Source organism: Oncorhynchus gorbuscha, linkage group LG06 (assembly GCF_021184085.1).
Source record: "Oncorhynchus gorbuscha isolate QuinsamMale2020 ecotype Even-year linkage group LG06, OgorEven_v1.0, whole genome shotgun sequence".
NCBI classification, from domain to species: Eukaryota; Metazoa; Chordata; class Actinopteri; order Salmoniformes; family Salmonidae; genus Oncorhynchus; species Oncorhynchus gorbuscha.
In genome coordinates, this window is record NC_060178.1 from 68,285,933 (window position 1) to 68,413,922 (window position 127,990).

Here is a 127,990-nt window from a genome sequence, read left to right on the forward strand (position 1 = left end):
TCCCGCTCTCCAAAAATGTTATATTGATTTTTGAGTAAGCTATATACATGTATGCCAGAACATATCTGGTGGGTGTGTGACTGTGTTGCTCCTCCCACTTTTGGACAATACAGTCCCATACAACAGATTGTTGTCTCCTCAACCTCCTCTGACAAGTTTGGAAGTTTTTCCCAGCAAGCTGTGCGAATGTGCATCACATGACATTGAGGAACAGATAGAGTAGGAGATGATAGGCAAAGCATCGGTCACTCATCCTAGTTGAAGCTAGATCAGGATCCTGGCAGAACTGTGGGAGTTTGACCTCAAAAGGTGAGTGGGGCAGCATTTGTTACGTTTTTACAATGGTTGAGACAAGTCAACTGAACAAGAATAGTAGTTTGTAACTGCAAACAGAGCAAGGCAAATGATATTTTATGTAATATCAGTGAATCAGGAAATGTTTTGAAAATAGCTTCTCATTTTAAGCAGTTACTTTGGACTTTATAAGGACTTGCTCAATGTTGTATCAAAATGAAAATCCCTTTCATGGGTGGGTGGAGTGAATCACATGTGAGTCTGTTAAGAAGGAAATGTCTGACTGAGAAGGCTTTCACTTACCAGATGTGTTATCTTATTCTGTATTACTCTATACAGCAATACTGTGTGTATAGTGCTGTGTATGCTATAGTACACTTTCTTAGGATAGTAAATGCTGTTTTTACAATGTTGTCGAGAAATAGCTTTATTGTTTGGCTATAATAGACCAGAACTACATCAGTTCCAGATGCTGAGTTAAGTCACGAACAGCTGCTTTCAATGAATGTCTCTCTCTCTAGAAACATTATACACTGGGTAAGCGTGTGTTTACTTTAGATGTGGAATTGAGGCATACAAGATTTCATAGCTAATTTGGTACTTTAATGTAGGTTTTCAGAAAACCATCAAGTTCACGTGCAGAGGGTGGTGACGCAAACCATCTTAACCATGTAACTGAGCGTTAGCAATTAACGTGTCATGTTTAAGTGATTACTTGGAACTTATTGGATATTTTCTACACAAAACAAGTATATTTTAGCCATGAATTTAACTCAAATAGTTGTCATGTTCTTAAAAGCAAAGTTATTTAGGTATACACGGAGTATACAAAATATTAGGAACACCTTCCTAATATTGCGTTGCACCCCTTTTGCCCTTAGAACAGCCTCAATTTGTTGGGGCATGAACTCTACAAGGTATCCCTGTTCCACAGGGATGCTGGCTCCAATGCGTCCCACCGTTGTGTCAAGTTGGCTGGATGTCCTTTGGGTGGTGGACCATTCTTGATACACATGGGAAACTGTTGAGCGTGGAAAAACCCAGCGGTGTTGCAGTTCTTGGGAAATACCGGTGCGTTTGGCACCTACTACCTTACCTTGTTCAAAGGCACTTTCTTTTGTCTTGACCATTCACCTTCTGAATAGCACACATACACATGCCATGTCTCAATTGTCTCAAGGATTAGAAATCCTTCTTTAGCCTGTCTCCTCCCCTTCATCTACACTAATTGAAGTGGATTTAACAGGGGGATTATAGCTTTCACCTGGATTCACCTGGTCAGTGTAGTTTGTCATGGAAAGAGCAGGTGTTCAGTTTTGCATACTCAGTGTACAGTATATCCTCAGCTTTGTCTTCTCATTGTCTATGTTTATATGATAAACCCACCACGCGTTAAATTTGGCCAGACCCTTACTCCAGCCCCATAGTCAACCGCACCCTAAACCACATCTTAGAGTGGAGGCAATCAAAAGAAAATAGTCTCGGCCAGGTCCTCCATGTACTGTAGATGAACAAAACTTGACCACTCTTGTAATTCTTCTTCATTCAGCTCAGTCCTCTCTCCTAGCCGTTATGTATACTGAACAAAAATATGTAAAGTTTATAGAGCTGGTCCTATTTTTAATGAGCTAAAATAAAGATCCCAGAAATGTTCTATATGCACAAAAAGATTATTTCTCCCATATTTTGTGCACAAATTTGTTTACATCCCTGTTAGTGAGAATTTCTCTTTGTCCATCCACCTGACAGGTGTGGCATATCAAGAAGCTGATTAAACAGCATGATCATTATACAGGTGCACCTTGTGCTGGGGACAATAAAAGGCCACTCTAAAATGTGTTGTTTCGTTCCACAACACAATGCCACAGATGTCTCAAGTTTTGAGGGAGTGTACAATTGCCATGCTGACCGCAGGAATGTCCAACAAAGCAGTTGCCAGATAATTTAATGTTAATTTCTCGACAATAAGCCGACCTCCAACGCTGTTTTAGAGAATTTAGCAGTACATCCAACCGGCCTCACAACAGCATCTGGCTTCCTCCACATCTGGCTTCGTCACCTGCGGGATCGTCTGATGAGAGGGAGGGGGGCTTGCTGAGGAGTATATCTATGTGTAATAAAGCCCTTTTGTGTGGAACAACTCATTGTGCTTGACTGGGCCTGGCTCCCCAGTGGGTGGACCTGGCTCCTAAGTGGGTTTCCTTATGCCCTTGCAGGCCCACCCATGGCTGCATCCCTGCCCAGTCATGTGAAATCCATAGACTAGGGCCTAATTGTTTTATTTGACTGATTTCCTTCTATGAACTATATCTCAGTAAAATATTTGAAATTGTTGCATGTTGCATTTATATTTTTGTTCAGTTTATGTGTTGATTCAACATTAATCTCTGCCAGTTTCAAATTCTATATAAAGTTGTGAAAATACTGTTTTTACTGCAACAATGTAAATTGCTCCAGGTCCCTAGTTTCCTGTACATGAGGTGTTACTTACCACCCACACTGCTAAAGTGAATAGCAGAACCATGTTCATAAGTATTGTGATGGTTTTGAAAAGATAAACATTGCTCCACTGTGGACTTGCCGTCAGAGGGTTTGTGATTTAAAAATGCCTTATGATTATGTTCGTCCATATAGCATGTTCTTCATTGTATACAAAGTTTTGCATAAATGTAACTGTTCGAAACAGTGGTCCTCTTTTTTGCACATTTGACATCAGTACACTTAGAACACTACAAGGGAAAAGAATAGCTCAGACCAAAGGCAGGAGTAGCCTTCAGTTAAGCTATGCAGTATTCAAAATCCTGAAATAGGGCTTCAGAAATAGACGTTTCTCAGGCCTTTAACACTGACTTGGTTATTACATTAGGCTCTCAGGGAAAATGACCTAAATGTCCATGATATGAGAAAGCTGTGTACCGCCCATTTACAGTGAGGTATCAATTTAATCAGGATTACCGAGTATTTCATTACATACAAAAAGCCTTGAAGTGGGTGAAACATTCAGTGGCTAAGACGCTGTATCAAAGCAAATGTTTTTAAAGTTACATTTTTATGCATATCTAGGGAGTTGTGAAGTGATGTGAATTTGTTAAACATTTGTCCATGGCTGTATTCTCTTCAAAGAACTGCTGTTGATGGATGTTTTTTCTCAGTGGAACCGACTTGAAGGCACTGTTGGTGAAATTAGATGAGGTATCCTTTTCCTCAAACTCTGAAACTATGTGGTAGGATATTTTACTGTATCGAATAAACTCATAAACAACACGTTTTTATTCTCACAGGGGGACTGTGGTTCTGTTGGTTCTAAACAGTTGGTATCAATTCGTTGGGGTTAGGGTCAAAAGTAATTTTGTTGATAATAAATTAAGGGGTTCCCCATCACAGAGGCCACAGGAAAATTACCATAAATGTAGGCATGGGATGGGACAGACATGGATGTAAAAGTGTCAGGCAATATTTCATAGACCCCAGAGAGAAAAGTTCCCCTTTCAATCTTTAAATAGTCAACTAGACACGAGAAAATCACCAGATATGATGTGACTGCGATTGGCTGATGAGAGGATATGACCTTTAACATTTTGCTCTGACAGAAGGAATAATCAGTCAAGAAGGCAATATAACCTGTAATTTTGTCTGGGGAGAATAGGATGTGTCCACCTCCTAGACTCCCCCTGAAAAGTGAGGTTTGGGGTAAGATATTGCTGATCTGCATATTATTATTTTTCTCTCACTCTCGCTCTTCTCCCTTTCCCTGAGATGACAAAGATTATTTTTCTGTCTGGAAGCCCGGACTTCACCATTGGACTTCCTGTGAAGAGTTTTTCTCTTTATCCCTTCATTAGAAAGCCACTATTATGCAGAAATTATTTCCTGTGTTTGAGCAACAGACTTAATAATGATACCTGTAAACTCTAAAGGACTCCCTCCAACGAACCAGAAGTCTTGTCAACTGGAAATATTTGGCAGAGTGGAGATTCCATGATTAACTTCAGCGATAACTAATGTTGTGTTACATTTCAGATTGGTACAGAAATTACAATTACTATAGCTTGAGAAATAAAAGTCAAATCCTTTAGAGAACGATGAAAATTAAATTTGAACACTACAATTGAAGAACAAAAAATAATTATGGGTGCTTCTGACAATCGAACAATTACCGACCCCAAAAAGGCATCCCTGTTTGTGTTGCTTTACAGTAGATGGTCTCTGATGGAAAAGCAGCTCAGGAAAATAAAAGGGAAAATTAACACATTGTGACAAAACCAAATGTAGAGAAAGATATGAATTCATGATTTTAGTAATTTCATCATGATAAAGTGTGTACTATGTCTTGCCTACCAGAGCTCTGGTTCAGTAGCTCATTAAAGCTTAAATCTCATTCAATTCCAGCTTAAATTTCTGTTTCACAATGACTTTTTGAGCTGTAAAAATATACTGTCAGGTAGTTATTATGCGCATTATGATAATGAGAAGAGAAAAAGGAAAACGACATATTGTAACTGATCCAAACAACATGCAGCATATTGCATCTTCTGGCGTGGATGTAAATACGTAACCTGAACATGAGTCTCGTCTAGTTGTTATTATTCTTAGAGTGGACATTTTATGAAGGTCATTGGAAGCCTTTGGAAGAGCAGCAGGACTTGTTTCTGTAAACTCATCCTTTTATATAAAGCAGCCTTTTGTATGGTTCCCTCTGTCAAGGAGTGAGGTCAAGTTTATGCCGTTGATGACGTAGGATCCCATGAACACTTTTGCTGTTATCGCTCTAGGTGTTGTCCTAAGATAGTGTGGTATTCTTCATGTCTATTAACTATTAATCAAGTGCTTTTGGAGTGTTGTATTTATGCACTTAGAAATCAATCATAAGAAAGGTGTGCTTGTTTTTCTGATATACTATATAGATACAGTACCAGTCAAAAGTTTGGACACACCTACTCATTCATGGGTTTTCCTTTATTTGTACTATTTTCTAGATTGTAAAATAATAGTGAAGACATCAAAACTATGAAATAACACTTATGGAATCATGTTTTAACCCAAAAAAGTGTTAAACAAATCAAAATATATTTTATTTTTGAGATTCTTCAAAGTAGCCACCCTTTGCCTTGATTACAGCTTTGCACTCTCTTGGCATGCTCTCAACCAGCTTCATGAAGTAGTCACATGCATTTCAATTAACAGGTGTGCCTTGTAAAAAGTTAATTTGTGGAATTTCTTTCCTTCTTAATGCATTTGAGCCAATCAGTTGTGTTGTGAGAAGTAGGGGTGGAATATAGAAGATAGCCCTATTTGGTAAAAGATCAAGTTCATATTATGGCAAGAACAGCTCAAATTAGCAAAGAGAAATGACAGTCCATCTTTACTTTAAGACATGAAGGTCAGTCAATCCAGAAAATGGTTACTACATGATTCCATATGTGTTATTACATAGTTGTGATGTCTTCACTATTATTCTACAGTGTAGAAAATAGAAAAAATAAAGAAAAACCCTTGAATGAGTAGGTGTTCTAAAACTTTGGACTGGTACTGTATGTACTGTATCTTACCGTGCACCTTATAAATGAGGTCTCTAGTAATAACACCAGACATCTGGTCAATGTTACACAAGAAGGACTGCCCTTCCAAAAAAATATCCAAATAGAGTTACAGAGAATGTAGGGGTTCAGTAAGAGTATGTTGAAAGTGTGTGTGTACGTGCACCACATTTTTTTGTGAGTGCATATTTCATTCCCCATAGGGTTGCAGCTGGGTAGCAATGGGGACTTGAAGGGTCATTCAGCTCTTAATTGAGAAAGTTCTGCTTTTCATTACATCAAGCCATATGTCCCGGTATCTGCCTTGCTGTGGACACTCCACTCTGCTTCCTGGAAATGTTATGTCAGTCACTGAACTAATCTCTCTCTCTCTCTCTCTCTCTCCAATTGTGTGTGTGTGTGTGTGTGTGTGTGTGTGTGTGTGTGTGTGTGTGTGTGTGTGTGTGTGTGTGTGTGTGTGTGTGTGTGTGTGTGTGTGTGTGTGTGTGTGTGTGTGTGTGTGTGTGTGTGTGTGTGTGTGTGTGTGTGTGTGTGTGTGTGTGTGTGTGTGTGTGTGTGTGTGTGTGTGTGTGTGTGTGAGACCTTTTGGACCAGTTAGATCAGTTAGAGGTCCTTGGGGCAGCAAGAAATGTTTACATTGGTTCATTGGGAGACCAAATTTTACTGTAAATGTTCTGTGTGTTTGCGAGCAAGTTATTGCATCTGCATTCGTATAGTAAGTTTATGTTATTAACTGCTCTTAAAAGTTGACATGAGTTCATGGCGGGATTTGTTGGAATTCTGTGTCTGTCTTTGTGTTGAATGGATTGATCTCTAGTTTTCTACAATAAAGCCAATTTCATGATTCAAAACAAAAACATTTTGGGAGTGTCACACCCTGATCTGTTTTACCTGTCCTTGTGATTGTCTCCACCCTCCTCCAGGTGTCGCCCATCTTCCCCTGTGTATTTATACCTGTTTTCTCTGTTTATCCGTTGCCAGTTCGTCTTGTTTGTCAAGTCAACCAGCGTTTTTGTTATCAGCGCCTGCTTTTCCCAGTTTCTTTTTCTTGCCCTCCTGGTTTTGACTCTTGCCTGTCCTGACTCTGAGCCCGCCTGCCTGATCACTCTGCCTGCCCCTGACCCTGAGCCTGTCGACCTGTACCTTTGCCCCACCTCTGGATTGTTGACCTCTGCCTACCCTGACCCTGAGCCTGCCTGCCATTCGGTACCATTGCCCCACCTCTGATTTCCTGACCCATGCCTGCCTTGACCTGTCTATTGCCTGCCCCTGTTGGAATAGTAAACCATTGTCTATTCCACGTGTCTGCATCTGGGTCTTACCTTGATTCCTGATAGTGAGTGGTTTGGACACAACCCACAGTGGGATTCCATTAAGAGTTAACAATTCAATATTATTATTTCCTGAATAGACTAGTGAATCACATTCCCAAGTGACCAAAACAGGGGACAGAAATACACATTTAATCACATAACAGTTTTAAAAGGATGCCAGCATTTACTATTACATTTAATTCAAGTAAGGAATACAATTTTGACATGAATCTGAATAAGTAATGAACTGTAATTTGAGGTTTTTTTATTTTCTTTAAAAACATTCTCTGGAACTTTGGTGACTACGAAGTCTTTTTTTTAACCTCCCTCTTTGAGCTGGATGTGTCATTGTGTAGTTCATGAATGCATAATCTGTGAGCAGAATTACTGTCTTACCTCAATTAGCCACGAAATTCCTAGTTTGAAAGCAGCTGTTTTTCTGGAAGCTGTGCAGCGCCATTTTCCATACATTTTTCCCCACATGTGCCAGCCCCCTAGCAATTTGAGTTCTAGCCAATGGGCATGCAGCCCCTCGCCATTTGAGTGACAGCTAGAAACAGATGCCCACACAGCAGAGCAAGTGAGAGAAAGCAATGACATGGTGCACATATTTACACATAGGTGATGTAGTACACAATTTTCAGTGACCACTTTTGGCTCGTGATCTCTATTTTGCTAAAAAAAAGTATACAAAGTACCAGAAAATCTCTTTCAGTAATTCAACCCTTGACTAGAACTAGAATAAATTTGACTGTGTCTGTAGGCTAATCAGCTAAGCAGGAGATGTGCACAATCACACAAGTGCTTTAGGGGCATATCACAATGTTGCTGTTCGAAATGTGATGTACATTGCCTTCAGAAAGTATTCATGGTATTCATAGCCCTTGACTTATTCCACATTTTGTTTTGTTACAGCCTGAATTCAAAATCGATTACATGTATTTATTTTTCTCACCCATCTACACATAATACCCCATAATGACAAATTGAAAACATGTTTTTAGAAAATGTTGCTAATTTATTGAGAATGAAATACAGAAATATCTCATTTACATAAGTATTCATACACCTATATGTTAGAATCACCTTTGAACAGTGATTACAGCTGTGAGTCTTTCTGGGTAAGTCTCGAAGAGCTTTGCACACCTGGATTGTACAATATTTTCCCATTATTCTTCTCAAAATTCTTCAAGCTCTGTCAAATTGATTTTTGATTGTTGCTAGACAACCATTTTCAAGTCTTGCCAGTGAATATCAAGCATATTTAAGTCAAAACTGTTATTTGGCCACTCGGCATCATTCACTGTCTTAGAAAGCAACTCCAGTGTAGCAACTCCTGTGTAGATTTGGCCTTGTGTTTTAGGTTATTGTCATGCTGAAATGTGAATTAATCTCCCAGTGTCTGGTGGAAAGCACACTGAACCAGGTTTTCCTCTAGGATATTACCTGTGCTTAGCCCCATTCCATTTATTTTTTATTCTGAAAAACTCCCCATTCCTTTATGATTATAAGCATACCCATAACATGATGCAGCCACCACTATGCTTGAATATATGGAGAGTGAAACTCAGTAATGTGGTGTATTGGATTTGCCCCAAACATAACACTTTGTATTCAGGACAAAAAGTTTCTTGGCCACATTATTTTCTGTATTACTTTAGTGCCTTGTTGCAAACAGGATGCATGTTTTGGAATATTTGTATTCTGTACAGGCTTCCTTCTTTTCACTCTGTCAATTAGTAGTATTGTGGAGTAACTACAATGTTGTTGATCCATCCTCAGTTGTCTCCTATCACATCCATTAAACTCTGTGACTGTTTTAAAGTCCCTATTGGCCTCATGGTGAAATCCCTGAACCGTTTCCTTCCTCTCCGGCAAGGAAGGACACCTGTATCTTTGTCGTGAGTGGGTGCATTGATACACCATCCAAAGTGTCATTAAGAACTTCACCATACTCAAAGGGATATTCAGTGTAAAAAAAAACTACCAATAGGTTCTCTTCTTCAGCAAAACAAATGGATGGAGTCATGATCTGTTTGACCTTAGCATATATGGATGTATTTGGGGGGGATATGAGAGGTCACATGGTTTCATTTTTTTCCACACAAATACACCCACTCACAACATGCGGACTTGCTTGCATTCAGGGATGTCATCTTCATCAGTCCATACGAGAGCTTCCATTGGACAAATGCAAGTAGGTCTCGCCCCGTTACGTTCTGTTTGTTTCGGTTTAAGAAACGTTTTGCTACATAATCGGCTAAATGAATTCGCCCCTGCAAATTTAGAAACACACACACAGCTGTTTACATGCTTACTGCAACGACATAGGGCGCACATACGGAGTAATATTTTACACGTTTGCAGGATGCACCGAAATCTGGAATACATTTAACACTTTTAGTCTCGATCTTTGAATTCTGTCCAGGACTTGTGGGGGTTTTCTGTCGTTAGATAGGCTACGGAGATACGATCACTGGCAAAAAAAAGGTTTGATGTTTCAAATAGTTACTGTATACAATGTCGCCTATTTCGTGTGGATAGGTTTAGTGCAAAGGGTCTAGGGTTACTTTGTAGCGCAGCGTATTGATAATACTCCTGGAAGTTTAAAGTTACGAGTCGATGGTCAATTCAATGATGGCATATACTGTACATGCTCAACTTTTTTTGTCGTGGTGCTCCTCAATGGAGTATCCTATTTCGTCGGTGAGTTGAGTATCTCCTTTGATTAAAGCGTAAGATGCATCATGCAGCACATTTTTCCTCTTCTTCTGTTGTTCCTTTCATAATATTACGTTGTTGGATCTGATTTTAATGTGTTAACTCTTACGTAATGGTATATTTACGGGACCTGGGTGTCTTTTTTGTGCTTCTTGCCGTTCGTATTAGCGGAACTCGATATATTTGACTCTTTGAACATATGGTTGAATTTTGATTAGATGTCTGTATAGAAAATAAGAAAGTTTACCGATTTTCTGGGCAGAAGTTATTATATTTGTGTAATACAGGAAATGCTCTGCTGCTGTTTTCCGTAATGTGCCTTTTCTGTATATCTTCAAATAACATGTTTAAGTTATCTGTATCTGGCTTTTCACTGCAGAACAGACACATTGAATAGACCACTTTTGACACCTTAAAATGGGTAGAATATCTGTTCTAATTGATTTGTTTAGCCTCCATCACATGCAGACCAATTTGTAGTTGTGTTGATAAGAACTTGGTGAGATATTGAACAGGCATAATAGAGCAAAATAAATCCAGGTCACAGACTGTTTTAACCCTTTACTTATCCCCTGTTGATTCCCCCCCCCCCTTTAAAACTTTAACACAATAGGTGCTAAATGCTCTCCCAAACTAGTTGATTTTATACGAGGCGATAATGCAAAGGCCCCCTGTGATATTCTATTGACATGCTTTCTGGCTGTTTGCATGACAGTAAACATTGGTGATTGATGTTCCCTTCCCCCACCCCACAGATTACAGTAGACACACAGGGGTTTCTCTGTTTCTCTGCAGAGATAGAGGTGGTTATGGTAAACCTTTTTTTAAAATGTATTATTAGGATCCCCATTAGATTTTGCAAAGGCAGCAGAAACTCTTTATGGGGTCCTGTGTGTTTTTCCTTCCCTGTGTGTTTGTTTACAACTTTATGCAAGCCTATTAGTTTACCTCCGCAATAAAATAATTGATTTAGTATGCATCAAGTTTCCTGTGGAATTTTTTATTAATTTTTTATGTCTAACATTGGCATCATCAGCACTGGTGGAAAACTAAAGTGTTTGTCTGTCCCCAACAGATTCCCAGTGCCAGCAGTCCTGGAGTGTGGCAGGTGAGGATCAGAGAGAGTGAGGCTGTTGTGAAGACTTGGACAGTATGAGTTTGGTGGAGATCAGACATACGGTTGGGTCCATGACCCTGTCCTTATCCAGCACAGACTCCAAGGAGAGGTACTTTGACCGGGTGGACGAGAGTGACCCTGAGTACGTCCGCAGCAGGAACATGTCACCTGAAATACAGCAGGACTTCAACATGATGGAGCAAAAGAAGAGAGTCACTCAGATCCTACAGAGTCCAGTATGTCTCTTGTTCTTTATGTGTATGTTTATGTGTGTACACAGTACAGCCATTTTCATTATCTGGCTGCAGACCATCAAATGGCCTGAAAAATGTTTCTCTTTGAGGTCCAGGCCTGTGTCATTGGCTCTAGTAGAGTAGATCATTGATTTCTTCAGTTTTCATTCTGATGGCTACATTTGAACTGATCTGCAAATAAAGAGGCTATTACTTTTACATTTTAGACATTTAGCGGATGCTCTTACCATTGAGGTAGCTAGGTAAGACAAGTCGGGCAACTCAGTCATATTAAGTAGTATGGTGTTTGTACAGTGTAAATCTTTGTTTGCAATGCAGTACAATGTGCTACTGTCAGAGGAAACAGCCAAGCTCCACTGCTGTGGTTTTAAATATGAACCAGTCCGAATAGATTTGAGCCTTATTATACTTTGCCTGCCAAATGTCCTTGTCAAGTTCACTGCTTAGCTCAAACATTTTTGTCAAATTTAATTCTTGACAGACAGAACAATATAGGCATGAACATAATTTTGGGCATCCACTGTATGTACACACATGTATATATGTACATACAGTGGATGCCCAAAATTGTTTGATGAGCTAAGCTGTGAACTTGACAAGTACATTTGGCAGGCAAAGTATAAGATAATATATACAGTGCCTTGCGAAAGTATTCGGCCCCCTTGAACTTTGCGACCTTTTGCCACATTTCAGGCTTCAAACATAAAGATATAAAACTGTATTTTTTTTGTGACGAATCAACAACAAGTGGGACACAATCATGGAGTGGAACGACATTTATTGGATATTTCAAACTTTTTTAACATATCAAAAACTGAAAAATTGGGCGTGCAAAATTATTCAGCCCCCTTAAGTTAATACTTTGTAGCGCCACCTTTTGCTGCGATTACAGCTGTAAGTCGCTTGGGGTATGTCTCTATCAGTTTTGCACATCGAGAGACTGAAATTTTTTCCCATTCCTCCTTGCAAAACAGCTCGAGCTCAGTGAGGTTGGATGCAGAGCACTTGTGAACAGCAGTTTTCAGTTCTTTCCACAGATTCGATTGGATTCAGGTCTGGACTTTGACTTGGCCATTCTAAAACCTGGATATGTTTATTTTTTAACCATTCCATTGTAGATTTTTCTTTATGTTTTGGATCATTGTCTTGTTGGAAGACAAATCTCCGTCCCAGTCTCAGGTCTTTTGCAGATTCCATCAGGTTTTCTTCCAGAAAGGTCCTGTATTTGGCTCCATCCATCTTCCCATCAATTTTAACCATCTTCCCTGTCCCTGCTGAAGAAAAGCAGGCCCAAACCATGATGCTGCCACCACCATGTTTGACAGTGGGGATGGTGTGTTCAGGGTGTTGCTTTTACGCCAAACATAACGTTTGGCATTGTTGCCAAAAGTTCAATTTTGGTTTCATCTGACCAGAGCACCTTCTTCCACATGTTTGGTGTGTCTCCCAGGTGGCTTGTGGCAAACTTTAAACAACAGTTTTATGGATATCTTTAAGAAATGGCTTTCTTCTTGCCACTCTTCCATAAAGGCCAGATTTGTGCAATATCCGACTGATTGTTGTCCTATGGACAGAGTCTCCCACCTCAGCTGTAGATCTCTGCAGTTCATCCAGAGTGATCATGGGCCTCTTGGCTGCATCTCTGATCAGTCTTCTCCTTGTATGAGCTGAAAGTTTAGAAGGACGGCCAGTTCTTGGTAGATTTGCAGTGGTCTGATACTCCTTCCATTTCAATATTATCACTTGCAGAGTGCTCCTTGGGATGTTTAAAGCTTGGGAAATCTTTTTGTATCCAAATCCGGCTTTAAACTTCTTCACAACAGTATCTCGGACCTGCCTGGTGTGTTCCTTGTTCTTCATGATGCTCTCTGCGCTTTTAACGGACCTCTGAGACTATCACAGTGCAGGTGCATTTATACGGAGACTTGATTACACACAGGTGGATTGTATTTATCATCATTAGTGATTTAGGTCAACATTGGATCATTCAGAGATCCTCACTGAACTTCTGGAGAGTTTGCTGCACTGAAAGTAAAGGGGCTGAATAATTTTGCACGCCCAATTTTTCAGTTTTTGATTTGTGAAAAAAGTTTGAAATATCCAATAAATGTCATTCCACTTCATGATTGTGTCCCACTTGTTGTTGATTCTTCACAAAAATATACAGTTTTATATCTTTGTTTGAAGCCTGAAATGTGGCAAAAGGTCGCAAAGTTCAAGGGGGCCGAATACTTTCGCAAGGCTGTGTGTGTGTGTGTGTGTGTGTGTGTGTGTGTGTGTGTGTGTGTGTGTGTGTGTGTGTGTGTGTGTGTGTGTGTGTGTGTGTGTGTGTGTGTGTGTGTGTGTGTGTGTGTGTGTGTGTGTGTGTGTGTGTGTGTGTGTGTGTGTGTGTATGTGTGTATATGTATATGTGTGTGTATATATGTGTATGTGTGTGTATATATGTGTATGTATATATATATATGTATATATATATATATATACTTCTTTTTTTGTAGTATAAGCAGTAAATGTTGCCTATATGCACCCATGATAAATGCATATATGCAATTGTGAATCGGAGGCATAGATAATCGAGCAGTAAAATGTGGTTAGAGATGCTGGTAGGAGGTGCAACAAACACATACCCGTAAAGTGCATGGAAATAAGATGAGCCCACGCATGTCTGTGATTGCATAACAGACCCCAACAAGTGGAACTTAGCTCATCACCATGGGAACCGCACTGAGATGGGGCGGAATGCTGGCGTTCCACCAAAGAGGCTTGCAGGAGAATCGTATATCTTGGGTATCCTTCCCAAAAAGACAACGACACTGTGGGTATAAATTAATAGGCTGGCTTAATGAGAAGGATACTTCCCAGTTACCTCTAGTGACATTGGCACAAAGAGGGTTTTAGAAGAATCTAATGTGATTTAATTCAGGAGGGCTTTTTTAGGGCTGAGAGTACACTGGAAGTACATTGTCCTAATGTGAATGGCTGAATAGACAGGGAGTTGGAACAGGGTCAAGGTGAGAATAATTGCATAACTACACAACAGTAGACCATCCCAGAAGTTGTAAGATTAAGATAACTTTCTTGGTCAATTGTACACAAGACTTCCACTTTGAACCCAACCCTTCTGAAAGACTCACATATACAGGTTTTTGGAGAGGTGCAGGGGCTGCAACACTGAGCACCCAGGAAGCTGTTGTGGGATGTTAAGGGTCCTTCTCAATGGTATCTAGGATTTGAAACCAGCAACCCTCCAGTTTCCAGCCCACTTCCCAGGAGATTTTTCCCAGCAGACCTGGGATTTGACCAAGCAACCATCTGGTTGCTTGTTCACCTTTCTAACCACTAGGCTACCTTCCGCCCTACTTCCTTCCCTCATCTTATTATTTGTGACCAGTGACCACTATCCTGGACTGGTAAAGATTGATAGATGTAAGCCAGTGGGACTGTTTTCACTCAGTCATTTTAATATGTCATTGTTTTGTTTCCAGGTGTTTAAGGATGAGCTGGAAGGACTGGTCCAGGATCAGATGACTAAGGGCAGTAATCCAACAGGGCTGCTGGCTCTTAGGCAAGTAGCTGACCTGATCATGGCCAGTTCTATGGGAGGGACAGGCTCCTTCACATCTCCTCTCAGTAAGTAGCAGTGTGTGTGCACACGTGAGAGAGTACATATGGGTCTGCATAGTCTTTCAGTGATGCATCCTGATTCTCTGCATTGTCAATGTTTTGGAACAAGGTATTCACTAAAACCTGTGACATTGAGAGCCCTTATGCAGCAAAATTCTGGTCAAGTACTTGTTGACAACATTCCACATGCCAAATGTTTCTCATAAGTTGCCCACATGTCCTGGACTTTATAATGAATTGCAGCTGTCTGGATTATCAATTATGTTTCCCTCCATCTTTCAATGGAGATCATCCACATAAAAAAAGTACTACAGTTTACTATAGAATACTACAGTACTTATTTTAGAATTCTGTAGTAAAATGTAGTATACTGTAGAATATTACAAAACGGGTGGGTCTAATAATGGATGTTGATTGGTTAAAACCGCATTCCAGCCGGTATCTATTCCACAATTTACCACCAGTATACTACAATCTGCAAAGACACTTAATTAATTACTGTAGTATATACACTACAGTTTTTTTTACGACAGTAATTACAGTGCATTCGGAAAGTATTTAGACCCCTTCCATTTTTCCAAATTTTGTTACGTTACAGACTTATTCGAAAATGTATTAAATAAACATGTTGCTTGTCAATCTACACACAATACCCCATTATGACAAAGTGAAAACAGGTTTTTAGACATTTTTGCACATGCACTATACATAAAAAAAACTAAAATAGCTTATTTACATACAGTTGAAGTTGGAAGTTTACATACACCTTAGCCAAATACATTCAAACTCAGTTTTTCACAATTCCTGACATTTAATCCTAATAATAATTCCCTGTTTTAGGTCAGTTAGGATCACCACTTTTTTGTAAGAATGTGAAATGTCAGAGTAATAGTTGAGTTATTTATTTCAGCTTTTATTTCTTTCATCACATTCCCAATGGGTAAGAAGTTTACATACACTCAATTAGTATTTGGTAGCATTGCCTTTAAATTGTTTAACTTGGGTCAAACGTTTCAGGTAGCCTTCCACAAGCTTCCCACAATAAGTTTGGTGAATTTTGGCCCATTCCTCCTGACAGAGTTGGTGTAACTGAGTCTGTTTTGTAGGACTCCTTGCTGGCACATGCTTTTTCAGTTCTGCCCACAAATTCTCTATAGGATTGAGGTCAGGGCTTTGTGATGGTGATGCTGCCACCCCCGTGCTTCACGGCTGGGATGGTGTTCTTCGGCTTGCAAGCCTCCCACTTTTTCCCGCAAACATAATGATGTTCATTATGGCCAAATAGTTAAATTTTTGTTTCATCAGACCAGAGGCCTTGAAATTCATCCACATGTACACCTCCAAATGACTCAAATGATGTCAATTAGCTTATCAGAAGCTTCTTAGACCATGGCATCATTTTCTGGAATTTTCTAAGCTGTTTAAAGGCAAAGTCAACTTAGTGTATGTAAACTTCTGACCTACTGGAATTGTGATACAATGAAATAATCTGTCAGTAACCAATTGTTGAGAAAATTACTTTTGTCATGCATAAAGTAGATGTCCTAACCGACTTGCCAAAACTATAGTTTGTTAACAAGAAATTATTGGAGTGGTTGAAAAACTAGTTTTAATGACTCCAACCTAAGTGTATGTAAACCTCCGACTTCAACTGTACGTATTCAGACTAGAGGTCGACCGATTTATGATTTTTCAACACCGATACTGATACCGATTATTGGAGGACCAAAAAAGCCGATACGAATAATCGGTTTATTTATTTGTAATAATGACAATTACAACAATACTGAATGAGCACTTATTTTAACTTAATATAATACATCAATAACATCAATTTAGCCTCAAATAAATAATGAAACATTTTCAATTTGGTTTAAATAATGCAAAAACAAAGTGTTGGAGAAGAAAGTAAAAGTGCAATATGTGCCATGTAAGAAAGCTAACGTTTAAGCTCCTTGCTCAGAACATGAGAACATGTTAAAGGGAACCACCAGCTTTCATATGGGTCCTCAATATTCCCAGGTAAGAAGTTTTAGGTTGTAGTTATTATAGGACTATTTCTCTCTATACCATTTGTATTTCATTAACCTTTGACTATTGGATGTTCTTATAGGCACTTTATTCGGACATGATTTGGAAAGGCACACACCTGTCTATATAAGGTTCCACAGTTGACAGTGCATGTCAGAGCCAAAACCAAGCCATGAGATCGAATGAATTTTCTTTAGAGTGCCGAGACAGGATTGTGTCGAGGCACAGATCTGGTGAAGGGTACCAAAACATTTCTGCAGCATTGAAGGTCCCCAAAGAACACGGTGGCCTCCATTGTTCTTAAATGGAAGAAGTTTGGAACCACCAATACTTTTCCTAGAACTGGCTGCCCAGCCAAACCAGGAATTCGGGGGAGAAGGTAGGTGACCAAGAACCCGATGATCACTCTGAGTGAGCTTCAGAGTTCCTCTGTGGAGATGGTTGTTCTTCTGGAAGACTCTCCCATCTCTGCAGCACCAATCAGGCCTTTATGGTAGAGTGGCCAGATGGAAAGCACTCCTCTAAAAGGCACATGACAGCCCGCTTGGAGTTTGCCAAAAGGACCCTAAAGGACTCTCAGACCATGAGAAACCAGATTCTCTGGTCTGCTGAAAACAAGATTGAACTCTTTGGCTTGAACGACAAGCGTCACGTCTAGAAGAAAACTGGCACCATCCCTACGGTGAAGCATGGTGGTGGCAGCATCATGCTATTGGGATGTTTTTCAGCGGCAGGGAGGCAACCCGAAGTGGTAACCCGAAGTCTAAATATTGCTGTTACATTGCACAACCTTCAATGTTATGTGATAATTATGTAACATTCAGGCAAATTAGTTCGCAAAGAGCCTGCCGGCCCAAACTGTTGCATATACCCTGACTGCTTGCACTGAACATAAGAGAAGTGACACAAATTTCCCTAATTAATATTGCCTGCTAACATGCATTTATTTTAACAAAATATGCAGGTTTAAACATCTATACTTCTGTGTATTAATTTAAGAAAGGCATTGATATTTATGGCTAGGTACATTTGTGCAAAGATTGTGCTTTTTTCAGCAATGCGCTTTTGTTAAATTATCACCCGTTTGGTGAAGATGAAGTAGGCTGTGATTCGATGATAAACTAACAGCCACCGCATTGATTATATGCAATGCAGGACAAGCTAGTTAACTACACATGGTTGACGATATTACTAGGTTAACTCGTGAAGATTGATTGTTTTTTATAAAATAAGTTTAATGCTCGCTAGCAACTTACCTTGGCTCCTTGCTGCACTCGCGTAACAGGTGGTCATCTTGTCGCGAAGTTTCCTCAAGGATTGCAATGTAATCGGCCATAATCGGCATCCAAAAAGGATGCTTACTGATTGTTATGAAAACTTAAAATTGGCCCTAATTTATCGGCCATGCCGATTTAATTGGTCGACCTCTAGTCAGGATCGAGGGAAAGATGAACGTAGCAATGTACAGACAGATCCTTGATGAAAACCTGCTCCAGAGCGCTCAGGACCTCAAACTGGGGAGAAGGTTCACCTTCCAATAGGACAACGACCCTAAGCACACAGTCAAGACAACACTGGAGTGGCTTTGGGACAAGTCTCTGAATGTCCGAGTGGCCCAGCCAGAGCCCGGACTTGAACCCGACCGAACATCTCTGGAGAGACCTGAAAATAGCTGTGCAGCGACGCTCCCCATTCAACCTGACAGAGTTTGAGAGGATCTGCAGAGAAGAATGGGAGAAACTCCCCAAATACAAGTGTGCCAAGATTGTAGTGTCATACCCAAGAAGACTCAAGGCTGTAATCGCTGCCGAAGGTGCTTCAACAAAGTACTGAGTAAAGGTTCTGAATGCTTATGTAAATGTAATATTTCAGTTTTTATTTGATAAATGTACATAAATCAAAAAAACTGTTTTTGCTATGACGTTATGGGGTATTGTGTGTTGATTGAAAAATTGATTAAATACCCAATTTAATCCATTTTAGAACAAGGCTGTAATGTAACAAAATGTGGAAAAAGTCAAGGCGTCTCAATATTTTCATAATATACTGTATACTATTGTTAAAGCTGCAATATGCAACTTTTTGAGCAACTTGACCAAATCCACATAGAAATTTAGTCATAGATCTGTCACTCATTAAAAGCAAGTCTAATAAGTGGTAGATCTGTTCTATGTGCGCTATATTTATGCTTCCTGGTCTTACGTTTCATTTTTGCCTTATTTACTTTCATTTTTTAACACCGGCTTCAAACATGAAAATCCAATCTTTTTGGTTATGGAAAATATATTTCACAGTGGTTTAGGTGGTACAGTCATTCTCTACACTATACCTGCAAGCAGTATACTTGCTTGAAATTAGGCAAACTCTTAGAATTTTAGCAACCAGAGCCATTTCTGCATAGTGCATATTTAACTGTAAATACTACAGTATACTGCAGTAAATACTACAGTATTGCCTGTAGTGGTTTTGCTGACTTTAGTCCGTAAAAACACTACAGTGAATACTATAGTAATTATACCGTAGTATAGTGTTTTAAAAAACACTAGAAATGTTTACTGAAACTGTTAGGAAATGTAAACATAACGGTTGTCTCTTATGGCTTTGAGGTGGAGGCAGCACTGTCTCTTTAGAAACCGTCACTGTTGAAGTGGTAGTAGAAGATTAGGGTTCCGTTTTGTTCAATGCCCTTTAAAGTATAAAGTCAAAAAATATATACTACTGAGAACAGCACTATTATGATCCAAAAGTTAAGCAAGGAATGCTGAGATGTAGTGATTTAATGAGAAAGTCATTTTTATAGCAATCGTTTGAGCTAAATGTTGTTAGAGGAACTTGAAAAGAGAGATGCAGAACATTTTAAGAGCTGTTCGTGTTGAACGAGTAGTCATGGAGAAAGCTAATTCCATTGACCATGTTATAATACAACGTGAACATGAAGAAAGCTCTTGTTTCATGAACATTCATAAATGTTATATCTCTGAAGTATTATGAATGGTTTAGCTTGTTTAGTTTGAACAAAGGTGGCCGTTTAGACATTTGTGGTGCTTGTCACGAAGGCTGTAGGGTGTTAGTGACTGTGCTCTCGGTCACACCAGTTCACCATGAATGCAATGCGTTTTCTCTCCAGGCACAGGGATGGTCGCCCCAGTCAATGACCTCTATGGGGAAGAGTCTCCATCCTTTACCAAAGGGGAGAAACAGTGTCGTTGTAAGCTAGCCAGTGTCTACAGACTGGTGGACCTTTTCAGCTGGGCCCATTTCACCAGCTCATACGTTACTGTGAGTAGGACCCACATAAAAAAAAACGTATTATGGCAACTTAATGTAGCATCAAGGAAAGGGGGATACCTAGTCAGTTGTACAACTGAATGCATTCAACTGAAATGTGTCTTCCGCATTTAACCCAACCCCTCTGAATCAGAGAGGTGCGCAGGGGCTACAGTATACTACAGTGAATACTATAGTATTTATACAGTAGTATAGTGTTTTAAAAACACTAGGAATGTTTACTGAAACTGTTAGGAAATGAAAACATAACGGTTGTCTCCTATGGCTTTGAGGTGGAGGCAGCACCTTCTCTTTATAAACCAACAGTCACTGTTGAAGTGGTTGTAGAAGATTAGGGTTCCGTTTTGTCGAATGCCCTTTAAAGTATAAAGTCTCTGAAACAGAGATGAGCGGGGGGGCTGCCATAATCGGCATCCATGTCTTCGCGCGCCTGGGGAACAGTGGGTTAACTGCCTTGCTCAGGGGCAAAACAACAGATTTTTACCTTTGTCAGCTTGGGGATTCGATCCAGCAACCTCTCAATTACTGGCCCAACGCCCTAACCACTAGACTCATAAGCACAGTATGAATCTTGATTACTGTAGGCACGTCATAATGACACATGGAGTGCTCAGTCACCCAAGACGCATTCTATTTTTGCAATTGGCAAGCATTGTTAAAGTATAAATAGTCATTTTTATCTTGATAATTGTCTATATCCAGTAGCAAATGATATAGCTGGTACAATGTTGCTCTTGGCAATGCATGCCTTTTGACATTTGCTTGTTATATAAGTTTTCCTTTCCCTTGTACAGGTCCGGGTTAGCAAAGAACAAGACCATGTTCTTATCATCCCACAAGGGCTCTCTTTCACCGAAGTGACGGCTGGCAGTCTGGTAGGTATAATGGTCCATGCGCTTTCATATTCCAGATACACATGGCTTAGAACGACCCGAGAAAATAACAGCTTGTGCTTATCTCCAGTGGGTGAACAACACAATCATTAACAATACAAAACAACCCTATTCAGATGTGTGAATTGTGCAGAATATGTGTTCAGACTATTGACAGGGCCTCATAATCAATGGCCAGCCACTCAAACAGACCCTGGCTGTGCTGAGAGACATGCCTCACTACTTCAGCAAGGGGTCAAGGAGAATTGACAATTGTGTTGAATGGATGTTTTCTAGTTTGTTGTCAGCGTGTAGATGCCGTAATACAGTATTGGTGGAAGTCCCAATAGAAGGATAACTAGATTCCTCTTGCAATACAATCATAATAACTGAATAAAGTGAGTAACAGCACAACGAGTTGGAATAATACCCAAAACAGTAGTGTGACTTTGTATCCGACTCAGTATCTTGCTGCCATAGTAGACCTAGAGGTGTTGTGTCCTGGTCTGTTTCCAGGTGAAAGTGAACATGATTGGTGATGTTGTCGACCAGGGATCCACCCACCTGGAGGTGGACCACTCTGGCTTCAGCCCTCACGCTGCTGTCTATTCCATGCGCCCTGACGTCAGGTGTATCATACACATCCACACCTCTGCCACTGCTGCTGTGAGTACACTTTAAACTAAAGCTCAATGAGTGGCCATGTCCCTTCATGACTGAATGAAGAGCAACCTCTGGAAGTGTATTTACCGTCTTTACCATCTCATCTTTGTTTCATTATTGTATATACACTAAGTGCACCTAATGTAATTGTGCTGTTGCCTTCTAAAGTTCATAGTTACTAGTTTATAGTTGTCTGATGTTTTACTAGCCGGAAATAACTTTTGTTAGTTGTTGGTGACACAGCATAGCCACGGTTGCTTTTATCCTGAACTCACAGGTGTCCTCGATGAAATGTGGCATCCTGCCCATTTCCCAAGAGGCTCTGGTTCTGGGCGATGTTGCGTACTTCGGTTACCAAGGCTGTCTGGATGATCAAGAAGAGAAGGTGGAGTTCCAGAAAGCTCTAGGGCCCACTGCCAAGGTAACGCAGAATGATGGGTTTCCTTAACAACAACAGGCTCACTGTCGTGTGTGCCAAACATAGAAACAGAACATTTAATGCGTTTAGTCAAATTGTTCTGTTACTGTAGTAATTACTCTTTCTACACAGGTATAAGAGCATTTAAAATGCATTTTCACATTACAAGAAGTTGTATCCACTTGCTAAACTGCTTTGCCTTTCATGTCTTTGTATTTACTTCTGCATTCATACGGCCTTTTTTGATGTTGTTATCCCACGCTTAATCATTTTGTAGGTGCTTGTTCTGAGGAACCATGGCCTGGTTGCTCTGGGGGAGACGATAGAGGAGGCTTTCCACTACATTTACCACTCACAGCAGGCTTGTGAAATCCAGGTAACACTTGAATTCATCAGCCACACCTTTTCTACCACATTATTGTATAGGTCATGGAATAGTTCACTGCTATTTCATTTTTCTTACCTCGGAAATAGGATGTTGGCGTGCTGCAATCCAAGATATATGCGTGTTTACTTTGCCTCAGTAAACGTGTGTGGTCTAAACCCACCAGCATGTATTACATGTGAATAAAAATGCTCCCAGGTTTTTGGAAACAAATCAAACTTGGTGTTGGTCATTTTTCAATTGAATGGTATTGTGTTACATTCCCTGTGTGAGAGAGAAACAAGTAAGAAGTCAAACATCTGTTAAAACAAAGCCTAATCAAATACTCTATGTGTGATTAAAACCACTGTTCTCAAATGGCACCAGGTGGAGTTTAGTGTTCTAGGACTTGGTTGAGTCCCCATGTAACTCATAGCTCTATGTGGAGCAGACGGATAATGTGTTCTCTTATCATCATATGAGTGGCGCAGCGGTCTATGGCACTGCATCTCAGAGCTAGAGGCGTCGCTACAGACCCTGGTTCGATGCCGGGCTGTATCACAACCGGCCGTGATCGAGAGTCCCATAGGGCGGCACACAATTGGCCCAGCGTCGTCCGAGTTAGGGGAGGACTTGGCCAGGGTAGCCCGCCATTGTACATAAGAATTTGTTCTTAACTGACGTGCCTAGTAAAATAAAAATGTGTCTGGGTTAGTGTTGGTTTATCCATTGAGCAGGTTATTCCATGTGTGGTCAGTCTGGGATTCCTCTGTTTTCTTTACTACACTCTAGTCATGTCTCGTGACACATTTTACCTCATATTGTCACTATAATAGCCAATTTTAGACTTTACTCTTTATTCGGTTAACCTGGTGAATTCAAATGGTCAGGAAAAAATCCTGACCTTGACTATATGTATTTTTGATGTGGTCATTCAGGTCAGTGCTCTGCGGTGCTCTGCAGGAGTAGAGAACCTGGTGCTCCTGGACAGGGAGAGGTTCAAGCCCCTGACCCATGGAGTGGCTGCTGCTGGGGTCACCGTGGACAGCGAAATCAAGTGGAAAGTGGGCGAGGCAGAGTTTGAGTCGCTCATGAGGATGCTGGACAACCTGGTAGGTGACCTGACCATTATACCTGACCTTTCCCACAATGCTTTGGGTTTCCTCTCCCATGCACATCCTGAGGATGTGTGTGAATATATTGACATCATACTCCCAACCGGAAAGTAGTATTTTTAACTCGTGAATCAAACATGGGGGATCATCAAGGCCAGCTGTAGCTCCTTGAACTAATGCACCATTTTGTTTTTGTCCCAGTGTGCCTTATTAAAGACCGTTGTGTGTTTATCAAAGATGAGCATCTAATCTTAGCCTGTAGCTATCACGCTGTTTGTTAGCGATGGGTCTGTGTTTAGCCTCCACTGTAGATAACTGTGTGATGTTCAACGGGCTTCCCCTTTAAACAATACTATCTCAACAACACTGCTAATGACTAGGGCCAGACACATTCTGTGGCCACCGCAGACAATGAGCAAGCCTGATCTCTCTATTGAATCTACTGATGACATGCCACTTGCTGGGGACTGGGGCTGGTGTAGGCTACAGCTGTGTTAGCTTGTACAGCTCTGTGTGATCATAGCCCGCCTCCCCCATCATGGATTCCAGGTGCCAGGCCATGCTGTGTGGAGTTAAGAGCACAGACCACACAATCCTTCAGAGTCAATTGACTGGAAAACTCAACACACTCCCTGGGTTCCGCTCAACATGGTTGGGTTTGGGGTTTGCGATTCCCCCCTTTTCTTTGATGTGTCCCTAACAACAGTTCCCCTGCCAACTGCACTGTGTTACCAGGCGTGATCCATTCCCTATGAAATCAGGCACTTTTGAAAGTGTTGTTTATATGTACTGTACAAAGTGTTCCAACAATGGAGGCTAAACATTGGGTGGTCTAGGATCCCCTTAAACCACAGGCTTTAGTCACTGATATGAAGTGTATGTTCACATTGTTAAGGATGAAAATAATCTTACAAATTTGTGATGGGAAACTGCAGGACCAATGTTTGAAAACGTGTCCTTGGGAGATTGTTTTTATATGCTGTCGAGGGCCATTCACTTAACAGAGAACACCTTGTGTTTGTTTTGAGCATAATTAAGTTGCACAAACCTTTTCCTTGAAAATCTATTAAACATTCTCAACACTAACAGAGACTTTACAGTTGATGGATAACAGGTGTCCGAGTTTTCCCGTGGAATCCATTTTGACAGGTGGACTGAAACATTGTCTCTCTGTGTTGCTAGGGTTACCGTACAGGCTATACGTACCACCACCCAATAGTGAGGGAAAAGATTCGGACCAAAAATGATGTGGAGATTCCTGCCACGGTCTACACTGTCCCCTTGCAGGACAGTGATCTGGGTCAGAGAAACCCCTTTAACTTCCTGGTGCAGAAACAGCAGAGGGAGAGGGCGCGCTGGCTCAACTCTCCCAACAGCTACCTGAAGGTCAAAGTGCCTGAACGCTCACTCAGTGGAGAGTGTAGCCCCAGAACCAAGACCATGGTGAGCTGCTATAAACCAGTCTTCTTCAATCTACCTTGTGTACTAGTAGACTACATTGTGTACATGCAGTATTGCACCTCTATTGCTTCCACCTGACAATATGTCTTGCTATAGCAGAGATGCAATATCACATGTTGTAGGTTAGCCTGCCCTCTTGTGGAATCTTGTATAACTACATGTATGAAACATATTTCCCTACATAACATCTTCTAAAGGTGTCCGCATGCTTCCCACCCGGAACAGTTTGTGCATATATTATGAAGACATTTTGTGACATTTTTGTTCGTTTTGTGATTGGTCAACAATTGGTCAAGCTGCTGCTACTCTTTGTTTATTATCTATGCATGGTCACTTTACCCCTACCGACATGTACATATTATCTCCACTACCCCGACTACCCAGTACCCCTGCACATTGACCCGGTACCCTTTGTATATATACTCTTTATTGTTATTTTTGTGTTAACATTTTTTCCTTTAGGTTATTTAGCAGATTTGTCTTACTTTTTAAAAACTCTGCATTGATGGTTTAAGCGTTTCACGGTAAGGTGTGTGACAAGTTTGATTTGAACAGTATTATTCAATGAAGTGTTTGCTGCCATTCAACAAGAGATTAATCATTTTCATACACATTTGCGACTAAGACCTCTGCAAAAACGTCAAAATTAAGGACATTTCTTGAGTGATCTTGGATCAATTCTGATTATTTTGAGGAAAGTATTCACATCCCTTTTTTTCTCCATTTTGTTGTGTAACAGACTGAATTTAAAATGGATTTAATTAAGATTTTTGGTCACGGGCCTACACACAATACCACAAAAATGTCAAGGTGGAATTATGTTTCGAGAAATGTTTACAAATTCATAAATTAAAAAGCTGAAATGTCTTGAGTCAATAAGTATTGAAATAAGTTCAGGAGTAAAAACAAGTTGAATAATAAGTTGCATGGACTCACTCTGTGTGCAATAATAGTGTTTAACATGATTTTTTAATTACTAACTTGTCTCTGTACCCCACACAATTATATGTAAGGTCCCTCAGTCGAGCAATTAATTTCAAACACAGATTCAACCACAAAGACCAGGGAGGTTTACCACTGCCTAGCAAAAACTGGAACTTATTGGTAGATGGGTAAAAAAAACATACATTGAATATCCATTTGAGCATGAAGTTATTAATTACACTTTGGATGGTGTATCAATACACCCAGTCACTACAAAGATACAGGTGTCGTTCCTAACTCAGTGGCCGGAGAGGAAGGAAATGGCTCAGAGATTTTACCATGAGGCCAATGGTGAAGGTTAAATAATTTAATGGCTGTGATAAGAGAATTTAGGATGAATCAACAAGATTGTAGTTACTCCACAATACTAACCTAATTGACAGAGTGAAAAGAAGACTCATGTACAGAATAAAAACATTCCAAACATGCATTCTGTTTGCAACAAGGCACTAAAGTAATACAGCAAAAAAATGTGGCAAAGGAATTATCTTTTTGTCTTGAATACAAAGTGTTGTTTGGGGCAAATCCAATAGAACACATTACTGAGTACCACTCTCCATATTTTCAAGCATAGTAGTGGCTGCATCATGTTATGGGTATGCTTGTAATTGTTAAGGACTGGAGAGTTTTTCAGGATAAATTATAACCTGAATGGCACTAAGCACAGGCAAAATCCTAGCGGAAAACCTGGTTCAGTCTGCTTTCCACCAGATACTAGGAAATAAATTCACCTTTCAGCAAAAATGATTTAATAAGCTCTAGACTGAAGTATCTTTATTAAACCAGTATCTTTCCTTTCAGTGGATGAAATCTGAAGAGACCAGCAATGGCACTGGCACCTCCATAAAGATCGAGGACCCCAACCAGTTTGTTCCCCTTAATACAAACCCCACTGATGTTCTGGAGAAGAGGAACCGGGTGAGCTAGAATATCATGTTCTCTAATCATGTTCCTTATTGACATGTTCAGACATATTGGGCTGGGATACATTTTGAGTTCAACTGCTTGACCATTTGCTACACACATTGTAAAGGAGGTACTATTGAACTTTCCTCCCAAGCAAATGAGTGGATTGCAGTGACCTATAGGATGAAGCCTGTCTCCCTCTGGCATGACAACTGGGTGGTTCAATCAGTCATGAAGCATTTGTATACATTTTTTATGGATGCTTAACAGAACTTAAAATAATTTGTAATGGAAATCTGTATTTTAGATAAGGCAACAGAACACTGTTGATCACATGACTCCAGGACCGAAGTCCCATCTTCTAGCTGGCATCGTTGTGGACACCATACCAGGACCAGTAAGTACTTGGGTCAGCTTCACACCACACAACACTAACATGATATGGTGGTGAGTTCCATGACAGTCATGATCAGAAGACTGTAATGTGGGTCTTCATTGGTCCATCCTTATATTGTATTCAGTGACATAGTTGGATTGGAGCTCACTGGTATGGACCTTCCCATTGGTTTACGGTTTGACTGGGCATTTGCTCATTAGTCACTAAGCAGTATGTATAGCAGTTAAGTTTTGTATCTCTCTCTCCCCTCAGGCCTTTATCATTGAGGATGAGGAGCAGATGCGCTCTCTTCCTCCCAACCCCTTCAGTGAGCTGACAGAGAAGGTGCTAGAAGAGTACAAGAGCGTTGTGGAGCGAAGGCAGTTTTGCCAGGATGGTACGATTCTCCCCTATCCAATACAAATATCAACACTGTCATCATGATGTAGAACACTCACTTAATCAACATTTCATTTAATTCTCACCTCTGTTATCTACAGTGCTGCTACTGTATTTGTGTTGCTGAATCTGTGATGACTAGGGACCAATGTTTTATCTGGCCAGGTCACATGGTCAGGAAAACTCCAGGCCCTATTGATAACCCTTGAACTTGCAGATGCTGATATCACAGATGCAGATGAGATGACAACATTTGACGATTCCACCATCTCACTGTCCCTGTCTCCACTCATGTCTCCTGCCAAAGGTAGTATTTCATAAGAAAGGAGCAAGACCGGTGTGTCCAATAAAGTTTCCATGAGAAGATGAATTCCTAAATCAGGGCATTCCTTCTCATAAACCTTTTATTCGTTCAAATATTTTGGAGTTATGGAAAGGGTGCACTATAGACAAAATGGTCATCTTCATTCTTCCTGCAGGTATACACTTTTCTACAAGCCCCCATCTTCCCTCACTGACTTTGTTTCTTCCCATTAACAGAGATCATACCCAATGGGAAAGATTATATGGAAGAACTGGAAGAGAAACTAAACATCAAAGTATCCAAGCTCAGTATAAGCACCACAGAAACGGTTGAAATATCCATAACCTCAGAAAAATCAGGGGGAGACGAGACCCCTGACAGCCAAACCAAGTCCCCCAAGAAGAAAAATAAGTTTCGCACTCCCTCCTTCCTTAAAATGAATTGTAAAAAGGAGAAGGCTGAGGCCTAGAGGGAGAGACACTGAAGAATGACACGTCAGCTTATGTGGTATGAGATGAGCTCATGGGATGAGATGTGTTCCTTAGAGGAAATGTATGAGTCACTAAGATCTTAATAGATCTCCAGCTTTTGGGAAGGAGCAACTGTAACAATAAGCCTGTTATTACAATCTCCTTATTACTCAATCACTTCCTCTGAGGGCTCCACATATGAATAGGGCTCCAGGCATGATGGGTTGAACATGTAGTATATCATCTGCATTGTTCTTAGTACTGTAGCCAATTCGCAATTCTGTAATACAAATCAATTATAATATACTGTGCAGATACAGAACCTCATTCTTTAAAAGATAAAACTCTTACTGAAATACCACATTGCCTGCTATGTATTTGTGGTCAGAAACTTTTTCAAATTCAGCTCATCATTGAACAGTAGGCCATAGATGAAGGTGACACATATAAACGTCATCTATGTTGTGCATGACACAAGTCATTTTTCCAACAATTGTTTACAGACAGATTATTTAACTTATAATTCACTGGATCACAATTCCAGTGGGTCAGAAGTTTATATACACTAAGTTGACTGTGCCTTTAAACAGCTGAGAAAATTCCAGAAAATTATGTCATGCCTTTAGAAGCTTCTGATAGGCTAATTTACATAATTTTAGTCAATTGGAGGTGTACCTGTGGATTTATTTCAAGGCCTACCTTCAAACTCAATTCCTCTTTGCTTGACATCATGGGAGAATCAAAAGAAATCAGCCAAGACCTCAGAAAAAAAATTGTAGACCTCCACAAGTCTGGTTCGTTCTTGGGAGCAATTTCCAAACGCCTGAAGGTACCACGTTCATCTGTACAAACAATAGTACGCAAGTAGAAACACCATGGGACCACGCAGCGCAGCTGTCCTACTGCTCAGGAAGGAGACGTGTTCTGTCCCCTAGAGATGAACATACTTTGGTGCGAAAAGTGCAAATCAATCCCAGAACAACAGCAAAGGACCTTGTGAAGATGTTGGAGGAAACGGGTACAAAAGTATCTGTATCCACAGTAAAACAAGTCCTATATCGACATAACCTGAAAGGCCGCTCAGCAAAGAAGAAGCCACTGCTCCAAAACCGCCATAAAAAAACCCAGACTACGGTTTGCAACTGCACATGGCAACAAATATTGTACTTTTTGGAGAAATGTCCTCTGGTCTGATAAACGAAAATAGAACTGTTTGTCCAAAATGACCATCATTATGTTTGGAGGAAAAGGGGGGAGGCTTGCAAGCCAAAAAACACCATTCCAACCATGAAGCATGGGGGTGGCAGCATCATGTTGTGGGGGTGCTTTGCTGCAGGAGGGACTGGTGCACTTCACAAAATAGATGGCATTGTGAGGAAAGAAAATTATGTGGATACATCAAGACATCAGTCAGGAATTTAAAGCTTGGTTGCAAATGGGTCTTCCAAATGGACAATGACTCCAAGCATACTTCCAAAGTTGTGGCAAAATGGCCTAAGGACAACAAAGTCAAGGTATTGGAGTGGCCATCACAAAGCCCTGACCTCAATCCTGTAGAACATTTGTGGGCAGAACTGAAAAAGCGTGTGTGAGCAAGGAGGCCTAAAAACCTGACTCAGTTATACCAGCTCTTTCAGGAGGAATGGGCCAAAATTCACCCAACGTATTGTGGGAAGCTTGTGGAAGGCTACACTAAACGTTTGACCCAAGTTAAACAATTTAAAGGCAATGCTACCAAATACTAATTGAGTGTATGTAAACTTCTGACCCACTGGGAATGTGATGAAAGAAATAAAATATGAAATAAATCACTCTCTCTACTATTATTCTGACATTTCACATTCTTCAAATAAAGTGGTGATCCTAACTGACCTAAGACAGGAATTTTTTCTAGGATTAAATGCCAGGAATTGTGAAAAACTGAGTTTAAATGTATTTAGCTAAAGTGTATGTAAACTTCTGACTTCAACTGTATATGAGGTCAAGCCTTAAGGAGTGTGGTTCGTTTTTATCTGGGCCTATTCATAATAGTGCTGTCTTAGTTTTAGTTGATATAAAGTAGGCTAAAGTATGGGTTGTAGTAGTGTTTATAATTATTCAGTATTTGGTTAACATTTTGATATACACTCCATGTCTTCTTAATAATAATTGTACTATAAAATAATACTTTTAACAATGTAAGACAGAGAAGACGATTTTAGCTGGATATGTTTTTCAGAAATTTTTATTTATGCCAGTGATATTATTTTAGTGGTTGCTACTTCTTCATTATTGTGACAAAATGAACTGAAAGTGTGAAGATTTGAAAAATCTCCAATCTATATGAGCTCAATACTGCTGAATCCTTTTTTTCACCGCATTCACTGATATCTTGGCATGGATATCACTACTGAATGCTAAATTACAAATGTAAAGATATGAAATAGGCCTTTATCAGATTATAAAATGTATTATGAATGTGTTGTGTATGTGAAAGATTTGTTAAGACAGTATTTTGATAGATAATTTGAAAGTTGGCCATACATTTTACATTTTTACATTTAAGTCATTTAGCAGACGCTCTTATCCAGAGCGACTTACAAATTGGTGCATTCACCTTATGACATCCAGTGGAACAGTCACTTTACAATAGTGCATCTAAATCTTAAAGGGGGGGTGAGAGGGAATACTTATCCTATCCTAGGTATTCCTTAAAGAGGTGGGGTTTCAGGTGTCTCCGGAAGGTGGTGATTGACTCCGCTGTCCTGGCGTCGTGAGGGAGTTTGTTCCACCATTGGGGGGCCAGAGCAGCGAACAGTTTTGACTGGGCTGAGCGGGAGCTGTACTTCCTCAGTGGTAGGGAGGCGAGCAGGCCAGAGGTGGAACGCAGTGCCCTTGTTTGGGTGTAGGGCCTGATCAGAGCCTGGAGGTACTGAGGTGCCGTTCCCCTCACAGCTCCGTAGGCAAGCACCATGGTCTTGCCTATACAAAAGTAATAAAATGTTTAATGTTACCATTTCCCCCAAAATTAAGAAAGAAATGCAGGATTATGGCAAAATGGTTATGGTTATGGCTGAACTATGCCTCTTTTTGCCTCCCCAAGAGGCTTAAATGTCTTGATTTTGTCACTAGTTGTTGAACTAAGATTGCTTAATAAGGTTTGCTCACTCTTCTCACTTTTCAAAAACATTCAATTACATTTGTATGGCCTTATGGCAGATTAATAGCAATATGTTATAAAAAGCTGTTCTCTGGACCAGAGTTAAACTGAAGACAAAGTCAAACATCCAGAGACGATATAAATCGGGAATTTATCCCAGTTAGCAATGTGAATGATTTTCTTCGATCCAAAGGGAGAAACTTGGTTTTCCTTTGTAGATACTACGTTTTGTGAAGCAGTTTTAAATGCAATACTGACATTAAGGTTGATTAATTTGCAACGGTTGCTTTAACATTTATGTTGCATGTTTTTATGCTTGTCAGTTTATGCTCTGTTATAGTATTACGAGCATGCCTCCCGAGTGGCGCAGCGGTCTAAGGCACTGCATCGCGGAGCTAGAGGTGTCACTACAGACCCGGGTTTGATCCCAGGCGGTATCACAACCGGCTGTGATCGGTAGTCCCAAAAGGCGGCGCACAATTGGCCCAGCGTCATACATTTTTGGCCGGGCTAGGCCGTCATTGTAAATAAGAATTTGTTCTTAACCGACTTGCCTAGTTAAATAAAGGGAACATTGTTTTTAATGACTTGACCCTCGCCTCCCAAGCCCGTTGGAGTTGCAGCAATGAGACAAGATCGAAATTGAGGAGAAAAGAAGTTGGTAAAATACAATAAATTATCACAAGCTACCTGAATTGAATATACCCAGTATATCATGTTCACAGTCCCAGTTAACTTGTATTACTAATGCTTATTTTGTTTGAATTGCTTTTGTATTGACTGCGCTTCTGTAATGTGTGCTCTGTATAGCAGCTTCATAGCTTTTCATTACATTCCTTATGAGATTACATTTCACCATATGTAATAAAAACCGTGTGTTTACATGATTGTATTATTATACCAAGGTTGATTGAAACATAGTGTTGCTTACAATCTTTTAAATCGTTTTGCATTCCTATGTCATTAAATCATGCAACAAACATTGACATACATGTAACTGCCAAAATAATGGAAACACTTGAGTAAACTAGGGATACAAAGTATATTGAAAGCAGGTGATTCCACACAGGTGTGGTTCCTGAGTTAATTATGCAATTAACATCCATTCACCGCATTGACTCACAACCCGGTCGCATTCACAGGTAGTATCACATTTTCATTTAATTTCATTACAGTACAACGGTTTGATTTGTTTGATCGTAGCTAGCTACATAGCTAGCTACATAGCCATCTTTGTATCAAAGATAATTGTGTAGTCTAGAGCGATTTTTCTAGGTTAGCTAGCCAGCTATTGTCGTTCTTTTAATGCAACGTAACGTAAACAACACTACTAGCTAGCCAGCTAGCCCCCGAATAGCAGCACTGCAGAAACTATTACACTCAACGGAACGACTTGATTAGTGTAGTGTCAACAACGCACCCACTGCCAGCTAGCCTACTTCAGCAGTACTGTATCATTTTAATCATTTTAGTCAATAAGATTCTTGCTACGTTAGCTTAACTTTCGAGACTTGTAGTCCACTTGTCATTCCAATCTCCTTTGCATCTCCTTTGCATTAGCTTAGCCTCTTCTGTAGCCTGTCAACTATGTGTCTGTCTATCCCTGTTCTCTCCTCTCTGCACAGACCATACAAACGCTCCACACCGCGTGGCCGCGGCCACCCTAATCTGGTGGTCCCAGCGCGCACGACCCACGTGGAGTTCCAGGTCTCTGGTAGCCTCTGGAACTGCCGATCTGCGGTCAACAAGGCAGAGTTCATCTCAGCCTATGCCTCCCTCCAGTCCCTCGACTTCTTGGCACTGACGGAAACATGGATCACCACAGACAACACTGCTACTCCTACTGCTCTCTCTTCGTCCGCCCACGTGTTCTCGCACACCCCGAGAGCTTCTGGTCAGCGGGGGGGTGGCACCGGGATCCTCATCTCTCCCAAGTGGTCATTCTCTCTTTCTCCCCTTACCCATCTGTCTATCGCCTCCTTTGAATTCCATGCTGTCACAGTTACCAGCCCTTTCAAGCTTAACATCCTTATCATTTATCGCCCTCCAGGTTCCCTCGGAGAGTTCATCAATGAGCTTGATGCCTTGATAAGCTCCTTTCCTGAGGACGGCTCACCTCTCACAGTTCTGGGCGACTTTAACCTCCCCACATCTACCTTTGACTCATTCCTCTCTGCCTCCTTCTTTCCTCTCCTCTTTTGAACTCACCCTCTCACCTTCCCCCCCTACTCACAAGGCAGGCAATACGCTCGACCTCATCTTTACTAGATGCTGTTCTTCCACTAACCTCATTGCAACTCCCCTCCAAGTCTCCGACCACTACCTTGTATCCTTTTCCCTCTCGCTCTCATCCAACACCTCCCACAATGCCCCTACTCGGATGGTATCGCGCCGTCCCAACCTTCGCTCTCTCTCCCCCGCTACTCTCTCCTCTTCCATCCTATCATCTCTTCCCTCTGCTCAAACCTTCTCCAACCTATCTCCTGATTCTGCCTCCTCAACCCTCCTCTCCTCCCTCTCTGCATCCTTTGACTCTCTATGTCCCCTATCCTCCAGGCCGGCTCGGTCCTCCCCTCCCGCTCCGTGGCTCGATGACTCATTGCGAGCTCACAGAACAGGGCTCGGGCAGCCGAGCGGAAATGGAGGAAAACTCGCCTCCCTGCGGACCTGGCATCCTTTCACTCCCTCCTCTCTACATTTTCAGATGACTTCGTCAACCATTTTGAAAAGAAGGTCGACGACATCCGATCCTCGTTTGCTAAGTCAAACGACACCGCTGGTTCTGCTCACACTGCCCTACCCTGTGCTCTGACCTCTTTCTCCCCTCTCTCTCCAGATGAAATCTCGCGTCTTGTGACGGCCGGCCGCCCAACAACCTGCCCGCTTGACCCTATCCCCTCTTCTCTTCTCCAGACCATTTCCGGAGACCTTCTCCCTTACCTCACCTCGCTCATCAACTCATCCCTGACCGCTGGCTACGTCCCTTCCGTCTTCAAGAGAGCGAGAGTTGCACCCCTTCTGAAAAAACCTACACTCGATCCCTCCGATGTCAACAATTACAGACCAGTATCCCTTCTTTCTTTTCTCTCCAAAACTCTTGAACGTGCCGTCCTTGGCCAGCTCTCCCGCTATCTCTCTCTGAATGACCTTCTTGATCCAAATCAGTCAGGTTTCAAGACTAGTCATTCAACTGAGACTGCTCTCCTCTGTATCACGGAGGCGCTCCGCACTGCTAAAGCTAACTCTCTCTCCTCTGCTCTCATCCTTCTAGATCTATCGGCTGCCTTCGATACTGTGAACCATCAGATCCTACTCTCCACCCTCTCCGAGTTGGGCATCTCCGGCGCGGCCCACGCTTGGATTGCGTCCTACCTGACAGGTTGCTCCTACCAGGTGGCGTGGCGAGAATCTGTCTCCTCACCACGTGCTCTCACCACTGGTGTCCCCCAGGGCTCTGTTCTAGGCACTGTCCTATTCTCACCAAGTCACTTGGCTCTGTCATAACCTCACATGGTCTCTCCTATCATTGCTATGCAGACGACACACAATTAATCGTCTCCTTTCCCCCTTCTGATGACCAGGTGGCGAATCGCATCTCTGCATGTCTGGCAGACATATCAGTGTGGATGACGGATCACCACCTCAAGCTGAACCTCGGCAAGACGGAGCTGCTCTTCCTCCCGGGGAAGGACTGCCCGTTCCATGATCTCGCCATCATGGTTGACAACTCCATTGTGTCCTCCTCCCAGAGCGCTAAGAACCTTGGCGTGATCCTGGACAACACCCTGTCGTTCTCAACCAACATCAAGGCGGTGGCCCGTTCCTGTAGGTTCATGCTCTACAACATCCGCAGAGTACGACCCTGCCTCACACAGGAAGCGGCGCAGGTCCTAATCCAGGCACTTGTCATCTCCCGTCTGGATTACTGCAACTCGCTGTTGGCTGGGCTCCCTGCCTGTGCCATTAAACCCCTTCAACTCATCAAGAACGCCGCAGCCCGTCTGGTGTTCAACCTTCCCAAGTTCTCTCACGTCACCCCGCTCCTCCGTTCTCTCCACTGGCTTCCAGTTGAAGCTCGCATCCGCTACAAGACCATGGTGCTTGCCTACGGAGCTGTGAGGGGAACGGCACCTCAGTACCCCCAGGCTCTGATCAGGCCCTACACCCAAACAAGGGCACTGCGTTCATCCACCTCTGGCCTGCTCGCCTCCCTACCACTGAGGAAGTACAGCTCCCGCTCAGCCCAGTCAAAACTGTTCGCTGCTCTGGCCCCCCCAATGGTGGAACAAACTCCCTCACGACGCCAGGACAGCGGAGTCAATCACCACCTTCCGGAGACACCTGAAACCCCACCTCTTTAAGGAATACCTAGGATAGGATAAGTAATCCCTCTCACCCCCCCCCCTTTAAGATTTAGATGCACTATTGTAAAGTGACTGTTCCACTGGATGTCATAAGGTGAATGCACCAATTTGTAAGTCGCTCTGGATAAGAGCGTCTGCTAAATGACTTAAATGTAAATGTAAATGTATAACGATGCTGGGCAGGCCATTATTTTGGCTACATGGCTATGGCCCCATCCACAGGGCACAAGTTGTCACTGAATGAATGGCTTGATGAGCATGAAACTGATGAAAACCATTTTGCTCTTAAACTCAACTCAGGACCTCAAAGCCAGTTTCACTGCTTTTTTAAATTGTTCTTCTAATCAGGGACTGATTTAGACTTGGGACACCAGGTGTGTGCAATAAATTATCAGGTCGAACAGAGAACCAGCAGGCTCTGAATTTCGTAGAGTAAGCGTTGAATAACCCTGCCATATGCCATGGCTGTCTTAGTAACCAGATCTCAAACCAATTGTACACTTTTGGGAGATTCTGGAGCGGCGCCAGAGTCAACGTTTTCCACCACCATCAACAAAACACAAAATTATGTAATTTCTCATGAAAAAATTGTGTCACATCCCTCCAATAAGAGTTCCAAACAATTGTAGAATCTATGCCATGGTGCATTGAAGCTGTTGTGGCGGCCCAACACCCCATTAAGCAACCGGGTCTCAGATAGGGCTGTTGCGGCAGTCATGACCACAGTACTATTCCACGGTAATCTCCTTTTATGCACTCTGGACATGCTTTGGTAGTACCCAACATGTTAACTTCTAACAGGTCTGCAAATCTAACCGAAAATCACATCAAACATATCAAAACAGTAGGCCTATCGTACTTTTAAAACACCTCACTGTGTGTGATGATCAATTTGAAGAAAGAAGTTCAACAGGTTGAAACTGTAAAACATGGTTGTTGTGGATGTTGTTTCAAAGCCTAACTCAACAAAATGGGCAGTTCTTTCTAAGGTGACGATTAATTCAAAACACCCATACACATATTAGCTTATACATAGGCTTATGAACATATTTCACTTCAATTCCCAAATTAAGCACTGGGTAGCTGCAGGAACAAGGCTGGAGAGCCCATGGCATACATCATCACAATCTCACACTCAATTCGTGCAAATATGTACAACAAGAATTTAATCAGTTTTTGTGTGCCTTAATTTGTGCGAAGACAGACATCTTTGTGCCACTTAATTCGTAGGAAAATGACACATTTTTGTGCGACGTCATTCAACAATGTTGGAGCAATGCATCTTGGGAAATGGTGTTCTACTCTGCCCTTTTTGTGTCCACGTGTATTTATATTAGTAAACAAACTAATTATTGTTAATCAACCAGGTTGTCACTGAAATACTTATATTAAAATAGTAGCCTGATGTTTTTTATATTTTCTATTCATGCCAATGCTGTTTTCTATGCTCGTTTTCGCTTAATACGTTGGGATACTTGTGAGCTTGTAGTCAGAAAGGCCATTTTTTTCGTGTACTCAACAGTAGACCTACATGATTTTCTTCATACCGTATTTCATAATTTATGGAGCCTACATTACACAATTGTATTCAATGCATTTAATACAAGGCAATTTGAATTGTAATGAATAGAGTTGCCTATTCTACTTGGCAGAAAATCATACAGATTCTACATCATACATTAAAAGATTTCCCAAAGATTGGAAAGCAGCTGCGGTCATCCCACTCTTCAAAGGGGGGGACACTCTTGACCCAAACTGCTACAGACCTATATCTATCCTACCATGCCTTTCTAAGGTCTTCGAAAGCCAAGTCAACAAACAGATTACCGACCATTTTGAATCTCACCATACCTTCTCTGCTATGCAATCTGGTTTCAGAGCTGGTCATGGGTGCACCTCAGCCACGCTCAAGGTCCTAAACGATATCTTAACCGCTATCGATAAGAAACATTACTGTGCAGCCGTATTCATTGATCTGGCCAAGGCTTTCGACTCGGTCAATCACCACATCCTCATTGGCAGACTCGACAGCCTTGATTTCTCAAATGATTGCCTCGCCTGGTTCACCAACTACTTCTCTGATAGAGTTCAGTGTGTCAAATCGGAGGGTCTGCTGTCCGGACCTCTGGCAGTCTCTATGGGGGTGCCACAGGGTTCAATTCTTGGACCGACTCTCTTCTCTGTATACATCAATGAGGTTGCTCTTGCTGCTGGTGAGTCTCTGATCCATCTCTACGCAGACGACACCATTCTGTATACTTCAGGCCCTTCTTTGGACACTGTGTTAACAACCCTCCAGGCAAGCTTCAATGCCATACAACTCTCCTTCCGTGGCCTCCAATTGCTCTTAAATACAAGTAAAACTAAATGCATGCTCTTCAACCGATCGCTACCTGCACCTACCCGCCTGTCCAATATCACTACTCTGGACGGCTCTGACTTAGAATACGTGGACAACTACAAATACTTAGGTGTCTGGTTAGACTGTAAACTCTCCTTCCAGACCCATATCAAACATCTCCAATCCAAAGTTAAATCTAGAATTGGCTTCCTATTTCGCAAACAAAGCATTCTTCGCTCATGCTGCCAAACATACCCTTATAAAGCTGACCATCCTACCAATCTTCGACTTCGGCGATGTCATTTACAAAGTGGCCTCCAATACCCTACTCAGCAAATTGGATGCAGTCTATCACAGTGCAATCCGTTTTGTCACCAAAGCCCCATATACTACCCACCATTGCGACCTGTACGCTCTCGTTGGCTGGCCCTCGCTTCATACTCGTCGCCAAACCCACTGGCTCCATGTCATCTACAAGACCCTGCTAGGTAAAGTCCCCCCTTATCTCAGCTCGCTGGTCACCATAGCATCTCCCACCTGTAGCACACGCTCCAGCAGGTAAATCTCTTGTCACCCCCAAAACCAATTCTTTCTTTGGCTGCCTCTCCTTCCAGTTCTCTGCTGCCAATGACTGGAACGAACTACAAAAATCTCTGAAACTGGAAACACTTATCTCCCTCACTAGCTTTAAGCACCAACTGTCAGAGCAGCTCACAGATTACTGCACCTGTACATAGCCCACCTGTAATTTAGCCCAAACAACTACCTCTTTCCCAGCTGTATTTTATTTATTTATTTATTTTGCTCCTTTGCACCCCATTATTTTTATTTCTACTTTGCACATTCTTCCATTGCAAAACTACAATTCCAGTGTTTTACTTGCTATATTTTATTTACTTTGCCACCATGGCCTTTTTTGCCTTTACCTCCCTTCTCACCTCATTGGCTCACATTGTATATAGACTTGTTTATACTTTATTATTGACTATGTTTGTTTTACTCCACGTGTAACTCTGTGTCGTTCTATCTGTCGAACTGCTTTGCTTTATCTTGGCCAGGTCGCAATTGTAAATGAGAACTTGTTCTCAACTTGCCTACCTGGTTAAATAAAGGTAAAATAAAAGTAAATAAATAAACATTAAGAGCTAAACATTCTGTAATGTTGCATCCTCCTATCAACAGGCTCCAGGTAGAATAATCCTGGCAGGCCTTCTCCTTAAAAACACCCACACATACAAAACCCCAGGGAATAAGGCTTTCTTTTAAAACTTGTATTTACACAGTAGTCTACTAGAAAATGGCGGTGTCACCTAGAAACAATGCATCTTCCTGATAGACAATTATCAATCTATGTGAAGCCCCTCTATATGTAAATATAAAATGTAATATTCAGTAGGTCTATTGCCATTGTCTGTGAATAGAGGTTGCTATGGTAATCGAATAAGAGGGGCTGTGGAGACAAAGAGGGGATTTGCCGTCCAACAGGTGTTCCTGTCAGGGATGTGAGACGATCATACCACCAGCCCATCTCATCTCAGGAGGTGACATTAGACGACTGACTATAATTGGGACTGGGCTGAGCCTGTATTAAGCAGTAGCCTACACAATTCATGTTTTATTCTCACTAGAAAAAGTAGGTGACAAACTTCCTAAGTTTTTCTGATCAACAAACCTCGCTGTGTCTGTGGAGTACAAAGCTTAGTGTTCAGCAGCTCTCCCATCTCCTGCCTGTGTTAATGAGTGTTAATGAGAGGAGGAGTCGGTGGGGGCTTGCTTTAAGGAACAGGTGACACACTCTGGTCTGGTGGAGTGACCGCATGATGTGACCTCAGGGTAAAGAAGAACTATTGTGTTCAGACAATAGGCACAACTGCATAATACCTAACTGCAGACAGATATAGATAGCAGATGACCACCATGGTATGTAATAACATAGTCATATAGAGTAGACAATATGTTACAATAAGGTTATATGGGAAATATCTTACACTTCAAAGTAAAATACATTATATTAGAACACTCTTCGGAAATAATATCTTATTTTTTATCACTATCTGATGATAAAATGTCTGGAGACAGAAATCGGACTTGCACGTGCCTATTATGCAGTTTTCATCCTCTTTAATACAAATATTGCTGTTCAGAACATTGCATGCAATACACTCCCTACTGAGGGTAACCATAGGCACTGCTGCCACATGGTTTGACTGGCACACACACACGTGTGACTTTGCCTCTTCTGTGACAGCTGAGCCGACTGGTATAATCCTCAGGCTTTTCAGATTACTCCAGTTGGGGTCACATTCGACACTATCCTACAATGGGTCAGCTTTCTATGCTGTCTGTGTCAAAGCAGAGAGCTGACAGTCTGTCCACGAGCCCAGTATGTAATATGGACAGATACCTAAACCCAGTCCTCATATGCTTTCAACATGAGCATCTGTCTCGCTTTCTTTCTCTAATTGTGTGTGTGTGTGCATCAGTCCTAGCCAAGCAGCTGAAATAGACTCCATGGGAGGGTGTTCTCTCTCCCAGGCGTCCGTTACAGCCATGGCCACATCTGCAGTAAGGCAGCCATCTGCACCCATTGTCTCAGAGGCACAACACAGGCTCATACGCATGACTGCCCCCCTAAAGGCAGCCCCTCTACCCTCTGTCTTCCTCCCTCCTTCTCTGCCAAGGAGAAAATGACTTCTTAATCAATCAAAGGCACCAATGGTAATAGACCGTCCAACTAGAAATTCATTCAATTTCAAGGTAAGCTTTATTGCATAGCTCTGGGGCTTTCACATCAGATGATGAAATATGGTAACTTCATGGTATCCTTTATATCACGTGTCAAACTCATTCCATGGTGGGCCGAGTGTCTGTGGGTTTTCACTCTAACCTTGTAGTTGATTGATGAATTAAGGTCAATAATTAGGATGGAACTCCCTTCACCTGGTTGTCTAGGTCTTAATTGAAAGGAAAAACCTACAGACACTCGGCCCTCCGTGGAATGAGTTTGACACCCTTGCTTTATATGGAGCAATAAATATTATTGTATAGTTCATTTGAAGTGGTCCCACAATGGATTAATTTATTTAGATTTGACCTTTTCAGAAGTCAAGTCTATTGAAGTAGGTTATTGTAAGTCAAACATACAAATACAAAATGTTAACATTGAAAATAATGCTTGTCTCCAGAAAATGGTATGCGTATGTATTCAAAGTAGCAACAGGGGGTGCTAAAGTGACTAAACCTTGTGGAAGGAATGTTGGATATTATATATTATACAACGGGTGGTTGTAATCCTGCATGTTGATTGGTTAAAACCGCATTCTAGCCGGTGACTATTCCACAAGTTACCACCTGCTAAATCTATGACATTAAAATGCCTATTTACTCTGTTCCATCTGACTGCGCAATCCACTGTCTCATTAGCCCAGCCAGGCACTTTATAAACATGATTTCCACTATGTCCACCATTATCACACATTTCCTTAAGACTAACATTTAGTTTTCAACAGCGGAGATTTGTATAAACCTTGCAGTGTCTGTCTCTCCGACATTTGCAACATTTGTTCAATATTCAAATTTCATCTCCAGCTGTCCCATAGTAATGAACATGTAGTGAGTCAGGACGAGGCAGACAGGCAGCGTTTCTCAGCCAGTGGAAATCATGAATCAGCTGGCCTCATTTTTATGGATATATACAAAAGAAATGTCCATTGAAAAAAGGTAAAAACCAAACAAAGTGAAGCTAGTTTGCGGTCTTTCCAGCTTCAGTTTGAAGTGATTGTGTTAGCTGTGTTGTTGGCTAACTTCTCCAAACAACAGTGTCCTGACAAGTGAGCCCATTTTCTATGCCAGGCAAAATCGTGCATCATTAGCTCATTGTTATGGATGTATACAAATAAATGTCACTAGAAAACAGCTTAAACAAATGCAAATGGGGCTACTATGCTGTTATTCTGGCTGCAAGTTAGCCGTATGCGTGAATGTAAGTTAGCCATAGTTGGCTAGCTAGCAAGCAAGGGATAAGCACGTTGCTAGCCAGTATGGCAATGGAACATTTCGAACGAACAACTGGGTCATGTCCATAGATACAGAACAAAAAGACTGAACGACTGTACTTCATCTCGGGCCTAACAACACACCCGTGCCACTATATCCTCCAAACACAGGCTTTTTGGGTATTATCACATAAATACCAAGTTCTTCCACAGTGTATGCTCATAAATGCATTCCATTAAACTTTGTCTATTGGGAAATGATTTAAACTCTAACCCATGACTTTGGAGGTGCATTCCACATCATATCAAGGCCCTGCAGAGCATCCTACTTCAATACATTAAAGCGATTGAGGCCGGATGACAATGCACTTTGTGAGGACTTGATGTGATAGGTAGAGGAAGACATTTTCAATAGGTTAAATTCCTCTGTCATTGTTAAGCAGGTCACACTATGGATTTTCTTTAAACTGATGTGATCACCTGCATGCCGGCCTCATTTGTTTTTACCCCATCACTAGTAAATGCTTTGATGCAGATGCTAGTCATAAAGGGAGTAACAATATACTGTACAAGTAGAGCAATTATTTAGACTAGTCTAAAACAAATTACATTCATGCATTACACATTATGTGAGCCAAACGTTCAGTCCATTTTGGGGAGTTATAATCAGGATTAGCTATATTGTGAATTCTGATGTGGTAATGTGTAAAACTATACATACACATACATGTTGCTTTCCTGCAATATGTTGAAGACGAGGCTTGCATACAGTTGACTATGGTAAATGCAATGTGCATGCTTTGGTGGGAGGGATTAACCGCCAACTAGGGCAAGTGGCTCAAGGACTGCACAATTCCATCTACTCCAGTTCAATGCAGTATCTCCCTCATTCTGCACATTGCACAGTTTGGATAAGGAGACCAAATTTAGACTGCTGCCAGCTCTCATAAAAGAAAATGGTTAAATATATGAGACAGCAGATCGAGTTGAAATCAGACGAGACCCTTTTGGAGTCGGGTGCATCTATGGACCAACAGGATTTTAGCGATATGTCTGGATATTCCGACATTCTATATTCCGAATGTTCCGCAATGGACCAAATCGACACTTTTATGAAAAACGTTCAGGTGTTGCTGGATGCAGCAAATTACATTGAGAACAATGAAAAGAACAACGGAAGTAAGTAATGTAGGCTATTCTGGTTATTTCAGAGGCAGGCTCGCCAAGGCAGACAACAATGGACCGAAATGGTTAGGGCGACAAAAGACGCGTAAACATGAGAGGCAACTGTCTTGACTCCCTTGCTTCCATTTGTCTGATTGTGAATGGGCCTAATATTTCAACCTATTCTGCCAATGCACATTTGTTGAGATAATGCCAGTAAGTTTTTCAAATGAATCACTTGGACTGAACATATTTTGATTGGTTTGTGAATGAGATATAGCCTACAAAAAAAACAATCCATGGTCAAAAGCAAACCCGTGACATAGAATTATGCTCTCACCCGCTATGGCATTTTCTACGAATGGTAGCATAATTTAAATGGCTGTTCAAGTGCGCATTTTCCAATTGGATGAGACTTGACTATGGCCCCATTAATTCATTTTCTTAGAGACATGAATATGCCTAAAGTAAACATATTCTAATGATATCCACGAAGGTTGCCCTGTGTGCGTTGGACTGTCTTCCTTTGAGCTATGTCTTCCTAAATTGTAGGCTACTTATTAAAATATTTAGGCTACATAACAGGCTTGTCGATTTATCAAGCTCCCACTCACCTTATTTTAAAACCTAGCCTAGCCTACTCAACACTGAGCATAGGTTTTCATTACATTTCTGGCAGTGGATGTGGACGCCTGCAGGCCGAAGAAAAGCAAATAATTCGTAGGCCTATGCTTATTTATCTCAGACCAAATCCAACTGTCAAATGAGGCAAATAAACCCTTAAAAATGTGTTGAAAAGTCGGCATGTTGTGCAGAGGCTGAATAGAGAGGCCCTATAATTTCTTTATTTCAATCAATTGCGCTTCCTCGAATCTTCACTGTTGCTCACGTGGTTTCCACATGGAACAAAATTGTCCGTTTTGATTGGACTAAACCCATGTTCCCGTCTCGAGTCCTTGCAGATACCCAATCAAACTCGGGTTAAACTTTGACGTCACATGTATTATGTGGGATTTGTAGGTGTATACACAATTTAGGATTAGATCAAATAAATAAAATATCACATTAAAACAATTCTGTTGTCATCAATCTCATATTGAATATTTTATTAAACCTAGAAATAGGTTAAAAAAATTATAGCCTATTATACATGTTATAGTTTTCTATATGCATTTTATTGTCTAATGTAGCCTAATATAGCCTACTAAGTGAGATTTCAAAATTGGTAATGAATGAGTAGACCTATGTCTTGAAGAAAGTTTGTTAGTATTTTTCAATAAACCAATAAACCATGCTGTTGAGAAAGTAATTGACAGTGTTGGGTGAAGCTATAGGCATTTCCCCAAGTTTTACTAAACTTAAATATACAACTTTTTTCTTTATATATATGTTTAACAATAATCAACAGTATGACTACATTACTGTTTGCCAACATTGTAAGATTATTGTAAGCTGCAGCATATAGACAGGATGGAGGGGTAGGCTATGTGAGATGTTGTTTATTCATTCCCTGTTGTTTTGGGACTAGCTTAATGTCACAAATGTTACAGACCAAAACTAAAAAAGTATTTGTCTGACAGAAATGACAGAATTACAATGAAAGGCCTAATGTGTTAAAAATATACATTTCATCAACAGAATGTGAACATGGATATGCCTCAGCATGCCCTGCAACTCAGAACAAGCATCATCAGAGACAACGGAAATTAAAGAATAAGAAAATTGACAATATTCACAACAGGTAAATTAATCTTGTCACAATTATTTGTAACTGTGATATTACAAATACCCATGTTATTACAGTTGCATACTCACTCGTTGATTATTTGTAGATTTGTATTGTATTGACAGTTACAATACAAGACAGTTTACTGCACCGTTGGAGCTAGTAACATAAGCATTTCACTGCATCTGCTATAACACCTGCAAATATTTGGACATGACCAATACATTTTGATTTGATAACATTTAGTTTTTACCCCTTCTTCATTATTGGACTTGGAAGAAACAAAGTGCACCAAGACAGAAACTGTCAAACTAGTATTTTACAAAGCGTATTGGTAACATATCTTGTCCATGGATTCCTGTCCATAACATAGAAATAGATAAAGACTCTAGTGCCCAAAAGCCAGTTTTAGCATGGGCAGCGCCACTTTCACCATTTTGAAGTAGTAAACTGGGTGGATGTTCTATGGGTTAAGAAAGGATCACATGATTCCATCTGGGTCATCAGGAGGGATCAGCCAATGAATTATACTTGTGAGCAAACATTCCATAACTGCAGCTGGTAGTAAACCACAAACCTTGGCCTTATACCTGTTCAAACAACACACTCTAGGTGGTAGTATGCACCGTTTCAGTTTGTTTGTTAACTCATAGGAGTAGTAGAAGAAAATGGACAACTTCAAAATGGAAATGGCCTCAATGGCACTGCCCATGCTCTCACAGATGCCATAATAAGATAGATACAATGATGAAATGTCTATCTAAGTCTATGGTCTATAACCTGTCCATTTTGTTTTACACCCAGATCAGCACACAATGAGCTGGAAAAAAATAGGTGAGTCAGAAGGGGTTGTGACTGTCATTCTGTGTTAAGAGGCCATTGCGAGTATTTCCATTGACAGTAGTTATTGTTGATCAATTGAAGATCTCTGCAAGTACTGAAAGTGCACTCATCTACCATTTTCTTCTCTACTCTGATTCCCCACCCGACTGTGGTTTGGTCCATAACTGTGTAACATGGGGTAAAACACTTGAGTTACACAATAATTAATTAGTCAAAGAGATATAGGCCTAATAAATCTGATGGTGCATAACCTGTCTTGGTGCATATCAAACATCATATCCACATAATCATTCAACTGTGCAGACTGATACATGGTTTGATAGTGCACAAGTAACACAGGCGCACACACTTAATATGTTGTGAAATCTGTTGTGAATGTATTGTAATGTTAAAAACAAAAAATGTATAACTGCCTAATTTTGCTGGACCCTAGGAAGAGTGCAGCAGCGAATGGGGATCCATAATAAATACATATACAGGGATGTTGTTATGCTACACATTTTGTAACATTTTATGTGGTGTGGCAAATAGTTATATCCGGTGACTTTATCTCCAACTGTCTTTTCAAAATGGAACTTCAAGCTGATAATCCAAAATACTGTGAAGGCTGGATTTATTTAGCATATCCTGATGTTATTCCAAATATATTGACCCAGAATTTGAAAATGTAATACTGGCTAATAAAGCGACAAATTTTACAGCTGGACTTACAGTGGGGCAAAAAATTATTTAGTCAGCCACCAATTGTGCAAGTTCTCCCACTTAAAAAGATGAGAGAGGCTTGTAATCATAGGTACACTTATTTGGTCAATAACAAAAGTATATCTCAATACTTTGTTATATACCCTTTGTTGGCAATGACAGAGGTCAAATGTTTTCTGGAAGTCTTCACAAGGTTTCCACACACTGTTGCTGGTATTTTGGCCCATTCCTCCATGCAGATCTCCTCTAGAGCAGTGATGTTTTGGGGCTGTTGCTGGGCAACACAGACTTTCAACTCCCTCCAAAGATTTTCTATGGAGTTGAGATCTGGAGACTGGCTAGGCCACTCCAGGACCTTGAAATGCTTCTTACAAAGCCACTCCTTCGTTGCCCGGGCGGTGTGTTTGGGATCATTGTCATGCTGAAAGACCCAGCCACGTTTCATCTTCATTGCCCTTGCTGATGGAAGGAGGTTTTCACTCAAAATCTCACGATACATGGCCCCATTTATTCTTTCCTTTACACAGATCAATCGTCCTGGTCCCTTTGCAGGAAAACAGCCCCAAAGCATGATGTTTCCACCCCCATGCTTCACAGTAGGTATGGTGTTCTTCAGATGCAACTCAGCATTCTTTGTCCTCCAAACACGACGAGTTGAGTTTTGACCAAAAAGTTATAATTTGGTTTCACCTGACCATATGACATTCTCCCAATCTTCTTCTGGATCATCCAAATGCTCTCTAGCAAACTTCAGACGGGCCTGGACATGTACTGGCTTAAGCAGGGGGACACGTCTGGCACTGCAGGATTTGAGTCCCTGGTGGCATAGTGTGTTACTGATGGTAGGCTTTGTTACTTTGGTCCCAGCTCTCTGCAGGTCATTCACTAAGGTCCCCCCATGTGGTTCTGGGATTTTTGCTCACCGTTCTTGTGATCATTTTGACCCCACGGGGTGAGATCTTGCGTGAAGCCCCAGACTGAGGGAGATTATCAGTGGTCTTGTATGTCTTCCGTTTCCTAATAATTGCTCCCACAGTTGATTTCTTCAAACCAAGCTGCTTACCTATTGCAGATTCAGTCTTCCCAGCCTGGTGCAGGTCTACAATTTTGTTTCTGGTGTCCTTTGACAGCTCTTTGGTCCATAGTGGAGTTTGGAGTGTGACTGTTTGAGGTTGTGGACAGGTGTCTTTTATACTGATAACAAGTTCAAGAAGAAGTTACAGGTCTGTGAGAGCCAGAAATCTTGCTTGTTTGTAGGTGACCAAATACTTATTTTCCACCATAATTTGCAAATACATTCATTAAAAATCCTACAATGTGATTTTCTGGATTTTCTTCTCATTTTGTCTGTCATAGTTGAAGTGTAACTTATGATGAAAAGTACAGGCCTCTCTCATCTTTTTAAGTGGGAGAACTTGCACAATTGGTGGCTGACTAAATACTTTTTTTGCCCCACTGTATTTTATCAACACCTTCACAATTTCAAGTTTGTTTGTACATTAGCATGCTAGCATCCTGGTGGTAGAACAGAGATGTCTGTTTTGCATGGCAAATCAGGGAGTGCAGTCCAGTACAGGTTGTTCTTGGAAGAAAACCATACAATGTTTTCACAGTTGGAACTGGAACTGCTTGTTTCAGACAGTGTGCTTCACTCCCCGTAAGCTAAGCTTTTCTGTGCAGTGATGAGAGCTAATATGCAGAGAGCTGCCAGTGTGGGAATCATCATTGAACACAGAAGAGGGAAGGCCCAGGCCTCTGGATGATAATACCTCAATCTCAAATTGCACTACACAGGGGGTTTCTAGACACTAGAATGTTCAATTCTTATGGAGCAAAGGCCATGCATGACCTTAAAACAAGATTGTCTGTATGCCTGTCATACAGGCTGACCTCAGCAGCAATGGGCCTGGACTATTAAATCTTTCTATCCAACAAAATGGAAAATAATATAAAGGGTCTGCTTTTGTAGCTCAATCTATTACTATACCGAACAAAAATATAAATGCAACATGTAAAGTGTTGGTACCATGTTTCATAAGCTGAAATAAATTATCCCAGAAATGTTCCATATGCACAAAAAAACCATTTTCTCTCAAATGTTGTTCACAGATTTATTTACATCCCTGTTAGTGAGCATTTTGCCTTTGGCAAGATAATCCATCCACCTGATAGGTGGGGCATATTAAGAAGTTGGGGACAATAAAAGGCCACCCTAAAATGTGCAGTTTTGTCACACAACACAATGCTGCAGACGTTTCAAGTTTTCAGGTAGCGTGCGATTGGCATGCTGACTGCAGGAATGTCTACCAGAGCTGTTGCCAGATAATTTATTGTTCATTTCTCTACCATAAGCCGCCTCTAACGTAATTTTAGAGAATTTGGGATTACGTCCAACTGGCTTCAGAACCATAGACCATGTGTATGGTGTCGTGTGGGCGAGGGTTTTGCTGATGTCAACGTTGTGAACAGAGTGCCCCATGCTGACTGTGGGGTTATGGTATGGGCAAGCATAAACTAGAGACAATAAACACAATTTTACTTTACCAATGGCAATTTGAATGCACAAAAATACCTTGATGAAATCCTGAGGCCCATTGTGAGGCCCATTTTTTTAAAGGTATCTGTGACCAACAGATGCAAACTGTATGTGTTTTCCCAGTCATGCGAAATCCATAGAATAGGGCTTAGTGAATGTATTTAAATTAAATTATATCCTCATATGAACTGTAACTCAGTAAAATCATTAAAATTGTTGCATGTTGTGTTTGTATTTTTGTTCAGTATAATAACCAGATCAATAACTAATTACGTCCAAAGATATTCATCAATCGATGTGGAGGGGGATCATGACATTCAAATCCAGGAATTTCGTCTGGATGTAGATACCATTCCTATCATTGGTTTCACTAAAGAGCAGTCTGTTGCTTCTTCACCCTCTCAGACGAGCACATCTCCGCCTGTGTTTGGAGAGGTTGAAGACACTGATCCCACTGGGACCAGACTGCAGTCGGCACACTACCCTGGGGTTGCTCAACAAGGCCAAGGGGCACATTAAGGTACTGTAGTCAACAATGCCACCATGGTGGTGTCATGGGGACCATGGTGTTATGGGATCTGGTGAATAGTGAATGGTTCAATGGAAGCCCCTTGCCTATGGATAGAGAAGCTGTGTGCTCCCATGACGTGCCACAGCACTGCAGCACACAAACACAATGTGGTCTACTTCCTCATTCTACAAATCACTTGCTATTCCTGGCTGCACACTTGTGGGCCTGGAAACGCAAGCAAATGCAAGAGAAATGGGGATATACCTTTAATGGCTATAACTGATTTATCAAACAGGATTGATTAGAAAACTTGAATTTTCCCATTTTATCGGAACCTATTTGTCACTCCCTTGTGAACTCTGAAAAAGTGTTTCCAATTGATCTGAGAAATGTTTTGCACATTGCTGTGTTTCAGAAAGAAAATAAAAAGTGAAAGAAAGTGTGGCTTGTATGCTTAGCCTGAACCAACCCAGCTGTTGCCCTTGTTTTCCTACAAGCAGCAAATCCAGCTCTACATTTGGCCATTGTACAAAATTGTCAGGAATGACTTTGCCACAACAGCCGTTTGGATCTGTTGGTATTTTTAGCCTGGTCTGATGTGGATAAATTCACATATGATTATTCATGCTCAGAAGAACACACTCAGTTTGTCCCTCAATCTTGAATGGGCAGAATTTGTGTTGTCACAAGAGTAGAATAAAACAAAAACAAAAACATTATTCCATTTTAAATATGTTTGCAAATGGCAGCTGTTGAAGATTCTATCATTTATACAGTAAAACTGAATATCTGTCATACTATGCGCAGATGTCTAACAAAATGTGATAAATAGCTGCTCCTTATCCTACACCATTTATTAATATGCAATTATTATTCATAAAATACCAGTGGTGTAAAGTACTTAAGTAAAAATACTTTGAAGTACTACTTAAGTCATTTAGGGGGTAATTGTACTTTACTATTTATATTTTGACAACTTTTACTTGTACTTCACTACATTCCCCCATAAAATAATGTACTTTTTATTCCATACATTTTCCCTGACACCCAAAACTACGCGTTACATTTTGACAGAAAAATAGTCCAATTCACGCACTTATCAAGAGAAAATCCCTAGTCATCCCTACTGCCTCTGATCTGGTGGACTCACTAAACACAAATCTTAATTTGTAAATTATATCTGAGTGTTCAGTTGTGCCCCTGGCTATCCATAAATAAATAAAAATATATATTGTGCTGTCTGGTTTGCTTAATATAAAGAATTTTTAATTATTTATACTTTTACTTTTAGCAATTCCATTTACTTTTGACATTTAAGTATATTTAAAACCAAATACTTTTAGACTTTTACTCAAGTAGTATTTTACTGGGTTACTTAAACTTTTACTTGAGTAATTTTCTATTAAGGTATCTTTACTTTTACTCAAGCATGACAATTGAATACTTTTCCCACCACCATAAAATACCACAAAATTCTAAGGTTGATTAACTCTCTCTCCTCTGTTTGTGTGTAGAAACTAGAGGAGTTGGACCGGAGGAGTCAGCACCAGCTGGAGAGCCTGGAGCGTGAGCAGAGGCACCTGCAGAGGCAGCTGGCCCACCTGCAGACCCCTGGAGGCGGAGACAGGGACAGAGTCCGTATGGACAGCGTAGGTTCCCCTTTGGCCTTAGAACACTCGGACCGAGGTGAGCCAACCATTGCACAGAGTTTAGTTACTCCCAGCATATTTCGGCTGACAGTGGCAATATTACAGTGCCTTCAGAAAATAATCAGACCCCTTTACTTTTTCCACATTTTGTTGTGTTACAACCTGAATTTAAAATGGATTACATTGAGTTTTATTTGGTCATAGGCCTGCACACAATACCCCATAATGTCAAAGTGGAATTATGTTTTCGAGATTTTTTACAAATTCATAAAAATTCAAACCTGAAATATTATGGCAAGCAATAATATCTTCATTAGTAAAATTGTGCATAACTCACATAATAATGTGCATGGACTCACGCTGTGTGCAATAATAGTGTTTAAAATTATTTTTAATTGACTACCTCATCTCTGGCCCACACATACAATTATCTGTAAGGTCCCTCAGTCAAGCAGTGAATTTCAAAGACATTCAACCACAAAGATCAGGAAGGTTTTCCAATGCCTCACAAAGAAGGGCAACTATTGGTAGATAGGTCAACATAAAAAAACAGTAATTGAATATTAATTTGAGCATGGTGAAGTTATTCATTAACTTTGGATGGTGTGTCAATACACCCAATCACTACAAAGATACAGGTGTCGTTCCTAACTCAGTTACCGGAGAGGAAGGAAACAGCTCAGGCATTTCAACATGAGGTCAACGGTGACTTTAAAACAGTTAGAGTTTAATGGTTGTGATAGGAGAAAACTGATGATGGCTCAACAATATTGTCATTACTCCACAATACTAACCTAACTGACAGAGGGAATAGAAGGAAGTCTGTACACAATACAAATATTCCAAAACATGCATCCTGTTTGCAACGAGGCACTAAAGGAATAATGAAAAAAATGTTGCAAAGCAATTAACTTTTTGTCCTGAATACAAAGTGTTATGTTTGGGGCAAATCCAATACAACCCAATTCTGAGTACCACTCTCCATATTTTCAAGCATAGTGGTGGCTGCATCATATTATGGGTGTCCTTGTAATTGTTAAGGACTAGGGAGTTTCAGGATATTTTTTTTTTTTACAGAATAGAGCTAAGCACAGGCACAATCCTAGAGGAAAACCTGGTTCAGTCTGCTTTCCACCAGCACAGGGAGACAAGTTCACTTTTCAGCAGGACAATTTATTTAATTTACATTTTTTTATTTCACCTTTATTAAACGACGCAAGTCAGTTAATAACAAATTCTTATGTACAATGACGGCCTACCCCGGCCAAACCTGGACGACGCCGGGCCAATTGTGCGCCGCCCTATGAGACTCCCAATCACAACCGGATGTGATACAGCCTGGATTTGAACCAGGGACTGTAGGGACACCCCTTGCACTGAAATGCAGTGCCTTAGACCACAGCGCCACGCACGAGCCCCGAGACAATAACCTAAACACAAGCTTACCAAGAAGACAGTGAATGTTCCTGTGTGTGACCGAGTTACAGTTTTGACTTAAATCTAAATGAAAATATATGGCAAGACCTGAAAATGGTTGTCTAGCAATGATCAACAACCAATTTGACAGAGCTTGAAGAATTTTGAAAAGAATAATGGGCAAATTATGCCCATTCCAGGTGTGGAAAGCTCATAGAGACATACCCAGAAAGTATGCTTCTACAAAGTATTGACTAAGGGGTGTGAATACTAATGGAAATGAGACATTTCTGTATTTCAAAATCAATTGAATCCATTTTGAATCCAGGCTGTATCATGAAAAAAATGTTGGAAAAGTCAAGGGAAGTGCATATTTTTTAAGGCATACTGTTCAAATAAAATACAAGTGTATTTATCACATGCGCCGAATACAACAGGCCTTACTGTGAAAGGCTTACTTACAAGTCATAACCAGTTTTTAAAAAGTGCAATAAGAAAAATTTGCTAAATATATAAAAGGAAAAATAGTAGCACAATAAAAAGAACAATAACAAGGATATATACAAGGGGTGCCGGTACCAACTCAATATGCAGGGGTTCGGGGTAGTCAAGATAATGGAGGTAATATGTACATGTACAGTGCATTCGGAAAGTATTCAGACCCCTTGACTTTTTCCACATTTTGTTAAATTACAGACTTATTCTAAAATGGATTAATTCAATAAAAAATGCTCATCAATCTACACATAATACCCCATAATAACAAAGCAAAACCAGGTGTTAATATTTTTTTTTGCAAATGCATTATAGATAAAAAGCAGAAGTACCTTATTTACATAAGTATTCAGACCCTTTGCTATGATACTCAAAATTGAGCTCAGGTGCATCCTGTTTCCATTGATCATCTTTGAGGTGTTTCTACAACTTGATTGGAGTCCACCTGTGGTAAATTCAATTGATTGGACATGATTTGAAAAGACACACCTGTCTATATAAGGTCGCACAGTTGACAGTGCATGTCAGAGCAAAAACCATTCCATGAGGCCGAAGGAATTGTCTGTAGAGCACCAAGACAGGATTGTGTCGAGGCACAGATCTGGGGGAGGGTACCAAAAAATATCTGCAACATTGAAGGTACCCAAGAACAAAGTGTCCTCCATCATTCTTAAATGGAAGAAGTTTGGAACCACCAAGACTCTTCCTAGAGCTGGTCGCCCAGCCAAACTGAGCAATCCGGGGAGTAGGGCCTTTGTCAGGGAGGTGATCAAGTACCCGATGGTACCTCTGACAGAGCTCCAGAGTTCTTCTGTGGAGATGGGAGAACCTTCCAGAAGAACAAACATCTTTGCAGCAACCCCACCAATCGGGCCTTTATGGTAGAGTGGCGGAAGCCACTCCTCAGTAAAATGCACGACACACTTGGAGTTTGACAAAAAGCACCAAAAGGACTCTCAGACCATGAGAAACAAGATTCTCTGGTCTAATGAAACCAAGATTGAAGTCTTTAGCCTGAACGCCAAGTGTCACGTCTGGAGGAAACCTGGCACCATCCCTACAGTGAAGCATGGTGGTGGCATCATCATGCTGTGGGGATGTTTTTCAGCGGCAGGGACTGGGATACTAGTCAGGATCGAGGGAAAGACAAATGGAGCAAAATACAGAAATCCTTTGGTGAAGACCAAAACTTACAAACATTTCACAATGTCATGATAATATACCCAGAAACTGTTCCCGAACTGTTTCGGGTGGGAAGCATGCGGAGGGAGGCCTTTAGAAGATTTTATGTAGAGAAATATGTTTCATACATGTAGTTATTACATGCATCCACAAGAGGGCAGGCTAACCTACAAAATCAATGTAACCCTTTTTGAATTGTGTCTGTAACACAAAATATGGAATAAGTCAAGGGGTATGAGTAATTTCTGAAGGCACTGTATATTATACTAAGAAACCGTTTGGTTCAGTTCCATTTCAAACCAGTAAATATAATTTACATGTGTTACAGTCTATAATGTAGCATTTGTTGTCATCAAGCAGTAGTTGTCAATCAATACGATTATCTCATTACTAAGTGTGGGATGATCATAATAAAAAAATGTATCTCACCCCAATTTCTGTAGAAGAGATCGAGGTGGACGTGGAAAGCACTGAGTTCTCCCATGGAGAGTTGGACAGTATCAGCACCAGTGGCTGCAGTGACTTGGATGACCACAGCAGTCGGCAGAGCCTGGCCAGTGACGAGGGCTACTCCACCTGCAGTCTTAAACAGACCTTTTCCTCCTAAGAACCAGCCTGAAGCTCCTCATCCACAGCTGCATTCTAAACTGGCCTTCTACTAAGAACCAGCCTAAAACTCCACCTGCAGTCTATAACTGGTACTGTACCAGCCTGAAGTTCAACTCCACTTGAAGTTTAAAACTGGACCACTCTTCCTATGAATCAGCCTAAAAATCAACCACCTGCAGTCTAAACTAGCCTTCTCCTCCCAAGAACCAGTAGTTTAAAGCTAAACCCCACCTGCAGTTAAGTGGACTAATCCTACTACAACAACTGTAAATCTTGCCCGATGTGGGCGACTGCACTTAGAGTCTAATGTTACCTGTATCCTCCTAAAACCAGCACAAAAACCACAAAACCAGCCAGAAGCTCACCAGTGCCACTTTTCCCCCCACTTTGGAAACCTCTAGCAGATGACCCTCTAGTAAAAAAAACTATTCTCATCCATCACCAAGCAGGTCACTCGCGCTTCTATATCTGCACTCCAAACCAGTTCTCTAAGGTACCTACAGGTTGAATAAACAACAATTACACTTGAAATCTTTGACACAAGTCACCAATGTTATTCCTAATTTATTAGAATATAATTGAGAAATGTAGTATTTATTTTTCCAATATTTATTGTGTTGTACTGTATGTCTTGGTCACACTTGAATTATTTAGATGTTTTGACAAATGTAAAGTTAAGTCTGTTGTGGTTTTGAACTGAGCATTGTTTGACAAGTTATCCCAGACAAAAGCTAGTGCAATGGTACAGGACAGGCTAAACGTATCACTCAGTGGCCTCTTTTGTGAGATGATTGACATCGATCCCCCTTGAGATTTCAAAAGTAATATTGTTTGTATACGGTAGGCAGCTATAATAAGCTATCCCGCACTTCCCAAGCACAATTCGGAAGCAATAACACTCATTGACAGTTATGTCAACTCTTAAGTTGGCTGTTAATTTTGTCCGTCCAACACCACTTGCTTGTTTTGTATGCAACTTCAATAGATGTATTAATTACAAATAGTAATCAATAGTAAGATAAAATGGCTGTAAAAGTTGGAACAAAATAGTAAATGGTGCATGTGTATTGAATGTAGCTTTCAATTGTATTGTCATGTGCTTTGGATTGACCAGTTTTGAGAGCTCATGTCTTTGTAGCATGAACAATATAGCACATGGCAGAATGTAATTTGAGTTGTGATTCGCATCCTTATTTAGTAACTTATTTTTTGTATTGTAGTTGAGAAGCATTCCAAAGTTAAAACCACAAAGCTGTATATTTTGAGTATTTGTCTACAAAAATCACACACACACTGCAAGACTATTCCACTAACCAAATTGGACATTTCATCTTATGACCATACCCATATTTTTGTGGTACAACTAAAACGATTAGCACCACCAACTGTGTCTTAAAATGGCTAAATTGAATCTTGCACAGGTTTCTTAGTTCCAGGAATTTATTCAATGTCAGTTTTGGGTCATTTGTATAATGCATTTTGAAAAAGACTTGGACTTAGAAACTGTCTCTGAACACTCTCCTGTGCTAAAGCAGCCATCAAAGGTGACTTTTACAAAGAATATATTGCTGGTCCCCTGCTACTATTTTGTGTGGTTCATGGTAATGGTCCCTTGAAAACTTGATCAATAAACCTCTACCACCATATGTACCTATACAGTGTTCAGTTGTTCTTTGTTATTGTGATGTCCAGAGTTATAAGATACAGAGGGGCAAAAAAGGATTTTCTCTCATCTTTTTAAGTGGGAGAACTTTTTGCCCCACTGTATATACTAGTCATGATTGAAATCATGTATTTTCTATACAATACATTTATATCTGCAGATTGTACACTTATGCACTAGCACCATAGACAAAACCTCACAATAAATCAAACATGAAGGTTTAATAGGAGAATCCACAACTCATCCCTGATTGTATTTTATTTTTTAAAAAGCTTATATCACCAGCAGTGGCATAAGGTCATTGACATACATCACAGAACAAAGATGGTATAAAATACATTACTGCCATCTGGAGGAACTGTGTTAAAACAACATTCAGTACCAATATGAAAAATTCAGGGTTCAGGGAAAAATGAGAGTAACATCTTACCTCTAAACAAAAAACAATTTGTTTCCCTATAAATGTACAAAAGTGAGATGCAAAATTAGCTTTATAGGACTTGCTTTAAAAAGTGTCTTATCACTAAATTGTAAAAGTATATTATAGTCTAGTTCAACCTGAAAAATGTGTAACATTGAAAACATGGGAAAAAAATGTGGCCTTTGTTGCATTCAGAAGGATACAGCAACCCAGACTAATTTCACCACAGCCATTATTTGTGCTGCAACTCCATTACAGTGCTTATTTATTTTATTAAGAATTCTGCTGTTCTATGTGATAATACTGGTAAGGACAATTTCCCAATGAGGCAACCAATGGTGAGCAAGCAATTTGTTTCAAAGCTCCTTTACTGCGGTAACCCAAACCATATAAACACAAAGGTAAGCAATGATCTTGCTACTATACAATAGGATACTTTTACACAAAGATAAAATGATAGGTCACTGTGGCATTAGATGCCTGACGTTATATTTGGATGTGTCGTGATACGTGGTCATAGGTTTGTCTGCTATGCCACATGTTCCTACTCCCACCTTGCCGTTTACACTCTCCGGCGATGCAAATATACTCCTCTTCACCTGCAACAGACAATGGAAATCTCAGTAAGACTATTTGTGATGGTACTTCTGCGAAAAAGCAACAGTTGAAAATGTGCAAATAACATTTGAAAAGTTATTTAGTTTAACACGAAGCGCAGACAGTAATTTTGATTTCATATTAATTTAAAATGGTAATACCTCTGCAATTTTTTAAGTCTTGTCCCCCTCCATCCTTAAAAATACTTATTTAGGAATATTCAGCACAATGACTTTGTTAGAATTTTGATTACAAAGAGATTGTGTTATAAGCAGTCTTAGGAAGACATGTCATTTTCTCCCCTGCCCTTCCTTCACATGAGAGTTCGCTGCCCATCTGATTATAGCCCATCGAAACTACAGCTAAACTCTATCTAAACCAACTTCACACATAGACATTTTAATTTACTTAACTAGGCAAGTCAGTTAAGAACAAATTCTTATTTACAATGACAACCTACACTGGCCAAACCCGGACGACGCTGGGCCATTTGTGTGCTGCCCTATGGGACTCCCAATCATGGCCGGTTGTGATACAGCCTGGATGTAACCTAAACACAACATTAAATTGACAGAAGTCTGATGGGTGACCATATTATCAATTGTCAATGAAGAAACTGATGAACAGCGAGGCATGTGTAATTGACAAAGCGAAGAGCTTACCAAAAGGCTACTTTTCCAAATCATCTTATAGAGAGGTTCATGCAGCTTAGATTATATTACCCATCAGAGAGCATATCTATAGTTTTTTTTAAAACTAACTTTTCACAAAACTCAAATTTGAGTGGATGGGCTGTATTTCTAAAGCTAACTTCTCCCATGAATAACTAAGAATCCATGCTTTCAATCCATGCTTTCAACATGTGAGCACCCCCTGTGATTGGTAACATGACACTTAAAATATGCTATTCTGTTCTTTTAAAATGCATGGTCTTAGGTTCATGTTTCTTAAAGGCCCAGTGCAGTCAAAAGTGCTTTTCCTTTGTTTTATATACATTTCTGAACTATGAGGATGAAATAATACTGTGAAAATTATAATGCCCTTTTAGCGTAAGAGCTGTTTGAAAAGACCACCTGAAACTTCAGACTGTTTTGGTGGGATGGAGTGTTGGCCTGCCTGGTGACATCAACAGGCATTAAATTAGTTAATCAACCAATACGAAAGAGTTCCAAACCTCTCTGCCAATAACAGCTCATTTCTAGTATTCCCCTCCCACTTAGACATACCTAGCAAAATTCTTTCTTGAGAAATTGTTCTTTTTGAAAATTTTAACTGAAATCACAGTAAGATCGTTAATGAATTATTTGACATTGAGGTAAAAATGGCTGCATTGGACCTTTAAGACATGCCAAAAAAAATGATTTCTTTGCGATGGATATAACACTGAATTGTGGCGTTTGTGTTTTAGTTTTTAATGTACAGGAACTCAAGTCTGTTTGTTCACCCGACCTAGAATATCTCAATCAAATGCCGACCGCACTACCTCCTGAGAGAATTCTCTTCGGTCATCGTCACAGCCGTGTATATTGCCCCTCAAGCCGATACCATGACGGCTCTCAAGGAACTCAAACTAGAAACCGCATATCCTGAGACCGCATTTATTGTAGCTGCATTTATAAAGCAAATCTGAGGAAAACACTAGCAAAGTTATATCAACACGTCACCCACTCCAATCGCGCTTCGGCAAATCAGATCACACCTACATCCTGCTCCTCCCTTCCTATAGGCAGAAACTCAAACAGGAAGTACCCGTGGTAAGGTCTGTTCAATGCTGGTCTGACCAATCAGAATCCATGCTTCAAGATTGATTTGATCACATGGACTGGGATATGTTCCAGGTTGCCTCTGATAATAACATTGACGTATACACGGAAACGGTGACTGAGTTCGTCAGGAAGTGTATAGGGGATGTTGTTCCACTGTGACGATTAAAACCGATTCAAACCAAAAACCGTGGTAAGATGGCAAGACACGTTCTTCACCCGCTTCGAGGGAAACAGTGGGTCAACACTGCTCCTGTGGACTGTGAGCTCTCGTTCTCCATGGCCAACGTGAGTAAGACATTTAAGCATGTTAACCCTCGCAAGGCTGCTGGCCCAGACGGCATCCCTTGCCGCGTCCACAGAGCATGCACAAACCAGCTGGCTGGAGTGTTTAAGAACATATTCAACATCTCCCTATCCAAGTCTGTTGTCCCCACTTGCTTCAAGATATCGACCATTGTTCTTGTAACCAAGAAAGCAAAGGTAACTAAATTATTATTATCCCGCTGCACTCACTTCTGTCATCTTGAAGTGCTTTGAGAGGCTAGTTAAGGATCAAATCAACACCTTAACCAACACCTTAGACACACTGCAATTTGCATATCGCCCCAATAGATCCACAGATGACGCAATCACCATTGCACTGCACACTGCCCTATCCCATCTGGACAAGAGGAATACCTATGTAAGAATGCTGTTCATAGACTACAGCTCAGAATTCAACACCATAGTACCCACCAAGCTCATCATTCTTTGACAAGCCACCCCCAGGTGGTAAAGGTAGGCAACAACATCGCCACTACACTGATCCTCAACACCAGGGCCCCCAAAAGGGTGAGTACTCAGCCCCCTCCTGTTCCAACTCAAAAATCAAGTTGACAGACAACAGTGGTAGGCCTGATTACCAACAAATACAAGACAGCATACAGGGAGGTGGTGAGGGCCCTGGGGGGTGGTGCCAGGAAAATATCCTCCCTTCAACAAAACGAAGGAGCTGATCGTGGACTTCAGGAGATAGCAGAGGGATGACACCCCCATCCACATCGACGGGGCCACAGTGGAGGTGGTGAAAACCTTCAAGTTCCTCAGCGTACACGTAACTGACAATCTGAAATGGTCCACACAGATAGTGTGGTGAATTTCTTCTGGCGGCTGAAGAAATTTGGCTTGGCCCCTAAGATCCTCACAAACTTTTACAGATGCACCAGAGATCACAGCCTGGTACGCAGTCTGACCAATAGAGCACCAAGGGCACACTGCCTGCGCTCCAGGATATTTACAGCACCCGGTGTCACATAAAGAACAAGGAGATCATCAAGGACCTCAGCCAACCAAGCCATGGCCTGTTCACCCCGTTACCATCCAGAAGGCGGGGTCAGTACATGTGCATCAAAGCTGGGGCAGAGAGACTGGAAAAATAGCTTCTATCTCAAGGCCATCAGATTGTTAGACAGTGACAACTAGCCAGCCCCCTGAATTTTAGTCACCATCACTAGACGGCTAACACCTGGGCACTCTACCATGCACCTTAAAGGCTGCTGCCCTATGTACATAGTCATGGAACAATGGTCAATTTAAAAAATGTTTACATACTGTTTTACCCACTTCATATGTATATACTGTATTCTAGTCAAGGCATATCCTATTTAACTATTGCTGTACATATACTATTCTTAAGATGTACTACATATTCTATCGATATTGTCTCTTCATCCCATACCCACTAGTACCACAGCATTGCTTGTCATAATATTGCTTAATTCCATTCTTTTACTTTTTAGATTTATGTGTATTATTGTGCATTGTTAACTGCACTGTATTTCACTACACCCTCAGTAACATCTGCTAAATATGTGAATGCAACCAATAACCTTTGATTTGATTTAGAATAAACTAATGAAATGCACACATGACTGTAAGTCGCTTTGGATAAAAGCGTCTGCTAAATGGCATATATTATTATTATTATTATTATTATATATTAAAATGCTTTTATATTCTTTTGAGGGAAAATGCATATTCCAATGTTACCTAAGATCTTCATAAACACAACCAATAGAATATATGAAATGTATTTATTAGACTGTTAGGATGTTATTGGCTCAAAACGGGATGGCTCAAGGCCCGGAATTTCTAGTGTGTAAAGTAGAGGAATATGCGAATGAATGAATATACCTGTCCTTTCTTGTTCTTGTTATAGGCCTTGTTGTTAAAACTCTGCCACTTGGATTTCTGGTCTTCTCGCTCCTGTTCCAGTTCCTTCATCCTCAGCACCTTCTTCTGGGCCTTCTTCTTCTTGTACTCCCTCTGGTCTGCTATCTGCTCCTTCCTGTCATGGCGCACACACCCACACACAAAGTTACAATTTTAGATCAGCCATGGACTCTTCTGGACATCAAGAACTGGAAACAAGGGAAACTCCTGACCCAACACAGGACCTATTTTATTAACATATACGTTGTCTCTCATACCTGGACTTGGATTTCCCGTCATCCTCAGAGTGCTTGCCCTCCTCGGCAGGCTTGAGGTTCTGCAGTGGCACCACCTCTGCGTTCCCGTAGCCGGAGAAGGTGATGGCCGCCGTGCCATTCTCGCCGTCTATCTCCTCAATCTCAGCTTCATACACCCTGTCAAAGAATCCCAGCTGTAAGCAGGTGAGTACAAGCAAGACTCAAGCCCTACTACACAATTTTAAAGAATGACAGATTCTGAGAGTTTCTGTTATTGTTCTTATTCATGGGCTAGACTCTTCTTACAAAATAGTCTTGTCTATCACTGCTTCACTGAACAAATACATTTGAATAGTGTAGGTCAAATGAAGTCAAGACCCTATATGTGCAAGCAAGACGAACAAAGATGACATTGTAAAATTGGTAAATTAACAGTTGAATATTCAGGTTGACTATGGACTGAGGAGCTTCTGGGTGATACTCACTGTCCATCCTGACTCCACACAGTCATACACCTGTCCCCAACGCTCCACCTATGTTTCAGGGGGGCTGCATCTGAGCTGTTGGCAGTAGCAGTACCTTCGGAGGGCTGCGACGTCAGGAGGTCTTTTGTTAAGTCTATGACTTCCTGTGAAGGATACGTAATTGAGGTCATTCAATTGCTGGATAATAATCACATTTGAAAACACACACTAAGAAACATATTGACACTCAATGATGTAAAAACGATGTAAAATCTAAATTGTTCATGGCCAATACAGGCTAACTAGTTACCGATAAGTCTTTCTGTAATTTGAGAAGGTCTTCATTTTCAGGGTCGGTTGATAAGGCGGCTTCCACCTGTTGCAACTGTGCTTTGTAGCTGCCCAACTGTTTCAACAAATCCTCTGACATCTGAAAATTCACAATGAAAGAGGGGGTGGGGGGGGTAAAACGATAGTTGAAACAAAGAAATGATAGCAAATAACACATAGCCCAATAACATCATTAAGTATTGGACAACATAGAGAATTGCTACTAGAGGTCGACGGATTAATGAAACATGTTCAATTTGGTTTAAATGTTGCAAAAACAGTGTTGAAGAAGAAAGTAAAAGTGCAATATGTGCCATGTAAAAAAGCTACCATTTAAGTCCCTTGCTCCGAACATGAGAACATATGAAGCTGGTGGCTCAATATTCCCAGTTAATATGTTTTAGGTTGTAGTTATTATAGGAATTATGACGCGTCAACTATTTCTCTCTATACCATTTGTATTTCATATACATATGACTATTGGATGTTCTTATAGGCACTTTAGTATTGCCAGCCTAATCTCGGGAGTTGATAGGCTTGAAGTCATAAACAGCGCTGTGCTTCAAGCATTGCTAAGAGCTGCTGGCAAACGCAGTAAAGTGCTGTTTGAATGAATGCCTACGAGCCTGCTGCTGCCTACCATCGCTCAATCAGACTGCTCTATCAAATCATAGACTTAATTAGAATAAACACACAGAAATATGACCCTTAGGCGATTAATATGGTCAAATACAGAAACCATCATTTCGAAAAAACAAAACGTTTATTCTATCAGTGAAATACAGAACCGTTCCGTATTTTATCGAACAGGTGGTGGCAACCCCAAGTCTAAATATTGCTGTTACATTACACAACCGTCAATGTTATGTCATAATTATGGCGAATTAATTACGGTCACACAGTTCACAACGAGCCATGCGGCCAAAACTGTTGCATATACTATGACACAATTTCCCTAGTCAATATTGGCTGCTAACATGAATTTATTTTAATTGAATATGCAGGTTTAACAAATTTACTTCTGTGTATTGACTTTAAGAAAAGGCATTGATGTTTATGGTTAGATACATTTGTGCAACGACTGTGCTATTTTCGCGAATGCGCTTTTGTTAAATCATCACCTGTTTGGCGAAGTTGAAGTAGGCTGTGATTCAATGACATATTAACAGGCAGCACATTGATTATATGCAATGCAGGACAAGCTAGTTAACTTAATAATATCATCAACCATGTGTAGTTAACTAGTGTTAATGTGAAGATTGTTTTTTTATAAGATAAGTTTAATGCTAGCTAGCAAAGTACCTTGGCCTCTTGCAGCCACAATGTCCTTTTGACCCTGCACTCGCGTAACAGGTGGTCAGCCTGCCACAGTTTCTTCAAGGATTGCAATGTAATTGGCCATAATCGGCCAACTGGCAAGTGGCAAGTGTTTTCACTGACATCGTCAACCTCTCCCTGACAGAGTCTGTAATACCTACATATGTTTCAAACAGACCACCATAGTCCCTGTACCAAAGAAAGCAAAGGTAACATGCCTAAGTGATTACTGTCCCAACAGATCCACAGATCTCAATCTCAAATTGCACTCCACACTGTCCTTTCCCACCTGGACAAAAGGAATACCTATGTGAAAATGCTGTTCATTGACTACAGCTCAGCGTTCAACACTATAGTGCCTACAGAGCTCATCAAGCTAAAAGACCCTGGGACTAAACACCTCCCTCTGCAACTGGATCCTGGACTTCCTGACGGGCAGCCCCAGGTGGTAAGGTTAGGCAACAACACATCTGCCAAGCTGATCCGCAACACTGGGGCCTCTCAGGGGTCCGTGTTTAGTCCTGTAATCCCTGTTCACCCACAACTGCATGGCCAAGCAAGACTCCAACACCATCAACTTTGCTGACGACAACAGTGGTAGGCCTGATCACCGACAACAATGAGACAGCCTATAGGGAGGAGGTCAGAGACCTGGCAGTGTGGTGCGAGGACAACAACCTCTCCCTCAATGTGATACAGACAAAGGAGCTGATCGTGGACTATAAGAAAAGGAGGGCCGAACAGGCCCGCATTAACATGGACGAGACTGAAGTGGAATGCGTCGAGAGTTTCAAAGTCCTTGGTCTCCACATCACCAACAAACTATCATGGTCCAAACACACTAAGACAGTTGTGAAGAGGGCACGACAACACCTTTTCCCCCTCAGGCCTGAAAATATTTGGCATGGGTCCCCAATCCTCAAAAGTTTTACAGCTACACCATCAAGAGCATGGTTGCATCACCGCCTGATATGGCAACTACTCGGCATCTGAACGTAAGGCGCTAGAGGGTAGTGAGTACATCACTGGGGCCAAGCTTCCTAACATCCAGGACCTATATACTAGGCAATGGGTGTCAGAGAAAGGCCCCCAAAAAACGTCAAAGACTCCAGTCACCCAAGTGATAATTCTCTCCACTACCGCCCAGCAAGCGGTAACAAGACACCAAGTCTAGGATCAAAAGGCTCCTTAACAGTTTCTACTCCCAAGCAATAAGACTGGTGAACAATTAATCAAATGGCCACCTGGACAATTTACATGGACCCCCCTTTGTTTTTACACTGCTGCTACTCGCTATCTATCGTCTATGCATAGTCACAAATTACCTCAATTAACTTGTACCCCTGCATACAGCCTCATTATTTTTATGCTATTTTCTTGTGTTACTTTTTGATTTGATTATTTTACTTTATTTATTTAGTCAACATTTTCTTAACTTTATTTCTTGAACTGCATTGTTGGTTATGGGCTTGTAAGTAATCATTTAATGGTTAGGTAATTACCTGGTAATGACCTGTTGTATTCGGCACGTGACAAATAACATTTTATATAGGAAAGGGCCTTCCCCAAACTGTTGCCAAAAAGTTGGAAGCACAGAATAGTCTAGAATATCATTGTATGCTGTAGCGTTAAAATATCCCTTCACCGGAACTAAGGGGCCTCACCCTAACTATGAAAAACAGCGCCAGACCATTATCCCTCCTCCACCAAACCTTAATCAGGAAGGTAGCGCTCTCCTGGCATCCGCCAAACCCAGATTTGTCCGCCAGACTGCGAAGCGTGATTCCTCACTCCAGTGAACGAGTTTCCACTGCTCCAGTCCAATGGTGGCGAGCTTTACACCACTCCAGCCAACGCTTGGCATTGCACATGGTGATCTTAGGCTTGTCTGCGGCTGCTTGGCCATGGAGACCCATTTCATTAACAGTTTTTGTGCGGACGTTGCTTCGGTAGAGTGTTGCAACCGAGGACAGATGATTTTGACTGGGGCAGCTCTAGCAGGGTAGAAATTTGACAATCTTACTTGTTGGAAAGGTGGCATCCTATGACTATGCCATTTTGACAGTCACTGAGCTCTTCAGTATGGGCCATTCTACTGACAATGTTTGACTGTGGAGATTGCATGGCTGTGTGCTTGATTTTATACGCTGGTCAGCTGCGTATACGGGTGTGGCTGAAATAGTCGAATAAACTAATTTGAAGGGGTGCCTGCATACTTTTGGACAGGTGTATCTACACAACAAATTCCAGCTGGCTAGTTAGCTTAATTGGCTATCTAGCGTAGCTAGTTACATTTCGGTGGAGGGTTAACACATTTTCAGCACTCGGTTCTCAGGTAACTAACGTTAGTTCTCTTTATTTCCTTACTCTGACAGGTATCAAATCTAGCTATCGACTTTCAAATAGGCATCGCTAGCAAGAATGTCAGCTAACTAACGTTACCGCTAGATGGCTAACGTTAGTTAATTAGTAGGCCATCGCCACAACACAGTGACAGCTGGCATCCAGTGCCATTTTTGCAAAAGAAAACACATTCAAAACGGCTAAATGTTCATTAATAATCTTACCTTTCTGTATTTGTTTCAACTGAATAAATACGCACATTCAGATTTTACTGAAGTAGGTTCTCATATATCAGCAAAAATAAATATCTTAAAAATAAACCGGAAATGTCGATTATTTCTTATAACATGTTATTCTCGCGATAGTAGTCTGCCAAAGTGTCATTTCGCTCATTGTCAGCAGATGGGGCTTTATATCCCAATAAATTATGTCCCTGGTACTTAAAAATGGACAATTGGTATTTGAATCGACATTCTAACGAATTCACTGTAAAGGTCAACTGACTGTAACTCATAGGGTCCGTTCGTAAATTAAGAGTGTTTCACTCTCGGAGTACACACTGAACGCTCTGGAGGAGGAGTAGGTTTGATCAGAGCGTTCTGACCTCACAACAGCACTCAAGCTAACTGGCTAAATTTGGCTAGCTTGCTAGCTACTTCCAGACACAAATGAGTAACACAACGAGAACACCTCACGCTGACCATTGTGCTTACCCTAGCAGAGGTGGTCAGGCTGTTTCCATGTTACCTAGAGCATTCGTGACTGTAACTGCAGCTGACTTTGGACACCGATCATATTCAGCGGTGTTGTGTGTGTGTGTATATAAATGCATCAGTTATTCTGCGCTCTGGCACATTCAGACAACAGTGATCAGAAGTCGGAGTAGATAGCCAGAGTGAATTTACGAACGCACAGTTATTCTGTAATATGTTGGGTGCGTTCATACATTCTATTTGGAGTGCCAGAGTGCGCTCTGGGCGTTTGGAATTGCCAGATTGTCCGTTTGTAAATTGTGTTTCGCTCCAGGAGCACCCAATTTTAACTGGCTAAGGTTGGCTAGCTTGCTAGTAGCTACCTCAAGAGCACCTTTGACAATTTTACTCCACTAGCAAAGCTGGTTATGCTGTTTTCATGTCATCTAGAACGTTTTTTGCCTACGTTTACTGACACCGGTCATATTTGACCAGTTTTGCAGGTTCGTAAATTCATAAATTATTCTGCACACTTAGACGAGAGTACTCTAAAGTCGGAGTAGATAGCCAGAGTGAATTTACAAACGCACCATTAAATAAGAGCCGTCAGTTTGTCTTCAACAAGTCATATCAGGGTGCGTTCGTAAATTGCCTCCGGTGTGTCTGTTACGTTTAGTAAATTCAGAGCATTGTCAGATTGTCTGTTCATAAATTCAGAGCGTTTTGCTCTCATAGTGTTCAGAGCGCACACTGGACGCTCTGGCTGAGGAGAATGGTTTACTGACAAGTCATATTCAATGGGTGTTGCACCTTCGTAAATTAATCAGTTATTCTGTGCTCTCGCACACGCAGAAGAGAGTGCTCTGAAATCTGAGTAGATTAGAGCGCATAATAATATATGAAGCTATTATTTAGGCCTACTGTTTGCAGCAATTAATTTAGGCTACTTGCTGTCATTAGCATTTTTTTTTACATATAAATAAGTAATTTACAAGACGCTCTTATCCAGAGAGACTTTAGGGTTAAGTGCCTTGCTCAAGGGCAATTCAACAGATTTTTCACCTAGTCGGCTCGGGGATTATTAGATTAACTCAAGGTTCATAGCGTCTCCACCGAGCCAGGTACATCTGCTTTGAGTTTTAATGCACCATATTACTGGAACAAAATTCAAAATGCATTTCATCTTAATGTTCTGGTGCCCCTTCCGACAATTTCAAGTATTGATTGGGGACTTATTTGTGGAGTAATGTAACTGTTTTTCTGGGTGATTTGTGATGGTTTATTTGTGCTTCCCATGACTGTGTTTTTGTATATGAATGTGTATGTACAGTGCATTCGGAGAGTATTCAGACCCCTTGACTTTTTCCACATTTTGTTACGTTACAGCCTTATTATAAAATCTATTCAATAGTTTTTGAATCTACACACAATACCCCATAATCGCAAAACAAAAACAGGTTTTTAGACACGTTTATCATATTTACATAGGTATTCAAACCCTTTACTCAGTACTTTGTTGAAGCACCTTTGGGAATGATTTCAGCCTTAAGTCTTCTTGAGTATGATGCTACAAGCTTCGCACACCTGTATTTGGGGAGATTCTTCCAATATTTTCTGAAGATCCTCTCAAGCCCTGTCAGGTTGAATAGGGAGTGTTGCTGCACAGCTATTTTTCAGGCCTGATCAGGTTCAAGTCCAGGTTATGGCATGCTGACTCAGGGACCTTTAAAGACTTGTCCCGAAGCCATTCCTTCGTTGTCTTGGCTGTGTGCTTAGGGCCGTTGTCCTGTTGGAAGATTAACCTTCGCTCTGAAGTAGGTTTTCATCAAGGATATGTCTCTACTTGGCTCTGTTCATCTTTCCCTCGATCCTGACTAGTCTTCCAGTCCCTGCTGCTGAAAAACATCCCCACAGCATCCCCAAGGCATTTCGGTTTTTGGTTTTGAATAAATTAGCAAAAATGTCTAAAAACCAATTTTCGCTTTGTCATTATGGGGTATGGCGTGTAGATTGATGAGGGGGGAAAAATGTAATACATTTTAGAAGGCTGTAACGTAACAAAATGTGGAAAAAGTGAAGTATCTGAATACTTTCCGAAAGCACTGTATATATATATGTATATATATATATATATATATATATATATATATATATATATATATATATATATATATATATTAGTTTGGGTTCAATGTGTATATTTGCGTTGTATATACAGGGTGCATTTGTAAAAGCGACCCAGGTCTCAGTATGTCTTCCCTGTTAAAATAAAGGTTAAATATAAAAATAAAATAAAAAAGAAATATATATTGGAACCAGCGACCTTTCGGTTACTGGCTCAACAAAGCCTCCTTCACTCACGCCGCCAATCTTACCCTAGTAAAACTGACTATCCTACCGATCCTCGACATAGGCGATGTCATCTACAAAATAGCTTCAAATACTCTACTCAGCAAACTGGATGCAGTCTATCACAGTGCCATCAGTTTTGTTACCAAATCACCTTATACCACCTACCACTGCGACCTGTATGCTCTAGTCGGCTGGCCCTCGCTACATATTCGTCGCAAGACCCACGGGCTCCAGGTCATCTATAAGTCTGTTAGGTAAAGCTCCGCCTTATCTCAGTTCACTGGTCATGATAACAACACCCACCCGTAGCACATGTTCCTGCAGGTATATCTCCCTGATCATCGCCAAAGGCAACACTTAATTTGGCCGCCTTTCCTTCCAGTTCTCTGCTGCCAGTGACTGGAAGACTTATTTCCCTCACCAATTTTAAACATCAACTGATCGTTGCAGCTGTACATAGTCCATCTGTAAATAGCCCACCCAATCTACCTACCTCATCCCTCATCCCTTTTTATTTTATTTACTTTTCTGGCTCTTTTGCACACCAGTATCTCTACTTGCACATCATCTGCTCATTTATCACTCCAGTGTTAATCTGCTAAATTGTAATTATTTGCTCCTATGGCCTATTTATTGCCTACCTCATGCCTTTTGCACACACTGTATATAGACTTGATTTTTTCTACTGTGTCATTGACTTGTTTATTGTGTTATTGGCTTGTTTATTGTTTACTCCATGTGTAACTCTGTGTTGTTGTCTGTGTCACACTGCTTTGCTTTATCTTGGCCAGGTCGCAGTTGCAAATGAGAACTTATTCTCAACTAGCCTACCTGGTTAAATAAAGGTGAAATAAAATAAATAAATAAAACACTTAACCACTAGGCTACCTGAGATTATGAAATAAGATTACTAATATCTCATGTGGTTCATTAATAAACACTAGCCTAGACGTAGTCACAAAATTTAAAAAATATAGATGTATCTGGAGAATATTTGGAACGACAAGGTATTTTGTCAATGTACAATTTGGAAAGCAACAATGAAACTCTTCTGTAGGTCCGATAGTAATTGGACCCCGCCCATTATTCCCACTAAGATATACTGACTAGGGAGATGAGGCTCACCACCATATAAAAAGCGGCAATCCCCTCCTCTGCCACATACATATCTGCTTCACCAACTACTGCATCAGTGGCAGAGAAATATAATCCTGTCGATGCTATTCCATGCACAACGTGGGACAATTTGAAGTGTTTGAAGCTCGAAGGAAGAGGATAACGAATTACCACTTTTTTCCTGAATGTGTAAATGGAGAAAATTACATTTTTGGATGCTGGAAAACAAAGGAGTAAAACCACATTTTGAGATTATTTGTATGTGAGATTGTTGATATGACATTTTCCCCAGTGGGCAAAACTTAAAGGCTATGTTATCGTGGGACGCTTAATTAACGAATGTGCCATAATAGTGGTTTGGTTGACTTGTCTTGTAAGGACGCCAGCTTCAACCTTATGGGGTGTGATAACTTGACCAACAGCAACAAGACTTTGCCTGGCAGGCTCCCTTACACTGTGCAGACTTCTGTGCCTCTGACAATACTGGTGGGTATCCTTATTCTCCTCACAGTGTTCGGTAATGTCCTAGTGGTCATCGCTGTGTTCACCAGCCGAGCCCTAAGAGCCCCTCAGAACTTGTTTTTAGTGTCCTTAGCATGTGCAGACATTCTAGTGGCCACTCTGGTGATGCCCTTTTCTCTGGCTAATGAACTGATGGGATATTGGTACTTTGGTCAAGTGTGGTGTGAGATCTACCTGGCCCTGGATGTTCTGTTCTGCACCTCGTCCATCACGCATCTGTGTGCCATAAGTCTGGACAGATACTGGTCAGTCACTCAAGCCATTGAGTACAACTCGAAAAGGACACCACGCAGGATCAAATGTATAGTTTTATTTGTGTGGGTGCTGGCTGCCATTATATCATTCCCACCTCTCATTTCAATGGAGAAGGAAGGGGCCAAAGAGGAGGGTCCCACATGTAAGATCAATGAGGAGAAGTGGTACATCATATTCTCCAGCACCGCCTCATTCTTCGCCCCCTGTGTGATCATGATTCTGGTCTACGTTCGAATTTACCAGGTTGCAAAGAATAGAACCAGGGCCCCTCCGGGTGAAAGGAGAAGGGGAAACAATAATCCAGATAAAAGTCAGTATGGCTTAGTTCAGCAGGACCCCCTGGAGAGAAGGAACAGAGAAGGAGGTAGAGATGGAGTGGAGGAGGGTGAGGAGGTCAATGGAATCGACGTGGGGGAAGAGTGCTCCTCGTCTGATGGGAATGAGAACCAGTGCTCCATCAAAATGAAGCTGAGAAAGGGAAAGACCAAAGTGAGTCAGGTGAAACTAGAAGACCCGTCCCCTAAAGACTATGATGCACAGCAGTGTGTGAAAGTGAGCCGGTGGAAAGGAAGGCAGAACAGAGAGAAGCGCTTCACCTTTGTTCTGGCTGTGGTCATGGGAGTGTTTGTTGTCTGCTGGTTCCCCTTCTTCTTCACGTACACACTCACCGCCATATGTGAGTCCTGCTGTGTCCCTGAGACATTGTTCAATTTCTTCTTCTGGTTCGGATACTGCAATAGCTCGCTGAATCCAGTCATTTACACTATTTTCAACAATGACTTCAGGAGGTCTTTCAAAAAGATCCTTTGCAAGAAGGATAGACGAGGGCTATGAATATACTTTTTTTGGACTAGCTACTGTTTCTTGTCTGAATACAGCTTTAATTGTTTACAAGTTGGAGTCATGTACAGTTTCTCATGGAAAGAAAATATACCTATTGGGAAATACTTGTATCATTAATTTTGTACATGTGTGTCAATGTACGATCGTTTTGAGATCATTACAATCTTTAATCCCACCACATACATTTAAATGTATTTGACATTCCATGTTTTACTTCATGCTTATGTAGTGAGGCAGCTGGCTTGTATCTCCATGGAGGATGCTTAATGTTATTATGTAGGCTACAATTCAGTCATGCATAATCGATTAGCTGTGCAGATATACAGGGAGCATATGTGCGTATAATGAATAAACATATTTAAACGTATTCAATTTTACAGTATGTTCTATCGGTTTACGTTCGTTGGGGTACCCATTGAGTTTTAGGGGTATTGTTGTACATTAAGTAAATGTTCCAGAAAACAAATACTCAAACTTACAACACTGCACTCTAATCGTTTCAATTGTATTCTACTTATTGAATAAGGACAATCATGTTTCAACCACAACTGAGTTTCCTTCATGTACCATATTGCACAGAGGCACAGACCCAGAGGAGCCAACAGAAAGAGAGAACCTGGGTTCCCACAGGGCAACAAAGACTGAATCATCTACTGTGTCCTTATCAGTAGAGAGAGGAAACACCATGCCAATAATCCACCCACAATCAACAGATTTTATGGTGTATACTGTATACAGTGTATTATTTTTATAATCTTTCACGCACAGCCTGCCAATATTCATGATGCACACAAAAGAAAGAGGTTATCACCTTTTTTTGTAAAAAAAAAGTAAAACAGTACATTAAGTGATGGGATGTTGGATTTCTGCCATCAGAGAGAAGTTAATTATGTTAGTGATGCACACGAGTCACTGCAACCCCTGTCGATGAGCCATAGCAAAATTAACTCTATTGCTCATAAATCAAAATATGTATGCAGTTGCCTTCACTTCCCTCTTTCTGGGGTCTTGCATTTACTTTATCGCCACCATTTCAGGTATCTTGAAAAAAAAAATAGAGGAACTCTATCGCCTTATCGATGTGAAATAAAACGGGTTTCCCATACTATAACAGTAATTGTTCTGCTTACATTATCACATAAGTGAGAATTATGCAACATGCTGTGGAATTCTTCACACAACATATTCTGTTGCTTATCAGGCTAATCGGACTAGAAATGGTCTCGGTATGAAATAAGCCTTTGTATAAAAACTTATGAGACATATTATTACATATTACATATTATGACCACGAGCAGGGGAATATAGCACTGAAATCAACACAAAATGGCAGAGAATGAACATGAACATTACATAAAGCCCTATGCAGGAGGACCATTGGAACATGATAAGTGTATTCTGAGGAGCCATTATCTCCCTGTGTTTTCATCGTCTTCTCTCAAGTGGGTGATGAAACTCTCATCAAAACAAATTGCATTGCCATCAAAGAGCCCCCTCCCACCAAACTACCAGTGAGAACAATGCAAATCAAATGAGAGGGAAAGTATGCCTACAAGGTAATGGCTGGCACAACAATATTGAACACAGCTCAGTTCAGCTCAGCAGAAATAATAATTCTACAGTTGCAGATATCATTAAATCCTTCCCCCAAGTCAAACAAGAAACATATCAAGAGCCAAATGTTATTGGCCCTGCACTCCAAACATTAAGGTGTGTGTAATTGCATTGTGATGTAATATTCACAGCCTTATTTAGGCCGGCCTCAGTGTCAGACAGTTTCTTTGATTAGCATTCTCTTTTCTTCTATGGAAACATTAGAGGCTTTGAAATTCATTCGCACTGGTTCTTCTAGTGTTATACTGTACAACAGAATTATGGTGGCATTCTCATTATCAGTTTCAATGTGTGTTATTTCATTTGAATGTTTTTGCCAGTGAGGAAGGCACACAGTAAAATACACACCGTTAGGGATTATCATAACTCAGCTCCAACAGTCCTTTCTCATTCCAATAGATAGAATATGCCTCAGTTGCAGCAGTTCTGCTGTTTAACATTCCTGTGGTACACATACTTGGGTTTAGCCATGTAGCCAGTCTTAAAATACAACAACTATTACTCACCAGTCACCACGGATGAAAAACTATAGACCCATCTTTGATGGATTCCCACGAACCATCTGACATGTCAAATGTACACAACAAAACCCGCTGGGCACAAACTGGTTGAATCAACATTGTTTCAATGTAATTTGTCATCATATTGTGACATGGCATTGGGACATAGCTACTGTTTTTGTGCGTTTTGCTCTTGAAGACCATTAAAAATGAAACGGAAGTGGTCACACTTTCCCATCAGATTAGAGGGAAGATTTGTGTAGTCTGTAGTTTGCACCCCTCTCCCCATTCTGTTCCATCATCCTCCATCATTATCCTCCTGAGGCAGGTGTCAGATATGCAGGAAATGGATCACTCATTACTTTTTTACCTCTAATGTTAAAAGCCCATTCAGTTAACAAGATAGATTGCCTCCTATCAGAGTAAAGAACCAAGGGAGAGGGCAGGAGAGAGAGAGAGAGAGAGAGACAGATGGAGAGACATAATGAATATATTGCCTGTGAAACTCAGATCCTCTAAAGATGTAATTTGCTTGACTTCCCAAAATCTGCAGAGGATATGGAATATATCCGAAGTCATTAGCATTCATCGTGTTTAGCTTCTGGATGTTCTTAGTTCTTTTAATCAAAATAACAACCAGGAGAATAATGAAGGCATGTGCCATGCATTGCCAGCTGTGCATACATTACAATTAAACGTTTTGGTTGAGCAGTTTTTAACAGATACTAAAAAGGTTGAATGTGAATGCATATGTATATTAATCTCAATTGCTCAAAGTAGTAAGAGGGAATTGTGGAAACAAAGACCGTATTTGTTGAACCTTTAGCTAAAGCAGTTCTTCCTACAGTTGATAAAAGTAATGCGGTCATCACAGGTAAGTTCTGTTCTGTTAAACATGTATGTGCCAAACAATTATGGCCTTTTAACCTAAAATCACTTTGATTTAGCATAATTTCAACACAGAGTTTATATTTTTCCTGGTTACGCTAGCACTGTGGTGCTATCCTCATTGCCACACTTTGACACACACACATTTTTTCTTCTGGGTTTCCGTCAATAATTTATTTCCCAGTCTAAGGTCCTCGAACAGGGCCGCAATTTATGGCTATGACACCCAGGCTTGTATGCTTAATAAGCTGTGTATGGCAGTAGTTCCCACAATTTTCACATTGATCTCAAGTCTGCCTCTCCCCATTTAACTCCCTAAGCCACATTAAGTCACAGTGGTTCTGGAAAATTCGACTGTACTGTGTCTGAATCATTGCTGGTATAGTCAGTGCTGGATGGGGTTTCACGCACTGAGATGGTCAAACACAATACTGAACAGGTTTAGGGGAGGAGCGCCTGTAAAACTGAGAAAAAGTATGAAACCAAGGCAAAAAGTGTCAGAGCACATGCCAGGAATACTGAGAGGGTAAAGCAGTGTATCGAATCAAACAAAGAACCTGGTGGACCACAACAAAGAGGAGCTGCTATCATACTTGAAATGGCTTGGAAAGGTCAACATATTGATATGAATGACATGAGAAGAGGGGTGGATTATCATCAGCATATATACTGAGCAGAAGAAAAATAAGTAGCAGGAGCGCTTCAGGTATTCCAAAACAAGTACAGGTGCTCTTGAAGGGGAATAGTACTAGAAAAGCTAAAGGGAAATTATACCCACAAATAGGCGCTAAGTAGAATACAAAATCAAAGTTGAGGCACTTGTGTGAGTTTGACTTCCGGCGCTGACAGAGATGGCCGCCTCCCTTCGTGTTCCTTGGAAACAATGCAGTTTTTTGTTTTTTTTACGTTTTTACGTTATTTCTTACATTAGTACCCCAGGTCATCTTAGGTTTCATTACATACAGTCGAGAAGAACTACTGAATATAAGAGCAGCGTCAACTCACCATCAGTATGACCAAGAATATGACTTTCGCGAAGCGGATCCTGTGTTCTGCCTTTCACCCAGGACAATGGAATGGATCCCAGCCGGCGACCCAAAAAAACGACTTCGTAAAAGAGGGAAACGTAGCGGTCTTCTGGTCAGACTCCGGAGACGGGCTCATCGTGCACCACTCCCCAGTATACCTCTCGCCAATGTCCAGTCTCTTGACAACAAGGTTGATGAAATCCGAGCAAGGGTAGCATTCCAGAGGGACATCAGAGACTGTAACGTTCTTTGCTTCACGGAAACATGGCTCACTGGAGAGGCGCTATCGGAGTCGGTGCAGCCAGCTGGTTTCTCCACGCATCGCGCCGACAGAAACAAACATCTTTCTGGTAAGAAGAGGGGCGGGGGCGTATGCCTTATGGCTAACGAGACGTGGTGTGGTCACAAAAGCATACAGGAACTCAAGTCCTTCTGTTCACCTGATTTAGAATTCCTCACAATCAAATGTCGACCGCATTATCTACCAAGGGAATTCTCTTCGATTATAATCACAGCCTTATATATTCCCCCCCAAGCAGACACATCGATGGCTCTGAACAAACTTTATTTGACTCTTTGCAAACTGGAATCCATACATCCTGAGGCTGCATTCATTGTAGCTGGGGATTTTAACAAGGCTAATCTGAAAACAAGACTCCCTAAATTGTATCAGCATATTGATTGCGCAACCAGGGCTGGCAAAACCTTGGATCACTGCTATTCTAACTTCTGCGATGCATATAAGGCCCTGCCCCGCCCTCCTTTGTGAAAAGCTGACCACGACTCCATTTTGTTGATCCCTGCCTACAGACAGAAACTAAAACAAGAAGCTCCCACGCTGAGGTCTGTTCAACGCTGGTCCAACCAATCTGATTCCACACTCCAAGACTGCTTCCATCACGTGGACTGGGATATGTTTCGTATTGCGTCAGACAACAACATTGACGAATACGCTGATTCGGTGTGCGAGTTCATTAGAACGTGCGTTGAAGATGTCGTTCCCATAGCAACGATTAAAACATTCCCAAAACAGAAACCGTGGATTGATGGCAGCATTCACGTGAAACTGAAAGCGCGAACCACTGCTTTTAATCAGGGAAAGGTGACCGGAAATATGACCGAATACAAACAGTGTAGCTATTCCCTCCGCAAGGCTATCAAACAAGCTAAGCGTCAGTATAGAGACAAAGTAGAATCTCAATTCAACGGCTCAGACACAAGAGGTATGTGGCAGGGTCTACAGTCAATCACGGAATACAAAATGAAAACCAGCCCCGTCACGGACCAGGATGTCTTGCTCCCAGGCAGACTAAATAACTTTTTTGCCCGCTTTGAGGACAATACAGTGCCACTGACACGGCCTGCAACCAAAACATGCGGCCTCACCTTCACTGCAGCCGAGGTGAGTAGTAAAACATTTAAACGTGTTAACCCTCACAAGGCTGCAGGCCCAGACGGCATCCCCAGCCGTGCCCTCAGAGCATGCGCAGACCAGCTGGCTGGTGTGTTTACGGACATATTCAATCAATCCCAATCCCAATCTGCTGTTCCCACATGCTTCAAGAGGGCCACCATTGTTCCTGTTCCCAAGAAAGCTAAGGTAACTGAGCTAAACGACTACCGCCCCGTAGCACTCACTTCCGTCATCATGAAGTGCTTTGAGAGACTAGTCAAGGACCATATCACCTCCACCCTACCTGACACCCTAGACCCACTCCAATTTGCTTACCGCCCAAATCGGTCCACAGACGATGCAATCTCAACCACACTGCACACTGCCCTAACCCATCTGGACAAGAGGAATACCTATGTGAGAATGCTGTTCATCGACTACAGCTCGGCATTTAACACCATAGTACCCTCCAAACTCGTCATCAAGCTCGAGACCCTGGGTCTCGACCCCGCCCTGTGCAAATGGGTACTGGACTTCCTGACGGGCCGCCCCCAGGTGGTGAGGGTAGGCAACAACATCTCCACCCCGCTGATCCTCAACACTGGTGCCCCACAAGGGTGCATTCTGAGCCCTCTCCTGTACTCCCTGTTCACCCACGACTGCATGGCCACGCACGCCTCCAACTCAATCATCAAGTTTGTGGACGACACAACAGTGGTAGGCTTGATTACCAACAACGACGAGACGGCCTACAGGGAGGAGGTGAGGGCCCTCGGAGTGTGGTGTCAGGAAAATAACCTCACACTCAACGTCAACAAAACTAAGGAGATGATTGTGGACTTCAGGAAACAGCAGAGGGAACACCCCCTTATCCACATCGATGGAACAGTAGTGGAGAGGGTAGCAAGTTTTAATTTCCTCGGCATGCACATCACAGACAAACTGAATTGGTCCACCCACACAGACAGCATCATGAAGAAGGCGCAGCAGTGCCTCTTCAACCTCAGGAGGCTGAAGAAATTCAGCTTGTCACCAAAAGCAGTCACAAACTTCTACAGATGCACAATCGAGAGCATCCTGGTGGGCTGTATCGCCGCCTGGTACGGCAACTGCTCCGCCCACAACCGTAAGGCTCTCCAGAGCTATTGCAGTATTTGTTTTAACATACAGAAAAAGTACCTCTATTGCCAAACAGTACCGTATCACTGCCAAAATGAATGAAATAGCAACAGCACTTTGATTGTGTTTTTATGTACTAGAGTTCATTTCCAATATTCTTGAGATTTAGCAGATATAACATATTGTACATTATCCATTTTCTACGCCTCTACTTCATTGATGACAAACTTATTATTCACAGTGGCGATTAAAAATTCTGCCACTGTAATAGCATAGTAAGTTGAAGAACTTAATGTTTGTATCTTGGCATTCCCTTCAGATTTTATCTGAATGTGATACAATGGTTAATTCGATTTTTTTATCTCTACAGCACAGCACCCACCTCAGGGGACAGTTCTACATAGAACCAATACATACAGTATATTAGGTAGCATTACGGTATTGGGAATTGGATAGTCCAATCTGCAAATGAGCAGCAGAGCATAGTTTCTACTATGGAAGTGTTCATCCATCTGCTTCTCTGCTGTGTGAATGCTTGATAGAATGAAAAAGAGCACTACTAAATCAAATCAAATTGTATTTGTCACACGCGCTGAAGTAAAAAATAAAAGAGAAACAATAAAATAAGAGGCTATATACAGGGGGTACCGGTACAGAGTCAATGTGCGGGGGTTCAGGTTAGTCAAGGTAATATCTACATATAGGTAGGGGTAAAGTGAGTATGCATAGATAATAAACAGCGAGTAGCAGCAGTGTAAAAAAAAGGGGGGGGTGTCAATGCAAATTCCCGAGTAGGCATTTGATTAGCTGTTCAGCAGTCTTATGACTTGGGGGTAGAAGCTGTTAAGAAGCCTTTTGGACCTAGACTTGGCGCTCCGGTACCGCTTGCCGTGTGGGAGCAGAGAGAAGAGTTTATGACTAGGGTGGCTGGAGTCTTTGGCAATTTTTAGGGCCTTCCTCTGACACCGGTATAGAGGTCCTGGATGGCAGGAATCTTGGCCCCAGTGATGTACTGGGTAGTACGCACTACCCTGTGTAGGTTTTATGGGTATTATGACTCATACTGTGGTACTCGTGAGCAAACATTCCATAACTGTAGGTGGCAGTAAATCACGAACCATGGATTTATACATGTACGAACAACATAAGCTGGCAGTATGCACCCTTTCAGTTTGCCAACTAGATGTAGTAGAAAAATATGGAGATGGCCTCAATGGCACTGCCCGTGCGCTCACAGATGCCATAATGTTAAATGCACTGAGTGTACAAAACATTAAGAACACCTGCTCTTTCCATGACATTGACTGACCAGGTGAATCCAGGTGACAACCATGATCCCTTACTTATTGATGTCACCTTTTAAATCCACTTCAATCAGAGTAGTTGAAGGAGAGGAAACATGTTAAAGAAGGATTGTTAAGCCTTGACACAATAGAGACATGGATTGTGTATGTGTGCAATTGAGAGGATGAATGGGCAAGACAAAATATTTAAGTGCTTTTGAACCGGGTATGGTAGTAGGTACCAGGCGCACCGGTATGAGTGTGTCAAGAACAGCAACACTTCTGGGTTTTTTACACTCAAAAGTTTCCCCTGTGTATCAAGAATAGTCCACCACCCAACTTGACACAACTGTGGGAAGCATTGTAGTCTACATGGGCTAGAAGCCCAGTGGAATGCTTTAACACCTTATAGAGTCCATGCCCTGATGACTTGAATGTGTGCTGAGGGGGGTGCAACTGAATATTAGGTTTTGTACACTCCGTATATATAATGGCACAAGGCGAGACCCAGATGCCGACACAGGAGGCAGATGGTTTGAGTCTTTGATATTGATTAATAATCCAAAAGGGGTAGGCAAGAGAATGGTCACGGACAGACAAAAGGTCAAAATCAGTTCAGAGACCAGGAGGTACAGTGTGGCAGGCAGGATCGAGGTCAGGGCCAGCAGAATGGTCAGGCAGGCGGGTACAGAGTCCAGAAAACAGGGTGTGGGTCAAAACCAGGAGGACTAGCAAAAGAGAATAGAAAAGGCAGGCGAGCACGAAAACCATGCTGGTTGACTTGGAACACACAAGAGGAACTGGCACAGACAGACAGAAAACACAGGTTTAAATACCCAGGGGATAATGGGGAAGATGGGTGACACTTGGAGGGGGTGGAGACAAGCACAAGGACAGGTGAAACAGATCAGGGTGTGACAGTATATAAAGATGATATCTCTATCATTCTCTCTGTTTACCAAATATGACTGCGAAAAATCCATTTGAATGGTAATTACTAGTGGGAAACGTGTCGATCATCCTTGAGCTCCAACTTCTCCCACATGGTGACCTCTGACCTAAATAACAGCATTTTTGGCAGCCTGCTTTTCTGATTGGCTGAGCTGGCACAAATTCATATTGAAAGTCTAACACTCTTCATCAGAGAGAGTGAGACCCGCTCTGACTCTGTCAGTCACTCAGTCGAAACAGAAAAACAGAAGGGTGGTGCTGAAAAAGTTACAGACCAAAAAAGATCTTGAGGCCAAAATTGTTAAATGTATGAAATTAACACATTTATTTAGTAAAAGTTCTGGTTCTGCTGGGCCGAGTGCTGTGTCTGTGAGAAATTACAGATCATCTGCTGTGGTACACTGGCAATAACATGTCTTTAGATTGGCTTTTATAAAACATAAGGCAAGGCAATATAGCCATCTACTAGACATTTATACAGTGCTTTTTACTAAACACAAGTCATCGTGTATTACAATAAAGGTCCATTCGCGGACTGTCTATGTATTTGTTTTATCAATGTTTATTCGCTTCTGAGTCTCAGTCTCTTTAACTCAGCGAGTGAGTTTACGATTTGTAGTAACAAGTGACTATGGTGTCGGATTACATTACCACTGCACTGAAGGCTAGAAAGTCCCTCGTATCTCCCACTTATTTCATTCTCTGAAAGGCCTGTCACTTCCTGGCAGAAATATACGTATATGCGCACGGCACTGTCAAACGAAGCACAACACTAGTCCCGGCATTGTTCGTTGACAAACACAGAATGTTGTACTGTATTGAATTCAGTAGAAGAAAACAGAGAGAGAGGGAAAAAAGAGACTGCCAGATTCTTAATGTAGCCATTGGCTACAGCCTAACGTCTCTCTCTCTCCTTTTTTCTCTCTGTTTTCTTTTATTGAATTATATGCAATCTAATATTTAAACACTTATCTAAAGTGGGCAGGGGGGAACACTTGAAATGCACAAATTTGAAATATGTAGTTAGGCTGTTCTAAGATATTATATAAGCCAAAATTCTTCTATAAGGCATTTATTTTGTGCGTTCTTCTTTGTCTAATATACATCCCAGACACCCTAGACCCATTACAATTCGCATACCGCCCCAACAGATCTGCCGATGACGCAATCTCAATTGCACTCCACACTGCCCTTTCCCATCTGGACAAAAGGAACACCTATGTGAGAATGCTGTTCGTGGACCACAGCTCAGCGTTCAACACCATACTGCCCTCAAAGCTCATCAATAAGCTAAATACCTCCCTCTGAACCTGGATCCTGGACATCCTGACGTACCGACCCCAGGTGGTAATGGTAGGCAACAACACATCTGCCACGCTGATCCTAAATACGGGGGCCCCTCAGAGGTGTGTGCTCGTCCCCTCCTGAACTCCCTGTTCACCAGGACTGCATGGCCACTAACGACTTCAACACCATCATTAAGTTTGACGACACAACGGTGGTAGTACTGATCACCGACAATGATGAGACACCCTACAGAGAGGACGTCAGAGACATGGCAGTGTGGGAAGTGTGGTGTAAGGACAACAACCTTGCGCTCAACGTGAGCAAGACAAAAGAGCTGAACGTGGACTACAGGGAAAAGGGGTCCAAGCACGCCCCGATTCACATCAATTGAGCTGTAGTGGAGCGGGTTGAGAAGTTCAAGTTCCTTGGCGTCCACATCACTAACAAACTCTCACGATCAAAACACACTAAGACAGTCGTGAAGAGGGCACGACAATGCCTATCGAGAGCATCCTGAATGGTTGCATCACGGCTTGGTATGGCAACTGCTCGGCATCCGACCGCAAGCCGCTACAGAGGGTAGTGCGTACAAGCCCAGTACGTCACTGGGGCCAAGCTTCCTGCCATCTGCTCCTGAGTGGCGCAGTTGCTGCATCTCAGTGCTAGAGGCATCACTACAGACACCCTGGTACGAATCCAGACTGTATCACAACTGGCCGTGATTGGCCCAGTGTCATCCAGGTTTGGCCGTGTAGGCCGTCATTGTAAATAATAATTTGTTCTTAACTGACTTGCCTAGTTAAATTTAAAATAAAATCCAAGAACTCTATGCCAGGTAGTGTCAGAGGAAGTTCCTAAAAACTTGTCAAAGACTCCAGTCACCCTATTCATAGGCTGTTCTTTCTGCTACTGCACGGCAAGCAGTACCGGAGCACCAAGTCTAGGTCCAAAAGGCTCCTTAACAGCTTCTACCCCCAAGCCATAAGACTGTTGATGTCACGCCCTGACCTTAGAGATCCCTGTTTATTCTCTATATTTCGGTTAGGTCAGTGTGTGACTAGGGTGGGTACTCTAGTTTTTGTATATCTATGTTTTCTTTTTCTTTGTTGGCCGAGTATGGTTCCCAATCAGAGGCAGCTGTCTATCGTTGTCTCTGATTGAGGATCATACTTTTCCCACCTTCTGTTGTGGGATCTTGTCTTTGTTTGGTTGCATGTATTTTACACGACAAAGATTTTCATTCGTTGTATTGTTTATTGTTTTTTTTGCTGGTTCACATTTTAATAAAATATGATGAACCCAAATCACAATACTATTGTAGCCGGAAACGGCAGATTTCTTTATGGAATATTTACAAAGGCAAACAGAGGCCCATTATCAGCAAACATCACTCATGCGTTCCAATGGCATGTTGTGTTAGCTAATCCAAGTTTCTAATTTTAAAAGGCTAATTTATCATTAGAAAACCCTTTAGGAATTATGTTAGCACAGCTGAAAACTGTTGTTCTGATTAAAGCAGTTCAGAGCAGCTCACAGATTACTGCACCTGTACATAGCCCATCTATAATTTAGCCCAAACATCTACCTCTCCCCCTACTGTATTTATTTATTTTGCTCCTTTGCACCCCATTATTTCTATCTCTACTTTGCACTTTCTTCTACTGCAAATCTACCATTCCAGTGTTTTACTTGCTATATTGTATTTACTTTGCCACCATGGCCTTTTTTTGTTGCCTTTTCCTCCCTTATCTCACCTCATTTGATCACATTGTATATAGACTTTTTTTATTGTATTGACTGTATGTCAACAGCACTGCACCCCCCACAGCAACTCGTCCAAGCCTTCCCCATTTCTCCTTCTCCCAAATCCAGTCAGCTGATGTTCTGAAAGAGCTGCAAAATCTGGACCCCTACAAATCAGCCGGGCTAGACAATCTGGACCCTTTCTTTCTAAAAATTATCTGCCGAAATTGTTGCCACCCCTATTACTAGCCTGTTCAACCTCTCTTTCGTGTCGTCTGAGATTGCCAAAGATTGGAAAGCAGCTGCGGTCATCCCCCTCTTCAAAGGGGGACACACTCTTGACGCAAACTGCTACAGACGTATATCTATCCTACCATGCCTTTCTAAGGTCTTCGAAAGCCAAGTCAACAAGAAGATTACCAACCATTTCGAATCTCACCATACCTTCTCTGCTATGCAATCTGGTTTCAGAGCTGGTCATGGGTGCACCTCAGCCACGCTCAAGGTCCTAAACGATATCTTAACTGCCGTCGATAAGAAACATTACTGTGCAGCCGTATTCATTGATCTGGCCAGGGCTTTCTACTCTGTCAATCACTACATCCTCATCGGCAGACTCGACAGCCTTGGTTTCTCAGATGATTGCCTCGCCTGGTACACCAACTACTTATCTGATAGAGTTCAGTGTGTCAAATCGGAGGGTCTGCTGTCCAGACCTCTGGCAGTCTCTATGGGGGTGCCACAGGGTTCAATTCTTGGACCGACTGTCTTCTCTGTATACATCAATGATGTCGCTCTTGCTGCTGGTGAGTCTCTGATCCACCTCTACGCAGACGACACCATTCTGTATACTTCAGGCCCTTCTTTGGACACTGTGTTAACAACCCTCCAGGCGAGCTTCAATGCCATACAACTCTCCTTCCGTGGCTTCCATTGCTCTTAAATACAAGTAAAACTAAATGCATGCTCTTCAACCGATCGCTGCCTGCACCTGCCCGCCTGTCCAACATCACTACACTGGACGGCTCTGACTTAGAATACGTGGACAACTACAAATACCTAAGTGTTTGGTTAGACTGTAAACTCTCCTTCCAGACCCACATCAAACATCTCCAATCCTTCGCTCATGCTGCCAAACATACCCTTGTAAAGCTGACCATCCTACCAATCTTCGACTTCGGCGATGTCATTTACAAAGTGGCCTCCAATACCCTGCTCAGCAAATTGGATGCAGTCTATCACAGTGCAATCCGTTTTGTCACCAAAGCCCCATATACTACCCACCATTGCGACCTGTATGCTCTCGTTGGCTGGCCCTCGCTTCATACTCGTCGCCAAACCCACTGGCTCCATGTCATCTACAAGACCCTGCTAGGTAAAGTCCCCCCTTATCTCAGCTCGCTGGTCACCATAGCATCACCCACCTGTAGCACGCATAGTATATCTCTCTGGTCAGGTATATCTCTCTGGTCACCCCCAAAACCAATTATTTCTTTGGCCGCCTCTCCTTCCAGTTCTCTGCTGCCAATGACTGGAACGAACTACAAAAATCTCTGAAACTGGAAACACTTATCTCCCTCACTAGCTTTAAGCACCAACTGCACCAACAGCTCACAGATTACTGCACCTGTACATAGCCCACCTGTAATTTAGCCCAAACAACTACCTCTTCCCTACTGTATTTATTTATTTTGCTCCTTTGCACCCCATTATTTTTATTTCTACTTTGCACATTTTTCCACTGCAAATCTACCATTCCAGTGTTTTACTTGCTATATTGTATTTACTTTGCCACCATGGCCTTTTTGTTGCCTTTACCTCCCTTATCTCACCTCATTTGCTCGCATCGTAATAGATTGTTTATACTGTATTATTGACTGTGTTTGTTTTACTCCATGTGTAACTCTGTGTCGTTGTATGTGTCGAACTGCTTTGCTTTATCTTGGCCAGGTCGCAATTGTAAATGAGAACTTTAAATGAGAATTAAACTGGCCTTCTTTAGACTAGTTGAGTATCTGGAGCATCAGCATTTCTGGGTTTGATTACAGGCTCAAAATGGCCAGAAAGAAATAACTTTCTTCCGAAACTCAGTCTATTCTTGTTCTGAGAAATGAAGGCTATTCCATGCCAGAAATTGCCAAGAAACTGAAGATCTTGTACAACGCTGTGTACTACTCCCTTCCCAGAACAGCGCAAACGTGCTCTAACCAGAATAGAAAGAGGAGTAGGAGGCCTCGGTGCACAACTGAGCAAGAGGACAAGTACATTAGAGTGTCTATTTTGAGAAACAGATGCCTCACAAGTCCTCAACTGGCAGCTTCATTAAATATTACCCGCAAAACACCAGTCTGAGTCAACAGTGAAAAGGCGACTCTGGGATGCTGGCCTTCTAGGCAGAGTTGCAAAGAAAAAGACTCAGACTGGCCAATAAAAATAAATTATTAAGATGGGCAAAAGAACACACGACACTGGACAGAGGAGCTCTGCCTAGTAGGCCAGCATCCCGGAGTCGCCCCTTCATGTTGACGTTGAGACTGGGGTTTTGCATGTACTATTTAATGAAGCAGCCAGTTGAGGACTTGTGAGGCATCTGTTTCTCAAACTAGACACTCTAATGTTCTTGTATATAAGAGACAGATTTCGACTGATATTAAGTAACCATCTGTCTTATGTTACCATACCAAACGTAACATATCATACTAATTTGAGTGTCCCGGATTTACATTTACTAAGTTACAACGTCTATGACACCAGGCTGTTTTGATGCATCTTCTGGTTTGGTGGTGAATTCCCATACTAACTTTAAAGTGTAATGTCGTGGTGCGGTACAACAAAAGAGACAAAAGTAGGGGTGTGCCGAGTAGTCGGACAAAACGAGTATCGTAAAGGATATGGGCAATTTTCTGGATACGATTTTGATCCTAGTATTTTTCAGTTGCTAGCATGCATCTTTCTCATGTCATTCAGGTTATGTGTGAGTTCCTACGTGGACTAAATCAGTCGTTCCTAAACTCTGGGGTGTGGACTCTACAAGGGAGCGAGGTGTCGGCATGGGGGTCGCGTGGGTCCCCCACCCCAAAAATAAATACAAATATTATCATTATTTTAATTTATTTATTTTTTGGGAACTTAGTCCGGCTTTCAACTTACTCTTGAAAGTTATAATAGTATAATGTATGGTGCAATTTTGAAATTGTTTGTGCATCATGAGTTTTCCTTTTGCCATCTCAGTCATAGCCTACTTTAGAGAGTTATTTATTACTTGTCAGAAATGTCCAGATCAACAGTGGTTCCCAAACGTTTTATAGTCCCGTACCCCTTCAAACATTCAACCTCCAGCTGCATACCCCCTCTAGCACCAGGGTCAGCGCACTCTCAAACTCACAATCTCACGAGTGTGAGTTTTTGTCACAATCCGGCTCGTGGGAAGTGACAAAGAGCTCTTATAGGACCAGGCCATAAATCATAATAATCAATAATTTTGCTCTTTATTAGGCATCTTACATAAAAAACGTTATTTGTTTATCAAAAATTGTGAATAACTCACCACAGGTTAATGAGAAGGGTGTGCTTGAAAGGATGCACATAACTCTGCAATGTTGGGTTGTATTGGAGAGAGTCTCAGTCTTAAATAATTTCCCACACATTCTATGCTTGTATTTAGTTTTCATGCTATTGAGGGCTGAGAATCCGCTCTCACATAGGTACATGGTTGCAAAGGGCGTCAGTGACATAACAGCGTGATTTGCCAAGGCAAATCAGCCCTATCCAGAAATTGCCAGTGGCTTCTGATTAAATTACATTTTCACATAACCGCTTGTTGCAATTTCGATAAGGCTCTCTTGTTCAAATATCGGTAGGTGGACTGGAGCCAGGACATGAAAGGGATAACGAATCCAGTTGTTTGTGTCATCCATTTTGGGAATGTACCTGCATAATTGTGCACCCAACTCACTCAGGTGCTTCGCTATATCACATTTGACATTGTCCGTAAGCTTGAGTTCATTGCACACAAAAATCATGCAATGATGGAAAGACCTGTGCGTTATCCTTGTTAATGCAGACAAAGAATAGCTCCAACTTCTTAAATCACAGCCTCAATTTTGTCCCGCACATTCAATATAGTTGCGGAGTGTCCCTTTAATTTTAGATTCAGATCATTCAGGCGAGCAAAAACATCACCCAGATAGGCCAGTCATGTGACCTACTCGTCATCATGCAAGAGGTCAGACAGGTGAAAATTATGGTCAGTAGAGAAAACATTAAGCTTGTCTCTCAATTAAAAAGACAAAGTTAACCATTTTCACTGGTGTCCAAAACGTCTTTCAAGCTATAGGGCATTACCTTGGCAACAAGAGCCTCCTGGTGAATGCTGCAGTTTACCCAAGTGGCGATGGGAGAAAATGCTTGCACACACATTACCACTCCACTACATTATGTCTCCCTGTCATGGCTTTTGCACCATCAGTACATATATGAACACATATTGACCACCAAAGTCCATTTGATGTCACAAAGCTGTCCAGTACATTAAACATATAACATAACGTAATTGTATTTTTCCATAATATGGCATTGTACTGGTCTTAAGACTTTGCTCAGATTGCTATACACTTATCCCAGGACTGGTCCTCCTTTCTATTTGTTCGGTCCTTCATTCTTCTCTTTTTATCAGAAAAATGAGGAAGACTCAGGAAACCTGTTGTCCTGGTTTCTAGTGGTTTGCAGAAGAGGATGTCTTCCTTAATTGACCCCCATAAACGTAACGGACATATACCAGGAGCTGTGCCAGGCCCACCACGTCTGTTGACTCATCCAGCTGTAACACATATAATTCACTGGCTTGTATGCGAAGCAGTAATTGTTTCAAAACATCTCCTGCCATGTTACTGATGCGGCATGAAACAGTGTTGTTTGATGAAGTCATTGTCTGTATAGTTTTTTGGGCCATTCCCCCAGCATTGTCCCAGCCCTATCTGCGGCTTTCCTGTCCTAGCCACTCGGTAGCTCACCATATAAGATGCATCTAGCTGCTAATTAATGGTATCTGTTGCTTTTATACATGTCTTACTACTCGAAAGTTGTCTTAATTCGCACTCAAAAAACTCCTGTGGCTTATTTTTCAAATTGGTATGCTTTGTTTCTAATGACTGCGCAAGAGAGGTTTGATTGAGTTGTGAGATTTTTTACTTTTGCACGTTAGTGGAATTATTTGAATAGGCTACCTGTATTTGACTTTGTTGTTATTTCACTAAACACTAGATGGTTTAATTTTATTTCTGACAGTGAAACGAGGCTACTCAGGCGAGAGAAAAAACACCCAAATGTATAGCCCCATTGGAAAATAGAAATGGACTGTTTGAAGATGTGAGGGATGTTTCAAAACAGATTTTTATTTGGCGTACCCCCAGTGGCATTGCGCGTACCCTAGTGTGGGAATACCTGAACTAGGACATATCAGCTAGGTTTTTTTAGCCCATAGATTTTGTTGTGATGTTTCAGTCACTGAAATATCACATGAATACTCATTAGACATGACAAAATGTATAGAATTGTGATCAACCGAAGCACATTTCCTCGCAATCAGCTGGTAGTGTTTGCTTTCCATTATGCTCAGCCATATAGTGCAAGTGCTTGTCACATGCGAATTGCATCAGTACTGAAAGTAAAAATCGGATACAAACAATATGCAGACCAGCATAATGAAGTTCGGGTTGATAACACTACTCTGTGGATATTTTGTCTCACATTCCTAACGTTACCTACAAAAGGTCCAACTACACAGACAACAGATAACGTTTCATTTTATTCAGCATTCTGACTTGTAGAGGTCATGAGAGGAAACGTTTGTGATCCAAACGCACATTTTTGCCTGACGTAGAATTCTATGCAATTCAACATCGGGTCTTCAGCCTAGTTAGCCAGCTACATAGAATTAGATATTAGTAGGGTCTCTATGGCCACCTGGCAAACAATTATTTGTTTATGTTAGCTAGCTAACATTAGCTACTTACCCTGCAATCTCTCAGATGGAATTTCCTTATGAAGCAACATTATTATCTCAGAAATGTTAACATCTACCGGTTGCACTGTGTCGATTAACTATAAAATAGTTTGGTCTCATTTAATTGATTACATGAGTAAGCTAAAAGTTATGAGAAACACCAGGCAGCAGGAAAAGAATGATGATAAAATGTTGTGAAACGTGATTGCCTAGGAACTGATGAGCTGTCATTGGTGAACATCATGCATGTACAATACTAAGAACGTTATAACTGACCCAAGATAGACCACATTCTGTCATTTTCTATAGAGCCCCACAGCGGAGGTGTCATAATATCCATAACACCTATTTGTCAAACAGTTCCAATGTATCCAATCGTTTTTCTACCATTCAATTTTAGAAACACTTAAAATAAGGGTTGTGTTTCGGTAGGCTTGACATTTTGATAACCATGTAAATCTCTCTCGGACAAGGTGACAAGGTGACACCTTTGCTAACTGGTATTGTGTCCATTTAAAAATAAAAGAAAGCCGCACACTCTAGGAGCTCAGATGCAAAAATGTAATACCAACGTTTCGACAGCCAAGCTGTCTTCATCAGGGTATAATCACAAACACTGCGGAATGACTTGTTTATATAGTGTCAAAAGACACAGGTGTCTGTAATCATGGCCAAGAGTGGCCTAATATCATTGGTTAATAATCAAATATTAAAATGTCATACAAAGAACAGCATACAAACAAATGGATAGCATACAATCATAGATTAATTTGACTACACAAGTTTACAAACAATTACAATGGCAAAGTCACAATAATCACAAAAATGGCTTAAGATCAAAGTCGAGACCGATCTTTAAATTAAAGATCCAGGCAGCCTCTCGTTTTCACAATAAATTATCAAGGTCACCCCCTCTCCTAGTGAGGGTGACATGTTCGATGCCAATATAACGCAGAGACGAAATCGAGTGGCCTGCCTCCAAGAAGTGTAAGTCGCTCTGGATAAGAGCGTCTGCTAAATGACTTAAATGTAAATGTAAGTGATAAGTAAAGTTTTTACACCTAATGGTGCTACGGTGCTCTGAGATACGTACTTTTCATTCGCGCTTTGTTTTACCTACATAATTTTTACCACAAGGACAAATTACAAGATAAATAACTGCCTTAGTTGTGTCCATTTAAAACTTGCATAAGACAGTTCACATGATTGTCAGTTTAAAGTAATGTTGGCAATTTATTCATTACTCAATTTAGCAAACAATAATCTACAGATTGTTCACCTTTGCCTTGATTCGGCAGTCTCGTCCATATCATTAAGGCATTTGTAGTTCTTTGTGATAGCTACATTAACAGCTAATAGCATTTCATTGGGGGGGGGGGGGTAAATACAGGTTGATAAAATTTTGATAAAAGCCACCTTGACCTAGAGAGATTTATGCAGTTATTAAAACGTCACACCAGGGTAAGCCTATACAAAATACAGCCCTTAATTTAAGTGTTTCTAAAATCCCCTATGTGAAAAATGTATGGACTTAAAATTATTGGAAACATTTTCTTGTTTGACCTCTAGATTTTATGGGTATTATGACCAATTTTTTTTTACTTTTTCATTTTTTAAATTTAACTAGGCAAGTGAGTTAAGAAGAAATTCTTATTTACAATGACGGCCTACCAAAAGGCCTCCTGCGGGGACGTTGGCTGGGATTAAAAATGAAAAATGAAATAAAAACACACATTACGACAAGAGAGACACCACGACACTACATAAAGAGAGACCTAAGACAACAACATAGCATGGCAGAAATACATGACAACCCAGCATAGTAGCAACACAACATGACAACAACATAGTAGCAACACAACATGACAACAACATAGTAGCAACACACATGGTAGCAGTAGAAACATTGTACAAACATTATTGGGCAAAGACAACAGCACAAATGGCAAGAAGGTAGAGACAACAATTTATCAGGCTAAGCAGCCACAACTGTCAGTAAGAGTATCCATGATTGAGTCTTTGAATGAAGAGATGGAGATAAAACAGTCCAGTTTGAATGTTTTTTGCAGCTCGTTCCAGTCGCAAGCTGCAGCGAACTGAAAAGAGGAGCGACCCAGGGATGTATGCGCTTTGGGAACCTTAAACAACAAAAATACTTAAATACATGTCATTTTGTCCTTGAAACATTTAATTGAAATACTGTAGGATTCCATTCATTCCTATGGTGGACTGCTCTTACTAGGGAGTGCCAATATGGCTGACCGGTTGCTTCAAAGCCTCTCAATGGCCAATACATAGCATCAGCAATCCAGGGATTAAATACTTAATTGGCAAAAATGTAATTCGCCATTGCACTCCTTCTAAAGAACACATGTTTTTATATCTTGGGCAAAGGGTAAAGTCTACAAAACATTGTCCACTTTGTTCATAACAGATTCTAGTTTTGAAAACAGAGAAACATGTGCCCCCTGCTGATCCCTGCGAGCCCCACATTTTGGGAACCACTTGTTTAAATAACTAAACTGGCTTTCTGTGAAGAGAAGGGTGGGCTGTACGTTGATCCTACTGCTCTGATTGAAACTGTATTTCTCCTTCCACTCGCTTCATAATTTCACCCAATCAGTTTACCTTGCATGTTCTCGATCTGATCATTTCGATTTCTGCTGTCTGCTACTATGATAAACAACATGTTGAGGAAGTTTGCTATCAAGCTGTGCATAATATCTAACAAATTGGGCAAGAGCATAGCCACAGGATGTAATTTGGGGGTGGTATGGCAAAGTGGGGTGTGTAGAAATACACCGACCATTTCAAGCTCATTTACTGTACTTCTACACAATTCTAAAACTCTAAAATGCTATTTGGAGAACAAACAAAACATGTCCCCCTACAATTAGGTTTATTGGGTTTATGGGTATATGTAATGGCGTGTACAATGTACTACTCAACCTCATTATACATAGGCTAGATGACGCATTTAGCCTGCTTGAAGAATAGTACATACAGTACAACATGAAATAGATACATAGTACATGCTATCAAGGCTGACTTCAAATACCGAAATCAATGTGAAAGTAACAGCTGACTGCTAATGCTAACTTTGCCAGATGAATCCTACACATGCATTGAAATAAAAGGCATACGTCAAAGGAATTACTTAGGCCTACAATCGACGAGGCCGCATAAAGACAAACAAACTCGACCATGGCATGAAGAAACATCTATACATTAATGCTGCGCCCATGATTCAGCACCGCTGAATGGACAGTGCCTCGGTACAGTTAGGCATAGTGGAGCTTGGTGGGGTGTGGCTGAAAGGACAGAGTCTCTGTCTAGTAGCCAGCTAGAATTAGGCTATTCTGTTTGTGGCAAATTAGACATTTTCTTGGCACAGATTAGTAGCCTACAATGCTTATATGAATATCATAACTGGCACGCATATCTTTAGAAATTGTAGGATAAATTGTAAATTGTCACTTATATGAAAAAGGTTACAGACCCCCTACTATAGGCTGAAGTCACCATACAGTGTACTATGACAGTGTCATTATTATTGCGTCAACGAACTAGGCAGCTCTGAGAATATTGAAACATGTTGTATCAACAAGACTGCTTTGAGAATATTAATATTGTAAAATAGTAGCCAACGCAGAGGCGGCCCGCAAAAATGTATCCCCGGGCCAGTTTGTCTCTGTCTGATATTATTGTGTTGCCTACGCAGCATCTGGGTGCTCATTATATACACTGAGCAAAAATATAAATGCAACATGTAAAGTGTTGGTCCCATGTTTGTTTCATGAGCTAAAAAAAAAGATCCCAGAAATCCACCTAACAGGTGTAGCATATCAAGAAGCTAATTAAACAGCATGATCATTACACAGGTGCACCTTGTGCTGGGGACAATAAAAGGCCACTCTAAAATATGCAGTTATCACACAACACAATGCCACAGATGTCTCAAGTTGAGGGAGCATGCAATTGGCATGCTGACTGCAAGAATCTCCACCAGAGCTGTTGCCAGATAATTTTAGGTTAATTTCTTTACCATAAGCAATGTAGTTTTATAGAATTTGTCAGTACGTCCAACCAGCCTCACAACCGCAGACCTATTATATGGCATTGTGTGGGCAAGCAGTTTGCTGATGTCAAAGTTGTGAACAGAGTGCCCCCATGGTGGCGGTGGGGTTATGGTATGGGCAGGCGTAAACTACGGACAACGGACACAATTGTATTTTATCAATGGAAATTTGAATGCACAGGGATACCGTGACGAGATCCAGAGTCCCATTGTGAGGCCCATACATGTAAAGGTATATGTGTCCAACAAATGCATACCTGTATTCCCAGTCATGTGAAATCAATAGATTAGTGCCTAATTAATTCATTTAAATTGACTGATTTCCTTATATGAACTGTAACTCAGTAAAAAAAAGAAATATATTTCAGGGAGTGCTGCAGCACTATCAGCACCTCTACTTCCCGTGACTATGGGAAAGAGTAGGGAAAAAATAAAATCCCCATTCTGACTGAGTGACAGCAGACTTGTCTCCCTGCTGCAAGTTGAGGACACAGACACCAATCCAAGTGCTGCTGAGATGTATATATATATATATATATATATATATATATATATATATATATATATATATATATATATATATATCCAGGACCTTCAATGCCATCTGCAGACCAACTAATGAACTGCCTTGAAGGATCCATCTTACTATCTTATTTTCACCCAGAGAGAATTGAAAGATATATTTCTATAAATGGATTCAAATGATCCAGTGTAAACCTTCTCATTCCAAAGGGACAGTATTTGCATTATGATATGTTTCCCATTGTTTGAAGCTATATTTAATTAGCTAGTTTCATTTAATTTCAATCAAAGCAAGTATACATTAAAATGGCTATCGATGCTGACAGCTTTGATCTGGGGACAATTTGTAATAAAATAGTCCTCACAATAAGCAAAAAGCCCAACTTCAACCGACTTATCCTGCCAAGATCCAGTACCTTGAGGTAGCTGGCATATAATTGTTATGACAGCTCCTTATATTACCTATCCTCCTAGCATTAGAGAACACCACCACTGTTCACAAGTTATTCAAATTAAGTTTGTCTTTATTCCAGAGCCTTTCGCATGCAAAGTACATTATCTGTCCATTCATGACATAAATTTTCAAGAGACCAATAAGCCAGACTAATATGGTTGCGGTTATTAAACAGCACACTCAGAGAGAGAGAGAGAGAGAGAGAGAGAGAGAGAGAGAGAGAGAGAGAGAGAGAGAGACCAGGAAAGAACTTTACCATATCAACCTTCACTGCCATCTGCAGAGAGACAAACTACTGAACTGCTTTCAAGGATCTTATGGCAATGTTCTCTCTCTTTTCCAGATATAGGGATTCAACTATTTATATAACTATAACTTGTGAATCTGTTAATTAAAAGTATCTCTATGAGCTCCCCCGAAGAGACATGAAAAGAAGTGACATTCTTCTCTGAGTATTTATTTCTCTAATAAGAATATTTGACCAAAAACAAGTTGCTGCATGTTTCACCATAGACATCATTGCTCACAATGCTTTTCCTAAGGAGTTAATTAATTAATAAACAACCTTATTTGTGGCGCTACAGTGGTGACTCAAGTTTGTACCATAGATAGAACAACGAGCCAGATATTTCACTTGATGTATAAATGTGAAGCATTCTGCCGCTGCCACTCACAGCCAAATATGGTGATGAGAGGAAGCCCAAGTGACCCAGCAGTGGTCGAAGATGGAGCGAGATGGATTTGGCTGACATTCTACACATTTTCTAATCAATTAAATAATACAGTTTTCGGTTTCCAAAACTAGAATCAGTATGAACAGAGTGGACAACTTTTTTGTAGACTTAAGCCTTTGCCCAAGTTTTTTTATAAAGGCATTCTTTAGCAGGAGTGCAAGGGCAAATTGAGTTATTGCCAATGAAGTATAAAAGCCCTGGATTGTTGTCCTATGTATTCACCATCGAGAGCTTATGAAGCCACCGGTTGGCCATATTGGCACTCCCTAGTAGGAGCAGTCCTTCATATGATGTTTTTTTTAATTATTTTTTTTACGTTTATTTATCTAAGTACTAAATGAATAGAATTCTATAGTATTTCAATTGAAGGACATAATTACATTCATTTAAGTTTTATTATTTTTTTTGTAGTGGGGACAGTAACATTAAGAGTCACAAATACAACAGAAAATACCTTAAGGAAACGTTTTTAATGTTGTATGTTTAGCTCACATAATATAATTTAAGAATATGCATTAAGGTGTCTGTAATAGAATAAACGTGTCAAAAACTAATGTAGATGTTAATAAATGCATTTCTATAGCTTACTAAATCTTTTTTACAATTGAGGAGTACCAAGATGGCTGGACGGTGTCTCCAAGACAACTCCCTTAGGAAATCATCCAGGGTTTATACACCTTGATTATTACACAGGCGCACTGCAGAGTAGGCGTTCCCTATCGGAAATATGCAAATACATGCTATAACGCACCAATAGGATCTCACTACTTTGTGTTGGCTCTGCCCATCTTGCTTGTTCTGCCCAGGCACTATGATTAATTTTCTCCCATCGTTAACAACAGGCAGTGGTCTATCTTAGGTCAGTTATAAAATTATTCGTTTGTACTGTACACATGAGCAGCACATTCGTGATGTTCATAAATGACAGCCCATCAGTTACTAGGCAATTACAATAAATCGTATTCCTGCTGCCTAGTGTTGCTCTTAACTTACAGAGGTAAAGACAGTTTCAAGTTGAATATTCGGCGGATATTCGGACATTCAAACCTCAATAGCTTTCAAACCACTTGAGCCACATACTCCAAATAAGTGTCATGTTTTTGGAAAAGTTGCACAGGTCTTATTTTCACAATTTGGACATTCATTTGCTTTCCAAAGCTAACAAACACGTGGTAATGTAAGCAGAATTGAATAGTTGAATTAGTTTGGGACCGTAAACAAAGTACAAACTTTTTTTACATTCGAATTTCAAAAGCTCCTTGGTCATATGACCTACTTGACTCAAACAAATTTCAGAATGTCCACTGACTACCCTTCTGTATTGCACACCCTTTGATTTGTCCACTTTCAACTCACACGGTTTTACATACATTTTCAGACTTTCCCATTTCAATAGCTCCTTTGTCGTGTGACCTACTGACTTCAAACAAGGTTCAGTGGGCCTACACATTGCACATCCTTTAGTTTGTCCATTTTCATCTCTCGCGTTTTTACATACATTTTTCAAACTTTCTAATTTCAATAGCTCCTTGGTCATGTGACCTACTGGACTCAAACAGGGTTCCCGAATGCACAGTCAGTGGGCCTACACATTGTACACCCTTTAGTTTGTCCATTTTAATCTCACACGATTTTACATGAATCTTCCAAAATGTTACATTTCAATAGCTCCTTGGTCATGTGACCTGTTAGCTAGCTAAAATCAACAAAGCTGTTTTGCCAGATGGCCACACAGAGATCCTATTAGCTAATATCTAATTATATGTCACTTGCTAACTAGGCTGAAGACCCGACGTTGAATTGCATAGTTAAAATTCTATGTCGGGCAGAAATTAGCGTTTGGATTAGGAACGTTTCCTCTCACGACCTCCACAAAGTCAGAATGCTGAAGTGGTACTTTACCGGTCGTCCGTGTGCTTGGTCCTTTTTGCAAGTAGGGATGTGAGACAAAATATCCACTAATAGCTGATTGCTATGAAACGTGCTGTTCAGTTGATTACATTTGGCTGTTGTTTGCATTATTGTGCAGTGTGTCACCAGATTGAAAATAGAAGTGACAGAACCTAGTACCGGCGCCGCAAAAAGTCTGATAAACAACACTTTCCTGTGGATACCCTATCTCCACCTCCTACCGCCAAAAGTAGCCTGGACGCATAGAACGCCCCTCTCTGAATAACGGCCGTTGTTTTGACTTACCTGAGTTGGGATCAAGAAAGACAGGCTGGACAATCAAGGTCTGAAAAACGGCTAAAGAATGTTGGCTGAGCTGGAACACAAGCATGAGGCCACAGCAAATTCATTGAAATGAACCGTCTTCTGACTAAAGTGATGCTAAGACTTCAATTTCCCCTAAATGGCACCAACAAATGTCTAACTTTTATTTTACCACTACAATCAGTTCTTAGGACGAAACTGAAAAATAACAACTCATGAAGAAAGTAAACATCCGCACCTCTGGTGCCAAGTGTCCTTACAGTTCATTCGGAAATTATTCAGAACCCTTGACTTATTTCACATTTTGTTCAAATCAAATCAAATGTATTTATATAGCCCTTCGTACATCAGCTGATATCTCAAAGTGCTGTACAGAAACCCAGCCTAAAACCCCAAACAGCAATCAATGCAGGTGTAGAAGCACGGTGGCTAGGAAAAACTCCCTAGAAAGGCCAAAACCTAGAAAGAAACCTAGAGAGGAACCAGGCTATGTGGGGTGGCCAGTCCTCTTCTGGCTGTGACGGGTGGAGATTATAACAGAACATGGCCAAGATGTTCAAATGTTCATAAATGGCCAGCATGGTCGAATAATAATAAGGCAGAACAGTTGAAACTGGAGCAGCAGCACGGTCAGGTGGACTGGGGACAGCAAGGAGTCATCATGCCAGGTAGTCCTGGGGCATGGTCCTAGGGCTCAGGTCCTCCGAGAGAGAGAAAGAAAGAGAGAATTAGAGAGAGCATATGTGGGGTGGCCAGTCCTCTTCTGGCTGTGCCGGGTGGAGATTATAACAGAACATGGCCAAGATGTTCAAATGTTCATAAATGACCAGCATGGTTGAATAATAATAAGGCAGAACAGTTGAAACTGGAGCAATTATAAAATGTATTACATTGTCCCCCCCCCTTCATCAATCTACACACAGTAGCCCACAATGACAAAGCAAAAACAGTTTTATTTCTTTTACATTTTTAGGAAAAGCACATTTAGTTACTCAAATGGCTACCTGGACTATTTGCATTGACCCTTTTTTTATGCTGCTGCTACCCGCTGTTTATTATCTATGCATAGTCACTTTACCCCTACCTACACGTACACTAAGCAATACAATGCAAATTATTGCTTAAAAATCATACAATGTGAATTTCTGGATTTTTGTTTTAGATTCCATCTCTCACAGTTGAAGTGTACCTATGATACAAAATACAGACCTCTACATGCTTTGTAAGTAGGAAAACCTGCAAAATCGGCAGTGTATCAAATACTTGTTCTTCCCACTGCATATTGCTTCTTTAATCAGAACACAGTTTTCAGCTGTGCTAACATAATTGCAAAATGGTTTTCTAATGATCAGTTAGCCTTTTAAAATTAGAAACTTGGATTAGCTAACACAACGTGCCATTAAAAGACAGGAGTGATGGTTGCTGATAATGGGCCTCTGTACGCCTATGTAGATATTCCATAAAAATCAACCATTTCCAGCTACAATAGTAATTTACAACAATAACAATGTCTACACATTTCTAAATAACCCCAAACTTTTGTGTGTGTGTGTGTGTGTCTGTGTGTGTGTGTGTGTGTGTGTGTGTGTGTGTGTGTGTGTGTGTGTGTGTGTGTGTGTGTGTGTGTGTGTGTGTGTGTGTGTGTGTGTGTGTGTGTGTGTGTGTGTGTGTGTGTGTGTGTGTGTGTGTGTGTGTGTGTGTGTGTAACTGTAAAGTAATGAAGTACCGTTTTTGGAAAATCATGGGACAAAAAGTCTTTAGTTGCATGCTATTTTATGTCAATCATATTGCTGCTTGTTGGCTATAACTTGCTGATCATGGTCTTATGCTGCCATCTATTGGAAATATTTAGCAATTAAAGGTTATTGTTTCACAACAGACCATAAAGTCATTGGAGATGCAGTTGAGAGATAGTGTATTTTGTCTTATTAATTGCAGAGATCAGTCTAAAACCAGTCCCAACTCTCCCACGACAATTGCTCGACTTTCACATAGAGATTACTAGGTCACGAACAGTTCAAACTGCATTTGAAATATAAAATACAATCAAATGTGGGTTGTTATCAAGTGTTCTTCCTTGCAATAATACATACCACAAAATAACTAATTAATAAAACAGCAAATGCTTACGTAGGTTTTGATACAAAAATAACAAATGTTATTTAATACTATAATGGTATTTACTAACATACTATTACTAAAATAGTACTAATACTCTCTGTTCAGGGTTAGGGCTAAAATAAGTTCTACCTAGGGCTAGTGTTTTTAAGGCAAAAAACTGTATTTATTCATTATTTTACCAGGTAAGTTGACTGAGAACATGTTTTCATTTGCAGCAACAACCTGGGGAATAGTTACAGGGGAGAGGAAAGCGATGAATGAGTCAATTGTAAACTGGGGATTATTAGGTGACCGTGATGGTTTGAGAGCCAGATTGGGAATTTAGCCAGGAGACCAGGGTTAACACCCCTACTCTTACGATAAGTGCCATGGGATCTTTAATGACCTCAGAGAGTCAGGACACCCGTTTAACGTCCCATCCGAAAGACGACACCCTACACAGGGCATTGTCCCCTATCATTGCCCTGGGATATTTATTTAGACCAGAGGAAAGAGTGACTCCTACTGGCCCTCCAACACCATCTGGTCTCCCATCCAGGAACTGACCAGTACCAACCCTGCTTAGCTTCAGAAGCAAGCCAGCAGTGGTATGCATGGTGGTATGCTGCTGGCATATGGGTTTATAGCTCTCTTGCTTTTCCTCGTGGCTATCTGCAGGTACCACACACCTCATTCACGACACTCGCTGGGCTCATAATTTGAGACAGCAACTGTGTCTGATCTACAAATTGATTCGCTAGACCAGCTATTCCCAAACTGGGGTACAGGGGGTACGCGCAATGTCGTCAGGGGGATACCCCAAATAAAAATTTGATTCACATTTAAAAAAATAAATAACAGTACAAAACAGTACATTTATATTTTCTAACGGGGCTAGACATTTGGGTGAAGCTTTTTCTCACCTGAGTAGCTCGTTTCACTGCCAAAAATAAAATTAAACCATCTAGTGTTCAGCGAAATAACAACACAATGTCAAATACAGGTAGCCTAGTCAAATAATGAACATCCAATCACATTAACTGTTACTCTCTCGCGGGAAACCTTCACCCTTAAGCAGACATTTAGAAACTAAACAAAACCATTTGAAAAATAAGCCACGGGAGTTTTTTGAGCGAGAATAAAAATGACTATTGAGTAGTAAGACGTGTAAAAGCAACAGATTCCATTAATAAGAAGGGGCAAGAAGAATCTTATATAGTGAGCTACCGAGTGGCTAGGACAGGCAAGCCCCATACTAGTGTGGAGGACTTCATTCTTCCTGCTGCCGTGGATATGGCTGGGACAATGCTGGGGGAAAAGGCCCAAAAAACTATACAGACATTGTCTTCATCAAACAACACTGTTTCCCGACGCATCAGTGACATTGCAGGAGAAGTTTTGAAACAATTACTGCTCCACATACAAGCCAGTGAATTCTATGTGTTACAGCTGGATGAGTCAACATACGAGGTGGGCCTGGCACAACTCCTGGTATATGACCGTTACCTTTATGGGGGGTCAATTAAGGAAGACATCCAGGACATCATGAAAGGATATTTTTTAAGTACTGGACGGCTTTGTGACATCAAATGGACTTTGGTGGTCAAGATGTGTTGGTACCTGTACTGATGGCGCATAAACCATGAAAGGGAGACACATTGGAATGGTAAGGCACGTGCAAGCAGTTGCTCCCGATGCCACTTGTGTGCATTGCAGCATCCATCAAGAGGCTCTCGCTGCCAAGGGAATGCCTGATGGCTTGAAAGACGTTTTGGATACTACAGTCGTGGCTAAAAGTTTTGGGAATGACACAAATATTAATTTCCACAAAGTTTGCTGCTTCAGTGTCTTTAGATATTTTTGTCAGATGTTACTATGGAATACTGAAGTATAATAAGAAGCATTTCATAAGTGTCAAAGGCTTTTATTGACAAATACATGAAGTTGATGCAAAGAATCAACGTTTGCAGTGTTGACAAATCTTTTTCAAGACCTCTGCAATCCGCCCTGGCATGCTGTCAATTAACTTCGGGCCACATCCTGACTGATGGCAGCCCATTCTTGCATAATCAATGCATGGAGTTTGTCAGAATTTGTTGTTTATTGTTTGACCACCTGCCTCTTGAGGATTGACCACAAGTTCTCAATGGGATTAAGGTCTGGGGAGTTTCCTGGCCATGGACCCAAAATATCAATGTTTTGTTCCCCGAGCCACTTAGTTATCACTTTTGCCTTATGGCAAGGTGCTCCATCATGCTGGAAAAGGCATTGTTCATCACCAAACTGTTCCTGGATGGTTGAGAGAAGTTGCTCTCGGAGGATGTATTGGGTTCCATTCTTTATTCATGGCTGTGTTCTTAGGCAAAATTGTAATGTCCCTGATGTTCCTGATGTTTTTCCTGGAGAGAAGTGGCTTCTTTGCTGCCCTTCTTGACACCAGGCTATCCTCCTAAAGTCTTCGCCTCACTGTGCATGCAGATGCACTCACACCTGCCTGCTGCCATTCCTGAGCTAGCTCTGTACTGGTGGTGCCCCGATCCCGCAGCTGAATCAACTTTAGGAGACGGTCCTGGCACTTGCTGGACTTTCTTGGGTGCCCTGAAGCCTTCTTCACAACAATTGAACCGCTCTCCTTGAAGTTCTTGATGATCTGATAAATGGTTGATTTAGGTGCAATCTTGCTGGCAGTAATATCTTTGTCTGTGAAGCCCTTTCTGTGCAAAACAATGATGACGGCATGTGTTTCCTTGCAGGTAACCATGGTTGACAGAGGAAGAACAATGATTCCAAGCACCACTCTCCTTTTGAAGCTTCCAATCTGTTATTCGAACTCAATCAGCATGACAGAGTGATCTCCAGCCTTGTCCTCGTCAACACTCACACCTCACACCTGTGTTAACGAGAGAATCACTGACATGATGTCAGCTGGTCCTTTTGTGGCAGGGCTGAAATGAAGTGGAAATTTTGGGGGGAATTCAGTTCATTTGCATGGCAAAGGGGGACTTTGCAATTAATTGCAATTCATCTGATCACTTTTCAGAGCATTCTGGAGTGTATGCAAATTGCCATCATACAAACTGAGTCAGCAGACTTTGTGAAACTTGATATTTGTGTCATTCTCAAAACTTTTGGCCACGACTGTACAGTGAAAATGGTTAACTTTGTTAAAGCAAGGCCCCTGAACTCTCATGTATTTTCTGCATTACGCAATGATATGGGCAGCAACCAACGCTTTTACAACATACAGAAATGTGCCGGTTATCAAGGGGGAAAGTATTAACACGTTTAAAAAAACAATTAGAGACGAGCTTAAAGTTTTTTTTAACTGACCATAATTTTCACTTGTCTGGACCGCTTGCATGATGACATGTTTCTCACACGATTGGCCCATCTGGGTGATGTTTTTTCTTGCCTGAATGATCTGAATCTAGGATTACAGGGACTCTCCGCAACTATATTAAATATCCCTTTCATACCCTGCCTCCAGTCCATTTACCGATATCTGAACGAGAGCCTTATCGAAATTGCAACAAGCGGTTATGTGAAAATGTTATTTAATCAGAAGCCATTGCCAGATTTCTGGATAGGGCTGCACTCAGAGTAACCTGCCTTGGAAAATCGCAGTGTTAAGACACTGATGTCTTTTGCAACCATGTACTTATTTGAGAGTGGATTCTAGGCCGTCACTAGCATGAAAACGAAATACAGGCACAGACTGTGTGTGGGAAATTATTTAAGACTGAGACTCTCTCCAATACAACCCAACATTGCAGAGTTATGTGCATCCTTTCAAGCACACCCTTCTCATTAACCTGTGATGAGTTATTCACAATTTTTGATGAACGAATAAGGTTTTATATGTAAGAGGGCTAAATAAAGAGCAAAATTATATATCATTATTATTTGTGCCCTGGTCCTAAAAGAGCTCTTTGTCACTTCTCACACGCTGGGTTAAAACATCATTCCTATATGTAATGTATTGTATAATGTGTGTGTGGCAGGCTTACAATGATGGCAAAAAAACAACATTTGAGAGTGCGCTGACCCTGGTGCAAGAGGGTACACAGCTGGAGGTTGAATCTTTGAAGGGGTACAGGACTATAAATAGTTTGGGAACCACTGCGCTAGACCATCCATTTGGTTTGCAAATCAGTGTACCTGCGCAGCATCCACTCAATTGTATGCCTACGAACCCATATGAAATTATCCAGCAGCCATTAAAAATAACAATAAATAAAAAATTTAATGTGGTTTAAATTTGCAGCCATGATGAATTTTTAATTCAATAAAATGAACCTTTTTAAATGACCTTTCTATTCTGTCTTCTCAGGATATACATTGGGAGACGTCTCAGCGCCTACTGATGCTGCTTTCTGACACCAGTCACCCCTGTTGTGACTCATACAGCTGGCATGCCTTCAAATGGGTCAACTTCAGAATCAAGGGAAAAGGGGTTGATGTAGCATTCTCCATTTTAGCTGATTGCCTCAAATCTTATCTTCTTCACCTTGGTGAATGCTTTGTACTGCTTCTTTCTCCCAGAAATGCCTTGAATCAGGAACTGCTTTGTGCTGCCCTGTTCCTCTCAGTATTTAGAATGTTGTTTTATATTGACGGCTGCCAATCGGCATTCATGTTTATCTCATTATCTTTTGCATGTCGAGTTTGTGGTTTGCCTGATTGTTATGCTCAAGGGAATGATTAATGTGAATGAATATTAATTGTGAAATATTTCCTTCACTAATGTTCTTTGAGAAATTACTTAAATGAGTACTGAAAAAGTACAATGTATGTTTGAGTTATTTAGCACTCTTAGCCAGAGTGAGCAATTCAGGTTAAGTGCCTTGTTCAAGGGCACATTGACAGATTTTTCACCTAGTCTCAGGATTTGAACCAGCGAAGTTCTTAATCGCTAGGCTACCTGCTGCATTTGAAATCATTCCACAATTTTCTCTGAACACCTCAACTTACTGAATAGACATCTACAGTATGCCATCAGACTAATTTCACCTGTTTAAATTAATGGAGGCATAATGCAAATTAACATTATTTGATTTTATTTAACTTTGGTCAACATAAACATATGAATACATTGCCACCATGTTAATTATTAAACAGAGAAATTCTTTATTACCAGTGTTCCTGTTTTTAATGTTATCAGTACATATGTCAATTCAACCTTCATTTTTGCATTGGTAACTTGGAAAACAAAGTATGCACTTTTGATCCCAATAAATGATATAAGGGCACATGTAAGAGGCTTGTCGGAATGTCCTCTTACTACACGAAGAACCATCAACTTTCCATGTTTTGGAGGTAAGCTGTATAACAATAGAGCTGTATGGTGTGCAGTACTCTTTCTCTGACTAATTATATACCTAGTGTTTTCACAGACAGCCACAAATAGCAGCAGTAATGAGAAATCTATAAAATAGAATTTAAAAATAATGCACATAAGGTTCGTAAAACATTTGGGGACATAACCAGTAGCTGTCATTGATAGACGTAGGTATTAAGGCTGCAGATTCCCTTTGTCTTGAATCTCCTCCCATGACGTTTCCAGCCTGGATCTTAAATGAGAGAAACACAAATAAATATCTCGACACTTGCACATGATCGGTCTCAAACGGTGGTTCTGAAACGTCGGAGTAGTTCCTTTGAAGATGGCTGGAGAGAACTACTCAAAAGACCGCAGTGTGACAGAATGTTTTTCCACCTCCACAACATAAAAACATGCAAAGCAGTTAAGAACATGATTTAATACAGTTCTAAATATTAAAACACATAGCTGTAGTTTTAGTTACTTTTATTAAGTGGATGACACCATAAAGGTGTACTTGAATAGATACAGTCATTGAGATTACCATGTCTGGGGGATAAATTGGGGATAGGAGGGAGTGGGTAGAGAAAAGAAAAAGGTCCACTTTCCAAATTCATGACCTGTTGCAAGTGCTTTGGCCTGAATGCATGGTCAATGGGGGAATGTTAACAGGTAGGCCTAAAACCCAGGAAATATCATGTTTTAGAAAGGCCCAAAAGAGGGTGTTATAACAATAACAAGAGGTCATTTTCAGGGCTTTCCATAGTTTGGTTGTTAGATTATGAAATAAAGGCTGAAAATGTCAACACAAACACCAATGTTCAAGAGTTTGAACTCTTGGGAGTGCCGTTCCATTGATTCAAAGTAAGGTGGGCTCTCCGGGTCCGATCTCTGCCCTGGCACCGATTCACCCAAGGCAAAATCAACCTCAAAATAAAAAAACAGGCAGACCAATCAACCTCCTGCGGCAACAAAAGGAGAAAAGTGCCACCAGGAGGACGATAGGGCTGTTAGTTTCTGATACGGATAAACCACTAGGCTTAACTACGCAGGAACAGTAAAGCCTTGTCCTCAGGATGGAGCCCAATTATTTTTTTAGTTGATCTTATCCTGGAAAATGTACAGGTTGTTGGTGGCTGCCACAGCGATGACATTTTCTTTGGGGTGCCAGGCGGTGTGCAGGATCTTCTTGTTGAAATCCAGGCTGTCCACGCTAATTTCGTCTTTCTTCCTCTTGCCTCCAGTGGAGACTTTGCGGGGTTTGAGTGTGCCACGCGGTTTGCTGCTCTCCCTGGAGGCCTCCAGTGTAATGTCCTTCCTGGTGTTGCGGTCAAACATCCGGAAGAAGTTGTTGTAGGAGCCAGTCATGATTGCACTGAGAAATGAAAGAAACATTAATAATTAAAACTTGTCCAAAGAACAACGTAGTAGTTGCAGATTGCCTTAAACAGAGAAAGTGCTAGGTTCTCACCTGTCGCTACCGTTCCAGCAGCACTCAAACTTGTCAAAGATGCAGTCATTTTCATACAATGAACAGAGCTTGCTGCGAAGGTATTCGTGAACCTGGACGGGAGAACGTTGATTAGTGTATTTGGAAAAGAATGGCGTCTTTCTAACTATTTTTCTTATACCCAACTCGATAATTGTGGGTAAGCAAACCACACTGAAAATTGTGTTAGTTGTAGTGTTATCACTAGGAAGAGCAAGCTAGGTACCTTACAGTGATTGGGGGAAAAAATGGATAGTTACATATCGTGATTCTATTTTTTTATATAATTTTTTACAATATCGCAATTTTATTTTTGCACTAGTTGGCTGTACATGCACCAAAACTTCAGTATTTGACCTTCATCTTATTTTTAAATAGGGAATGTATTTTGTATCTCTCATCTCTATGCAGCAGACGTATGATGAGCAATATGTTTGGAACATCGAATCGCAATACATATAGAATTGTGAGAATTGCAATACATATCGTATTGGCACCTAAGTGTAGCGATATTGTATTGTGAGGTCCCTGATAATTCCCAGCCCTGGTACCTGATATGTCTCGACTGGCCTGTTCTCCATGTTGAGGTCCCACACCTTGACAGAGAGGTAGTCCCGTGTCATCATGTATCGCCCGCTATGACTGAACTTCACGTCAGAAATGGACGAGATGATCTCAGAGAAGAACGACCTGCTGCTTGGATCCTCAGGCTCCTCAAAGACTACAATCACAAACATGGAGAGATACTCAAAATGACAGACAATCAAAGCTCATTTATCTCTGAATGAACATCATTTAGAATGCAGAGAACAAGGCTCTACGGATACTCACACTTAGTGTGCCTATCGCAGAGTGCTGCTGCTCGCATGTCACAGAGGCGTATGGTGCCTTTGCTACTGCTGTACACAAATACATTGCATTGGTTTGGTTGGCACTCAGCAGCTGTGATCACCTCTGTCAGTTCCTCCATGTTGGCAGGCTTGATGTCTACAATGTCTGAGAACACACTGTTAAGGAAATGAACTGAAATGAGTCTAAAAGGCTCATATAGGCTAATACAGCGCAGTTCGGACAAAGCAAACATTTGCATCTAAAAGTCATGATGCTGAAGATTTCAGGACAGATAACTTTTCAGACAAAAGATACTAAAGCTTCTGTCAGTGATTTCCAAGTGCCATAGGTTAATTCTTAGGTCATCAGCGGAGAGGTACGTTTGATGATCGCTATTTACAGAAATGGAATTAATATGATATGTATGAGCGTTGGCAAACACCCTCCGAGGACTTGCTTCTACCATGAGATCCATGGGCATCAGAACTGGTACCTATAAACACAGGACAGATTTATTCAGAGGTGGAAGCGATAAGCATGCTGCGTGTGTTTGTTCTTGTACAGTGTTTTCAGAAATCTTAAAGGTTAAGCAACACTAAACCAACCCGCAGGGAGGTAATTCTAAAGGGATCCCTGAGACGTCCATCTTCGTCTTTCAAGTTGTAACCCTCAGCCCGCTTGTCTCGTTCACTGATCTTCCACAATTTGATAGTTTTATCTGTATGAAACAAAAACGTGTATGTTGAGGCTGAAGACAACCTAACCAAAAGCTTAGTAGGTTCAAGCAAAATGTTCTTACCATTTGTTGAGAGCAGAAAGTGAGCAGAGTTTTGTTGGGGTAACCATCTTATTTTGTTAATTTTTTCCTCAATTTCTAAACTTTTCAAGTAGTCAAATTCAGGTTCGTGACTCTGAAATGTGCTATAGACGTTGTATTCCCCTCGCAGGTGTGGTCTATTTTTACACTGAAAGAGAAAAGTAGATGTGCACTGCGTGTCAAACTTAGATATTAAACATATATGAACATTAGAATTTTCATAATTTCTTTCCATAACAACCTATCATAGCTGACTCCAACATGTATGTCAGTAACCAGATTTCCATCCAACCTTTTTAAACGAGTAAAGAACGACAGATAAAAAATAAAAATGTCATTACAGGTCTGACGAAACCAGCAAATTCGGCGGTCAATTTTCCAAACGTCAACAAAACACGCTAGACAAAGTGGGATCTTTGTGTCGGTAAAATGCAAGAAATGGAAGTGGAATCTTGCTCTTTTGTCAATAATAATCTCATGTAGCCTAGGCTATACCTGCACAGTATCTGCGAGCTGTAGAGTGCACGTGCCAATACCAGAGTGGGCGCATTCGCTATAAACACAACTTTTTTTTGTGACAAAACCATCAGTAGAGTTGAAAATGGGATGCAAACCTGTACATGGGAATTTAACCGCAAAAGTAATTTTTATGTGCACTACGTCATCACACACAGCCTTTTAAGTCAATTTGATGGAATCCTCTCTGTTGGGAAAATGCGGATTTAGAATATTTGCATGACAATCTGTCGCCAATTGGATGGAAACTTAGCTAGTGTTTATGAAAATATATGTAGTTGGTAATTACAAAATTCACCTCCTGTTCATGTTGAAATATGACAACTCTGCCTCCCTTGTCTCCAGTTGCTAGAAACTCTCCAGAATGGTTGAATTCAACCGTTGAGATGATATCCGCTGAAAGGAGGACATGTACCATTAAATCTGGATTCTGGAGCATGATTAAGTGTATAAGGGTTATCCTTATATAACAGACACACATCAGCAAAATGACACCTGGTACAAAAAAACAGTAATGGTGAAACATGGGTGCACACTATGCCATGTAGTCGACAGAGCAGTTTGTGCATTTCTACCTCTACTTTGAAATAATGAAACACACAAATGTGACTCTCTCCCTATCAGAATGTATGCCGCGTTCAAAACAACTGGGAACTTGGGATAAAAAGTAGCTCCGACTGGGGAAATCATTTTGAACGGTCATTCCAACTCAGAATTCCAAGTCGGAAACGTTTTTAGAGCCCCGACTTAAGGACCTGCAGATCACAGACGTAATTATTTGACCTTGTTTTTTTCCCTTCTAGTTCACAGTTGTCATAAAAGCACCAGTACTTTATCATACAAATATGTGCTCAAACAAAGTGAGGGAAACACTCTTTAAAGCAACTCATAGTATCAGTAAATATTAGAAATGTTTATGAGAAATGTATATTTTGTCCATCTGGGCCAGAATCACTTGGGGCATTTGTATTTCCAATGTGTGTATGCGACTACGTTCTGGGTGGATCTTCAGCTGGACTTGGGTAAAAGATTTGGTAGGGACATCCATCTGCAAGCTTGTGAGGTTCTTTTAGTTTTTTAATAATAACAAAAAGTTAGAGATTAATTTGAATATAATTATTGCGAAATATTACATCATAACATGTATTTAAAAAAATATATATATTTTTATTTATTTACTATTTTTCAAAGTAGATTTAAATAATTACTTTACAACATTGCATACTATTCTCTGTAACAATATGAAGGCAATGAAATCAATTGATACACTAAGCTATTCAAATGTATTTGAATGTAAAAACCCTGTAAGTGTTTCTGTTCTTGTGTTTATCTGTTTGTGATGTTTTGTGTTAGAATTTTTAAGAAGGACGCATAGATTTTTGTAACACATTTGTATTCTTCAAAATGTATAGAAATTCAATTTTAAAAAACGGCTTGCCATGTTCGACGCAGACCTTTGACGTCATTGACAAATCGCACCCACACTAGCTAACTTAATAACTACGCTAGCAAGATGACTCGTTAGTTTACGACAGTATATTTATCTTACTAGCCTATAAAAAATACAATATCTAATACGTACTCTTGACTGCCTAAATCGTATTATATAATACATAAATGTGCGGGACATAAGTTACTGGGGACAGTTGTTTGGGTAGTTATACCGTTAGCTTGCTAATGCTAGCCGAACGTAAGCAAGAGAAGCCAGCTAAGATAACGTTAGTTAGTTAAAAAAAAAACTCCGCGTTGCCCAGCAGTGCTCCTTATATACATGTAGTGTCATGACATCTTTGTTCTTGAAAAGACAGTCAGTCAAAAGGCGTAGTTGGCGGAAGTTAGCTAACAGTATCACATTTGAGCTCAAACGCTAACGTTTAGCTAGCTACCATTAGCTACTCACCTTCCGCAACATCTTCATCTATTGCCCCCTTCACTTGTGAGAAACACCACTGAAAGTCATTTCCACCGGCAACTCCTGCATAACAACAATATTGGAATAATTAGCGCCAGTTCACCAACCCATTTAGTCAAATGATGTGTTGTCAGTTAACGCTAGCTAGCCAAGTTAAAACTTGCATTCAGGCCACACAGCAACGAGTGAGTGTATGGGGACCCTTTCCTAGCTGCAAAAGTAGCTTACCTGCCATTGTTTCATTTAGCAGAGTTGGCTATTACTGAACACTGCTTATTCAACCAATGTAACTTGCATGGGGTAAAAATAGTCAACATCCACAGGCAAGGTGAAGAGTCGGGATCAGATCACGGAAATCGTCTGTGATTTTTTTCCCCCATCCAAAATGGCGCACATTGCGTGACACAATGACGTTATTTCGACATGCCTCCAAGCATCTTTCAGGTATCTATCCAGACCCCCACCATCCGTCAATCCATCCATCTTCTTTGATGAGTTTTAACGGCGGTTGGCATCCAATAAATGTTGCATTACCTACACCAGCTAGACTGGAGTATATCTCCCTTTTACTTCGCTTATAAACCAACAAATACCCTACCATAGCCCTACACGCATTAAAACCCTCCACCCTACTCCACTAAATCTATTGAGTCATACCTCAGGCCAACAGCCTGAAAGGATGGGACACCACCACTCAACATACCCTGTAACTCTTCATACTACAAATCTCTTACAACCAAATACATGTCTGCAGCTGCCACCACAACCTCAATTTTCTGCGACTTACTGTATGTTCCAGTTGATAATTATTGCTATAAAACACAAGAAAAACCCAATCTTACTGAACCATATATCACTTGTTGGCCTATCCCTTTGCACTGGTACAGATGTACTACTCACACCATTCCTCTTAGGATCCCTCCCCCTTGACCCATCTTCTTCAACTTTATTCACTGCCTCAGCATGCCGTAACTTCTGCACTACTCTAACCCTGGTAACCTCAACCTGCCTCTCTGTCACCGGACATTTTTGATTCCCAGGCCCATGGGCATCCCTACAATTAAAACATACTGCTTCGTACCCTAATGTTACACATACCTTTGTCTCATACCCTTTTGCATACTTCTCAAACCTAAGAACCTCCCTCCTAAACACTCCTGCCACATGCCCATAAGCTTGACACCTTGTAACAACGTAATGTATTCTGTACAAAAGCTTGTACGGGATAACTGATATATCCTAACATCACTTTGTCAAGCAACGACTCAACATCAAAAAAAAAAAACAGACAACGACTCTTCTGTTTCTCCATTCGGGACACCCTGTCTGCATCGCACCAAACAACGAGCAGCACAAACACAGAGAATCTTCCCCTCCAGTCCACGTTCACATTTACCACTACCACCATTATTCTAACAAACCATCTCATTTTTTCCCTAATTTTTTAACCAATTCAAGGTTACCCTCTTTCTCTCTTTTTCCCTCCATTCCTCCTCCGTAATCCAAATATGCGTCTTCTTATGATAATACTGCACTTCTCCTGATATACATCTCATTCTTGCTGTCTCAATGGACTCCATTTCCCACTCACTCAGTTCCATCCTCCCATCCATCCGTCCCTAACTGTAGACAGTTTTGTCTATGTTTGAGTCATTTAGGCTCGGCCCTACTCCTTGCAACTTCATTGAGACAACAGAAAAACTGGATTGATCCTCACCTTTAATAATGTTGATGATTGAATTAAAGTGCAATGTATGGTTGTACATTGAAATGTAACATAGGCCTACCTTTAAAAGTGTTTGTAATGCAATTCAAGTAAAAAGTGTCGGTAAAGGACATCACTGACAAACTGAAACTGTCCATCCGCACAGACAGTATGAAGAAGGGGCCCGGTACCCTGCCCTGAACTTTAGTGTCACTGTTACTAGCCGGCTACCACCCTGTACTTAACCCTGCTTCTTAGAGAATGCTGCCCCACAGTATGTACATAGTCATTGAACATTGGTCACAAGTCGGAAGTTTACATACACTTAGGTTGGAGTCATTAAAACTAGTTTTTCAACCACTCCCAAAAATTATTGGAGAGTTTTCTGACCTCGCCTTCTGGATGATAGCGGGGAGAACAGGCAGTGGCTCGGGTGGTTGTGGTCCTTGAGGATCTTTATGGCCTTCCTGTGACATCGGGTGGTGTAGGTGTCCTGGAGGGCAGGTAGTTTGCCCCCGGTGATGAGTTGTGCAGACCTCACAACCCTCTGGAGAGCCTTACGGTTGTGGGCGGAGCAGTTGCCGTACCAGGCGGTGATACAGCCCGACAGGATGCTCTCGATTGTGCATCTGTAGAAGTTTGTGAGTGCTTTTGGTGACGAGCCAAATTTCTTCAGCCTCCTGAGGTTGAAGAGGCGCTGCTGCGCCTTCTTCGCGACGCTGTCTGTGTGGGTGGACCAATTCAGTTTGTCCGTGATGTGTACCCCGAGGAACTTAAAACTTACTACCCTCTCCACTACTGTCCCATCGATGTGGATAGGGGGGTGCTCCCTCTGCTGTTTCCTGAAGTCCACAATCATCTCCTTTGTTTTGTTGATGTTGAGTGTGAGGTTATTTTCCTGACACCACGCTCCGAGGGCCCTCACCTCCTCCCTGTAGGCCGTCTCGTAGTTGTTGGTAATCAAGCCTACCACTGTAGTGTCATCCGCAAACTTGATGATTGAGTTGGAGGTGTGCATGGCCACGCAGTCGTGGGTGAACAGGGAGTACAGGAGAGGGCTCAGAACGCACCCTTGTGGGTCCCCAGTGTTGAGGATCAGCGGGGTGGAGATGTTGTTACCTACCCTCACCACCTGGGGACGGCCCGTCAGGAAGTCCAGTACCCAGTTGCACAGGGCGGGGTCGAGACCCAGGGTCTCGAGCTTGATGACGAGCTTGGAGGGTACTATGGTGTTAAATGCTGATCTGTAGTCGATGAACAGCATTCTCACATAGGTATTCCTCTTGTCCAGATGGGTTAGGGCAGTGTGCTGTGTGGTTGAGATTGCATTGTCTGTGGACCTATTTGGACTGTAAGCAAATTGGAGTCGGTCTAGGGTGTCAGGTAGGGTGGAGGTGATATGGTCCTTGACTAGTCTCTCAAAGCACTTCATGATGACGGAAGTGAGTGCTACGGGGAGGTAGTCGTTTAGCTCTGTTACCTTAGCTTTCTTGGGAACAGGGACAATGGTGGCCCTCTTGAAGCATTTGGGAACAGCAGACTGGGATTGATTTAATATGTCCGAAAACACACCAGCCAAATGGTCTGCGCATGCTCTGAGGACGCGGCTGGGGATGTCGTCTGGTTCTGCAGCCTTGCAAGGGTTTACAGGTTTAAATGTTTTACTCATGTCGGCTGCAGTGAAGGAGAGTCCGCAGGTTTTGGTTGCGGGCCGTGTCAGTGGCGCTGTATTGTCCTCAAAGCGGGCAAAAAAGTTATTTAGTCTGCCTGGGAGAAAGACATCCTGGTCCGTGACGGGGCTGGTTTTCTTTTTGTAATCTGTGATTGACTGTAAACCCTGCCACATACCTCTTGTGTCTGTTGAATTGTGACTCTACTTTGTCTCTATACTGACGCTTAGCTTGTTTGATTGCCTTGCTGAGGGAATAGCTACACTGTTTGTATTTGGTCATGTTTCCGGTCACTTTGCCCTGGTTAAAAGCAGTGGTTAGCTCCTTCAGTTTCACCCGAATGCTGTCATCAATCCACGGTTTCTGTTTTGGGAATCTTTTAACCGTTACTATGGGAACGACATCGTCAATGCACTTTCTAATGAACTGGCTCACCGAATCAGCGTATTCGTCAATGTTGTTGTTGGAAGCAATGCGGAACATATCCCAATCCACGTGATCGAAGCAGTTTTGAAGCATGGAATCAGATTGTTCGGACCAGCGTTGAACAGACCTGAGCGCGGGAGCTTCTTGTTTTAGTTTCTGTCTGTAGGCAGGGAGCAAACAAAATTGAGTCGTGGTCAGCTTTTCCGAAAGCAGGGTGGGGGAGGGCCTTATATGCGTCGCGGAAGTTAGAATAGCAATGATCCAAGTTTTTACCAGCCCTGGTTGCGCAATCGATATGCTGATACAATTTGGGGAGTCTTGTTTTCAGATTAGCCTTGTTAAAATCGCCAGCTACAATGAATGCAGCTCAGGATATGTGGTTTCCAGTTTGCAAAGAGTCAAATAATGTTCGTTCAGGGCCATCGATGTGTCTGATTGGGGGAGAATATATACGGCTGTAATTATAATCGAAGATAATTCCCTTGGTAGATTGTGAGGAATTCTAAGTCAGGTGAAGAGAAGGACTTGAGTTCCTGTATGTTGTTGTGATCACACCACGTCTCGTTAATCATAAGGCTTACGCTCCCGCCCCTCTTCTTACTAGAAGGATGTTTGTTTCTGTTGGCGCGATGCGTGAAGAAACCAGCTGGCTGCACCGATTCCGTTAGCGTCTCTCTTTCCGTGAAGCAAGTCTCTGATGTCTCTCTGGAATACTACCCTTGCTCGGATTTCATCAACCTTGTTGTCAAGAGACTGGACATTGGCGAGTAGTATGCTAGGGAGTGGTGCACGATGTGCCCGTCTCCGGAGCCTGACCAGAATACCGCTTCGTTTGCCTCTTTTACGACGTCGTTGTTTTGGGTCGCAGGCTGGGATCCATTCCGTTGTCCTGGGTGGAAGGCAGAACACCGGATCCGCTTCGCGGAAGTCATATACCTGGTCGTACTGATGGTGAGTTGACGTTGCTCTAATATTCAGTAGTTCTTCCCAACTGTATGTAATGAAGCCTAAGATTACCTGGGGTACCAATGTAAGAAATAACACGTAAAAATCAAACACTGCATAGTTTCCTAGGAACGCGAAGCGAGGCGGCCATCTCTGTCGGCGCCAGAAGCAATCCCCATGTGCAGTTGCAAACCATAGTCTGGCTTTTTTTTATGGCGGTCTGGTTCATCCATGGGAGCAATTTCCTAACACCTAAAGGTACCATGTTCATCTGTACAAACAATAGTACGCAAGTATAAACACCATGGGACCACGCAGCCGTCATACCGCTCAGGAAGGAGAAGCGTTCTCTCTCCTAGAGATGAACGTACTTTGGTGCGAAAAGTGCAAATCAATCCCAGAACAACAGCAAAGGACCATGTGCAGATGCTGGAGGAAACATATGCAAAAGTATCTATAGCCACAGTAAAACAAGTTCTCTATCGACATAACCTGAAATGCCACTCAGCAAGGATGAAACCACTGCTCCAAAACCGCCATAGGAAAGCCAGACTATGGTTTGCAACTGCACATGGGGACAAAGAACACACTTTTTGGAGAAATGTCCTCTGGTCTGATGAAACATAAATATAACTGTTTGTCCATAATGACCATCATTATGTTTGGAGGAAAAAGGGGGAGGCTTGCAAGCCGAAGAATACCATCCCAACCGTGAAGCACGGGGGAGGCAGCATGATGTTGTGGGGGTGCTTTGCTGCAGGAGGGACTGGTGTACTTTATAAAATATATGGAATCATGAGGCAGGAAATTATGTGGATATATTGAAGCAAAATATCAAGACATCAGTCAGGATGTTAAAGCTTGGTCGCAAATTTGTCTTCCAAATGTACAATGACCCCAAGCATACTTCCAAAGTTGTAGCAAAATGGCCTAAGGACAACAAAGTCAAGGTATTGGAGTTGTCATCACAAAGCCCTGACCTCAATCCTAGAGAAAATTTGACGGCAGAACTGAAAAAGCGTGTGCGTGCGAGCAAGGAGGCCTACAAACCTGACTCAGTTACACCAGCTCTGTCAGGAGGAATGGGCCAAAATTCACCCAACTCATTGTGGGAAGCTTGTGGAAGGCTACTCGAAACGTTTGACCCAAGTTAAACCTTATTTACCTAATTTGGCTAAGGTCTATGTACATTTCCGACTTCAACTGTATGCCGAGCACTTGTTGGCTGCTTATCCTTCACTCTACGGTCCAACTCATCCCAAACCATCTCAATTGGGTTGAGGTCGGGAGATTGTGGAGGACAGGTAATCTGAATCAGCACTCCATCACTCTCCTAGGTGTGTTGGGTTATTGTCCTGTTGAAAAATGAATGATAGTCCCAGTAATCGCAGACCAGAGGGGATAGCGTATTGCTGCAGAATGCTGTGGTAGCCATGCTGGTTAAATGTGCCTTGAATTCTAAATAAATCACTGACAGTGTCACCAGCAAAGCACCCGCACACCATTACACCTCCTTCTCCATGCTTCACAGTGGGAATCACATATGCGGACATGTTAAAAATGCACAAATAAAATGGCAAAATGTCTTTGTAAATAAAATTATACCAGTGACTGAGCCTATGATTGACTGGAGAAGGCCAGCCAACCCTGGTATATAAAGTGCAGTGGTTCATAAGGGTTTTGTAGTTTAAAATAAATCTCAATGCTCCATGGTAAAGGGTGTCAATTGATCTCAAATGCTGAGCGGAAGCATTCATATATAAAATACCCCATAGTCTAGTATAGGCATAAATGTCGCTGATACTAGCCTTCTTCTGGCTTCAAAAGAAAAACAGGCCTTATTTCTAACGTAAAATCCCAACTTCAGCTTAATTTTTATTGTTAGTGTCACCCATGCTCCCGCTCTCCCTCCCTGGCGCTGGAGGGTGCCAGGGTACCCGTCATCATACGCACCTGTTACCATCATTATGCGCAGCTGCGCTCATTGAACTCACCTGGACTCTCTCACTTTGTTTATTGCCCCTGCATATAGTTCTGTTCCTCTGTGTTGTTCCCTGTAGTAGCATTGTTTGTCGTGTCGTGTTTATTACATTTACATTTAAGGCATTTAGCAGACGCTCTTATCCAGAGCGACTTACAAATTGGTGCATTCACCTTATGACATCCAGTGGAACAGCCACTTTACAATAGTGATAGGATTACAAAAGTAATCCTTCTCACCCCCCCCTTAAAATATGTAGATGCACTATTGTAAAGTGGCTGTTCCACTGGATGTCATAAGGTGAATGCACCAATTTGTAAGTCGCTCTGGATAAGAGCGTCTGCTAAATGACTTAAATGTAAATGTAAATGTAAATGTAATAGTGCATCTAAATATTTTAAGGGGGGGAGGGAGGGGTGAGAAGGATTACTTTATCCTATCCTAAGTATTCCTTAAAGAGGTGGGGTTTCAGGTGTCTCCGGAAGGTGGTGATTGACTCCGCTGTCCTGGCGTCGTGAGGGAGTTTGTTCCACCATTGGGGAGCCAGAGCAGCGAACAGTTTTGACTGGGCTGAGCGGGAACTGTACTTCCTCAATGGTAGGGAGGCAAGCAGGCCAGAGGTGGATGAACGCAGTGCCCTTATTTGGGTGTAGGGCCTGATCAGAGCCTGGAGGTACTGAGGTGCCGTTCCCCTCACAGCTCCGTAGGCAAGCACCATGGTCTTGTAGCGGATGCGAGCTTCAACTGGAAGCCAGTGGAGAGAGCGGAGGAGCGGGGTGACGTGAGAGAACTTGGGAAGGTTGAACACTAGACGGGCTGCGGCGTTCTGGATGAGTTGTAGGGGTTTAATGGCACAGGCAGGGAGCCCAGCCAACAGCGAGTTGCAGTAATCCAGACGGGAGATGACAAGTGCCTGGATTAGGACCTGCGCCGCTTCCTGTGTGAGGCAGGGTCGTACTCTGCGGATGTTGTAGAGCATGAACCTACAGGAACGGGCCACCGCCTCGATGTTAGTTGAGAACGACAGGGTGTTGTCCAGGTCCAGATGCTGTCCCTGTTCCTTTGCATGTCCGTCTGTATTAAATGGTTCACTCCCTGTACCTGCTTCTCATCTGCTGCGTTGGGTCTTACAGAAAGCTACTACCATTACAAGAAGCATCAGGGAGTTTTTTAGGGTTTTGTTTTGTTGATGGTGACATCAGACTTGGGGGCCGCCACCGATGGAACCAGGGGTGGCTAAGCTGGCTCGAGAGGTTTCCTTGCCCCGATTGGCTCGGCAGTTTCAGACTTTGCCACACTTAAAAGGAATTTAGTCTTTACATATATAGCCACACCCCCACCTTAACTCGATTAGTGCGATACACATTGTAAGCATTTATACAAATATCCTTATCAAGAACAGGCTTGCTGAGCCAGGTTTCAGAAAACACAATTACATCAGCATCAGTTGATTTAGCCCAAATCCTAACCCCATCAATTTTAAACAACAGGCTGCGTACATTTAAAATACCAAAACCAGAGTTAGATTTAAATTCAGAGTCGGTTTGGAGACATTGCATATCAGGGCCAGGTTGCATGTTACATGATATCAACAAAAGAAGAATAACTAGGCACCTCGGTTTAATAACCTTGCACGGCCTCTCTTTTTTAGGAGACCTACTGCAAGAAAATTCTACAAGTGAGTTTCCAGAGAATACAAAACAGTCATTTAAAACCATTAGATTTTGGTAGTGACACAGGTTCGTACTGTTCATATGCCGCAACTGAGGACAGATGATTTTTACACGCTACGCGCTTCAGCACCTGTCGGTCCCATTCTGTGAGCTTGTGTGGCCTACCACTCCGTGGCTGAGCCGTTGTTGCTCCTAGACGTATCCAGTGCACAATAACAACGGTTGATCGTGACAACTCTAGCACGGCAGAATTTTGATGAATTGATTTGTTGGAAAGGTGGCATCCTATGACCAACATAACTCAGGATAAGACCCAGATGCAGACACAGGAAGCAGACAGTTTGATTCTCAGATGTTTATTACAAAACAGAAGGCAGGCAAATGGCAGGTCCAGGGCAGGCAGGGGTCAGTAATCCAAGACAGCTTCAATATGGGACAGAATGGCAGGCAGGTTCAGAGCAGGTAGAATGGTCAGAACCGAGAGGACTAGAAAACAGAACCTAGATATACTGGAAAACACGCTGGTAAGACTTGACAAGACAAACTGGGAACAGATCAACAGAAAACGCAGGTATAATTACACAGGGGAAAATGGGAGACACCTGGTGGGTTGTGGAGAGAAGCACAAGACAGGTGAAACATCAGGATGTGACATGACGGTGCCATGCTGAATGTCACTGAGGTCTTCAATAAGGCCATTCTACTGCCAATGTTTATCAATGGAGATTGCATGGCTATTTGCTCGATTTTATACACCTGTTAGCAACGGGTGTGGCTGAAATGGCCAAATCCACTAATTTGAAGGTGTGTCCACATACATTTGTATATACTATACACCACACTAGTGTATTCTACAGGAACCAATATCCCTCCCTAAAACAATCCTATGGAACAATCCTTGGAAAACTAAAGGCATGGAAATCGTAAATGACTTAGTAACAGGAAATACTTTTATTTCCATGACATAATTAAAAAGCAATTTTGGACTGACCAATGTAGATATTTTCAAATACATGCAACTTAAAAGTTAAATATCTTAACATTTCAATTTGAAATCTTATGGACATCAGATTAAACTTTAGGGAATCTTATTTGAGTCACAGAAGGATGTTCATATGACAGGTAAGATATACAAAACCTTGTAGAGATCATATCCAACTGACAATCTGTTAGAATATAAACTATTGGAACCAAGTCTTAAAAATAACTGATGTTGGTACAAGATGGAGAAAATGTTGGAGCATAACTAACGAAAATACAGTTAACTAAAATGTACGCTAAATCCAGTGTAAACTAATGTACAACATGTATTACAGAAGAGACAAAATCCACAACTTCTACAGCACAATGGCAGAGTAATGTTTTAAGTGTTAACTAACAATGACTCAATAATGTCCAATAGTTATGGGTGGAGCTAGAAAGTTGGCTGCCAGAAGTATTACAATGCAAACTTGTAATCTGTATGTCTGCATATTTCAAGACATGGCATATGGGGATGTAGTGAGATACCCAAATGGGCTGGACGAATCTCTTCTCACCACTCACTTTGAAAATAAATATGTATAGTACCAGTCAAAGGTTTGGACAGACCTACTCATTCAATGTTTTTTCTTTATTTGTACTATTTTCTACATTGTATAATAATAGTAAATACATCAAAACTATTAAATAACACATATGGAATAATGTAGTAACCAAAAAAGTGTTAAACAAATCAAAATATATTTTATATTTGAGATTCTTCAATGCAGCCAATCTTTACCTTGATGACATCTTTGCAAACTCTTGGCATTCTCTCAACCAGCTTCATGAGGTCGTCACCTAGAATGCATTTCAATTAACAGGTGTGCCTTGTTAAAAGTTAATTTGTAGAATTTATTTCCTTCTCAATGAGTTTGAGCCAATCAGTTGTGTTGTGACAAGGTAGGGTTGCTATACAGAAGATAGCCCTATTTGGTAAAAGACCAAGTCCATATTATGGCAAGAACAGCTCAAATAAGCAAAGAGAGGACTCCTGTGGCGGGCCGAGTGCAGTGCACGCTAACCAGGTCGCCAGGTGCACGGTGTTTCCTCCGACTGGCTTCCGGTTTGGATGCGCGCTGTGTTAAAGAAGTAGTGTGGCTTGGTTGGGTTGTGTTTCGGAGGACGCATGGCTTTCGACCTTCGTCTCTCCCGAGCCTGTATGGGAATTGTAGTGATACCACGGAATTGAGGAGAAAAGGGGGTAAAATTCAAACAAAAATAATAATAAATAAATAAAAAACAATCAAAGAGAAATGACAGTCCATCATGACTTTAAGAAATGAAAGTCAGACAATCCGGAAAATTTCAAGAACTTTGAACGTTTGTTCAAGTGCAGATGCAAAAACCATCAAGCGCTATGATGAAACTCATTCTCATGGTGAGCGCCACAGGAAAGGATGACCCAGAGTTACTGCTGTTGCAGAGGATAAGTTCATTAGCGTTAACTGCTCCTCAGATTACAGCCTAAATAAATGCTTCACAGAGTTCAAGTAACCAGACACATCTCAAAATCAACTGTTCGGAGGAGACTGCGTAAATCAGGCCTCCATGGTCGAATTTCTGCAAAGAATCGACTACTAAAGGACACCAATAAAAGAAGAGTATCGCTTGGGCCAAGAAACACAAGCAATGGACATTAGACTGGTGGAAACCTGTCCTTTGGTCTGATGAGTCCATATTTGAGATTTTTGGTTCCAACCGCCGTGTCTTTGTGAGATGCAGAGTAGGTGAACGGATGATCTCCACACGTGTGGTTCCCACCGTGAAGCTTGGAGGAGGAGGTGTGATTTTGTCGAGGTGGTTTGCTGGTGACACTGTTGGGGATTTATTTAGATTTCAAGGCACACTTAACCATCATGGCTACCACAGTATTCTGCAGCGATACGACATCCCATCTTGTTTGCGCTTAGTAGGACTATCATTTCATTTCCAACAGGACAATGACCCAAAACACCTCCAGGGTGTGTAAGTGCTATTTGACCAAGAAGGAGGGTGATGTAGTGCTGCATTAGATGACCTGGCCTCCACAATCACCCCACCTCAACCCAATTGTGATGGTTTGGAATGAGTCAGACCGCAGAGTGAAGGGTAAGCAGCCAAGTGCACAGCATATGTGGGAACTCCTTCAAAACTGTTGGAAAAACATTCCTCATGAAGCTGGTTGAGAGAATGCCAAGATTGTGTATAGCTTATATCAAGGCAAAGGGTGGCTACTTTGAAGAATCTAAAATCTGAAATATATTTGGAATTGTTTAACACCTTTTTGATTCCTACATGATTCCATATGTGTTATTTCATAGTTTTGATGTCTTCACTATTATTCTACAATGTAGAAAATAGTAAAAATAAAGAAAGCATTTTGAATGAGTAGTTGTGTCCAAACTATTAACTGCTACTGTACATGCTTAGTTGAGGTCAAAAAAATGAATACAAGTCTGTCAGTGGTATAAATACTTGGTAGAACTACAATACAGAAACCAGCTTCCCTCTGAATAAACACATTGTGCTGTATTTATTCTCTGAAAAATAGTTATTATACAGAAAATGTTATTTAAATACCAGATGTCCTATAATATCCTCCAATATTCCATATGTGCAAGTTGATATGGTATTTGGTTTGCTACCACATTTGCTTTGAAGTAACTTTGAAGATTTGCACATGCATTTTGAAGCCTCCTGACATAGGCCCTACCACTCCCATTGTTTCACTAGCAGCAATGCTAATGTTGGTTTTAGGGAAACTAAATAAAGAAAACAAATCCATATTTTTGGTCATTCTCTTTCAGGATGAATGTCAATAAAATGAAGTATATTTAAAACTTTAGTGCACCGCCCCTTTAAATGACAGTCGTTTGTACCACATAAATAAAGATAAAATTGAAATTGACTTTAACATTCTAAAAATTAAATGATACTACAATCAAATGATGGTACATTTCACTGCATCTATCCGGTGTATGTGACAATAAAAATAATACAATAATAATAATTTCCGCTCTTTAGTACTAGTGTGGATCCTACTTTGGAAAAAAGATGCACATTATTTAAGGAAAACATTTCTATTTTAGTTTTACAGAATATGCAATTTAACTGTATATTTGCTAAAACAACATTCTGATTTGTTCTTTTTTTGATAACATTATTTACATGTCTAATGACGTTTTGATAAGAATTAATTTTAGATTTTTCTATAATTTTTGCTTTTCCCATAGTTTTTTATTGGGGTCAAAATCACCCCAGTTGGTAATATAAAATATATTAATAGAATGAGGGTTGACAGATTATGAGCTTTTAAACATAATATTTTAACTGAACAGTTACTTTAAGCCTATCAAAACAAAACATGTTATTAATTTGAGTCCCACTTTGGAGAGATATAGCCTACAGTGTTACATGGTGCACAAGGGACATCTAGTGGACATTTGGATACATTATTCTAAGTTATTTAAATGTATTTCTTCACTCAAAAATCTCCACTCATTTGATGGGCATATAAATTAAAAACACCAATTTCACATCTTCATACAAGGCAGCAATAATGTTTACTATAATAGTCCAGGGTTTCATTTTTCCAAAGCCTATGTGTCTGTGTGTGTTCATGTGTGTGTGTGTGTGCGTGCATATGTCTGCGTGCATATGGGGTTCCTTCACCTCTGTAAGGTATAACGAGAGGTATTGAGTTTTTTCCATGCCTCCATTAACTATTTGATAGTTGACTTCGATAGTTCCCCATGCCTTTGGGAATTAATTATAGGAAAGCTGGAGGCTGCTTGAGGATGGTTACTCTGCTGTCTGTGTGTTAAATTGTTACTATGATGCAAGGCAAACATGTGGCATCGGGGCATTCTCTGGCTGTGGGCAACCTAGAGAGATTGATTGGTGAGCCTTCTGTTTTATCAAGGATCAGGGCCACATTCAGTAGACATGGCGCCTCAGGAGAAGTTGCCATTTTCCCCAGAACAATATGCCTCATTACTGGCACACTCACAATAAAGGTGAGACATTGTTTTTCTCTTAGAACACAGCTTACTGTGTGTTACTTAGGCCCCTCAGCAACAACATTGTCTCACTCCATAGCCGTCAGTGGGTATCTTTTCATACTACATGACTGTATACACATATGATTCCCTTAGGTAGATGTTTCTATTATCTATTAATGCAACCATGCCTCATAACATACTTTCATTTATTGACTAAACCATACAGTTGTGCAATTAGAAAAAAAACATGTGATCAGTATCAAGTCAAATTTAACCATCATGTTAAACCACCTTGGTATGCTTTAATGAGCCATGAAAAATCTCAAGCTAGATGTGTATGAATGTTTGTCGAGAGAGACTAACGGAATACTTGTGGAGGCTAATGTATACAATATTCAGTGTTTTGTGCCCCAGTGAAGAAGCCTCTGGTCACTTGAGCAGCTAAATGAAAACACACGATATAGTATCACAGAGATAAATTAAACTTTCTGTATTCACTGTATCCCATTCCTCCATTCCACCAACCACTCCCCCTTGCTCCTGGTCAGTCTCAGACGCAATCGACTGGACCTGTCTGGTCAGCTCATGGGCATGAGCTCTGTCCAACCCTTGGTCTTTACATACAACAGCAAAGACAAACACAATCAATTGTTCAGTACTGACTCTTATTTGGCTTCTGTGCTTTTCATATTATTTCTCTATTGTTGTTTTTTTCTACTCTCCTCTTGCAAGCAGAGAGGAGAAACTGAGAAATATGTGAGGCCTGAGGATTTGATATTGGTCTGGCTTGTTAAATTGGCCTTGACGGCAGAGTAAATATATGTATTGCCTTCAACACTGTCCTTACTGCAGACCTACTAAAGAGCCCTATGGGTCGCTATAACAGCTTGTAAGATAATATTCTGTTTGTTTGTTTATTTATTTATTTATTTGAATCAGTGGTCTTCTTTAGCTCAGTTGGTAGAGAATGGCACTTGCTACATCAGGATAGTGTGTTCAACTCCCATGGACCACCCATACTTAAAATGTACACTACAGTTCAAAAGTTTGGGGTCATTTAGAACTGTCCATGTTTTTGAAAGAAAAGCAAATTTTTTGTCCATTAAAATAACATAAAATTGATCAGAAATACCGTGTAGACATTGTTAATGTTAATGCTACTGTTGTTAATGTTAATACCACACTGCATACTACTGCTGGCTTGCTTCTGAAGCTAAGCAGGGTTGTTCTTGGTCAGTTCCTGGATGCTGCTGAAAGTGGTGTTGGAGGCACTCTTTCCTCTGGTCTAAAAAAATATCCCAATGCCCCATGGCAGTGATTGGGGACACTGTGTTGGGTGCTGTCTTTCGGATGGGACGTTAAATGGGTGTCCTGACTCTCTTAGATCATTCAAGATCCCATGGCACTTATCGTAAGAGTAGGAGTGTTAACCCCGGTGTCCTGGCTAAATTCCCAATCTGGCCCCCAAACCATCACGGTCACCTAATAATCCCCAGTTTGCAATTGGCTCATTCATCCCCCTCCTCTCCCCTGTAACTATTCCCCTATGGTCAGAATGTCACAGTACCCCCAAAGGTGCAGACTCCGGCCGCAAAACCTGAACCTATAGGGGAGTGTCTGGGAGGGCATCTGTCCGCAGTGGCGGCTCTGGCGCGTGATGTGGACCCCACTCCACCATAGTCTTTGTCTGCCTCTTAACCCGTCTCCATGGCGCCTTTCGAGCGGCGACCCTCGCTGCCAACCTCGGACTGGGGACCCTAACAACAGGTCCCGAATAGGCGGGAGACTCCGGCAGCACCGGAGTGAAGGGCGATTCCGGCAGCGCCGGAGTGACGGGCGATTCCGGCAGCTTCGGAGTAACGGACGGCTCTGGCAGCTCCTGACTGACCGGCGGCTCTGGCAGCTCCTGACTGGCATGCGGCTCTGGCAGCTCAGGACAGACGGACGACTCTGGCAGCTCAGGACAGACGGGCGACTCTGGCAGCTCAGGACAGACGGGCGACTCTGGCAGCTCAGGACAGACGGGCGACTCTGGCAGCTCAGGACAGACGGGCGACTCTGGCAGCTCAGGACAGACGGGCGACTCTGGCAGCTCAGGACAGACGGGCGACTCTGGCAGCTCAGGACAGACGGGCGACTCTGGCAGCTCAGGACTGACGGGCGACTCTGGCAGCTCAGGACTGACGGGCGACTCTGGCAGCTCAGGACTGACGGGCGACTCTGGCAGCTCAGGACGGGAGACTGGCAGCTCAGGATGGGAGACTCTGGCAGCGCTGGACAGGCGGTAGCACCTGCAGGGAGGAAACGGAGAGACAACCTGGTGCGGGGGGCTGCCACCAGAGGCCTGGTGCGTGGAGGAGGCACCGGATAGGCCGGACCGTGGAGGCACACTGGAGGTCTCGCGCACCGAGCCTGCACAACCCTACCTGGCTGGATTCTCCCCGTAGCCAAGGGTGAAAACAGGCTGCCTAAGTATGGTTCTCAATCAGGGACAACGATTGACAGCTGCCTCTGATTGAGAACCATACCAGGCCAAACACAGAAATACCAAATCATAGAAAAAAGAACAGAGACTGCCCACCAAACTCAAGCCCTGACCATACTAAAACAAAGACATCACAAAGGAACTAAGGTCAGAACGTGACAGTTTCAGAAGAAAGGTCTTTGTTTCTGGCCATTTTGAGCCTGTAATCGAACCAACAAATGTTGATGCACCAGGTACTAAACTGGTCTAAAGAAGGCCAGTTTTATTGCTTCTTTAATCAGAACAACAGTTTCATCTGTGCTAACATAATTGCAAAAGTGTTTTCTAATGATCAATTAGCCTTTTAAAATGATAAACTAGCTAACGCAACATGCCATTGGAACACAGGAGTGATGATTGCTGATAATGGGCCTCTGTACGCCGATGTAGATACTCCATTAAAAATCAGTCGTTTCCAGCTGCAATAGTCATTTACAACATTAACAATGTCATCACTGTATTTCTGATCAATTTGATGTTATTTTAATGGTCAAAAATGTGCTTTTCTTTCAAAAACACAGACAGTTCTAAGTAACCCCAAACTTTTGAATAAAAGCGTCTGCTAAATGGCATATATTAGAATTGCTGGAAAAGGACCCCGTAAGTAAGCATTTCGCTGTTAGTCCATGTCGCTGTTAGTGTTATTGTGTAGGGTATATAATTACATAGACTATGTGTAGGGTATATAATTACATAGACTATTGTGTAGGGTATATAATTACATAGACTATGTGTAGGGTATATAATTACATAGACTATGTGTAGGGCATATAATTACATCGACTATTGTGTAGGGTATATAATTACATCGACTATGTGTAGGGTATATAATTACATAGACTATGTGTAGGGTATATAATTACATAGAGTATTGTGTAGGTTATAAAATTACATAGAATATTGTGTAGGGTATATAATTACATAGACTATTGTGTAGGTTATAAAATTACATAGA

At 41.3% G+C, this 127,990-nt stretch overlaps 5 protein-coding genes across 10 annotated transcripts; 3 read left to right on the forward strand and 2 right to left on the reverse strand.

Moving 5' to 3' along the window:
* The first annotated feature begins 204 nt into the window (after positions 1-204).
* Positions 205-29,098, forward strand: LOC124037229 (gamma-adducin-like). 3 transcript variants are annotated; one of them, XM_046351896.1, is made up of 15 exons: positions 205-309; positions 10,941-11,218; positions 14,722-14,866; positions 20,019-20,170; positions 20,974-21,054; positions 21,568-21,717; positions 21,992-22,135; positions 22,410-22,508; positions 23,435-23,608; positions 24,794-25,054; positions 26,858-26,974; positions 27,270-27,359; positions 27,612-27,735; positions 27,955-28,044; positions 28,278-29,098. In XM_046351896.1, the coding sequence occupies exons 2-15, from the start codon at positions 11,018-11,020 to the stop codon at positions 28,508-28,510; spliced, it is 2,061 nt and encodes a 686-aa protein (XP_046207852.1). In that variant the 5' UTR covers positions 205-309; positions 10,941-11,017; the 3' UTR covers positions 28,511-29,098. The 3 variants fall into 3 exon arrangements, with proteins under 3 accessions (XP_046207852.1, XP_046207855.1, XP_046207853.1); XM_046351899.1 differs by lacking the exon at positions 205-309 and adding an exon at positions 9,287-9,341; XM_046351897.1 differs by lacking the exon at positions 205-309 and adding an exon at positions 9,357-9,631 and having other exon boundaries at positions 10,936-11,218.
* A 14,078-nt stretch (positions 29,099-43,176) lies between these two features.
* On the forward strand, positions 43,177-56,829 carry LOC124038262 (max-interacting protein 1-like). Of its 2 annotated transcripts, XM_046353896.1 has the most exons (6): positions 43,179-43,529; positions 45,153-45,255; positions 46,045-46,074; positions 49,727-49,841; positions 51,347-51,518; positions 55,018-56,829. In XM_046353896.1, exons 1-6 carry the CDS (start codon positions 43,307-43,309, stop codon positions 55,179-55,181), a joined length of 807 nt encoding a protein of 268 aa, XP_046209852.1. In that variant the 5' UTR covers positions 43,179-43,306; the 3' UTR covers positions 55,182-56,829. The 2 variants fall into 2 exon arrangements, with proteins under 2 accessions (XP_046209853.1, XP_046209852.1); XM_046353897.1 differs by lacking the exon at positions 46,045-46,074 and having other exon boundaries at positions 43,177-43,529.
* A 223-nt stretch (positions 56,830-57,052) lies between these two features.
* On the reverse strand, positions 57,053-67,376 carry LOC124038263 (survival of motor neuron-related-splicing factor 30-like). Of its 3 annotated transcripts, none has more exons than XM_046353901.1 (6): positions 67,245-67,376; positions 62,852-62,971; positions 62,563-62,705; positions 62,099-62,254; positions 61,803-61,956; positions 57,053-57,866 (listed from the first exon to the last, which is right to left on the reverse strand). In XM_046353901.1, exons 2-6 carry the CDS (start codon positions 62,969-62,971, stop codon positions 57,729-57,731), a joined length of 711 nt encoding a protein of 236 aa, XP_046209857.1. In that variant the 5' UTR covers positions 67,245-67,376; the 3' UTR covers positions 57,053-57,728. The 3 variants fall into 3 exon arrangements, with proteins under 3 accessions (XP_046209857.1, XP_046209855.1, XP_046209856.1); XM_046353899.1 differs by lacking the exon at positions 67,245-67,376 and adding an exon at positions 66,756-67,023; XM_046353900.1 differs by lacking the exon at positions 67,245-67,376 and adding an exon at positions 65,901-66,190.
* A 3,383-nt stretch (positions 67,377-70,759) lies between these two features.
* Positions 70,760-72,646, forward strand: LOC124037230 (alpha-2A adrenergic receptor-like). The gene has a single exon (XM_046351900.1). The coding sequence runs from the start codon at positions 71,031-71,033 to the stop codon at positions 72,300-72,302; it is 1,272 nt and encodes a 423-aa protein (XP_046207856.1). The 5' UTR covers positions 70,760-71,030; the 3' UTR covers positions 72,303-72,646.
* A 32,617-nt stretch (positions 72,647-105,263) lies between these two features.
* Positions 105,264-111,516, reverse strand: LOC124038264 (serine/threonine-protein phosphatase 2A 55 kDa regulatory subunit B delta isoform). The gene is made up of 10 exons (XM_046353902.1): positions 111,337-111,516; positions 111,097-111,171; positions 109,495-109,592; positions 108,663-108,828; positions 108,469-108,581; positions 108,179-108,356; positions 107,864-108,028; positions 107,584-107,753; positions 107,015-107,106; positions 105,264-106,918 (listed from the first exon to the last, which is right to left on the reverse strand). The coding sequence occupies exons 1-10, from the start codon at positions 111,341-111,343 to the stop codon at positions 106,639-106,641; spliced, it is 1,344 nt and encodes a 447-aa protein (XP_046209858.1). The 5' UTR covers positions 111,344-111,516; the 3' UTR covers positions 105,264-106,638.
* Between the last annotated feature and the right edge of the window lie 16,474 nt (positions 111,517-127,990).

What these genes read in the sequence shown, in the direction of transcription:
- LOC124038263 (XM_046353901.1), bottom strand. Translation starts at nt 62,971, where the DNA reads ATGTCAGAGGATTTGTTGAAACAGTTGGGCAGCTACAAAGCACAGTTG. An exon ending in AATTACAGAAAGACTTATCG is followed by an intron (nt 62,706 to 62,851) that starts GTAACTAGTTAG and finishes TATCCTTCACAG; the next exon opens with GAAGTCATAGACTTAACAAA. An exon ending in GTGTGGAGTCAGGATGGACA is followed by an intron (nt 62,255 to 62,562) that starts GTGAGTATCACC and finishes ATTCTTTGACAG; the next exon opens with GGTGTATGAAGCTGAGATTG.
- LOC124038264 (XM_046353902.1), bottom strand. An exon ending in TTAGAATTACCTCCCTGCGG is followed by an intron (nt 108,357 to 108,468) that starts GTTGGTTTAGTG and finishes CTGTGTTTATAG; the next exon opens with GTACCAGTTCTGATGCCCAT. An exon ending in AATCACTGACAGAAGCTTTA is followed by an intron (nt 108,029 to 108,178) that starts GTATCTTTTGTC and finishes GTGTGTTCTCAG; the next exon opens with ACATTGTAGACATCAAGCCT.
- LOC124038262 (XM_046353896.1), top strand. Translation starts at nt 43,307, where the DNA reads ATGGTTAAATATATGAGACAGCAGATCGAGTTGAAATCAGACGAGACC. An exon ending in CAATGAAAAGAACAACGGAA is followed by an intron (nt 43,530 to 45,152) that starts GTAAGTAATGTA and finishes TTTCATCAACAG; the next exon opens with AATGTGAACATGGATATGCC. An exon ending in AGGCCAAGGGGCACATTAAG is followed by an intron (nt 49,842 to 51,346) that starts GTACTGTAGTCA and finishes GTTTGTGTGTAG; the next exon opens with AAACTAGAGGAGTTGGACCG.
- LOC124037230 (XM_046351900.1), top strand. Translation starts at nt 71,031, where the DNA reads ATGTGCCATAATAGTGGTTTGGTTGACTTGTCTTGTAAGGACGCCAGC.
- LOC124037229 (XM_046351896.1), top strand. Translation starts at nt 11,018, where the DNA reads ATGAGTTTGGTGGAGATCAGACATACGGTTGGGTCCATGACCCTGTCC. An exon ending in CTCAGATCCTACAGAGTCCA is followed by an intron (nt 11,219 to 14,721) that starts GTATGTCTCTTG and finishes TTTTGTTTCCAG; the next exon opens with GTGTTTAAGGATGAGCTGGA. An exon ending in CTCCTTCACATCTCCTCTCA is followed by an intron (nt 14,867 to 20,018) that starts GTAAGTAGCAGT and finishes TTTTCTCTCCAG; the next exon opens with GCACAGGGATGGTCGCCCCA.